Source organism: Mustela erminea, chromosome 9 (genome assembly GCF_009829155.1).
Source record: "Mustela erminea isolate mMusErm1 chromosome 9, mMusErm1.Pri, whole genome shotgun sequence".
NCBI classification, from domain to species: domain Eukaryota; kingdom Metazoa; phylum Chordata; class Mammalia; order Carnivora; family Mustelidae; genus Mustela; species Mustela erminea.
The window spans coordinates 113,832,856-113,965,410 of record NC_045622.1 but is presented as its reverse complement, the minus strand read 5'-3'; the positions used below and the strand labels follow the sequence as shown (position 1 = coordinate 113,965,410).

The window sequence follows — 132,555 nt, the reverse complement described above, 5'->3', positions numbered from 1 at the left end:
TCCTCACTGGCCCTCAGTGGGGCATGCAGGTTGCCCTGACCACACCCCCCGCCGCCCGTTCCCAGGCTCCTTTCTGCACACCCTAGAGAGCCCCAGCTTCCGGGCCTCCCAGCGCATCTACGCCCACCGCGCGCTGCCTCACGTCATGGCGTTCAGTGTGTCCATCTCCCGTGTGGCCGTGGGGGACGGCCCTGTCACGGTGCTGCTACGGTCCACCTTCTCCCCAAAAAGCCCAGACCTGGACCTGCATCTGGGTCCTGACTTCCAAGGAGCCCGGTGAGGAGCGGGTCACGGCTGGCCAGGTAGACCAAGGAGGGAGCTGGTCCCTTAGACATGGCCACACTCTCGCAGGTATCTTTATGGCCGCACGCTAACCCCGGAGCAACCTGGGGGTTCCCAGCAGGAGGTACACATGCTGTGGACACCAGTGCCCCCAGCCCTGACGCTTGGGGAGAGAGAGCAAGACCGGACCTGGGAGTTCCTGACCGTGGTGGGGGGCAGCCAGGCTGAGGCCCGAGCCTGCCTTACCGAGGCCCTGCGGCTGCAGGCAGGAGGCGCTCTGTACCCCGCCCATGCCCAGGCCTGGGCCCAGCTCTGGGCTGGCTGTGGCCTGGATGTGCTAGGGCCCCTAGCCCTGCGCCAGGCCTTGCGTGGTGCCCTCTATTACCTGCTCAGTGCACTGCCCCAGCCCGGGGCCCCAGGATACACCTGCCACGGCCTCAGCCCTGGGGGCCTGTCCAACGGGAGCCGAGAGGAATGCTACTGGGGCCACGTCTTCTGGGACCAGGTACGCACCAGTCCACCCCCGGCACACAGCAGCCACAGACGGGGCGGTACACGGGCACAGACGGTGCTAAGGGCACAGGCAAGCTGCTATCTCTGCCCTCCCTGGGATGGGGCTGTGAACTGAGGAAGCACAGAGGCCATGGCAGAAGGGAAAGCTTCCTGGAGGAGGTGGAATCTCAACCAAAGAATATATGGGCATTTGGTGGAAAAGAGTGATTCAGGCAAAGGGGTCAGAGGGTACAAACAGCAGAGCTGAGGGGGTGCGGGGCATCTGCAGGGGCAGAAGGAGGAAGAGCCGTTGCAGGGGCTGTGAGGGCCACGGAGACTTGAACTGGAGAGACGCTGCCAAAGGTGTACTCTGGGAGGGCCCTCGTGGCTGCTGAGGGGGCAGAGGAGGGTCGGGGCTCAGACAGGAGTGGGAGCCGGGAGAGCCTGGGGCTCGGTGTCCATTGAGCGTGGGAGGGTCCGAGCTGCTGCCCCTGCTCCTCAGACACCTCAAGAGGCCAGTGCTGTGGCCCACCCTGGTGAGGCTGAGTCACTCACTCCAGGTCAGGCAGCTAGTGGGCCGTGGTGCCACCCACGCAGCTTCTGGCCTGAGCTCCCGGGGGGCCCCAGGTGCCTGCTGAGGACCAAAGCTGAGGAACACCTAGTCTGGAGGCTGGGACATGGGTGGGGGGGGCAGGTGCGGGGGCCCCAGGGTGGACCCAGGGTGGGCAGCACAGGAAGAAGCTGGACGGAGACAGGAGCTCTCAGGGAGGCGGCGTGAGCAGCGCTGGCTCTGGCCAAGGCAGCATGTGGGCAGGGGAGATACAGAAGGGGTGTGAGAGCTCTGAACCTGGGGCCCTTCCTCACTCGCTGTCAGGATCTCTGGATGTTCCCAAACATCCTGATGTTCCACCCAGAGGCCGCCAGGGCCCTCCTGGAGTACCGTGTCCGGACCCTGGGCGGGGCCCTAGACAATGCCCGGAAGCTGGGTTACCAGGTGAGGGGGCCCAGGCACCCACCCTATGGAGCCCCTGAAGGACCTGATGTCCCCACATCCCTCCTAGGCCTGCACCCATCGCCTCAGGCTCCTCTGTGGGTGGGGAGAGCACCGGGAAGTGGGTGGGCCGTCCCTGTGCGCCAAGGCCCTAGAAGAGTCAGGTCTGCTCCATGCCCCCAACCTCTCAGGGAGCCAAGTTTGCCTGGGAGAGTGCGGGTTCTGGTCTGGAGGTCTGCCCTGAGGACATTTATGGGACGCAGGAGATTCACATCAATGGAGCCGTAGCATTGGCCTTCGAGCTGTACTACCATGCCACCCAGGTGAGGGGATGCCATGCCCACCAGGTAGGACCACGCGCCCATCCAGCGGGGCCGTGCTCCGCTACCCCCACCATGACTTGTCATCTGGGGCCGGACCCTCACTTCTGGGCACTCAGGAGGGTAGGCACTGGCAAGAAATGCAGTAACCGATGCAGACTGGTCACTGGTGGCGTGGTCCTTGTCCCAGCTCTCCTGTTCCCCCAGGACATGCAGCTCTTCCGGGAGGCTGGTGGCTGGGATGTGGTCAGGGCTGTGGCTGAGTTTTGGTGCAGCCGTGTGGAGTGGAGCCCTGAGGAGGGAACGTACCACCTGAAGGGTGAGGGCGCGAGAAGGGAGGGATAATCGTGGGGAGGGGCTTGGTCCCGGGGAGGGTGAGGCACGGACAGCTGTGGCAGGGAGAGTAGGTGGGGCAGGTGTGGTCCTCGGTTCAGCCGGGATCTCCATCACCTGATGTGGTCAGGCCCACACTGGCTACTGGCATCAGGGGCAGGTCCCTAGGACCCTTCACTTAAGCACCATCCTGCACTTGTGTGCCCAGGAGTCATGCCTCCCGACGAATACCATTCAGGAGTCAACAACTCCGTGTACACCAACGTGCTGGTCCAGAACAGGTCAGACCAAAACCCCTGGCCAAAGCTCCACCACGCAGAGGCCCAGCTGGGAGGGCTCAGGCCATACCCTCTCCCTGCCTCTGCCCCAGCCTGCGCTTTGCTGCTGCCCTGGCCCAGGACCTGGGTCAGCCTGTCCCCAGCGAGTGGCTGGTGGTGGCCGATAAGATCAAGGTGCCCTTTGACCCGAGGCAGAACTTCCACCCTGAGTTTGACGGGTACCAGCCTGGTGAGTGCACTGGGAGCTACCTCAGCGCCCCTTCACGCCTCCCACGGGATCTGTGTCCGCCCTGGCCGTCCCCTACCTGAGGGAGCAGCCCCCCTTCCTGCTCCCACCCGCGTCGGCAGCACCCGTCCCTCCCCAGGAGAGGAGGTGAAACAGGCTGACGTCGTGCTCCTGGGTTACCCCGTCCCTTTCCACCTGAGTCCTCACATTCGCAGGAAGAACCTGGAGATTTATGAGGCTGTGACATCTCCAAGAGGCCCTGCCATGACCTGGGTAAGGAAACGGCAGGGGTGTGGGGGGGTGGTCCTCACAGCCACCCCAGCCCTCCCCCACTAGCCTCCGTCTCCCCTCCCTATGTGCTTTGCCCCAGCATGTCCTCTGACCTCTGACCCCAGAGCATGTTTGCCGTGGGCTGGATGGAGCTGAAGGACCCCTGGCGGGCGCGGGACCTCCTGGAAAGATGCTTTGCCCACATAGCTGAGCCCTTCAAGGTAGCTGGGTCTCCATGTCAGCTCACGTGCTTGTGTGCCTGGTGCGGGGAGCTACACACCCGCCTCCCGCTGTGGCCCTGGGGGGCAGGAGTGGGAGCACAGCAGGGGCAGGTTCCTGGGGACACATGCCTGACCCTTGGAAGCAGGGGCAGCAGCTCCCGGGGGCCCATATCCTGGGAGTCCGGCCACGAACTGCCTTGGCACGTGCAGGTGTGGACGGAGAATGCAGACGGGTCGGGCGCCGTGAACTTCCTGACAGGCATGGGGGGCTTCCTGCAAGCGGCCCTCTTTGGATTCACAGGGTTCAGGTGAGTGCATGTCTGGCCCAGAGCAGTCCCCCCCCCCCCCCCCGCCCCGCCACCCCGCCCGCTCTCATGAACAGCTTCCCTCCCCCCAGGATCACCAGCGCTGGCGTGACCTTCGACCCCATATGTCTGGCTGGGGTGTCTGGAGTGTGCATCTGTGGCCTCTCTTACCAGGGGAACAAGCTGGACTTCTCCTTCTCCAAGGGCTGTGTGACAGTTGAGGTCAAAGCCCGGGCGGGACCCTGGGCCCCACCCCTGGAGGCTGAGCTGTGGCCAGCACACACTCGCCTCCCCCTGCTCCCAGGTAGGCGCCGCCCAGACTCCCCCAGGGGTGCGGAGCAGGTGAACCACCAGGGTGAGGGTAACCCCAGCCATGTGCCCCCACTCCCTGCAGGGCACAAAGTCTCCTTTCCCTGCTCAGCTGGACGGATACAAAGGTCAGCCCCAGAGGCGGCAAGTTCTGCTCCAAGAGTTTCCTAGGAGAGTTTTTGAAGATGCTAGGCACCGGCCCCAAAGCCACAGGAACCCCGTGGGACGCGGCTGGGTCCTCCATCCCCACCAGGGCCCTCACCCTGGCGCTGTCGTGGGTCGTGAGCCCTGCACCTGAACAACCTGGGCTGCGGGGCTGTCTCCTGGGTCCTGGGATCTGGCCTCCCTCTGTGGGTACCCCCAGCCGGCTGCAGCCAGCCCCCACCCTCAGGGCCTGCTGGTCCCCTTCCTCCCACCCACTCCCCACCTGGCAGCCCGGCTCACAGGCTCCAAGGAAAGTCTGAGTTCATTGGCCCCAAGTTGAGGATGGTCCGCCTCTAGCCTGAGCCCCCCCCCACCCTAACCCTCCCTGGCCTGCAGCTTCCTCGTGGCCTCCCACTCAGCCACATCTGCGCCTGCCTGTCTGGGCTGACACCTGCACCTGTACCTTCCCCAGGACACCCCAGGGTGGGGCCAGGGTGTGGTGGACGCTCTCCGGAGAAGGCAGAAATGGGCAGGGTAGCCAGGCGGGGAGCCTGAGGCACGGTCCCCCGTGGGTTCCCTGGGACTCTCAGTTACAGACCAGAAAGCAACTTCATGTGTCATACAGACGAGGTCAGGCATGGCTGAATCCAGGTGCACTCAGCTCCTCAGCCCATGGCTCCTCCAGCCCTGCGGCAACTTCAGTGGGTCTCCGCCACGAGCCTTTCCTCAGCCAAGAAGAGAGGGGGCGGGGTGCAGAACAGGACCCCGCATCTTCCCTCTGACCAGCCAGAAGGACTGGGGCCGAGGGTGCGTGGGTTGAAGGCCACCGGCCTGGGCCCATCTGTCCAACAGGCTGCCTCTCCGCCTGGGGCCTCAGCCCCTTGGTTGACACGTCCCCCCGGGGTCTTTGGGGGTTTCTTGAGAATGAGGTGAGATGGTACCACTGCCAAGATTTGGGCGAGGCCGCGCACCTGTGCCAAGTCTGCCTGAGGAATTAAAATCCCATGCTGGGACAAGTGCGTCTGCGATCGGGAGCTGGTGGTCTCCTTCCCTCTGAACAGGAGGGCTGCCTGAGGGACAGGGCAGGTCGGGAAGTGCAGTCCCACGCCATATGGTGGGTCTCCCACCCCCTTCCCCTATCCTCCCTCCGTTCTTGGTGGAGAGTTGGTCCAAGTTCTCCAGGAAGCGGCCACTGGGCATCCCAGCTGTAACGGACAGAGCCATGTGGGAGTGGGGGCGTCAGGGACCCAGAGCCTCGTGTCGGTTCACCATGGGGAGCAGCACGAGGGAGGAGGGACGGCCTCCGAGGGAGCTCCGCCGGCCCAGCTGCAGATCCACGTGGATGTCCGTGCTGGTCCCTGAGAGCAGGTGGCCTCAGAGCCTGAAGCCAGCACCTTGGCAGGGCTCGTCCGGGTCCCCAGGGCACTCCCTCAACGGTCAGCTGCAGGCAAAAGCTGAGGCCGACCTGCGAGAGCGGGGTGTGGCAGCCGGGACCATCCTCATAGAGCAGATGCTTGTTCCCACAGCCCTGGAGCAGCTGCGGGCACAGACATCACAGGTGGGCTGGTGGGGGACCCTGCCCTCACAAGGTGCACACAGCCTGACACTACTGCCCGCAGGCCACACATGTGCACCTGCACCTGGGCGCAGAGAGAGCTGACCCTCTGGGGTACCGTGGCGAGGTGGTGGGGCACAACGGTCAGGGGTCCATGGCAGCCAACTGCCTCAACTTAATCAGGGCCCCTCAGTCTGCCCGGGAGATGGCCTGGGAGAGGGCGGGCCACCGACACGCTCTGTGTCCTTGGCACTGGGCACAGGCCAGACTGTCTCTGTTCCCCACACCAGATGTGGGGACCGGCAGACTGTCCCATGCTTAGGGACACGTACCTGGTGACAGGCAAGCTGATCCCCGCTCCCAACCCATGCGTCCAGCCCCGGTTGTCCCCTTCATGAGCCAAATCTGGAGCACAGGATTGGTGCTGTGTCCACCCTGTCCCAGCACTGGCACACTGCCCTTATCCCTGGTCCAGTGTGGGAGCAGCATCCAGCGTGGGCCAGTGCACCACCTCTGGCCCCAGGCCCTAGGCAGCACACACCCCTGCCCGCACGGGCTGGCTTGGAGCAGCGCTCACTCCGGCACGGGGCTGGGATGCTGCTGCTGCTGCTGCTGCTGCTCCTGCCACGTGGCCAGGATGCCACCTCTGCTCGGGCACCGTGCGCGCAGCTAGGCCAGCTGTTGGCTGTCACAGAATGGGGGTGCTCTGAGGCTCCAAGGGTAGCAGCTGGACAGACCCCCACACCCAACCCAGGCAAATGGGCCGGCAAAGGGGGCTCCCTGGGTGGGGTACTCAAAACCCCGACCGCCCTGCTGTTAAGGCCCCTGCAATTAGCCTGCCCTGTCATTGGGCCGGCCACAGAGAGACCTAAGGGACTTGGTCCCAGCCGCACGGGGTGTGTGCGTGTGTTCAAGCAAAACCCATCTTTGCCAGGCTCTGCCGGCTTCCAGGAAGGCAGAGAAGGTGCGCAAAGGGGGTGGGGGCACGAGGACGTGTGCCCCAAGAATGCCCAGAAGGTGCCCCCGCCGTGTTCACTCCCTGCCCAACTCCGTGTGTGTATGTGAGGTATGTGTGCGAGGGTCATGATTGTGGGCTTGTGTGTCTTTGTGTCCAGCCTCCCTGTGCCAGGAGGGAGGGAACCCACGGTGGGGACCAAAAACTAAAGGAATGCAGGCCTCACAGGGACAGACAGAATGACCCAGAGAAGGAGGCTGGCCCTCGCCTGACCCACCAACAAAAACATGCAGGGTGAGGACAAGCAATGTCCCCTTTGGGGCTCTGGCTTAACGCAAGTGCACTCCCAGATAGGGAAGGGCACACATGTGCTGGAAGAGAGGCCGCTAAACCACAGTGCCCAGCAGGGCAGCAGAGATCAAAAGCCCGAGTTCTAAAATACGCAGGCGTCCCCACCCCAGAAGCCACAAGCCTCCCAGCGCCAAGTGAGGGCAGCAGTCAAGTCGGGGCAGGGACAGCAGACAGAACAAGTCACCCTAGCATCAGGCTGCGTAGTCCAGGGGGATTTAGTTTGCGTGGTCCCCGGGGTGGTTCCTCTCAGGAAGAAACCCTCTCCCACCCCAGCAAAAAGCCCAAGAGACAGCTTCTGGAACCGGGTGCTTTTAATTATGAAACCAAGCCTGAAGGAGTCTGGTTTGAGGAGAGAGGGTCCAGCCTGGGCACAAGGAGGTAGGGGAGCGGGGACCATCATGGCTGGAGTTGAGGCCACTGGGGTCCAAACAAGGGATCTTTGGGGTCAGCATTAGGTGCCCAGGATGAGATGGTGGAGATAGGGTTCCAGGGGGTCAGGGTGGAGTCCCCGGAGCAGGGCCCTGGGATTTGGTCCTGGGGTCAGGGTCCGTAGGCAGGATGCAGACAAGGCCCAGCCCGTCAGTCATAGTCCGAGTCATCGAACTTGGTGCTAAAGAAGGCAGCGGAGTCCTTCGCCAGCCGCGACAGGTGTAGCGCGCCTGTCACCACCAGCGCCAGCAGCAGCAGCGGTGGCACCAGCGCCCACATCATGGCCAGGATGTTGTAGCACTTGGCTTTGGACCCCAGACGCCGGGCTGCCTCCAGGTCTCCAGCCACCTTCTGGTCCCGGGCCTGTGGACCAGGGGCAGGGCCAGGTCTCTATGTGCCCTGGGGGCCCTGCCTCCTCCCACTCCTCCTGTGGACCCAGAGGCCATCCTGGGCCAGCCTCAGCCTCCAAGGACCCTCTGTGGGTGGAGAATCCTGGGATGCAGAGGACCCTGAGGAGAAGCCGGAGGGCTTTTGGTAGCAGGAGCCCCCAGCATGTGAAAAGCTGTTTGATGAAAGAGACCCCCTTGGGTAGCCCCCGACCACCTCTGTGCTCTTCTGGATGGACTAGACCCCCCCTCAGGACCATAGCCCTGCCTCAACGGAGAAGCCTTCATGAGGCAAAGAGCTTGTCCACTGCTTGGCTAAGGGAGTGGCCTTCTCACAGGCGTCACCCCCTGGAGAGCCCCTCCCCCCAGGAGCCTCTGGGGCCCTCTGGAAAAGCAACCCCCTCCGGAGAGACTCCTGCCTGCCCACCTGGATGGAGTAGCCACCCCCAGAGCCACCCCCCCTCGCCCACCTGGATGGAGTAGCCACCCCCAGACCCCCCTGCACAGGCCCACCTTGATGGAGTAGGCCAGCGCCAGGAAGCCGAGGCAGCACAGGTTCAGGTAGAGCGTGCTGAACACCGACCAGATCAAGTGGTCTCGAGGTGGGGGTCTGGGCGCCCCCAGGGTGAGGGCCGTGTGGGCGGCGCCGTCTGCCTTGTGGGCCGTCGGGGCCCGGGGGTCCTCGCGGGGGTACGACGTGTCCATGGGTTCCAGCGCCGTCTCCTCCTCGCTCGGGCTCCGGCTTCGAGGGTGGGCGCCCCGGGACGCTTATAGCCCCGCCGCCCCCTCCCGAAGCCCGGCCCGGCGCCGCCCGCTAAATATAACGACAAATTACAGCTCTGCGCGGCCGAGAGCACGGCCTCGCCCCGCCGCCCCCCAGCCCCCATCCCCCGCCGCGTGAAACCCTCCCCCGCACCGGAGCCCCAGCCGAGCCCCTGCCCCGCGGCCAAGAGGAGTCGGAGGGGCCATCTCGGGGCTGCGGGTGGGGACGTGTCGCCTCAGCTGCGGAGGAGGGTTGCAGACTGGGCTCTGTCCCCAGAACCCAGAGTTCGGGCTTGGCCATCCCGGGATCTCCTGGGCTCACCAGCGTCCAGCCTTGGCATCCCAGACGTCCCTGCCCCTGTGCTGGTGGGAGGACACGGGCCCCAGCAGGAGGGAAGCGGGGCTGAGGCATGGAGGGGGTTAAGCGGGGGAGGAGGGGGGACCCTAGCACCAGCGGTACCGCCGCTGTCGCTGTCAAGTGCGGACCCCCAGCTCTCTCTGAGCTCTGCTGTGCGCCCGACTGCCCTGGCCGCGGCCAGACAGCTGCTTCTCAGCCTCCGTGGCTGGTTCCTGTTGCCCTCCCCAGTCCACCGAGGTTTGGAAGGATGAGCTCAGGGCTCTGTTCTGGGCTCCCTCTGGAGGGCCCAGCAAGCCCTGGGCTGTCAATGCCACCCGTGCGCCACTGACATTTACAACAAGGGGCCAGAACTCACTGTGGACCCCAGCTCATATACTGACAGAAGGGCTCCCCCGCCTCACAAGAGACCTCCGGTTTCTGTCCCCCAACTGTTGGGTTGGCGGGCTCTGGGAGTGCAGGAGGAACAATAGAAATGACCTGCAGTGCCAGAGGCTCCCGAAGTGCAGGAAGAGCATGGAAATGACCGCTGGGGGGTCTCGCCAGGAAGAGCATGGAAATGACCGCTGGGGGGTCTCGCCGTCTTCCAGCCTACCCCCCCACCAACCCTTGACTTAACCCTTGACTCTCCCACCAAAAGGATGTATGCCCAGGTCGCCTCTCCATAGGTAACCCGATACCTATGCAGGAGACAGATCAAAGACCCCGCCAACTCCCTCCCAGGGTGACTTCCCCCACTCTGCTTTCCAGAGTCAGGGAACCTCGCCCGAGGTGCCCACCTCCTCCCCATGCAACTTTCTTGGCTCCCCTTCTCCTGAGCCCTGATACTTCACCGGAGAGAGCCTTTAATAAGCCTTGCCTTGCACCCACTTCGCCTGGTGTCGTGTTTATCTCGCCTATAAAACATTACACCAACCTCCTGTCTTCCTCAGCTGTGGTTGTTTCAAAAAGCACCACAGACTGGGTGCCTCATAAACAATAGAAATTATTTCCCACAGGTCTGGAAGCAGGAAGTCCCATCGGGGGCCAGCGTGGGCAGGTTCTGGTGAGACCTTCATCCTGGTGGCCTTCCGCTGACTTCTCAGTGTGTGCTCATGGGCGAGGGAGTTCTGTGGGTCTCAGAAACAACATGAGGGCTCTGCCTCATGACCCCATTACCTCCCAAAGCCCCCACTTCCTGCTACCAACACTTTGGGCATTAAGATTTCAAGATACAAATTTTGGAGGACAAAAACCAGGGCCCCAACAGAGAGTGTGACTTGGGCCTGCCATGATTCCTAGGACCCATTATGTCCTACCAGTAAGAGGGGCCAGGATGATGTTTTGCCTGTTGAGGTATTGTGATTTATATGAAGAAATACATATTTCTCCATCCTGGTTTCTGGCACACAACCCCTAAAATCCTTGGCATTTCTGAAGGGATAAAGGTGTCTCTTGTTACGTTAATGAGGTGGCTTCGGAACTCTCATCTACGGAGGAGGGCTGGCTGCCAGGAGAGCCGACCAAGGGATCAGAGGGCTGGTTCCAGCCCACCCTGTGACCTCTGGGATTGGCAGCGGGGCTGAAGACCGGGTTCCATCGCCAAAGGCCAATGAGTTACCCGTGGCTGAGTAATGAAGCCTCCATAAAGCCCCAAGGACAAGGTTTTGAGAACTTCGGGATGGGCAACACGTGGAGACCCGGGGGGAGGGGTTTGCCCGGCAGGACCACGCATGTTTCCCCAGACCTCACCCTGGGCATGTCTGTCGGGCTGTTCCTGACTTGGATCCTTTTGTAATCCGCTGGGGATCTAGTAAGTGAAATGTTTCCCTGAGTTCTGTGAGCTGCTCTGACGAATGACTAGAACCAAGAAGTCACAGGAACCTCGGATTTACAGCCACTTGGTCAGAAGCCCAGGTGACAGCCCCGCCGTGTGCCTGGCCAGGAAGTGGGGGAAAGAGGACAGTCTCCTAAAGCTGAACCCTAACCTGTGGGATCTGACATTACCCCTGGGTAGATAGTGACCACACTGCTGGCATCCAGCATTTGCTTAGTACTCTCTGGGCAGTCCCCCACGCATTGGAATTGGGTTGTTAAACTTAAAAATAAAACTGCCAGTTATTTTACCCTCAAAAGGGTTTATCTGGGAATAGCAGAAAATTGCAATTCTAGAAAAACAAGCTATGGCACAACCATAGATAAGTCCCCAGAAAAGAGCCAAGCTCTTTTATAGGTACAGGGGTGGAGTTGGGAGGCTCAAACTAGAAGTCCCTTGGAGAGAACTGGAAGCCGCCAGCGTAGTGGCTTCTCTCTAGTTGAATTGTGATCAGCGCTTCGCGGTTGGGCTCGGCTCTCATTGGCTGAACTGTGCTGGCCTTGGCGGGGTGGTGCTCCCATTGGCTGAGCTGTGACGGGCTCTCCTGGGCTGCGTTGTGCTCCCATTGGCTGGGCTCGGCCCTCCCTCACTGGCTGGGCTCTCGTCTCTTTGGGCTGGGCTCCGCCCTCATTGGCCCGGCCCGGACGGGCGCGGCCGCCCCGTCCCACCGCGGAGGCGGGGGCTGCGCGCAGGCGGTGGCGGCGGGAGACTGGCGGCGGCTGCGCGGGACGTAGGGCCGCAGGGGCAGGACAAAAAGCTTTACTTCCTGGGCTGGGCCCGGGGTCCACCAGTCGTCTCGGATCCCTGGGTTTCCAGACCCGGAGAAGGCCTCCGGGCGCTGCAGGGGCGGCGGGAGCCAGGCTGCGGAGCTGGGGATCGGGGCTGGAGGGAGGCCGCCCGCAGACCGAGGGTGCGCGTCCCGTCCAGGCCGAGACCGTCCCCTCCCGTCGCAGAGGCGCTCCGCGGCCCGGATTCTGCGGCCCGCGCCGAGCTCGGCCGGGGTGAAGTGAAGCCCGGAGAAGCCTGGACCCCGTCCACCGCAGGAGCCCGAAGTCACCCATGCTCAGGGCACAGCCCGCGGCCAGTCCCGGCGCGCGGGAGAGGCACCCACCTCCCCGATCAGGGACATGTCGGTGGCGGGGGATGAGCCGCGGTGGAAGGGGCACCCCCAGACCCTGCGGAGGGCAGCCAGTCAGGACTTGGGCCCCGGCAGCGCTGGGGCGGCCCCGCACAGCCCCGCACAGCCCCGCGGCGGCTTCACTCTGGGTGTGTACACAGGCGGGGTTGATGGGGACCGCTCCTGGGGCACAGTGGGTCCACAGGACAGCGGACCTCTGGGAAGTGACCTAAAGGTCATGTGCTGCCGCAGCTGGCGGCCAGATACAGGCCAGGCCTCGGCCCGAGCCCACCCGCCCCACACGTAACACAGGGCAGAGTACAGGGGGCAGTGGGGCACATGCTCTCAGAGGCAGGATGGGGAATCTGTGAAAACACGGCACCCACACACAAGCGCTTTATTGACTGCAGCGGTAGACTGACGCGGACAGAAAAGGCTGCCGCCGGGAGACAGCCTCAGGCCACGGGCAGCTCCTAGTAGCCTCCATGCTGTCTGACCATCTCGGAAATCATCTGCGGAATCATCAGCGATCCAGTGGCAAAAAGGATGATGAACATGAGGGTCAGCAGGAGGCCCAGGACCAGGGCACAGACGTTCAGGCACTTGGCAGTGGAGGCATAAGTCTGGGCCCCAATCACATCACCCACCATCTTCCGGTCCCTGGACTGCGGGGGAGAGATGGAGGGTGGGGTCAGGACAGGGTCCTCGGGTGCCTCCTCCCCCACCCCGGGGTGGTCCCTGCCCAGAGCAGCAGGGTCCACGTGCCCTTCACCCTCCCATTCCCCAGAGCCTGAGCAGGACCCCCTCACTGCCGCCGCGGGCCCCTCCCTCCTGGGGCCTCCGCCTCCTTCCTCAGCCTCTCAGCCTCTCAGGGGACCCCAGGCCTTGTCCTCCCTCTGCTTTGGCCCCTTCCCTGGCCTCACTCCCCAGGCCATGGGTGGGGGCGGTTTCCTGTGAGCTCCTTTGTTCTTTCTGGGAGAGCCTTAGAGCCTCCCGTGCATCCCAGGGCTGTGACTTCCAGCACTGGTCAGTAGGGGAAGTCCTTGGAATCCTGGGGACAAAGGCTGCTCATGGCCATCCCCAGGCCCCCTCCTGCAGCCTCACTGCAAACACACGTGCGTGCACACACTCGCTCACATCGTACAGTCAGTCACATGCACACATACACACACAGTCTTGTACCCGCACGCACCAGCGCGCACACACATGCACGCCCTCTGGCCAGGCAGACCCCCGCGGGCTCACTGCTCCTGCACCTCCCGGGAGAGCCCCCCCCTGCCCACGCACCTTCACAGAGTAGGCAAAGGCCACGAAGCCCAGGCAGCACCAGTTCAAGAAGATGGTGTTGAACAGGGACCAGACGATGTGGTCGGGCACGGCTGTCTCACCACGGATATTGATCACGGTGGTGGTCACGGGAGCCGAGCTCTGGGGGGCCCCGAGCACAGCCACCTCGTGCTCCTCCTTGAGCATCTCGTAGGTCGGGGGGACGCCGGCGTGGGTGCCAGGGAAGAAGGGCTGGGCGTTGTGGCTCATGGTGCGGACGCGGGTATTATACTGTGATCTGGGCCTTCCCTTTCCCCTGTAGTTTCCATTTCTCCAAAGTTTCTATTTCCTGCTGTTTCCAAAGTTGGGAACTGGCCAGGATCCCAGAGGGCGGACCAATGCCTGAGTGTCCGGTTACAACAGGGCCAGCTAGAGGAGCGTCCTGGCCCAGGCACTCTAACTGGGCCTGGGTAGCTACCCCACTTCCCTATTTAGAGATGTGGGTGGGCCCTGGGGTCTTTTTCAGCCTGGGACTGTCCCCACTGTTTTAACAGTTTCCTACAGTCTCAGCTTATTAATAACTGGTGTTGTGGTTGACCCGCTCTGGTGGTTCTTACTGTGATCACAAGAAGCCCTTCAGCTACAACGACCAGCAAACCTGAAAACACTTTTAAATCAGAGACTGGAAACTACACAGCACAGTTGTGGCCACGAACTAGGAGGGGGTTGGACGGAAGAGAGGCGGTGGAAGGGGTGGGAAGCTGGACTAAAGGAGCACCTGACACCCCAGGGAGTTCAGAATAGAACAGCAGGAAATCTGGGCCCAAACAGTACAAAATCTACCAAGATCTTTCCCATGTGTCCACTTTATCTTGGCATGAGGCTGACAATCTGCTTCCTTGAGATGGCCGACCCTGAAATGGGGCCTCTGATTAGTCAGGCACTTGCTGTACAAGGAAGGGAGGGGGAGGGGGGAGGGGGGTTCCAGGAGGGTAGACAGAGGGAGGGAGAGAGAGGAAGCATGAAGAGCTGCTGACTTCAAGGGGAGCCCTGGGACTGGCCCGGCCCCACTGCTGGGACCCCGGCAAGCCTGGCTGCCCCAGAGGGCAAGGTGCCCCTGGAGAAGGGGTTTCCACCCTGACACCCGCCTGTGGCCGTCCGGGCTTCTCCAGCCTCTCCAGGGTGACTGTGGGAGTAGGTCCCCCACCCACCCCCTGTGGGGCCTCAGACAGGAACACCCGCCTGGGGCCAGCTCCTCCTGCACAGGGCAGAGGATGGCCCCCACCCCCACAGGCAGCCTCCAACGAAAGCTCCCACCCAATGCCCAAGGGTCCCTGGTGGCGGGGAGACCCTCCCCAGGGCCCTGGGCAGCTGCTCCAACCTGCAGGGCCCGGCCAGGTGGGGTGGAGGGACTGAGGCCTTCCGCTCAGGCTTTCTGTCCCTGGGGCTCAGCCGCCAGGTCTGACGACTGGCTTCTGCAGTCAGTCCACAGCCCAGAGCTCTGTCCCTCCCCCAGGCCACTCGAGGGCTGTCCCTGCCCCCAGGGGAGCAAGGACAGAGCAGGTGGGCAGGAGGAGGCAGCTGCACGAGGTGGCCCTGTCTGGATCCGCCGGAGGGGCTGGGAGGTGTGGGTCTCCACCAGCCGCACCCACAGAGACAGGATCCCGGGTCCTCCCCCCAGGCCCTGAGCTGCCCATTCCCCCTAGCACCAGTGTGCCCGCACCCCTGAGCGTCAGGGAGCCCCACCCTAGGGACCAAGGGTGTTCTGGACACGGGATGTCCTTGGGTCGGGGACCCCCATCCTAGGGCCCTGGTCCCGCTCTCGTTCCCAGCAGGGGGCCGGAAACCAGCACAACCTGAGGACAGGCCCTGGCCCCTCAGAGCCCCACAGCTGGGCAGGGTGTGGGGAGATGGGCTGAGTCTCGGGGCAGGCTAGGGACTCCGGCAGCGCCCCCCACCCCCAGGAGACGTCACAGCACCATCACACGCAAGTGCACTTTATTGAACTCAGCTGTAGCCAGGCAGGTCTGCAAACACAGTGCAAAGGGCTGGGTGCTAAGGGGCAGGGCCAGAGGCCCCGGAGCAGGGCCAGCAGCACGTGGTGGATGATGGGGTCCTTGGCCATGAGCTCTTAATGGTAGCCACCACTCTCCTTCATAACCTTTAAAATCATACTGTAGGCTGTAGTATAGGCAATCACCAGAAGAACAACAGATACAGTGGTCAGCAGGAGGCCCAGGACCAGGGCACAGACGTTCAGGCACTTGGCGGTGGAGGCATAAGTCTGGGCCCCAATCACATCACCCACCATCTTCCGGTCCCTGGACTGCGGGGGAGAGATGGAGGGTGGGGTCAGGACAGGGTCCTCGGGTGCCTCCTCCCCCACCCCGGGGTGGTCCCTGCCCAGAGCAGCAGGGTCCACGTGCCCTTCACCCTCCCATTCCCCAGAGCCTGAGCAGGACCCCCTCACTGCCGCCGCGGGCCCCTCCCTCCTGGGGCCTCCGCCTCCTTCCTCAGCCTCTCAGCCTCTCAGGGGACCCCAGGCCTTGTCCTCCCTCTGCTTTGGCCCCTTCCCTGGCCTCACGTGCCATCACAGGGGAGCAGACTTTGAGTACCTTTTGCTTCTTTTGCACCAGACTTGAGGTCTGAATCCACCGTGTGAGGTTGGAGTATCCCCACTTGGGCTGGGAGGGAGAACTCCTTGGGGACAGTGGGGACATGGGCCGACCCTGCCTGTGCAGCCTCAGCCTGGGCTCTCCCTGGGAGCGGTCCCAAGCACACACGCACACACGCACACACTCACACTGGTACACACACGCACACCCTCGGGCTTCCCACACCCTGCGCGCCCTCTGGCCAGGCAGACCCCCGCGGGCTCACTGCTCCTAAACCTCCTGGAAGAGCCCCCCAGCGCCCCCAACCCGCACACGCACCTTCACAGAGTAGGCAAAGGCCATGAAGCCCAGGCAGCACCAGTTCAAGAAGATGGTGTTGAACAGGGACCAGACAATGTGGTCGGGCACGGCTGTCTCACCACGGATGTCGATCACGGTGGTGGTCACGGGAGCCGAGCTCTGGGGGGGGCCCAGGATGTCCACCGTGTTCTCCTTGACCATCTCCGGCTCTGAAAGGAGCAGCTGTGTCCTGGCTGACACAGAGCGGGGAAGTGGGCTCTTGATGCAGAGACCGAGTGGGTGAGTCTGATGCGGGGACAGTGCTCAGGGGCCCTCCCCACCGAGGGCAGGTTTTTGGCTTCTCAGAAGTTTCTCTTTCCTGGTGTTTTGTAATTGGTGACTTGGCTGGCACTAGGTGGGCCAACCACGGGGTATCAGTTTCCACCAGCGCAGGGTGGCACAAAGGGCTGTGTGCTGCTTAATCTTCACTTTCTTTTACTGTAACTGATGGAAGTCGTATTTTATAGAACTTGGCTTTTTAACCCATGTAACGTGCAAAACAGAGTTTGCCGTTTTATCCATTTCACAGTGTGTCAGTGGAGACACACTTGGTGTGCGACAACCATAACTACTATTTAGTTGCAGATCATTTTTATAACCAAAAATAAGCCCCATCCGGATCACTGACTCACTCGCCATCTCCTGGTCCCCTGTGTCTGGCATTCCCTTTATCTGTTGGAATCTCTCTGCATTTCTCTCTTTCTGTCGCATGCTCTGGGAGAGGCTGCTTTCCCGTCGAATAATGTTTTCACTAATGTTGTCTTAGCGTCTGTCCATACTTCTTTCCATCTTACAGCCACATGATGCTCCGTCCTGTGGGTAGAAGACCTTTCTCACCCAGTAGTGACTTGCTGGACACTTAACAGTCTCCACTACTTGGCCGCTCTGAGTTCCGTTGTGCCCATCCCCCGCTCAGCACCTATTTCTCCATCTGCGGAACAGCCCCGGTGTTTTCCCCACCGGCTGCGTGGCCACTTCGGAGCGGCTGCAGCTCCAGGACTCCAATGTGGGTGCGTCCCTGTCAGGCTGTGGGCCTCGCTCGCTCTGTTCCAGTGTCCTGGTCTCAGCAGGATGCGCTGTACGCATGGCCTGCTGTGGGGGTCTGTCACGCCAGGGTGAGGCCTTAGCCCTTCACCAGCCCCCCTGCCCCGGCCGGCGACCTTTCTTTCCTGGCTTAGGGTGGATGGGAAGGCCAACAGGGCTGGGCAGGGTCTCTCCATCCCCCACAGTGGCTGGGCTCTTCCCGAGGCCGTGTCTTTGCTCAGGAAGACAGAACGCTCCAGGCGTATTTCAGAGCACTGGCGTTCCATCTCCTGCCAGAAGCAGGAGGGCATTTTCCTCTGTTCCTCACTCCGAGAACACGGTGGGTCTCCCTTGAGCTATGGAAGTTTTATCCCTGGACTTGGTCTCCCGAAGTCTCCCCCAGAGAATCAGTGCCTTCGGGGGCTCCTGGTTTGCAAGCCCCTCTTCTCACCCGTTTCTCTGGTGTGGGGCTCTTTACCCTGTGCCTTCTCAGAGGGAGCCAAGACGAGTTCTCCATTTTCAATTTCTGCACCTGCTCTCCTGTTGCCAAGCCGGGAGTGAGAATCTCCAGGCTCCTTAGGTGTAGGGCTGGAGACCAGACGTTCTGTGTTGAACTGTTAGATTTCAGTGACTATCCTTTCCTTTGATTGATTTTTCCTCTTTATAAGAATAATGTCTCTCTCCAGTATGGTACTGGCACAAAAACAGACACACAGACTATTGGAATAGAATAGAGAGCCCAGAACTGGACCCTCAACTCTATGGTCAACTAATCTTCGACAAAGCAGGAATGGATGTTCAATGGAAAAACGACAGGCTCTTCAATAAATGGTGCTGGGATAATTGGACAGCCACATGCAGAAAAATAAAACTGGGCCATTTCCTTATACCACACACGAAAATAGACTCAAATTGGATGCAAGACCTAAATGTGAGAAAGGAATTCATCAAAATCCGTGAGGAGAACACAGGCAGCAACCTCTTCGACCTCAGCCGCTGCAACTTCTTCCTAGAAACATCGCCAAGGGCAAGGGAACTATACAAAAATGAACTATTGGGGCTTCATTCATCAAGATCAAAAGGTTTTGCACAGCAACGTTGTCTTTTGGTCAAAACCAAAAGACAACTGACATAATGGGAAAAGATATTTGCAATCAACATATCAGATAAGGGCTAGTATCCAAAATCTATAAAGAGCTTATCGAACTCAACACCCAAAGAACAAATAATCCAATCAAGAAATGGGCAGAGGACATGAACAGACATTTCTGCAAAGAAGACATCCAGATGGCCAACAGACACATGAAAAAGTGCTCCACATCACTCGGCATCAGGGAAATACAAATCATAACTGCAGTGAGATGCCACCTCACACCAGTCAGAATGGCTAAAATCAACAAGTTAGGAAATGACAGATGCTGGCGAGGATGCGGAGAAAGGGGAACCCTCCTGCACTGTTGGTGGGAATGCAAGCTGGTGCAGCCACTCTGGAAAACAGCATGGAGGTTCCTCAGAAAGTGGAAAATAGAGCCACCCTATGACCCAGCAATTGCACTACTGGGCATTTACCCTAAAGATACAAACGTAGTCGCTCTCGCCAGCAAGAACGACCCGCAAACGTGATGAGGAGCAAACTTCTTTATTAGCGTCTCTTTTTTCTCTCTTTGTTCTCCCCCCTACAAGCAAGTTCTGGCAATATATACATGTAGGCGGTCCAGCCCAACTATCCAATCACAGCCCCGTGCACGCGGTCTCCTCGTGGACCCTTACGTAACCACAGAGGGCTCTATTGTTCTCAAGCAGTAATCATGCGTTTCTCTCTTGGCTCCTGGTGCTGTTCATGTGTCAGCCACGAGCGCACCCATACCCTACCTAGCCAATCATTCTCACTTCCTCATTCTTCAGGCATTTTCGTCTACGTGACTCCTTGCATCTGCTGGATGGCTCTCCACACGTAGTGATCCGTAGGGTCACGTGCACCCAAATGTTTATAGCAGCAACGTCCACAATAGCCAAACTATGGAGAGAACCTAGATGTCCATCAACAGATGAATGGATCAAGAAGATGTGGTCTATATACACAATGGAATACTATGCAGCCATCAACAGAAATGAAATCTTGCCATTTGCGACGACCGGTGTGGATGGAACTAGAGGGTATTATGCTGAGCGAAATAAGTCTATCAGAGAAAGACAATTATCATATAATCTCCCTGATATGAGGAATCTGAGAGGCAGGTGGGGGGTTGTGGGGGTAGGGAAGGAAAAAATGAAACAAGATGGGATCGGGAGGGAGACAAACCGTAAGAAACTCTTACTCTCACAAAACAAACAGGGTTGCTGGGGGGAGGGGTGTGGATGGGAAGCTGGGGACGGACACGGGGAGGGCGTGTGCTATGGGGAGTGCTGTGAAGTGTGTAAGCCTGATGATTCACAGACCTGCACCCCTGGGGCAAAGAATACATTATATGTTAATAAAAATAATTTTTCAAGAAGAACCAAGTCTATCTCTTTACTGATGTCCTCGGCTTTGTGTAGCTTTGCCTCCTTTGCGCCCTGGAGCAGGCTTTCCTCTAGCTCTCTGACCATGCTCCTAGGCTGTTCCGCGTCTTTTCCTGTGAGAGGCCACATCTGACTCTGACGTGCAATTCCTGTGGGCCGCTTTTTCTCCGGAGAACGGGCCATGGTTTCTCGGCTTGCTCTTCCGTTTCTGCTAGAACCTGGACAGTTTAGACCATATGCTGCAGCAATGCCAGGTCCCCCTTTCCGGGCTGGGGGCTGCTGTCTGCTGGCTCAGTACTGAGCGCCTGGTCTGATTCTTTCATTCTCCCCACGGCCCCCGCTCGGGGAGGCACAGTGGCGGCCTCGGCCCAGTCACTCTGCTGTACCCATGTGCCGGCAGGGCCTCCTGACCGCACCCCGCCGACTCCCCTGACTGCTCGCTGGCCCTCAAGCGGTTCAGCCAGGCCTTCCTGGGCGGAGTGCTCTGCACACGCGCCAGTCCAGTGCGGGCTGCGCTGAAGGAGCGTTTTCTGTTTTTCCTGACGTGAGGACTCAGACTGCTTATTCCACGGTCCGTTCCTGCAAAGGGGCTGACCTACAGCTGAGACTGAGTCTTCATGGGTCCCTGCCTGTCCTCCACCACGGCTGCACTGTTTCTGACACTGACCTTGGGTTTGAACGTCCCGTTCTATTGCAGAGGAAGCCAGTTTTATGGGAAGAGATTGGAACTATCTGCTTTGTGGCCTGTTTCTCTTGCCCAGCAAAACCTCTGAGCAGGTTCTTTGGAGCTGCAGGAGGGAACTTCTCTCTGAGGGGCCTCCCCTGCCCTCCAGGGGCTGAGCACTCTGTGGAGGGAAAGCCGCTTGCCTCCCTTGACTTCAAGAGCCTCCAGCTCATGACCCAAAGCAAGGACAGTCTGGGTCCCTACATGCCCAGTGCTTCAAGCCCCAGGCAGAGCCTCTGTTCCAGGACTGGGAGCTGCGCAGCAGGGTGCCCCAGTCTCGGACTTCGCTCACCGGGGGCTCAGCCAGAGGCAGCCAGGGAGGATGTGAAGTGATGAGGTCCTGCTCCTGCGGGATAGAGCCCTCCGGCTGACGCTGGGGGAGAGAGCCCTGTGTCCGGCCCTACGGTCCGGAGAGGACTCAATCCTGAGGACCTGGTGGGGCCAGGTGGGGGCAGAGTGTGATCTTGGCTCCTGCCGCGCAAGCTCTGACCCCTCTTTCTACATGTTCATAGCCGTTCCCGGTAGAGGTCTCTTCACCGGCTATTTGGTTTGGGGGCCATTTCCAGAGCCTCTACAGGGTCATTTGATGCAATTATCACAGGTTTGCCTGGGGACTGGGCTTTCATGCTGGAAGGCTGCCCCCAGAGCTTCTCAGAGGCATTTCCCTGTGGGCTGACAGCTTCCTGACCCAGAGCTCCAGAATCCTGGGCTCAGCGCAGGCAGGGCCACGCTGGAGAGGGTCTTGCTTCCTCTCCTCAGATTCTGAGACTGAGGCTGGGGCTGCCCCGACCCTTCCCTGCTTTCTAGCCGCTGCCTTCATCTTCAGGTTAAATTTCAGAACCCGGCAAGAATTTCTGCGAGTCATGGGCCTCATCTAGGAAATCAAGAGCTTTTTCTGTGAGCTGGACACGGCCCCCTGTGAGCGTCTCGGATATTTCCAGAAGGGCTGCCTTGCACGAGGAGACTGCTATCTCTCACTGTCGGTTCATTTCTCGTCTGTCCCAAGCGAGACAGGTGGAAACTGGCCCGGGTTGGAGAAAGCCTCACAGAACCCCCTCAGCCCCCTTCCTGTGTCAGGACTCCCTCGGGGGTTCCTGCTGGTGTGGGGTCTGTCAGCCCCCGGGGAAGGGGCTGCTGTGAGTGAGTGAGTCATGTGATTCTGGAGTCCAGGCTGTGCTGCCTTCCGGAGCCACAGCTCAGGGACGGACCAAGACCCCGCTCTTCCTGCAACTGCCGGAGACGGGGGAGGGACAGGTGGGAGGGACAGGCAGAGCGACCCCAGGCACTGACCTCCTCTGCAGGGTGAGGGCCTGGGTCGCCACCGGACTAGGGACCGCTGGAGCATGGGGCAGGTGTGGAGGGAGCTGACGGAGGTATTTCCTCTTGGGGCCTTGGGTTTTCCTTACACTCATTCATCCGTGAGTCGTTTATTTAATATTTTTGCATATCAGCTTAGTGTCTCTCTCCGAATATCCTCTTCCCTAAGGATTATATATTTTTTTAGTGTACATACATATACCAACAAAGTATTTCTGACTAGATCTATATTTTGACAATCTCTCCCGTCAAGGTGACCTTGAAGCCCAGCATGAGCAGGAAGTGAAAACTAGAGCATGCATGCAAATTACCAGAGTCTTGAAGGTGTGTCTCCCACCCCCAAAACCCCCTGGCAAAGGCTGGGTGATTTGCTGGTTCCAGCCTTAATCTCTGTGCACACAGGAGCTCACCACAAAAGTAACTGAGTGGAAACTCAGAGTCTACGCCCAGCACAGAACACAGGGCCTCCCAGAACCCGCGCAGGAGCCTCCCTAAACAAACAGCAACAGCAGCCAGAGTGGGCAGCAAAGCCCGGCGGGCGGGGGCCTGGCTTCCAGCACGGCCAGGTCGTGGGATTGAAAATGTCCGGTTTTCCAGTAAAATTCCAGACCAAGAGCCACAAACACACAGTCCACACACAGAGGGACACGTTCAGCAGAGTTGCCTTTGAGGGGAGAGACACGCCAGATGAAGATTTAAAATAGGATCGGGAAACCCCAAAGACACATCGAACAAGTTAAAAGGAAACGAGAACAGTGTTTCGCTAAGTGGAGACTATGAAGAAAGAGAGAAAACATTTTCAGAAGAATCCAGTAGAGATTCTGAGGTTGGGCAGCGTGCAAATGAACCGAGAATTCGCTGCGGGTGGAGAACACGCCCGACCGTCAGGAGTCAGCGAGCGAGCGCGGAGGTCGCTAACTGGCTAACTGGCTCGAGCGGAGGACGATGCGTCGGGCCTGAGAGGCCTGTGGGATGCCAGCCACGGTCCCACATGGTGAGAGGCCCCAGGGTGGAGGCGGGGGAAAGCACAGAACGAGCTTGTGAAGAAAGAATGGCCAGAAGCTTACCAAAATCGAAGAACAAATCCCCACTAATCCACATGTCCAAGAAGTTCCGCAAGTTCAAGGAATGACCCCAAAGAGATGTGCACGTAGATGCGTCACAGACTGTCCAAGAGATGTGCACGGAGAGGTGTCATGGACTGTCGAAAGTCAAAGACAAAGAAACTCAGGCACCCAGTCTCGGGGAGAGGGGCGTCTCACCGTCGTGCTGGCTGGCGTTGGCCCGTGACTTAGGAGGCCCTGCCTCTTCTTCTGTGTGCTCCCAGCCTTGAATGTTTTCCCTGGAGAAGTGTCTAACCCAACCCTTGGCCATTCTGAACCGGGTCATTTGTCTTTCCCTGTATTTGTGTCCTCTGTGCCCCCTTGAACCCGTCTGGAGATGGTGTGCGCTGACTCCTTCATCCGGCTCTTCCGACCCGTTGCTGTGCCGCAGTCCACCGCACTCCCCTAGTCCTGCTATTGCTGGAAGTCGGTGGTAGTGTCCCCACTTTCATGTCTGACTTTAGAAATCGGAGTCTTTTTTCTTCTCAGTCCGTCTAGCTGAAGGGTTGTCCGTTCTGCTGGTGTTGTCAACGAACCCACTTTTGGTTCGTCGATTTTTGTGGCACCTAAATGTCACCATTTCCTTCCTCCGGCCTTCATTTTAGTTTGGTCCTTGTTTTCTCTGGTTCCCACAGGGAAAGGCCTTGCCCTGGTCCTACTTCTCCTCTTCGTGTAGGAGTCTCTGCCTGAAGGAGTTCCCTCTGAGAGCTGTTTGCCTGCTTCCCAAAATGCTCATATGTTTGGGTTTATTTTCATTCATCTCAAAGCTCTTTTTGTCCATCTTGTGATTTATTCTTTGTTTTTCTGCTTATGCAGGGAATTTCCCTGCATTACTTCTTTTTTTTTTTTTTAAAGATTTTATTTATTTATTCGTCAGAGAGAGAGTGCGCACAAGCAGTCAGAGGCAGAGAGAGAAGCAGGCTCCCTGTTGAGCAAGGAGTCCGATGCGGGGCTCGATCCCAGGACCCTGAGATCATGACCTGAGCCGAGGGCAGAGGCTTTAACCCACTGAGCCCCCCAGGTGGCCCAACTGCTTTAATTCTGTTACAGAATTCTAACTGTATTTCATTGTGGTCAGATAAAACATTTTGTATGATTTCGAGCTGTTTTCGTTTATTGAGACTTGTTCTACGGCCTCGCATGTGTCCCATCTGGACAGTACGGCATGTGCCCGTAAGAATGTGCGATCCTCTGTTAGTTCAGTCGGGTTGTACTTGCTGTGAGACCACCCCACAGGACGAGAATGTCCCCCCACCCTCCCCAAAACTTCCGATCCCAGTGTTGACTGTGACGAGCCCCCAAGTCTGCCAAGAGGCTGAGGTGAGGCGTATTTCTCACATGATGACGCGATGATGCATTATGGGGAGAGCGAGGTGATCCCAGCAGGTCCACGAATGGCTTGAGGGGGCAGAGCAAGGAGGCTGCTCAAGGCTTTTCCTGTGGCTCAGCAACTGGGGCCGGGATGTGTTTGCCACGCGTGGTTTGGACTCGTCTCCAGCGCCAAAGGAGACAGCAGCCAGGCTTTACTGTCAGCGTGATGGAGGACAGAAAGGGAGGCCAAGGGTGAGGCTTGAAGCGATCAACAAACACCAAAAAATGGAATCAGGGGCGCCTGGGCGGCTCAGTGGGTTAAGCCTTTGCCTTCGGCTCAGGTCATGGTCTCAGGGTCCTGGGATCGAGTCCACATCGGGCTCTCTGCTCAGCAGGGAGCCGGCTTCCTCCTCTCTCTCTGCTGCCTCTCTGCCCACTTGTGATCTCTGTCTGCCAAATAAATAAGTAAAATCTTCAAATAAATAAAATAAAAATTTCTAAATAAATAAAGAAAAGAAAATTAGACTTTTATTATTTTTTTATTTTTCACAATAATTGCACTTCTAAAACAATACAAGGTAGCAACTTGGGAAACTGAGTCCACCCTCTCCCCAGCGGGACTGTTCTGCCCCTTCTGCTGTGGCCGCTCTCGGTTCTCTTCTCTGAAGTACTTCTGGTCAGTCTGTTTGCTTGGCCCCTGCGGCCACAGACGTCCTGCTGAAATCTGCGGAGAGCTCATGTTGGGACAGAGATTTCCCAAACTTCGGACACAGCGATCCTCTGTCCTGGGCCGCGCTGGGGCCTGCGGGGGCTCTCCTGGGCGTGAGCACCGCCCCACGTGCGCGCTTGGCTTCCGGAATCCCGGGAATATGTCGGATTTTGTCTCTTTTTTTCCGTTTTTAAGCTGAGACGACGTTCACCTAAGGGCGATGACCGTTCAGTGCCTTCACCATGTCGTGCCACCGCCACTCCTTCTAGTTGCAAAACTGTCACCAGCTCCGGGAACACCTACCCGCTGAGTAACCCCGCGGGGCCGCTGCGCGCTCCGGGCACCTCCGGGGAGCGAGAGCACACAGTAGCCGCCGTCTGTGTGCGCCTGTCCCGCGGGGTCCGTGCCAGCCGCGGCCTGAGTCGGGCCGGCCGGGGTCCCGCGTGCGCTCCGCGGCGACAGGGTCCCCCCCACCCCCGCCCAGGGCTCCCGGCCGCGCTGGGCCCCACGGCGGCGGCCCCTCGGGGCGACTCTGCGCCCCCGCGCGCCGAGGCTCTCCCTTCCCCGCGCCTCGCCGGCGCTCGCCATGCGCGGTCTTGCTGCGGGGGAAGTCGTGGACCCCCGCGGCGGTTTGGGTCGCGCTTCCCCGGCTACCCGCGACGCGCTCCTGGGTTCTCGGTGCATCTTCCCGGAGAAACGTTGGTTCAAGCTTTTTGCGCGATTTAAAACTGCTGGACATGTTCAAAGTTCCCTACGGACGCCTCCTCCCCAGCTTTTCCTCTTGAGCTTTCGGGTAGCCCCGGGCCTGTCTGACCCTAACCCGGGCCTGTCTGACCCTAACCCGTTTGCCTTGATTTCTCCCCCGACGCACTTCCTAGATGACAGCTTCTACCCACGCGGCCTTATTTATTTTGTTAAGATTGTATGTATTTATTTGTCAGAGAGAGACTGCAGCGGAGGGAGGGCCGGGGGAAGCAGGGTCCCCACTGAGCGAGGAGCCCGCGCAGGGCTCGAACCCAGCTCCAGACGCTTAACCAACCGAGGCACCGAGGCGCCCCTGTATCGTTTTATTTCCGCCCGAAGATTTTCTTCTAGCATTTCTTACAAGGTAGGTCTGCTGACGAAGTCCTTGTTTTTGCTTGAGAAAATACGTTTCATCTCACTTTAAAGGAGTCATTTCAGTATATGGGGAATTCCGGGTAAATGGGTTTTTTCTTCTTTCAACATTGTAAATATTCCACTCCACTTCTTGCTAGCATGCTTTCAGAGCCGATGTTTGGTGCAATTCTTTGATTTTCTGTAGATAAGGTGTATTGGTTTAGGTATTGGTTTTAAATCTGGCTTTTTTCCATATCTTTGCCCTTTGAATATGATATGTCTTGGGGTGGGTATCATGGAATATCCCATTGGTAGTGTTTTTCCCCTTAATGTCTACGTTGTCCAGTATTGTTACTAAAAGTGTCCCAAGAAATTTGCGGTTAATGTTCCCTGGTGTATAATTTCCATTTTACGAAATTCAGTCTGTTCTTATCTCAAAAATATGTGTCTCGCCGGAAGAATAAAGGCTTCTATTTTAAATCAGCTCTAGCGTCAGTGAATTCAAGTCAGTCTTCCATGTCTTCCATGTTATTATTGGACTTTCTTTGGCTCGTGCTTCTCTTCAGCCCCTTTCTTACTTTTTCTGACCAGACGATCCGTGCCCCAGTCCCGTCGCAGGGTCTGCGCGCCCTGTTCCTGAACTCCAGATGCTTCTCTCAGAGCCCAGCCCGCCACCCGGGTTTGTTAATGCCAGAGTCTGTCAGCGGTGGGAGCATTTCCCGGCAGCGAAGCGCCTTGAAGACTTCACCCTTTGCTACCGGCCGGCTGCACCTTCTCCTCTCCGTGCATTTCGTTTCTGCGTGTGTGTCCGCTGCTCGTATTTCGTCTCCGTGAATTCACGTTTTCTTAATCCATTTTCTGTGATCTCACTTGACGGCTGAGTACTGAATGATACATGGCTATGTCTCTCTATTTAACTACTGTATCTTTCATTAGTGGTTTCTGGATGAATTCTGCTCTGATCATAGAACACACTATCAATTATTTAAATATTTGAAGTGTTTTATATTTGCTGAACATTTGGCAACTGTCGAACTCGAACAATTCCACAATTTCAACAGATCGTTCGTTTGTACGCCGCAGCCTACGCAAACACGTGGAGTGCAGTGTTCGTGGAGCCCAGTAGGTCAATTTTCTTAGTGTTTTGTTCAGATGTGTGATAATATTACTGAATTTTTTTAAATATTTTATTTATTTATTTGACAGAGATCACAAGTAGGCAGAGAGGCAGACAAAGAGAGAGGCAGAAGCAGGCTTCCCAAAGAGCAGAGAGCCCGATGCGGTGCTCGATCCCAGGACCCTGGGGTCATGACCTGAGCCAAAGGCAGAGGCTTAGCCCACTGAGCCACCCAGACACCCAATATTAATGAATTTTTACATGTATTTTTTTCCCTATCAAATTGGTTTTTTCAGCCCTGAGGGGTTTGTGTTAAATATTTACACTGTGGTTATGTTTCATTGTTTCTTGTTGTGTTCCTGTTCCCATGTATATGTGCTAAAAAGTTACATATTTAGACTTGTCAATGAGGTACTTCATTAACCCACATTTAATATAATTATGGATATTTCTGGGTTATATCCCTCATGTTCTCATTTTTCACATTTTATTTACGGTTTCATTTGAGTTTCTAGTTTTAAAAATATTTTATTTATTTGAGACAGAGAGAGCATAAGAACTTGTTTATTTGAGAGAGAGTGAAAGAGCACAGAGGAGGAGCAGAGGCAGAAGCAGGCCTCCCGGAGCGGGGAGCCTGACACGGGGTTCGGTCCCAGGATCCCAGGATTGTGACCCAAGCCGGGGGCAGGCGCGGTGCCGACTGAGTCCCCCAACCCCCGAGCTTCTGAAACGCTAGCTCTTGCAGAATGCACCGCTCCACAAAAGTCTCTGGGGGCACAGGGGCACAGGCGTGCACGGTCCTGTGGGCCAGCGGTCATGGCTTTGCCTTCATGTCGCTGCTGGCTGGGGCCACGCCACCTTCCTCAAGCACGTTTTTGGCTACAGCAGAGTTACAAGAGGCCAAACCCCATATATAGACATTTTCAGGACACTGCTCCCTTCACTTTTATTGATTTTTCATTGGTCAAAACGTGTCCGTCGCCAGGCCTGACATGCAGGACCGAGTCCCTGACCAGGCGCACGGCTGCGAGGCCCAGGCCATGGGCTCACCTGTTTCCCTGAGCACCTAGTGTTCTCTTGCCTCTGTGTCCCAGCGCCCTGCCGTTGCCCCGTCTGGTCATTTTGGAATGATGCCACTTTGCTGTGTAAACCCTCGTCAGCATTTTCTGTCTCCAGAGCAGGTCCATCCCGCCAGGAATGGCACCAGCCTGGGGCCAAGGGGCACACGACCGGGTTTCCATCAGTGCTTCTGCGGGTATGTCCTTGGGCCCCCGAGCACTGGCCGGTGTCCTATAAGCTGTGCCGTTTGCCTCTTGGAGGACGCTCTTTGCTCATGTCATTTGCCTCCTACTGGGGGAAACTCCAGGCCCAGCTGGATGGGGTCAAGACCACTACTGTCCCTCTTGTCAGCCGAGCTTACACTCCGGAAGTACGCTGGAGACTCCGTCAGGAACGCCGTGATGACAGCTAACGAGAGGCGTTTTCTTAAGACCAAGCATTTTATTATGTGACATTTTAGACTTTGGCTTGCACGTTGGTTTGAGTAATGTTTCTCCTCTTTCCCATCTGTCAGCCCTGACTGGTACAGGCATCAATTAACCCTGAAGCAACAGAAAAACCACATGGTTTCTGAGATGTTTGCAGCTAGGATAATGGCTATGCAGTTCACTGCATAGCCAACGCATGGGACACGCTCAGGCCCCCGACTGGGGCTGGGGCAGGAGCCGTTGGGGGAACCCTTCATGCCCTGGACAGGACTGATGGTCGTGGGCCTGAGAAAAGCCCAAGGGACAAGCATGGGAACGACCCAGGTGCCACAGCAGCCTCCCGGGCTTGGCTCTCACCCCCACACTCAGGCCTGGAGTGCCCAACCCTTGAGGGAACGGTGCTTTGGGCAGGGGAGGTCGGCATCTGCCCCAAGCCAGGCTGCGCTTTGCACAGAAGGGGCTCGTGTGGTGGTAGACACAGTGAGGTGTGAGAGCCCTCGGGGGTCCTCATCTGAATTCATCCAACTGGGAAGGGCTGGCGGAGTTTCAGTCACCTGCTCCGTGGGGTCTGGACCCGATCTGAACAAGGGCCCCCGGGGATGACGAGCCACAGCACTGAGCAGTAATCTGGAGAAAGGGAGCATCTGGGTTTCCTCATGTTTCCCTCCACAGGAGAGCACAGGCACGCTTTGCCTGGGTTTTCTCAGGGTGTGGGAGGGACTCAGACTGATACAATTTGAGGTATTTCCCATCTTGTTTGGACCCCGAGATGAAGGTGGCGCCTAGACTCTCTCCTCCTGGCTCCGGAGGGGCTGATGTCACTGGACGTGGGGGAAGCCTCTAGGCCTGGGGTGTCAGCGTGACCTTGCCTCCCCCTGAGCTCCTAGAGGTGGGACCTGCTCGGGACCCTGCGCAAAGGGGAGGGCTCAGATGGCCGCTGGGGCAGGATGGGCTGCGGGGGCCCCAGCTCTCCCGAGCTTTGACTGATGAGTCGGAAGCCGAAAAAGACCACCGTGCAGAAGGGCAGGAGAGAAACCTCGCAGGGAGTCTGTTTCGCGGATCCCACCACCACCCTTCCTCCCACGCTACCCGTACTTTGGAAAATTAGCTTCTAGATAAAGAAACTTAGTTGTGTACGTAGATAAGGTTAAAATTAGAACTTAAAATATTGTACATTTTATACTCTATATACTTCACCACAATTTTTAAAAATTGATTTTGAGAGTTTATTCTTTACCTTTGTGGGGTGGTGGACTTGGAGTACTCCACCTTTTCCCATGCGGTTTCATTTTAACAACAGTTGTGTTTCATAATCAGCACAGAAAATTCCTTGACAGTCACAGCCCACTCTTGCGAGTTAGCAGGAGCTGGCCCCGCGCATCCCCGCTTCAGGACATGGGAGGCCACTGAAGGCGCCACATTTGGGGTCAGCATCTTAACGTCCTTGAGCTTGCCCCTAGAGCCTGGGCAGGAGCCGAGGGACAGTCGTGGGACAGCAGCTGGATGACACGGGGATGGCAAACGGCCTCACTGGTCTGGAATGTTCTGCCTCCGGCCCCTCGTGCAGGCGCTGGACCCACTCGAAGCTCTGACTTGGTGGGTCTGGTACAACCCTCCTCGTGGTGAGCAGGTCGGCCCCAGGGACACCTGGTGGCCGGTCATTGTCCCCACCAGGCTGTGGGGGTGGTCCATGGTTCTTACCCAGAAGGCCACTGATCCAGTGTGAAGATGAGTCCACCACCACCATTTATCTCTGTTCTCATTACTGGTCTGAGCAGTGGAAAATGCCTCCTGGGAGGGGACAGGGACCCCACCAAGAGCCTGATTTGGGCCAGGACTCCGTTCAGAACTTGGCTTCCATGTGCCCTCATGCAACTTTCTGCCATTTTGTCATCTGTCCTTCTCTTTGCCTTTTTTTTTTTTTTTTGGTCCTTAATGAACCCCATTTTATTGCTTTTACACATTTTGGCCAGGGTTTACCTTCACTGAGAGGCACACATCTTAGCTGCTCAATTTTCAAACCGGGAGGCACCCGCACTTCCACAGTCCAGAGCTCTCCAGGGTTGGATCTCGTCCCTGATGACGTGCAAGAGCTGGTCTGTCAATTCAGTGCCCGCATGAAACAACCATTATCGTCACGCAGGAAAATGGTGGCACAGGAAACCCCCAAAGCCCATCCTTCCACCACTGTAGCAAGTAAACTGGGGAAATGATCTGAGTTAACATTTTCCCACTCTGGGCAGTGGTAACAGCTGACAGAAATCAGAGGAAAGCTTAATCAAGAAAAAGTCGTGAAATCCCAGTGCAGTGGTTTGTGGCATTTTAACTCACGCCCCACACCCAGCTGGGCAGCAGCTACAGCCTGTCGCTCGCTCTTCCACAAGTCTAAAGAGGAGGAAACTCCCTGGAGGAGGCCAGCCTCACCCTGACACCAAAGCCAGACAAAGACACTGCTAGGAGAAAACCGTAGACCAAAATATCCCTTATGAGGACAGATGGGAAAAGACTCAACAAATTCCTGGCAATCTGAACTCAGCAATATAGTAGAAAGACCATACACCACGACAAAATGGGATTTGTCCCAAAGGTGATTTAAGAGATAAAACACAATTATTAGGGCGCCTGGGTGGCCCAGTGGGTTAAAGCCTCTGCCTTCGGCTCAGGTCATGATCCCAGGGTCCTGGGATTGAGTCCCGCATCGGGCTCTCTGCTCAGCAGGGAGCCTGCTTCCTCCTCTCTCTGCCTGCCTCTCTGCCTACTTGTGATCTCTGTCTGTCAAATAAATAAAATCTTTAAAAAAAAAAAAGTTTAGTTCTGTGCACACAGGATGGATTTCATTTATTTATGCTTTAATTCCTTTCAGCAATATTTTGTAGTTTTCAGCACACAAGTCTTGCATCTATTCGGTAAAATTTCTTACCAAGTAATTTTTTATGATACTGTTGTAAACAGACTTCTTTTCTTAGTTACATCATAGGGTTGCCAATTGGTACTGATTTTTGTGTACTGATTTTATCACCTGCAATTTTGCTAATGTCTTTAATATTTTTCAGTGATTTTGTCAAGTTTTTCTGTCACAAGGTGGTGATGGTTTTACTTTTCCCAATCCTGATGCCCCCTTCACTTTCTGCCTTCTGCCCCAGATGGAACCTTCGCTACAGTGTGGGATGCGTGTGCAGTAAGCAGATGTCCTTGTCTTGTTCCTGATCTGGGCGGGAGCTTTCAGGCTTCACCATCAGGTATAATGTCAGCTTGAACTGCCCATAGATGTCCTTTATCAGGTTGAGGAATCTCTCCTCTATTTTTAGGTTTTTACTATGTTTTTTATCATGAAAGTTTGTTGGATTGTGTCAAATTACTTCTTCTGTCATAACTGAGATGAGCCTGTGCTCTTGCTTCTTCTCTTGATACAGAGCATCACACCGATGATTCTCTACGTTGAAGTGTGGTTGACACACGATGTCAGATTGGTCTCAAGCATGCGACACAGAGACCCAGCAAGTATGTGTCGTGCTGTGCTCGCGGGAAGTGTGCTGCCGTCCTTCACCTGACAACACTGTTGCAGCGTCCCCGGCTGTGTTGCCTCTGCTGTGCCTTCCGTCCTCCTGACCCATTCCCTCCTTAACTGGAAGCCTGGGCCCCCCACTTCCCCGCCACCTCCCTCTGACAACCATCAGTTTGTTCTCTGCGTTTATGACTCTGATTCTGCTTTTTTTAAGACTTTATTTATTTATTGGACAGAGAGAGAGACAGAGATCACAAGCAGGCAGAGAGACAGGCGGGGGGCGGGGGAAGCAGGCTCCTCGCTAAGCAGGGAGCCCGATGTGGGGCTCAGTCCCAGCACCCTGAGATCATGACCTGAGCTGAAGGCAGAGGCTTAACCCACTGAGCCACCCAGGGGCCCCCACACCTGAACTCTTAACATGATTAAGATGGCAATACCAACTAAATTTATTTACAGTTTCGATGCAATCACTATCAAAATTCATACTTTTTTTTTCCAGAAATGGACAAGCTGATCTTAAAATTCACATGGAACTGTCAGTCCAAAACAATCTTGGAAAGAAAGAACAAAGTTGGGGTGCCGCTTTCCGACGACGCACAGGAAGACAATGAGGCACAAACACGTCTGCTGCAGGAGGGGGAGGGGCGGGGGGCGACAGGAGAGAAGACCCCTTGGTCTCATATTTACCGGAAAGGACCATGAGTCTTGTGGGTAAGTAAGAGGAAAGGCGAGGTCTGTCTGGTCCCGTAGTCTGTGACCTAGAGGGAGCGAGCCCATACAGAAGGGTTGTCTGCAGGTGCTCTCGGGGAAGGGGATAACGGAAATGAGGCAGGCGGCGTCCCCCCAGCTCGGCTTCAAGGATGCGTATCGTCCTCTCCCCCAGAAGCCTGTTCCCCGTACCTGTTTTTCTTAAGCCTACATCAAGCATGCCTGGTGGCTAGTATGATTTCTCATGGGTTCTATTTTAAGCAGTACATTGTTCTGAGGGACGGTTACATAGGGGCTCACACTTCCTGATTTCAAAACAGACTGCGAAGCCACGGGAACCCAGACAGCGGGGCACTATCTTGAGGACAGACGTACAGACCAACAGAAGAGAGCTTAGAGTCCAAGCATAACCCCACAAAAAGGTACGGTGAACTGATTTCCAACAAGGGTGCCAACGGCGCTGAGACTACGGACACCACGCGGCAAGGTCGACAGTCAGACCACAAGCTTACAGACCACACACAAGTCAACTCGAAACGGATCCAAGACCCCACAGAAGAGCTGAAACTACAGAACAGACAGAAATATGAGAATAAACTTTGGGACCTTGGATTAGGCACCGGGTTTCTTAAATGGGACGTTAAGCACCAAAAGAGGAGAGATCAACTGCACTTCGGCAAACTAAAACATCTGCACGTCACAGGTGAGAAGACAACCTCCAAGAGGACAGAGCACAGGTGAACCACCAGACCAACAGCCAGATGAGTAAAGGGACAGAGACTTGACCAGGAACAACCAACGAGCAGGTGAGAAGGCGCCGGCAGCAGCACGCACCAAGGAAACGCACGGCGGACCACGGCGACACGCCACTGCCGGTCAGGGGGACTGCTCTCATTTTGTTGAGGTAAAAGTGTTGGTGAGTGAGGAGAAACCGAGGCCTCGCACCGGCTGGCGGCCGGCTGGCGGGTCCTCACAGAGCTGCAGGGGGGCGCCCGGGAGGCTCGGCCGCTAAGCCACCTGCTCTTGGTTTCAGGTCGTGGTCTCCGGGCCAGGCTGTGCGCTCAGTCTGCTTCCCCCTCCCTCTGTCCCTGCTCGTGTGCTTTCTCTCTTTCTGAAACATATAAATCGACCTTTTCAAAAGAAGTGACACGAGCTGTGACACGACCGTCACTCCACTCCTTGGAGCACTAAAGAGGAGTAAGAACGTGTCCACACAAACGTGGCCAACAGCGTTATTCCTAAGAGCCAAGAAAACTGGAAATGCCCAAACGTCCATTGATCGATGAATAAAGAAGCAGAATACATTATGTCCTTGCGACACGATCTCTGTCAGCCAGAGAGAGGGCCGCAGTTCTGACTCCTGCTGCGGCTCAGGGGAGCCGGGGAAATATCAGTTCGGACAAACAAGGCAAAAGAGGCCCAAAATCCCGCTAAAGGGGCGCCCAGAGCAGCACAGGGGGGCCGTTCTAGGGTGGGGCTGACGCCACGTAGTTTGTGCTTCGTGGGTACCTGATGTCTTTTGATGTCGGGGGTGGGGGGCACAGTCCGAACTAGTCGTGACAGCTACACACACCAGAAACATGAAAGGCCACGTGTACACTTTCCATGGGTAAAATGGCAAAAACTTGTTTGGCATGTTTTATCTTTTTAAGTCAGATCATAGAACCCTTAAAGAGATGGTAGTAAAAATAAGTAACGGTGAGGCAAAAACACCTCCCCTGGCAAGGACCCTAACCCGCTGGTGGCTGAGCTCCAGCCCCTCGCCACCCCCTCCACCAGCAGGGACAGTCCGCTAACTCCCCATCCCCCGGCTGGGCTGCTGCCTGGGGATCCCCTGGCTGGGCCGCCAAGTGCCCAAGTGCGCGGGCACCGGCTCCCCGGGCTCCCACAGTGTGAGCGGCAGCGGGACCACCCCAGGGAGGGTGGGCCTTGCGGGGGGCGGGGGACGCTGCAAGGACCCGCTCCTATCCCTGCGGGGCTGGCGGGGTCCGGGGAGGTGTGCGGCCACAGCCCCCAGGTCCCGGCCGGAAGGGCAGGTGGGCCTCCCACCGCAGCTCGGGAAGAGGGTCCCAGCCCGCACGACCGCACCAAGCTGCGTCCACTGGGGTGTAGGGTCCTGCAAGGCGGGCCACCCTCTCTGGCAGCAAACACACCCCTTGGACGAGGGGCTTCTCAATCACAGCTGAGCGGTGAGGCACCTGCAGGCCAAGCGCAGGTCACTGGACCGTCCTGGCTGCTGATGGTGGGGCACCGGGAGGGCGGCCCAGAGAGGAGCCGGGCGGCGTGGGTGGGGGGCACCCGCAGCCCAGGTTTCTGCAAACAGCACTTGGGAAAGTTTTTGCCCTCCGGCTTGGTGTGGGGGGATCCCAGGAGGGCATGGATGGGCAGGACTGCAGAGATGCCCGGGTTCAGTCCAGAGGGGGCAGTGGGTGTGGGGCGGGGGGGGGAGCATAGATGTGTCCTGGGCCGGAAGGTAGTTGCCTCCCTGCCCACTCAGCTGGGGATCAGGGCGACAGGCCCTCTTCCAAACCAACCCCGAGGCGCGGATCCACCAGCGCCCCTCCTCCACCCGGGGTACCCCAAGCCCTGTGGCGTACCCTCGAGGTGGGGCGCTGCAGTTGGGGCAGGGATACAGGTGTGGCTGAACCACAGCAGGGGTCGAAGTGTGCAGCAGAGGAAGGGGGAGATATCGCCAACCCACCTCACACCGCTGTCCCACTGGTTGTGAGTGAGCGTCGGCCTTGGGGCATCCGGTGTCCACAATTCGGAGGCCAAGGCAGGAGGAGGTAAGGAAGCTTCCCCTCAGGGCACGGGTGCACGGCTCTCTGGAGAGCAGAGCACTGCGAGCACAGGGGGCCCGAGGAAGGCTGTGGACCCCCGTATCAGGAGCCCTGCAGCTCTCCCAGCCAGAGGGATTCTGGGACGCTAAGGACATTCTGGACCCAGCGCCCGCCTTCTCCGGATAAACCCATTCGGTCAGGACAGCGGACCCCTGGGAAGTGACCTAAAGGTCATGTGCTGCCGCAGCTGGCGGCCAGATACAGGCCAGGCCTCGGCCCGAGCCCACCCGCCCCACACGTAACACAGGGCAGAGTACAGGGGGCAGTGGGGCACATGCTCTCAGAGGCAGGATGGGGAATCTGTGAAAACACGGCACCCACACACAAGCGCTTTATTGACTGCAGCGGTAGACTGACGCGGACAGAAAAGGCTGCCGCCGGGAGACAGCCTCAGGCCACGGGCAGCTCCTAGTAGCCTCCATGCTGTCTGACCATCTCGGAAATCATCCGCGGAATCATCAGCGATCCAGTGGCAAAAAGGATGATGAACGTGAGGGTCAGCAGGAGGCCCAGGACCAGGGCACAGACGTTCAGGCACTTGGCGGTGGAGGCATAAGTCTGGGCCCCAATCACATCACCCACCATCTTCCGGTCCCTGGACTGCGGGGGAGAGATGGAGGGTGGGGTCAGGACAGGGTCCTCGGGTGCCTCCTCCCCCACCCCGGGGTGGTCCCTGCCCAGAGCAGCAGGGTCCACGTGCCCTTCACCCTCCCATTCCCCAGAGCCTGAGCAGGACCCCCTCACTGCCGCCGCGGGCCCCTCCCTCCTGGGGCCTCCGCCTCCTTCCTCAGCCTCTCAGCCTCTCAGGGGACCCCAGGCCTTGTCCTCCCTCTGCTTTGGCCCCTTCCCTGGCCTCACTCCCCAGGCCATGGGTGGGGGCGGTTTCCTGTGAGCTCCTTTGTTCTTTCTGGGAGAGCCTTAGAGCCTCCCGTGCATCCCAGGGCTGTGACTTCCAGCACTGGTCAGTAGGGGAAGTCCTTGGAATCCTGGGGACAAAGGCTGCTCATGGCCATCCCCAGGCCCCCTCCTGCAGCCTCACTGCAAACACACGCGCGTGCACACACTCGCTCACATCGTACAGTCAGTCACACGCACACATACACACACAGTCCTGTACCCGCACGCACCAGCGCGCACACACATGCACGCCCTCTGGCCAGGCAGACCCCCGCGGGCTCACTGCTCCTGCACCTCCCGGGAGAGCCCCCCCCTGCCCACGCACCTTCACAGAGTAGGCAAAGGCCACGAAGCCCAGGCAGCACCAGTTCAAGAAGATGGTGTTGAACAGGGACCAGACAACGTGGTCCTGCACAGGCGTCTCCGTCGGGATGTCGATCACGGTGGTGGTCTTGGGAGCCAAGCTCTGGGGGTTCTCCATGACGGCGGCCTGATGGTCTTGCTGGACCGTGTTTAAGCTTAGCGGACGTTGCGTCCTCGCGGGGGAAGGAAGCCCAGGGAGTGCAATTAGGTTGCCAGAGTCCTAACCGCTTGCAGGGTGAGGCCGGGCTGTGGGCAGTGGCCCAGGTAGGGCTCAGCCCCAAATCAGGGTCCCCTCTCCCCATGTCAGCTTCCTTCTGCTTTCTCCGAAGTGTGTCTTTCCTGCCGTTTTGTAACTGGGTGACTTGGCTGCTGCAAGAGGCCGACCAGCCCCCGAGGGTCAGGTTCTGAGTGCTCTGTGTGTGCAGGTCAGGCCCAGCGGCCTGCGTTGCCTGTCCCAGAAGGAGCCTCCAGCGTCTCTCCAGGTCCCGAGGAGCGAGATCACTGCTCCAGGAGGTGAGGAGCCCGTGCTGCTGGAAGACCGCAGGCTCCTGGCCCGGCGGCCGTCGCTGGGAGCTCTCCTCCCTGGCCCCTGCCCCCATCAGGTCACCTGCAGTGGAGGATCTTGGGGGGAAGGGCGGAGAGCCGCTCTCGCCAGGGGCTTGCCCCACTGCAGGCCCTTCCCTAACTTGCACTCGCACCCCTTCCACCCGCAATCCACCGCCACGGAGAGATGAGTTCATCAGAGCAAGAGAAGCGTTCCCCCTACGGTAAAGCAGGCCCTGGGTTGGGGCTGAAGGGATGGTCATCGCCCCTCGGACACCAGAAGGAACACCGGCAGCGGCCTGGCTCCTTCCCCAGGCCTCGTTCAATGTCCCTCCAGACCCTGCTGCTCTGCTCCTGCGGCCCCCGGTCAGCATCCGTCCCCATCCGCACTGGAGCTTCCAAGACCCCCAGTGCCTCTGCCCTGTCCTGTCGTGTGGCCACAGCTGGTGGCCCTGCTCTCCGCACGGCCTCTCCAGGGCTCCTCCCGTTTGACCCCCACTCCTGGGAGGGCTTCCAGGCTGGTTGAGTTCCAGTGGAAAAGGGCAGTAAGTATAAAAACTCATCATTTTGAAGACTTGGTGAGAAAAACATTTTTGATAAGATATAATGTGTTTCATTGATGATGTCTTTTACTGATTATATGTTGAGATACCTTACATTTATTGGCTTAAATAAAATAGATCATTAAAGTAAATCTTACTTATTTCCTTTTACTCTTTTAAAATGTGGTTACGGGAATATTTAAAATCGGGTTTGTGGAAAATAAATACAAATGGATGAAAGACGTAAACGTGGACAGGAAACCGTCACAGCCCTAGCAGGACCGCCCCAGCACCCTCCCTCCGTGACCTCTTGGTCGCGAGCCGCTTCTTGCTGGACGAGTCCCCGGAGGCCAGGGAAACAGAAGCAAAACTGAACCACCGGGACGTCAGGATGCAGAGCTTCTGCGCAGCAGAGGAGAGTGGCCAGGACCACAGGGGTCTACCGAGCGGGAGACGTGTCTGCAAGTGACGCACCCGGTAAAGGGTCCGTGTCCACAACCTGTAAAGAACTCCCCAAACTCAGCCCTCAGACAGCAGACAATGCAGTTAAGAAATGGGCAGGAGACACGAACACTTTCCCAAGAAGACCCCCGACGGCCCACAGAGACGGAAAAGATGCTCAACCTCACTCAGCGTCGGAAAACGCATCGAAACCGCAGCGAGACGCCACGTGGCGCCTGTCAGAACGGCCGGAGCGAGTCGGGAAACGCCAGGCGTCGGCGAGGACGCGGACAAAGGGGAGCCTCGTCCCTGCGGGCAGCCGCGCGGGGACGCGGCGGGGAGGGTCCTCGGGGAGGGGACATGGAGCTGCCGCCGCCCCAGCGGTCGCGGGCTGGGGACTCCCCCGAAGGATACAGAGAGAAGCCGTGAGGGGCTCGCGGGCCCCAGCGTTCCCAGCAGCGCTGTCGACAGCAGCCGGACGAGGGAGACGGTCCACGTCCGTCTCCGCGGACGAGTGGGTACAGACGGGGTGTGTCCGTATGTCCGGGGCATCCCTCGGCCGTCAGAAAGCACGACCGCTCGCCGTTCGCGGTGACGTGCGTGGAGCCCAAGCGGGTAACCCTGAGCAAGAGAAGTCAGACAAAGTGACATGATTCCTCTCAGATGTGGAATTTCAAAAACAACAAATAAGCAAAGGGAAAAAAGAGAGAGAGAGACAAACCAAGAAACGGACTCTCAGTTAACCCTAGAGAACACACTGCAGGTCAGCAGAGGGCGGCTGGGCACGGGGATGGGGGTCCCCGGGAGGACATCTGGATGCGCACTGGGAGCTGGACGCGGTGCTGAGTCGCTGCACTGCACACCTGAAGCCGACGGCACGCTAAGTGGGAACTCATGGGAACTCAAATAGAGTTGGGTTCGTGGCCTGCACTCTGCTGAAGTCACAGCCACGGGCAGCATCGGAAACCCGGAAGGCGGCATCGAGCCAGGTGTGAAGAGGGGCGCGTCTCAGGGGGACCCACCTTCCCCGGCCCCGAGTGTCTCGGCCGCTCTCGCGCAGGCTGGGCTCTCCCGTTGAGTCTGCCGCTGGCCCCGCTGGGTCTCTGCCCACACAGCTGCCACACAGCTTCCCCCTCTGTCCCCCAGACCCAGCCACTCTTTGTCAGATGGCGCTGGAAGGTTTACAACGAGTCATGCTCGTTCTATTTAAAGTCTTGGGAGTTTTACAAGAATTTTTCTTTTATCTTTATCTTTTTTAAGATTTCATTTATTTATTTGACACAGAGAGCGAGAGAGGGAACAACGCGGAGGGAGCTGGAGAGGGAGAAGCAGGCTTCCACCAGGACCCTGGGGTCGTGACCTGAGCCAAAGGCAGACCCCAGGCGCCCCTGCAAGACTTTTCCAGCAAATTCCCGAGGACAGATAATCAGGGGAGTGAACAACACGGTGACAGTTAGGAAAACTTACCTAACTTTCTAATCGCACAGGACAGTAAGCCTGGTATCTCCTCGAACACGCTATCAAACCAGATGTTTCCAGAGTCTGGGGCCGAAGATGTCTCCTCCTCCCTGGAAGCTGAGTTCGCAGTTTAAGGAGAAAGGTCATTAGCAGCCAAACAAGCAGGAAACAGAGTTTTGCTTCACAAAGAAACGAGGAGCAGAAAGAGCAATCGGAAATCATCTCCCTACGTAGGTCCCTCTGTCCCTGGGGGCCCGCGGTCCGCTCAGTCAGGTAGGGACCCGGCCACCAACCCTTCCTTCCCAGCACCCGCTGCCCAAGAAGTGCCTTTTTTTTTTTTTTTTTTTTTTTTTGACACAGAGAGAGAGATCACAAGCAAGCAGAGAGGCAGCAGAGAGAGAGAGGAGGAAGCAGGCTCCCTGCTGAGCAGAGAGCCCGATGCAGGACTCGATCCCAGGACCCCGGGATCATGACCTGAGCCGAAGGCAGCGGCTTAACCCACTGAGCCACCCAGGCGCCCCAAGAAGTGACTTTTTAAAAAGTATTTTTTCATTGAAGTTCAATTAATTCACATACAATGTATCACTGGTGTTTGAGGTACAGGCCTGTGGTTCCTCAGTCTCAGGGACACCCGGGGCTCGTGGCGTCCGGCCCCGCTGTCCCCTCCCCCGCCTCCCCCCAGCAGCCCTCAGTTTGTTCCCCGACATTGAGAGTCTCGCTCTCTGGTTGCGGCTTGTTTCATGTTTCCCTCCCTTCCTCGACGATCCTGCCTGGTTTCTCGAATTCCTCATACCAGGGAGGTCAGACGATCGTCTTTCTCCGACTGACTTGTTTTGCTCCGCGTGATGCCCTCTAGCCCACGCGCGGCGCTGCGGACGGCAGGATCACTTCTTCCGACGGCCGCGTCCTATTCCGCGGTGCGCAGGGACCACGTCTTCCCCGTCCGTCCGTCTGCGGGTGGACATCCGGGCTCTCCCCGGAGTCCGTCTGCGGGGGACATCCGGGTCCTCCCCGTCCGTCTGCGGGGGGACATCCGGGCCCTCCCCGTCCGTCCGTCTGCGGGGGGACATCCGGGCCCTCCCCGTCCGTCCGTCTGCGGGGGGACATCCGGGCCCTCCCCGTCCGTCCGTCTGCGGGGGGACATCCGGGCCCTCCCCGTCCGTCCGTCTGCGGGGGGACATCCGGGCCCTCCCCGTCCGTCCGTCTGCGGGGGGACATCCGGGCCCTCCCCGTCCGTCCGTCTGCGGGGGGGACATCCGGGCCCTCCCCGTCCGTCCGTCTGCGGGGGGACATCCGGGCCCTCCCTGGAGTCCGGCTTTTGTGGACCTCGCTGCTCTAAATGTTCGGGAGCGCGGGCCCCTTCACCACATTTGTAACCCATGCGACGGCTGGGTCGAGGGCAGCTCTATTTTCCACTCCCCGAGGACAATCCCCGCTGCGCTCCCGTGTGGATGCCCCCCTCACATCCCGGCCAGCAGTGTAGCGGGGTTCCCCTTTCTTTTCTTTTTTTAAAGATTTTATTTATTTAAGACACACACACACACACACCCCGAGCACGAGGGGGGAGGGGCAGAAGCAGACTCCCCGCTGAGCACGGAGCTCCCTGAGATCATGACCTGAGCAGAGCGTCACTGGGCGCCTCCAGGATTCCCCTCCCCCTCCCATGTCCTCGCCACCACCCACCGTTTGCTGACTTGTTAACTGTAGCCACTCTGGCGGGGTGTCCCTGATGCTGAGGGACCGGAGCTTTCGTGCCTGTGTGGGCCGGCCCTTTGATGTCAACAAGTGCCTTTGGGAGCTGCAGCTGGACAGCAGGCACGGCCAGGGAGCCAGAGCTTGGAGACGAGGCCCGGGTGACCCTGGAAACTTGGGACAGACGTGAGAGAAGACCCGGGGCCCAGGGCAGAGGGGGAAGGCGTTGTGCGTGAGTCGCAGAGAGAGCCTCTGTCCTCCTGCCCTGGAGCCTGGAGGGGCTGGACTCCCGTGCCCTTCTCTCCTCCGTAGCCTGCCAGATCCCTAGAACCACGGACTCCACTCTGCGGTGCTCCTCGTGCTGTTGCCCAGGGACGGCCTTCTCTGCCCCGGGGCGCCGGTCCGCACGTCCCTGAAGCTGGTCATGACCCAGACTCACAGCGGCTCCGTGGGGGTTCGAGGGAAGGGCGTCTCTCCAGGCAAGCGTGACGGTGGGATTCCCCACGGTCCCTGGGGTGTGCGGAAGCACGTGCTGGGGAGCCCCGCCCTGGGGCACGTGCTGTTCCCAAGGACAGCACCTGGATCGTGCCGCCCACGCAGACCCACGGTGGACTGGCTGCAGGAGCAGCAAACAAGGCTTTCTTTGAGGTCCCCACAGCTCAGCCTCGCTCACCCTGAAGGACCCAGGGAGGGGCCACCATCAGTTAGGACTTTGAACATGTGGCATCTGCCTCCAGCTAGGCAGCCGGCCACAAAGAAGGACCCGTGGGGGCTTGAGAGCGCGACACAGGTGAGCACGTGTGACTGGACTGGACCACAGGGCCCAGAAGCCCGGCGTCATCCTGGACGTGTCCTGAGGGGTTCCGGGTGCTACTGACATGTCCGTCCGGGGACCGAGGGAAGCCAGGGGGCCTCCCCAGTGTCAGCGGCCTCCCCCAATCTGTCGGGGTCCTGACTAGAGCATGAAGGTGGAGGAACAGAGCCTTCACTCTGCGGACCTGCCTTTGAGAGGGGATGTCGGTCTCCTCCTGCCTTAGGACTCAGACTCCGGCTGGCGGACAGCCCTGAGCCTCCACCACCACGTGAGCTAACCTGCTGCTGCCCCTCGGAACAATTTGTTACTTAAACTGCAGCCCCTGGAGGATTTTACTAGTTATCAAGCACATTTAGATACGGCCTTCAGAAAAACGTAGACTGGCAACAGGTCTGTGGGGAGAAGGACATGTACGACCGTGAAGCTGGGCAGCTGGGGATGCCGGGCTCGCTCAGGGCGGAAGGCCGCCCCTTCACCGAAGCCGGGCAGCCGGGAACGTCTGGTCAGCTCAGGTGTGGGACGAAAACCGCCTGTTTCCCTTCTCCGTTCTCGCTCCCTTCTCTTCCCCGAAGCGCCCGTTGTCTTCTAGATGAGTCCTCTGAATGTGCTCGTTCAACTGTAAACTTTGTCCTCCTCCCCGCTGCTCCGCAAGACAGAGACGAACATTTGGCCTTCGTCAGCCCTCCTGTGGGCTACTGTTTCTCTCCAACAAAAGGGAGACCGTGGAGTTGCTCGCGGCAGCCGTCTTTTCGACTGCTGTCCCCTGCTCCCAGTCTCTTGCAGCTGACACGTTTGTCCCTAATTCTTCTCCCGTCACCGACTGGAAGCGGCACTGACCCTTGTCCACCACCACGTGAGCTAACCCTTGTCCTTGGTGTCTCGCTGTGTGTGTCCATGGGTTCTGTTTCTCCGGGAACCCAGCCTCGTACGAGCAGTGAGACCGTGGTGAGACCCCAACCCTGTGATGTCTGGAGGAAGGCCTGAAATACAACCATTTATAAGAAAAGTACATTTCTCAGACCTTCTTCATCCCAGGCTCCTGCGAGCTCTCAGAGGTGACCCAGGGTCTCCCTATAGTGAAGGTGACTCCCGGGCCCGCCCAAAGGTGTCCCGATGACCAGCTGTGGGACTGGAGGGTTGGAACCTCCAACCATCTCCAGAGGTTGGATCAGCCGATGGCCAGTGACTTAGTCAATGATGACTATATGACAGCGTCTCCATAAGACCCAAGAGGACAGTTTTCTGGTCCTTTTCCTCTTCAGAGACCATCCGTAGGAGGGGGACCCAAGCACTCCTTGTGCCCCAAGCTCCGTGAGGGCCGAGTCTCCTTTGTGCGAGCCCAGCACGGCTCCTCACCTGCCGATTCATGTCCGTTGTCACAGCCTTTAATGTCTGGTAACCCCACAGATGTGTTTCCCGGAGTTCTGTAAGTGGCTCTAGTAAGCCCAAGGGACCTGCGGAGGGGCTCGGAGCCTCCAGTCTGTAACGGTCCGTTCAAATCCCCAGCGACCACCAGGCCTGCGATGGCATCTGAGGTAGGTACGGTCGGATGGGGCCGAGCCCTCCGCCGGGGGCTGTGACACTACCTCTGCATGGACAGCGTCGGAACCCAGCTGGCCTCCCAAGAGCCACCGGGCGCTGTGGGCGGGGCCCCGCACTGGCCCTGGGTCCAGGGGCCACAAACCAAATGAACGTGCGGCCTGGGACAAGACGTGGGCAGACGTCTGTAGGGTGCCGGGCCCCGGAACCTGCCTGGCACCCGCCTCTCAGTCGGCTTCAGGGGCTGAGCACGAGAACGCCGGAGAGAGCAGAGCTGAGCGCGCGGGAAAGGGAGCGAGGGTGAGGCCGTTGGCTCGTGGGTCTGCCCGAAACTCAGTCAGACGCTTCCAAGTTGACAAAGCGCATGAAGGGCTTGCACTGCCCTAAGACACCATGACCCCTTCTCTGTGGTGAGATGGGCAGGGACGCTTCTGCGAGAGTGAGGGCGAGGGACGTGGAAGCCCGGCCAGGGGGCAGCTGAGGGCCCCCAGGGTGTCCAGGCTGGGCACGTGCCCCCCTGGGGTCTGGGGTAGGACTTCAGCTTTGCTCGGGAGACAGGAGGGCTGAGGTCTTCCCTGGGCTCCCCCAAGCCAGGGCTGACCCCAGCACCTGTCTCTGCTCCTCAGGTGTGGGGCCCCGATCTGAGTTCTCCCACTGAGAGGAGACATGTCTGGGCCGTGTCTGGGCCGGAAATGGGGTCTTTGCATCTGTCTTGATCTTCTCCACGTGGAGACGTGGGGGTGGTGTCCCTGGTCAGGGGCTGTGTTTTTTTCAGGGGAAGGAGAGGCTGTTGTAGCCAGGCAGTCCTTCATCCTGTGCACGGGGTCTCCAGCTCTCCCCGGCTGGAGTGGGCCTGCATCGCCCCTTCCCATGGGAGCAGGCACACACGCTGGGACTCGCGGTGTCCTGCGTGACTGTGGGGAGCAGGGTCCCCTCTGTGGCCTCTGCGAGAGCAAGGCAAGGGTGGACGGCAGCGTGGGAGCCTTGCAGTGGGGCCAACGCCCAAGGGCATCCCAGGCCCCAGGTTCTCTGTGGCTCTTCGGAGATTTCAGCCACGGTTTTACATGTTCCACATCTTTTCTGGCCGGAATCAGGGGGTATCAGGAACATGAGCCCTTCCCAGCACTTCTAGCGGCCGAGCCGGAGGAACTCAGAGTCTGGGCTGCCGGGCACACAGGGCTTACTTTTTCTGCTGGGGACCCTCGACCGGTCCTCAGCTCCGCTCGCGGCGGTGTGTTAATGGGATCCCAGAATGCACACAGTTCAGGGAACCACCGGACACGGGAAACCCGGCACTGTGGCAGCCTTGGGAGGCCCCCACCAGCCCCTCCAAGGAACCACCATGCCCTTCCCAGCAGGGCTGCTGCTGTCTGGACCCCCGCATGGAGCCGACTCTCAGCCCCGAATGTGGGCTGCACTGTCGGGGGCAGCTATGTACATAGCAGACAACATGGCACTTGCGCCTGCGGCCAGACAGAGGACCTGCGCACCACCTGAACGATGATCGGCTATGCCCAGCACAGGAAGCCCGTGGACACTGCGTGCCTTTTATCATGCTAAGCGTTGATCAGCTCCCTTTCACTGTACCGTCTCCTGATGGGAGGAGAGGGGATATAGATAGGGGTAGACATCCGGGTAAGGGGAGAACAATAAAGATTCGCAAGCTTGTCACTCCGTGTCTCCGGGTCGTTCTTGCTGGCAAGAGCGACACTGCACCGAACCCAAGCGAGTGCAGGCGAAGCCGCGGGTTACGTCTGCCGGTTTGACCTTTCGCAAGGAAGCCTCACGGTCTGGGTCTGGTCTCCGGCGCCCACGTCCCTGCGCTCGGGGCTGCCGGGGCTGCCGGGGCTGCCGGGGCTGCCGTCGTGAGCCCGGCCTGCGGGCGGCCGCAGTCCACAGACTCGCTCCCGTGCGGCGCGCCCCTCCAACTGGCCCCAGCTTGCCTGCTCTCCCGGCAGCGGCTCGGACGGCTGTTGCTCGGGTCCGGCACCCACGGCCAAGAGAGATTTCCTGAGACATCTGTGGTGCAGAAAGGTGATTTTATCAAAGCCTGGGTATTGCCCCGCGGGCGGGACAATCTGCACTGGGGCTTGCAGGGCACCGACGGTCTACCCAGGAGCTGGGGGAGGCAAGGACAAAGGCAGGTTGTCCAAAAGGACTGTCGCAAGCTAAGGAAGACCTTTGGGACCCTGGAGGCCCGGCTGTCGTTAGGCTAAAGTAGCAAGGCCCTGGCATGAAGACAGTGGAGATCCTGAGGGCGCCATGTGGGCAGTGAGCCGCAGGTGCCAGAGACGCGGGGTGCCACCCACCCACATTCCCTCCGGCCCGTTTCCCTCAACACTGTGGAAGCGGGGGAACGTTAGGGCCCCAAGGAACAGGGTCTTCGGGGCTTTGGGAGGTGACGCACAGGGAGCTTCTTCCCTAGAAAGCACGAAGACATGTGAGCTGAGGGAGACCCTGCGATCCCTGTCAGAGAACCATCTGCGGTTCCTTCCCGGCGCGCCAGGGTGGCCGGGCTGCCTGAGGAGTGGCCCCCGGACCCCCGGAGGACGTCAGCCTCTGCTCAGTCCTCCCTTGCCGCCCCCTCCCTCAACAGGGGGAACCAGTTCTCCCGCTTCAGCGGGGCAGCCCAGGCTGTCCCCGCAGTGGCCGCAGCATGTGGCCCCGGCAGCAGCCCCTGGGGGTCGCCGGCCCCACACCCTCGCTGTCCCTCCGGCAGAGCCGTCTGGGGCGGAAAGGGCTCTCTCCCGGTGGCTTTACCTGCTGTGCCCCTAATGCTGGGTTACGCGGGGTCACAAGCAGGCCGCAGCGTCGGCGGCACACTCCAGTGGCTTCCGTCCCCGCGCAGGCACCTGGGAGGCCTCTGCGAGCGCAGCTGACCCGACAGGCCTCACTTGGCCTTGGCCCACCGCGGCAGTCCGCTGCAGGTGGCGGGCACAGCTCCTCTCCGGCAGGATTTTCACTAGTTTCCATGGCCTCCGGGTCCTGTGCTGCACTGTGCGAGTCCCCCAGATGTGACGGCATCCTCACAGACACCGGGGTCTCGGAACCGGCCGTGTCCCAGTAACCGGAGCGTGCGTGGGAGGCCGCCCGCAGCGATGGCTCGGCCCCTTGTCGGGGGCGGGGTATGGAGACCTGAGGCTGATCCACGATCCCCCCACGGAGGAAACACGGCCCCTGTGTGCGCCCCACGGGACAGATACACAGGCAAGCTCTGTCCAGGCACTTTGACCCAGAAAGCTCCCCAGACGCCCTCTCGGGCTCTCACAGGGTTCTGTCTGGAATTTACCGTTTCATGTCTTCGTCTGAAGGCTTGAGCACTCCGCGCTCTTCCTGTCATTTTAGTGGTTGCTGATGAGGTTGCCAAAGGCTGGCTGAGGACAGGGCAGAAGCCGACACCCTGCTCCGCGCCCCCGGGTGGGGTCTGTGCGGCAGTCCTCGGGTACACACCCAACGGTCTCGCTGTTAACGCCTTGTTAGAGGGGAAAACCACATTATTAACGTGACCACGGCAGGGCCTCCAGCATCCCGTGAGCTTCTTTAACAAATGAAAATCCTCCTGAAACCCCCCTTTCCTTACTTCCCCCAACCCCATACGCAGACTCAGCCGCCACTCACAACCCCAACACAGCCACTCTGTGGGCTGTCCCGTGGGCAAAAAATGTCTGATACCATTACTTACAGTAACTTCCAAGTAACATAGTTCAAGTTCAGTAAAACCACCGTTTTTGCACCAAAGATATTTCAAGAATTCTTTCCTCGCTGTGGGTTCCAGACCCCGCTCCACCGAACCTCACCTTCAAAATTACATCACTCTCGGTGCCGAGAGCTTTTTCTTCCTTAAATTATTGTTTATTTCCTTTGTAAAGATTTTATTTATTTATTTGTCAGAGAGAGCACAAGCAGGGGGCACGTCAGCCAGAGGCAGAGGACGCAGCAGGCTCCCCGCTGAGCAGGGAGCCCCATGTGGGGCTCGGTCCCAGGACCCCGGGATCGTGACCTGAGCCAAAGGCAGACTCCCAACGACTGAGCCACCCGTGCGCCCGAGAGCCTTTCCTGTATCCTCGCTTAGTAGAACTCCATCGGTCCGCTCGCACTTAGCGCTCATGCACTCCCAGACTCCGCTCTCCTGATTCACCATGACGGGTTAAAGAGTGGATTCGTTTCTGTTTACCCGAGTAGCGATTCTGGGTTTCCCAGACCTGGGGTGGAATGTCTTCCAGCTGTCTTGTAACGTTCTTACCCTGTAAGTATTCAAACTCGGATGTCCCCCGTTTTCCATCCTTCTCCTCCTGGAACTCTGAGGAGCACACACGGTCTCTCCGAATCGCCTCCACGCCCGCCGTGTTCCCCCACATTGTCTGTGCTTCCGTCTGGGTGGTCTTTCTGTCCCCACGAGGCAAGACCTTGGAGCTGGCAGCGTTCACCCCAGCCAGAGAGCACTGCAAACCCACCCTCTGAGTCCTTAACTGCGATTTTCCTGCGTTTTGCAGTTCTAGAACTTCAAGTTCCCGTGTCCCTTTCTCCGGCTTTCCGTCCATGCTAATGGGCGCTCTCTCCGGGAGCTCAGGGAGCGCGGCTGGTCGGTCACCTGGGGAGTCCAGCACCCAAACTTCCTGTTGGCTTTTTCCTGCCGATCCTCTGCCATGTTTCCTCGTCTCTTCAGGGGCTCTGCATGGCTGATTTCAGGCCTCCGGTGACACTCCCCCCAGGGACCCTGAAAACACCTGAAATTACCTAACCCCCATTTCAGACATTGTGACTTCTCCATATTTCTGGATTTTTAAATAAAGATTTTTGTTTACTTACTTGAGAGAGAGAGCGGACAGCGGAAGAGGGAGAGAGAAAATCTCAAGCAGGTGCCCCACGGAGCGTGGAGCCTGCACAGGGCCCGATCTCACAACACTGAGGTCATGACCTGAGCCCAAATCTAGTCGGACGCTGAGCACCGGAGCCCCCAGACGTCCCTGCGTCACTTCCTAACGTGCATCCCCTGGTGGGTCTGTCAGTTCACACTCACTGTGACCTTTCTTCTATTGCGACTTCTTTGTCATGGTTTTCCTGTTTCCTATTTACATTTTTGGGTTCTTTTCTCTTTTTTGTTGATTTTCATGGGATGAATCATTTTTTATTTTGTAACTTTTATAAAAACTTGCATTTGTGTCTTGATTCAGCACGTGCTTACTGAGCACCTACTGTGCGCCCAGAATTGCCGTGCACGGTAGACGCCCAGCAGGTGCGGCCCCGTCTGGGCCCGGTGCTCTCCAGGCTGGCTCAGCACCGCTCCCTGCCCGCGCTGACGGCACGCCGAGGTCCCAGCCTCACGCACACTCCTCCCCAGCAGCACGGCTCAGGAGTGTATTTGGGGTTTATCTGGTCGACTCCTCTTTGCTGCAGCCCTCGCTCTCAAGTTTCTGGGGGGGTGGTTTGTCCCAAAGCCAGACTTTGCAAAGGGAAGAGTCTATTACTTCTGTGACCGCTCGCAGCTTGTCCCGCATCTTTCTTAGTGTTCTGTGGGTTTCTGGAACTACCTTTACTACGCTGTTACAGTGGAATGACAGTTTGGCTGGCTGTTAAATCCTGTATTTGTTTCTTTCAATTCTTCAAAATAACACCATATATATGGGGCGCTTGGGTGGCTCCGTCGGTTAAGCCTCTGCCTTCGGCTCAGGTCATGATCTTAGGGTCCTGGGGGGCTCAGCGTGGAGTCTGCTTCTCCCTCTCCCTCTGCCACACCCCCTGTTCGTGCTCACTTGCTCTCGCTCGCTCGGTCAAATAAAAAAATAAAATAAATTAACACCTTAGAGTCTCTGTACACGATTTGCTGAGAAACCTGTTACCAGTGGCTTGTTCCTTTCTCCTTCTAGAAACTCGGCTTTTGATGCAGTCTGGATGGGTCCAAAGACGCCGATGGGGGCCCTCACGGGACCGGACGCGAGGGCCTTTGGCTTCGTGTAGGTTGGAAATGGAGCACACACTGAGAAGAGCCAGCAGAGTTTGTTGGAGACAGAGACTGTGGATAGGACAGAGCATTCGGGAGACTCTGAAATGAAAGCAGAACGAGTCTCATCCTTGCTTGGGGCCTGTTTCTATTGAGGATGGTGGTCTGGGGCACATGTCCTCTCAGGCCTCTGGGGAACTGGTCAGAACAAGGACAAGGGTTCCCAGCAAGGGCAAGGTCCTGACCTATGCCCTTGATCAGGGGGTCTTGATCAAGGTGTCTGGAGCCGATGGTCTTGGAAAATATTCACAAGGACCTCACCTGGTCACTCCTTAGATGCTACCTGTTGTGCTGGAAATCACCAAAGAAATCACTGACCCCTTACCTGTACAAGGAGGACATATGCCGCCTGCGCAAGGAGGCGGGTGTTGGGCAGGAGTGCGGGTCCGGGCAGGAACAGAAGTGGGAAAAAGAAGCAAAATAAGCAGTTCACTGTGGGGCCCCTGGTCTCCCTGTCCCAGACCTGTGTTCTAAACAACCAACACTGAATATTAGGCAAACATACAACTTCCTCCCTCCCTGGGCTTATTGGTAAATAAACACATGTTACCTCTGCTGCATCTGTCAACAAGAAAAGTAACCTGGTGTGATGGAAATGTCATAGGTAACACAGACATAATTGTTAAGGAGAACAAATGAGTTAAATGGATGTAAGTGGAATAAAAGGTTTTAGGTGAATTTTTAAGTAATTTTCCCAAATCTGTTTGGTAACCTAAAACCTTAAAGTTTTGCTAAGTTAAATGAGGGACAGTCACTGAGTATCTAAATCATTTCCGAATAAAATCCTGGAACATGACTGAGTGAACACAGGCTGACCCGCTTCGGGACCCCATCTTCCAGAGAAGCGGAACCTGTGGACTGGGGCCGTGAGCGCGCGCGAGCCACGCCAGAACCGGCAGGGAGAGGGCCAGTGGCTGGGACGTGTCCAGGACGTCACCAAGCCACAGAATCCCAGGGGCTCTGTCCTTTCCCAGTTTGCACTAGAAATTAGGGTTTCTAAGGATTCAACACTCTAACTAACATCTAATTAAAACGGGTAGAAATAAGAAAATATCTCCATACGCCAGGAAAACGGGATGCGATGTGTATTTTTGGTAAAAGAAGGCATTAGGAGAGGAAATACAGTTTGTGGAGGGAAATGGAAGTAATTTCGTCCTAGAGTAAAGCCGGTTACTTCAGAAAGGGAATGAGAACAGGGAACACCCTAGAATAAAAAGCTGTAGAGGGATTCTGTGTTTGATGAGCTGGAAGATAGTGAGTGAATTTTTTTGTTTTTTAAAGATTTTATTTATTCATTTATTTATTTGCCAGAAAGCAAGAGCACAAACAGAGGAAATGACAGCAGAGGGAGGAGGAAGCAGGCTCCCCGCTGAGCAGAGAGCCCGATGCAGGGCTCGATCCCAGGACCCTGGGACCATGACCTGAGCTGAAAGCAGAGGCTTAACCCTCTCAGCCACCCAGGCGCGCCATGTGCTCAGGTTGAAAAACAAGCTTCAACATCAGTCGTGTCTGTGCATAAAACTGGGACCTAACTTCCTTTCTTCTGGAAGGACACTGGTCTGCTCCTGGTAAGAGACTGTGACAGCGTTTCCTCTATTTATCCAAATTATCTGCCCAGAAAACAAGCATTCTACATTTTGCCAAAATAATTTCCCACGTCTGTCAGGCCTTCGCCTGCCAAAGGAAACCTCGTCCTCTCGATATCAAGGGTTAAGTTTTGCTAAGATGCTCGTGACCTTCTGTGCTTCCTCTGAAGCCTTCGTCACTTTGGTTAAAGGATTAACCAAATATTGGTTCACGGCGACCTATGATCCTATTTGCCTAAGTGCTTGAAAATCTTCTGATCTTTTTGACAAACTTTCCAAAATTCAAATTCCAGGTAAAGCCTTTTTGAACTTGAATTAACTTTGAGTTTTACAGAGGGTCCCTGAAATATCTTAAGATTTGTTCTCTCTCCTTATATAAAGGAGAATTTAAACTAACTCGGCTTATTTGAGATGTTAGATTACACGGGAAGCCCTCTTTACCCTATGTCTGTATGGGTATATGTTATAAATGTTCCAGAAGTGATGTGAAATTTCTGGCCATCTCACCTGTCCTGATATAACACATCAGTCGTAATTTTAAATGCATGTCACGGCAATAAGCAGACGCTCTTGTCAGCTCGGCCACAGCGAGCTCCCATCGGACACATGGTGACGGCAGCCGAGCCTCGGTCACCTGCAGACACTGCCCTTTCACCAGGACGCAGCTGCCCGTGGCCTCAGCTGCAGAGAAATTCAGCAACGGGCTCGGGCAATGGCTTGGGCGTACTGTTCTCCGGGGACTCCTGAACCACACCGTTGCACTGCACAGAAGGACATCGAGCTCTTGCGGAGCCTTAAACCATTACCTTTTCTCCCTATCTGATCCCTGCAGAATTCAGACCCTTGAGTACTTCCTCAGGGCAGGGCACTCACTCGCTGTATCCGTAGGACAGCCGTTGGTCATCCTTGTAGGTGGGCTGTTGCTCCGGGGCTGAGGTCCTCTGGGGCTAAGGTCCTCTGGGACAGGGTCGTTCCTACCTACCCCCCAGCCTGTGAAACTCTCGAAGCACCCTCAGCCCTCAGAGCCAACGGAACACACGGATGGCTCCAGTGAGACTCTCGGCAAAGTTCATAGACAGCCTGGGAACACCCGATGGGGGGCTCCGTTGCTGGTCTGGATTCTCAGGTTTGTCCTTTCACAGCTCCAAGACTCACCCCTCGAGGGACCACAGCATACGCAGTGCGCCTGGTTCCTACTTCCGACCCGCAGCTAAGAAAGGGAGAGACACTTTAATATTGCGTGGCCCTCACTGCTTCCATGAGAAATAACCAGGCTTGGGGCGCCCGGGCGGCTCAGTCGGTTACGCGTCCAACTCTGGATTTCGGCTCGGGTCGGGATCTCAGGGTCGTGAGATCGAGCCCCACGTTGGGCTCTGGACTCAGTGGGGAGTCTGCTTGAGATTGCCTGCCTTCCTCTCTCCCTCCGTGCCTCCCCCTGCTCACACGCACGCATGCGCACTCTCTCTGGGATAAATAAACATAAATACACAAATAAAACCCTAAAAAAGGAAAGGAAAGAGAAAGGGAAAGGAAGGACGCGCTGAGGCCACCTTCTTACAGAGCTGAAGCCCTGCAGCCTCGCGTGTGGCCTCGCGGAGAGTCGGCGTCTCCGGCCGAGGCGTCCTCCTGCGTCTCTTCACGCCCACCTGGAAGACCCCCCAGGTGCTGTTAACCAACCCTTGTGCTGCCAACGGAACCCCAGGGGACAGACCCCCAGTCTCTGAAGAAAGCGCCGGGCCCTGAGCAGCCCTCACGCCCCCGACAACCCGAGAGTCAGGACTTCGCAGAGCAGAGGCAGAGGGCAGCGGACGGGCCGCTTGCCCCGGACAACCACGCCAGGCCCGTGCCCTTTCTGGCTTCGGCCCTGTCTCACTTCCTCTCTCTTCTGGAGAAGACGATGCTCGCTTCCCACTGCAAATTTGGGAACCTCTCCAGCCGTCGGGTCTGGTCACGGGGTCCCAGACCTCTCGGTCTCGCCGGCAACGAGTTCATCTCTAGTCCCCGGGGCCGATGCTGACGATCCGCGTAAGCCGCTGACGCTCCCCACCGCGAGGCGAGGCCCAGGCGGTCCCAGGCCTTCCCCCAGTCACACCTGTGCTGCCCAGCCAACGCCCTCCACCCTGTCCATGCACCGGCTTCCCTGCCCCAGCACCTTTCCTTACCTGAACATGGTCTCTCTCCGCAGGGCAGAGATCCAGGTGAGTTTGTGCTCTTTCAAGGTTTTTAGCAAAGACCCTTTTAGGAAGAGCGGGCCTCCCGGACGCCGTCCGGACTGCCGACCTGCGGGGGGGGAGAGGACCCCCCAGGAGGCTGTGGCTCTCGGTTCGCATCACCGCCGGGTCCTCTACGCTGCGTCTGGCTTTGCTTTTGCTGCGGTGGATGGCACTGCCCGGCGTCTAGGAATGTGCGGAAGGCTGGCAAGCCAGAGGTCAGTCCTTACCGGACACCTTGGTGTCCCTGTTCCCACCTGTAACACACCAGAGCTCCGATCCCGCGGGGCCTCCATGACTGCCCCTGGGTTTGCTTCTGGAGGGAGCGGGCGTCTTTCTTCCAGGGTCAGAAGAGGTGCTGAGCTGTCGCCATCAGAAGCGTCTCCCTCACGCGAGGAAATGGGCTCCGCCGCCACAGCAGGGGCAGCCCGGCCAACGCCGACAGACAGGCTGGCCGCAGGTTTGGGATGGCTGCGTGGCCTTGATCACCCGCTTACTGAGCAGGGGGGTTTGTGCGACGGCAAGACCACCTGTTGGAGAAGCAGAAATGCACGTCCACGAGATCAGGGAGGGGCTGGCTGCACCCGCCGCAACCCCCCCACCCCCGCCCCTCCGTCTGCTGGGCTGCCCACCTGCGGGCCGGGCCCCTGCCTTCGAGCCATCATACACGCTGGAGTTGTGAGAATTTTAATTCTGCCTGCTGTAACTGTTCTTGAACTTTGTTAACCCTCCGCACACAGACCCTTGCTCACGCTTTCTTCTTGAGGACCTAAGTCCTCCGTCCCTAGCAGAGCTAACAGCTCTCCTTGACGTCTGCAGACCACTGGCCTCACGGGGTGAAGGACCAGATGCTCCAAGAAGATGAGGCTTGACCGAGTCTGAGAACAGCCGTCACAGATGCCGGCAGGTCTGTTCAGGGTCAAGTCCACACCCAGTGGCCCCGGGGGCTCCGGGCAGCTGCCCTGCCCATGTCTTCTCCTGGTCGGGGAAGTGGGTCTTTGGGACTTGAGTTCAACCTTTTTCCAGGCTGCTGGTTTCCAGAATAAAGCAACACTTCCTTTCCCCCATCATTTCTCTCTCAAATATTGGTGTTCGAGCCGTAAGCCACCGATCCTGACAGAGCTGGAACCAGTCTTCGGTCCGGTAAGAGGGTGATGCCGTCTCAGCTCTGGGAGGTGATCCCGTGGACGATGGGTGGAAGTACCTGGGGGCTCTGGGGGCTCAGCAGGGTCTCGATTTCCAGCCCGCGCACTCTCCCTCTGACACGGACAAGACGGCCAGGAGAGGTCCTTCCAGGCACAGAGAGCAAACCCAGTAAATGCAGAAATGATCAGCAGTGCTTTCGGGGAAGATCTTGATCAAAAGCGGGGAATGTGAAAATAAATGAAGGACACTTCATTTAAAATGGAGTCAGGGGCGCCTGGGGGGCTTGGTCATAAGCTTTCGACTCAGGTCATGATCCCAGGGTCCTGGGATCGACCTGGCATCGGGTTCCCTGCTCCGTGGGAAGTCTGCTTCTCACACTCCCCCCTCCCTGCTTCTGTTTTCTCTCGAGATGTCTCTGTCAAGTAAATAAATAAAATCTTTCCCAAAAAAAAGAAAGGGAAAAGAAAGAAGAGGCAGGAAATCTCTCTGCGCCCAGCAGCCACACACAGCCTCCGACTCACCGTCCCCCCCCCATTTCCCCTGAACCCTGAAAGCAGCTGACCTCCCCTTGTCTGCTGTGCGTGCCTGTGGCTCCCCTCAGCTCCGCACTGTGTTTGTGTCTGTGTCTCTGCGGATGATGCTTTCCTTAGCGTCGGCCACCGGCTCCCCGTTCGGTGTGGATGCCGTCAGTCAGCGGGTGGCTCTCTCCAAGTCCCCTCCACAGCCGCACCGCAGCCATTCCCGGGGGGCGCAGGGGCTCAGGCCGTCCTTCCCCGCCTCCCCACATGGAGGGGCGCGAGCACGCGGGGAGGCGCCCATGGGAGAGGTCTCCCTCCACAGAGTCCGCTTCACTCGGTCCCAAAGCGAGATCAACACAGTCACCACGCGGCCCAGGTTTCCAAACCCGGCGACACTTCGCCAGGTGAGGAGCCGGGCTTCTTCCAGGGACGCATGTGGGGCAGAGCCCAGGGCCAGTCGCTCACAGACCCGGCAGGAGCAAAGCCGGTCTGTGGCCCGTCACGGGGATGAGCGCGCCTGCCCCACACAATGTAGGAAACAGCCTCCACCTCCCAGAGGCCTTTCTGCAGAGAAAGTGCTGGGCTGTCCAGGACCAGAGACTGGGGACATCCCAGAGAGGAAGGGGCAGAGAAGGAAAGCCATGCTTGGTTCAGGCGACCCCCAGAACTGACAGCCAGGAGAAGCAGCAGGAGACTGCCAGCCTCTTGAGACAGGACTGTCTGTGACCACTTCTGAAGGGGGCAGCCGCAGCCGGAGCCTCTGCCCTCGGCTCCCAGAGCCCAGCGCTCACGCCATCCACAGGGCAGCGTGGGCAGCAGCGCGCATGGGAGCTGGGCCCATAGGAAGACCCCTGGGAGGTGGAGAGTGTTTCCTACATTGTGTGGGGGCAGGTCTGCTGATGGGAAAATGCTCCTCCTCCCAGTGATGAGGGGACAGAAGGCTGGCTGAGGACAAAGCAAACTCTGAGCCCCCAAAACCTCCCCCCACCCCCACCCCTGGGTGGGACAAGTGTGACATTCTTCCAAAATCTCCCAACTATCTTAACATTAATGCCGTGCTCAGAGAGGGAAAACGACCTAGACCAGGGCAAGGCCGAGGGTCCCAGGTCTCCGCAGGTCGCCTTTAGCGTGTGAAAGTTCTATTGAAACCTCGGTTTCCCACCGTACAGACCCTGCCGCCCCTCACGTCCCGGGCAGCAGCACCTGCCCGCCCGTCCTGTCCCCAGGCTTTAGTAAACCACCATTTTGCATCAAAGGTGTCTCAGGAGCTCTTTCTTGGTCTCCAGCCCCCCGAACCTCACGTAGACTCTAAAACTTCATCACTTGAGCCCTTTCTTTTTTTTAGTATTTTATTTACTTCTTTGACAGAGAGCACGAGCCAGTGAGCGAGCAGGGGGAGGGCCAGAGGCAGGGGGAGAAGCAGGCGCCCAGCTGGGCACGGAGCCGGAGCTGACCTGGGGCTCAATCCCAGGACCCTGAGATCGTGACCTGAGCGGCCCCGGGGGGCCCTCCCTGGCGCCCTTTTAAAGCAGAGAGATTCTGGGTGTGCGGTTGAAGCTGACGGGGGCCGTCGCCGGAGGAGTCGAAGCTTCCCTTCTGCTGTCCCCCCTCCCCTCCCCTCCCCTGCCTCCCCCTCCCCTGCCTCCTCCTCCCCTGCCTCCCCCTCCCCTGCCTCCCCCTCCCCTCCCCCGCCTCCCCCCATCCCTCCTCCCCGCCGCCCTCCCCTCCTCTCCCCTCCCCCATCCCTCCGCGGACTCTTCTGCCCGCCCCTCCCCTCCCTTCCCTCCCCCTTCCTGCCCTTCCTCCCCTCTCCCCTCCCCTCCCCAGGCCTTGGAAGGGCGGAGCCACAGGGAGGGGGAGAAAGAGTGAAACAGAAGCGCTCCAGGGCCGGCTGTGGAGGTGGAGGTGGAGGCAAAGCCCGGGGGCAGGAAGCAAAACCAGGTTCCCCGGTCCGGGCGGGTCTCGGCAGGAACCCGTCCGGGCCGCTCCCCGCGGAGCCGGGAAGTCACGTGGCTGTGAACCAGAAACAGCAACGGAATCCCTGGTTTTTAGTGACCGAGTCCTGGGTCAGGGCTGGGTCAGGGCTGGGGCGGTGTTCATTCCTAGTACTTGCACCGTTTGGGCCTTGAACTGGGGGATTTCAGTTCAATCTCTTTGAGTCTTAGATGACGGAGGGAAAGGATTAATTCCCAAATAATTTCTCTGGGATACCGGATATTGGAAATGGGTTTATATTCAAGAACATTTAAAGAAGCTTTTATTTACTTGGGAGAGAGCACAGGCAGGGGAGTGGGAAAGGGAGAAGCAGGCTCCCCTCTGAGCAGGTAGCACGCGCCTATCCCAGACCCTGGGGCTTAACCATCTGAGCCCCCCAGGGGCCTCAAAAGGGTTCCTATTCAAATAGGGCATTTTAAATGCTGTCACTACAGAATCAGAGCTTCTTTGGGCTCTCCTCTGATCTAAGGGAGTGACTTCTATTTCAGTGCCCTGGATCCTGAGAGAAGAAACTCTCGAAAGGCCTGACACTCCAGGAAAGCCACCTGAGAAGTCTAAGTCAGCGTGACTGTCCTTAAACTTTGTTCAAAGCCAGAGCCGGATTTCCGGCCGCCACACAAGCGGGCTTCAGGAATGAGTGGCCTACAGGGAAATCATCCCGACCTTAACTAACGTCTCTATGAATGCCTCTGGGCCCTGCATTCTTCAGCATTATAACCCACATTTCCTGCCTAGATGCTAATCTAGAATCTTTCTTTTTACAGGATGTGACAGAGCATGTAACCCTGTAGGAACTGCTGGTTCTTCCTTCCCTGTGAAGTGTTTCCCAGGCGGTTGTCCTAACTTGAGCTGGAATAACACTCTTTCTGGTAGAGATTCGTGTTTTTTTTAAATACCATTTTTAAAAAGATTTTATTTATTTATTTCAGGGGTGGCTGGGCGGCTCAGTGGGTTAAGCCTCTGCCTTCGGCTCAGGTCATGATCTCGGGGTCCTGGGATCGAGCCCCGCATCAGGCTCTCTGCTCAGCAGGGAGCCTGCTTCCCTTCCTCTCTCTCTCTGCCTGCTTCTCTGTCTGCTTGTGATCTCTCTGTCAAATAAATGAGTAAATAAAATCTGAAAAAAAAAAAAGATTTTATTAATTTATTTCAGAGAGAGAGAGAATGCGCGTGCGCACCGGCACAAGCAGCAGGAGGGGCAGAGGGAGAGGGAGAAGCAGGCTCCCCACTGAGCAAGGAGCCAGACATGGGGCTTGAGTCCAGGACACCAGGATCATGACCTGGGCCAAAGGCAGATGCTTAACCCACTGAGCCCCCCAGGCGCCCCTGAAATAAAATGCTAAAGGGTTTGTTCACTTTGCATCAACAGTAAAATGGTAAAGGATGACTTGGGGTGGAAAACAGGTTGAAAGGGAACTGGGGCCCAGACCAAGGTCACGTTCGTCTAAGGAAGGGACTGTTCTTGCCCACATCAGGGAGCTAGGAAGCAAAGTCTCCCACCAGCAGCCCTAAGAGGACACCCACGGGCTGGTTTTGTGAGGGAAGTCTGACCTTGACTGGAGCAGGGCAGCCTGGTGGGCCACGGAATTGGCGCGAATTCTAACTGGCTGCAGAGAACAAAGGCTGGCCAGGGGATGTGGGGGGCTCTGGGGTGACTGCAGCTGTTCGGGAGGAGGGGCTCTGAGTTGATCTCTTTGGAGAATCTGGAGATTTGGAGAGTTCTTCTGTGAAGAACTAGAGGGTCTGAGATTTCGGCCCCGTTCCAAGCCGGCAGATGAGCCTGCCAGCGTCAGAAGACACAGAAGCCTGGGTGGGAGACCAGGTCAGCTCCGCGCCCACAGCAAGAACAGCAGCCGGTGTCGCCGCCCACGAAGGGTCTGGAGGGAGCCAGAGGAAACCTGCGCAGACCCAAGGTTCCCAGAAAGGACACCTGGGTGGAGAGAACCTGACGTTTCCTACTAGGTGTGGCCTCTGCCCCAAAAGAGCCGTTCATGTCATTCTACCGGACAGCAGACAAACCTTCCCTCTGCTGCAGAGTGACACGGTCTCCATCCTCCAAAACTGTTCAGGAACCAAACGTCCCCAAAAGGACGGTCTGGTACCAGGGGATGAGCCCCAAACAGTTTCTCCAAGCCCTTCCCCTCCAGCTGGTGCCAGTTCAGACGCTGGGGTCTCCCTCTCAAGTCTCTGCAGGCCGGCCCAGCGGCTTCTGTCCCCGGCAACTCAGGAGCGGACTGTGTGGAGCATTTCAGGGGACAGTCTCCCCAGGGCTCAGACCCGAGGGGACACATGGGGCCCCACCTGTGGCCGCTGTCCTAAGCTAGGCTCCCTGTGCCAGCAGCAGCCCCAGGCGTCTGCAGACACGTGTCCCTGTACCTGTGTCCCAACCACAAACCCAGGCCCCCTGGATTTCAGTTTCTCTCACGCAAAACTCTTCGGGCAGCCGGGATCACCTGACGCCTGGGCCAGTGTCCCTCACACTTAGGGCCACATTCTAGGCCTCCCGTGCTAACCATGCCCAGACCCATCCCACGTGCCCCCACAGGAGTGCCCACCACTTCCAGAAACGGGGAAGTGGGGAGGGATGTGGGAAGCAAAGGCAGAGAAAAATTAGAAATTTCCTTACTAGCGAAAGCCCAGTGACAAGTCCTTGAAACAGGCAGAATGGCCTTTCTCTAGGAGCTCAGCTGCCTCGATGTTAGTACTTAGGGTGAACAGCAGTCCTAGCCCGACCCCTCAAACCCAACCCAGGACTCCGCTAGTCTACCTGAGTATATAAAATTCCTTCGGAAGCTTCCTTGAGGGCCCTTGGGTGGCTCAGTCGTTAAGGCTCAAGCCAGGATCTCAAGGTCCTGGGTTCGGTCCCGGCTCAGCAGCGAGTCCGGGTCTCCCTCTGCAGCCTCCATTTATTTGAGAGAGAGAGTGCGCCTGGTGTGCCCTTGCATGCACACCAGGCGCACTCTCTCTCTCAAATAAATAAATAAAATCTTAAAAAAATATATTCTGGGCGCCTGGGTGGCTCAGTGGGTTAAGCCTCTGCCTTCAGCTCAGGTCATGATCCCAGGGTCCTGGGATCGAGTCCCGCATGGGGCTCTCTGCTCAGTGGGAAGCCTGCTTCCTCCTCTCTCTCTGCCTGCCTCTCTGCCCACTTGTGATCTCTGTCTGTCCAATAAATAAACAAAATCTAAACAAACAAACAAACAAAAACTTCCTTTATCTCTGCTCCCCAAGATACACGTTAGCCATCCTGCGGCAAGTAAACGAGCCCCACATACACCTCAAGGGTCTCAAGACGGAGTTTCTAGGAAGCAGTGGTGAGTGACCTTTCCTCACAACAGCTCGCCCCTCGGGGTTTCCAAAACACCTGGGAGACTTCGCCTCACCCGAAGCCCTCCCGACTTGAGCATATCTGACGGCCCCTCCTCACGACCCCGGTGCGCTCTTTCTGCCCATGGGTCCCGCCCCAGACTTTAATAAAACCCCCTTTTTGCACCAAAGATGTCCCAAGAATTCTTTCCGGGCCAGCGGCCTCGACCTCTGACATCCTCCCCACCTCAGAGAGGCTCGGGAGCGGCAGGCCCACCGCCACCCCAGTCCTCAGGGTCGTCCTGGCCGCGCCCCCAGGCTCAGGACCCCACCCCGCGCCCCTGCGCGCCCCCGCCCGTTCCACACCCCGCTCCAGCCCCTTTCGGTTCTCTGCCCCTTCCGGCGGCCTGGAGGGGTCTGGGCTGTCGGCCCGGGTCTCCGCGGGAGCCCTCAGGACCACCTCACCCCAGCCGGTGGGCACCCCCCACCCAAAACAGGTGCAAGACAGTGTGCCCCGCCCCGGCGCGCCAAGAACCGTGCTGCCCCCTCCCCACACGCCACGAGCCCCTCACCCCCCCGGGAAGCGGAGCTGAGGACCCCCCCAACCCCGGGCTCCTCCAGCCACGCGTGCCCCTGCGACGCCACCTGGTGGCCGCCTGGGCAAAATGCGGCCGCGGGAGGGGCGGGGGCGGGGCGAGCTCGGAGAGAGGAGGGTCCTCCCCAGGGCACCTCTTGCAGCACTGGCCCCTCAGTCCCAAAGAGAGCCAAGGACCCCAGGGGTCGCCGCACGGGCTTAACTCTAATTCTGATCCTGATTGGTCCCCATCGCATTTCTTTTTGTTAGAGATTTGATATTCATTCATTCATTCATTCATTCATTCATTGCGAGACAGGGCGCGTAAGCAGGGCGAGAGGGGGAAGCAGGCTCCCCGCTGAGCAGGGAGCCCCCCTGGGGCTCGATCCCAGGACCCCGGATCATGACCGGAGCCACCCAGATGCCTCTCCGTCGCATTTCTGGTCCGACTAAACCCCAAATTAGGACGTACTTTGGGGGGGGGGGCGGTCGTGGGAGGGAGGCTCTGGACCCAACGTGAGGGTTCCCGTTTTAACCTGCAGCTGTGGGCGCTCCAGCTGGCCCGGAGCAGATGGTGACAGGCCTGCAGGGATGACAGAAGGAACACGTGACTGGGCATGATTTTTTTTTTCCTAAAATTTTGTTTATTTATTTAACAGAGAGAGAGAGATCACAAGTAGGCAGAGAGGCAGGTAGAGACAGAGGAAGCAGGCTTCCCCGGCGAGCAGAGAGCCAGATGCGGGGCTCCATCCCAGGACCCTAGGACTATTACATGAGCAGAAGGCAGGTCGGAGTCATCCAGGTGCCCTGGGTATGAATTTTTTTTAAAAGCCCCAAGAGAAACCTTAAAAATAACTTGAACTAAATTAAAATAAAAACACAATTTACCAAAATTTGTGGGGTGAAGCAAAAGCAGTGGAAATCTGCAGAGGGAAATCTGTAGAAATAAACATATACTCAAAAAGAAGAAAGACCTAATATCAATCATCTGAATCTCTATCTTAGGAAGCTAGAGAAATAAGAGGCAATATAAGCCTAAAAACAGAAGAAAAGAAATAATAAAAACTAGAGCAGAAATCAATGAAATTGAAAACAGCTTCATTGGGGGGAAAAAATAAACAAATCCAAAAGCTGGTTATTTGGGAGATGAAGTCAATAAAATTAATAAACTGCTAGCCAGTATAGCAAAACTAAAAAGAGAAAACAGAGATTACTACATTGAGAAATGGAAAGGGAGCCATTACTACAGATCCCAGATCCCTCCACAGATGGTCATTAAAGGCATAATAAGGATTACGATAAATAACTCTGTGCTCACAAATTGATAGCTTAAAAAATGAACCAATTCCTTGAAAGACACAGACTATCCAAACTCACATAAGGAGAAATAGGTAAACTAAATAGGTCTATATTTATTAATGAAATTGAACCAATAATTAATAATGTGTCTAACAAGAAAGCACCTGCCACCTATGGCTTCACTGGTGAGTTGTAAAATATTTAAAGGGAAAAAATAATATCAATTCTCTATAGTCTTTTCTGGAAAATAGAAACAAAAAATGCTTTTAACTCATTCTGAGGCAGCAGTAGCCCCAATAAAACCACAAGTAGATAGACATAAAAAACAAAGAAAATTGCAGATCAATATCTCTCATGAGCATAAAAGCAAAAACACTTAACAAAATATTAGCAAGTCCGAACCAACAATGAATTATACACCACATAATAAGTATATTCTAGTAATCAAGTGGGATTTATTCTAGGTGTGCAGGACTGGTTCAACGTTTTAAAAATCAGTTAGTTGATCTTTCTAAAGATTTTATTTATTTATTTATTTCACAGAGAGAGAGAGAGAGAGAGCACAAGCAGGGGGAGCAGCAGAGGGAGAGGGAGAAGCAGGCTCCCTGACAGGGGACCTGATCCCAGGACCCCAGGACCATGATCTGAGCCGAAGGCAGTTACCCAACGACTGAGCCACCCACATGCCCCCCAAAATAATAGGATCTTATCCACTGATGTTGAAAAATCATTTGGCAAATCCAATATTCATTCATGATTAGAGCTCTCAACTAAGGAATAGAGGGAGATTCCTTCAAGTTGATTAAGGATTGTCTACTAAAACATGTACAGTGAACACATTCCTTAATTGTGAGGAACCAGGTATTTCTCCATTAAGATCAGGAACAAGGTGGGGCACTGGGTGGCTGCATCGGCTGGATGTCCAACTCTTGGTGTTGGTTCAAGTCGTGATCTTCTGGTCATGGGATTGAGCTCCGGGTCAGGCTCCATGCTCTGCAGGGAGTCTGCTTCTCTCCCTTTCCCGCTCCCTCTGCTCTTCCTCCTGCCTGTACACTCACTCCCCCCCTCTCTCTAAAATAAGTAAATAAATCCTTAAAGAAAAAAGATCAGGAACAAGGCAAGGATGTCCCCTTACCATTGCCACTGAACATTGTATGGGAAATCTAGGATGTGAAATAAATAAAATATATACAGATTGGGAGGGAAAAAATAAAACTACATTTATTCACAGATAACATAACTTTATGTAGAAAACCCAAAGAATTAACAACAAAATTCCTGGAATTAATAAGCGACTATTATGAGGTTGCAGGTTACAAGGTTAATACACAACAATCAATTGCTTCTCTATACACCAGCAATCAAACATGGAAATATGACATTTAAAACATAGTACTGGGTTCCCGGCCTGGGGGCTCAGTCAGGTAAGCATTTGCCTTCATCTCAGGGCATGATCCCAGAGTCCTGGGATTGAGTCCTACTTCAGGCTCCCTGCTCAGCTGGGAGTCTGCTTCTCCTTCTCCCCCTGCCACTCCCCTGCTTGTGCCCTCTCTCTATCAAATGAATAAAATCTAAAAAATAATAATAATTAAAAATAAATTTTAAAATATCATTTACATTTGCACCATAAAAATGAAATATTTAGGTATAAATCTAACAAAATGGGCTCAGGACCTACATGAGGAAAACTATAAAATGTTGATGAAAGAAATTTCTAAGTTCCAAATAAATGTAGGGGTGTGTGGGTGGCTCAGCTGGTTAAGCAGCTGCCTTCAGCTTGGGTCATGGCCCTAGGGTCCTGGGATCGAGCCCCACATAGGGATCCCTGCTCAGCAGGGAGTCTGCTTCTCCCTATCCCTCTGCTCCTCTTCCTACCTTGTTTTCTCTGTCTCTCTCTCTCTCTCTCTCTCAAATAAATAAATAAGTGGAGATATACCATGCTCATTGATAGGAACTCAATATTTTTAAGATGTCAGTTCTTCCCCGCTTGATCTATAGATTCAATGTAATTCCAATTTAAACCTTAGCAGGTTATTTTGAAATGTTGACAAAGTGATGCTAAAGCTTATATGAAAAGGAAACAGGGTGCCTGGGGGTTCAGTCGGTTGAGCACCGACTCTTGGTTTTGGCTCAGGTCATGACCTCTGGGTCATGGGACTGAGCCCTGCGTCAGGCTCCGCATTCTGGTGGGAGTCCGCTCCAGATTCTCCTCTCTTCCCTTCCCTCTGTCCCTCCACCCACCTGAGCACTCTGTCTCTCTAGAATAAATACACAAATCTTAAAGTAGAAGAAGGAAAGAGGAGAGAACAGAAAAGGCAAGCACCGGGAACTGAGTCCACCATACCGAAAAGAGTGAGACTGGAGGACTGATACCATATGACTTCCTAGGAAGCTACACTAATCAAGGCCGCCTAATATTGACAAAAGACTACACCAGTAGATCGATGGAACAGAACAGAGACCCAGAAATAGACCCATACCATACAGCTCTCTGACGAAGGAGCAAAGGCGACGCAAGGCAGAGGACGGTTGCACAAATGGTGGGGGGGCAACCGAACGCCCGTACGCAAAAAATGAGTCTAGACACAGACCAGAATTACCCAGAAAATTGGTCATAGACCTAAGTATAAATTCCGAAGTAAGACTTCCAGTAGATGACATAGGAGAAAATCTAAGTGAACTTGGATTTGGCAATGATGTTTTAGACAAGCCAATCCATGAATGAAAATACTGTTAAGTCGGACTTCATTAAAATTTTAAAATTCTGCTCTGTTAAATATACTGGTGAGACAGTGAAAAGAAGTCACAGATTAGAAGAAAATATTTCTAAAACATTTGTCCAGTATAGGGCTGTATCTAAAGTGGACAAGGAGCGGTCAACAATCAACAATACAGAAACAGCTTAAAAAGATCCGAAACAGGGGCGCCTGGGTGGCTCAGTGGGTTAAGCCGCTGCCTTCGGCTCAGGTCATGATCTCAGGGTCCTGGGATCGCGTACCGCATCGGGCTCTCTGCTCAGCAGGGACCCTGCTTCCTCCTCTCTCTCTGCCTGCCTCTCTGCCTACTTGTAATCTCTCTCTGTCAAATAAATAAATAAAATCTTTAAAAAAAGAAAAAAAAAAAAAGATCCGAAACAGACACCTCCCCAAAGACGATGTACCGATGGTGAATAAGAATTTGAAAAGAGGGCGCCTGCATGGCGCGGGGTGTCCCTGAGGGGTGGGAGTGACAGGGAATGGGGGGGTGAGAACGGCCCAAGGGATGACCGTTGGGAGCTGGAGGCACCAGCTTAATGTTGACACCGAGGGCCACGCATAGAAACATTCACAGGCTCGCACACGTACTGCTGGCGCACACGCGTATTTCTTTGGCTCATGTGCTCGGCAGCCAGGGAAACACTCCGGTGGCCAGGAACACACCTGTTTCCCAGATCCTGATTCATAAAACCGTTCTCTGATAAAAGGAAGGTGCCCGAGTCCTTGGGAAAATGATGATTTTAGGACTGAACAGGAAATATAGAGAATGAGCCTGGAGCATCTTGTGGGGCCAGAAAGCAAGGAGGTCCTCAACACACACACACACACACACGCACACACTGAGGAGCACACGACTGAAAGCTCCCCCAATGGCCAAAGCTGAAGCAATTTGGGCAACAAAATTAAAGCGGCGTCACATTATAAATCGAAGTATAAAATAAACACCCACAAGTCCATGTGATGTAAATAAATGACTGAATAAATTAGAAAGTGGGAGAGAGGAGACAAGTCTGCCAGGTGAGAGAACTCTGAATGAAGCACATCTGTTCTCCGCCGTAAGGGGGTGGTCACTGCCCGCCAGCGCGTCCGTGCAGGACGTCCTCCCAAAGCATGAGGGGTGGAAGAGGGGACCTCCTCCCAAAAAGCACAGGACAGAAGCGGGGGACCTCCATCCAGAGAGCATGGGGTGGGAAGGGGGACCTCTGTCCAGAGAGGGCAGGACGGAATGGGGGCACATCCTTCCAAAGAGCTCAGGACGGAAGGGGGGACCGTGAGCAACGGCACAGCAGAGACACCGGACAAGCCCACTGCAGCCGGCAGTCCAGGCAGCATCACGGTGGCAAGTCCTGTCGGTCTCGTGTACCTGACATGACGTGATGACAGTGGCTCTTGGCCTCTGCGCCCATCCCCTCAAAGCCACGACCCCAGCGTAGTGGGGAGAAAAACAGCAGATTCCCAGACGGTGACACCCTACAATATACCCGACTGCTCCTCCTTCAGACTGTGAGGATCATCACAAACAGGAAGTCTGAGAAGCTGTCACAGCCCAGAGGGGCCCCGGGACACATGAGGACCGAATGTCATGTGGGGTCCTGGGTGAGGTCCTGGAGCAGGAAAAGGACATTAGAGGAAACGGAGGAAATCTGAGTAAAGTGTGCGCTCAATCAATAATGATGCATCAGTATTGGCTCATGAACCGCGGCAGACGTACCACATAGTGTCACACAATGTTAACATGAGGGAAACTGGGTTTGGCAGCCTACGGGAACTCGGTGCTGCCTGCTCAATATTTCTATAAATCTAAAACTGGTTTTTTAAAAAAGATTTTTTATTTATTTGACAGGCAGAAATCACAATTAGGCACAGAAGCAGGCAGAGAGAGAGGAGGAAGCAGGCTCCCCACTGAGCAGAGAGCCCGATGCGGGACTCGATCCCAGGACCCTGAGATCATGACCTGAGCCGAAGGCAGAGGCTTTAACCCACTGAGCTCCCGCAGGCGCCCTCTAAAACTGTTTTTTAAGAATATTTTTTAATGCTGCATGAATGGCATTTGTATCTGTTCTCTCCCTCCCCGACGTTGCCCCTGGGGTGATCCAGAGGACCTTCCTCCTTGACCGGTCCAGGAAGAGGGGAGCTCATCCCCGGGAGCTCTGTGGACCAGGAAGGACCTTGGGAACTGCTGCCCTGATACCGGGCTCTGAGGACGCCCAGCGGCAGGGCAAAGGGCAGCACCCAAACGCCAGAGTGGGCGAGCGGCTGTGGGGCCAAAGCATAACCAGGACACTCTGACCTGCCGAAATCGCCGTGCCCCGGGACTAAAAGCACAAGCAACCTGCCGGAGTCCCACTTGATCTGTGTAAGCGCAACAGCTTTAGGCCCAGTGAATACAAGTGCCCAAAATACCATGGACGAGGGGATCGGGGTGGGGGGCTTCAACCACAGAAGTTTCCTCACTGTTCTGCAGACTGGAAGTCTCAGACCAGGGAGCCAGGGCGGTGGGGTCCTGGGTTGCAAGCGGCCCCCCTCAGTGTGTGCAAGTGGCCTCTCTCTGTGTGGTGCTCCCCGATGTCTCCTCTCCTAATCCCGAGACCAGGGCCCCGCCCTCAGGACCTCATCGAACCCTACCTACCTCCCCCAAAGCCCAGCTCCAAACGCCATCACTGCAGATTAGGGCTTCAGCGTATGAATTTGGGGGGTTGCAAACATCCAGTCCACAGCAGAAAGTTGTACCTGAATCACTGGGATAGAAAGTCATGGAGCCCTAACCGATCCCCAGGGCTAGGCCAGTCCGCAGACCACAGACCCAGAGCCCCCGGAAGAGGGCCAGGCCAGTGCCCTTGAGGCCCCCAAGGGGGCACTAACCATGTGGCTATAATGGGAAAGAAGAAATCCTAGGCTTTTCGGGGACATTGGCTCTGAACTGAGGTTGATTCCTGGAGACTCAAAATACCACTGTGACCCCCCCAGTCAGGGGAGGGGCTTAGGGAGGGTAGGCGATCAATGCTGTCTTGGTCATGTCTGTCTTCCCATGGCTCCAGAGGGTCCCTGAACCTATCTGCGGTTACTACCTTGTGGCAGAAGGCATGACTGGCGGGTAGCAGGACCCCACCTTGGTTTCCTGGTCCCTGGAGTGGGGGCTGTTAAGGTGGGAAGGGCCAGGTGGAACCCCAGAACAGCTCCTACCTGGGAAAATAGTAAGGCATCTCCGGAGGGACCGCAGGAGCAAGAGCCCCAGCAAGGACCTGAAGGTGCGGGCGTGGCACCTGCTGGCACGTCCTCGTCTGTCCCTCCGGCACCTGAGCAAAAAGGCAGCGGAGCTGGACCGGGTGGCGGCTCCGACGGCAGCTGTTGTCCCTGATGGGCTTTCACCACCTGAGCAGGTCAACAGGGACCCGGGTCGCCTTCGTCTCCACAGGACCTTGTCCCCATGGGACCTCACATCAGTCCATTACACGGGTGACCTCAAGTCGACTGAAGCGGTGAGCAGAAAGCCGCGATTCCGACGACACGTGTGCCTGACCGTCAATTCCACAGCGAGTCCCAGGCTTCCCGCGTCTGAACCATCTAGGGGCCCCACAGCCCGGTCTGTGTCCAGACTTCCCTTCCTAAGGGGAAAGCGAGTGGCTGCCTGCAGTCCCTTCTACGAAGAAACAGATGCAGTGACATGCATCTTGGTGTTCAGGAGACACTCATGCCTCATTCGGGTCCCTTACCCGAGTGACCGGGCACCAAAGGAGGTTGTGCATGTAGGCCCCGCCCAGGCTGCCTCGCAAACTCTCCGCCCTGTTTCCCCCACCCCCAAAGGGCTCAGGGCATCCCACCTGCCGACCGCCTCTGGCTGGCCCGCAGCGCAGCGCCTCTCCGCGCTGACCATCCATGATGCTGTCGCTTCCCAAAGATAACCGGCCCACCTGCCAGTGGGCAGAGACATGTGTGGCTTGCAGAACACACGAGAGACAGAAGCACACCGCTGCTCGCATGTTCAAATCACGCTCTGGTATGTTTCAGGGCAGGTGCAGGTCGTGCAAATGTGGGTGGTGGGCTGGAGGAGAAGAGCAGGAACGGGCGGGGGTCGGGGGGAGGAGGTCTGACGGTGGGCACTGTCCACACGGAGGGGGACAGAGCGCCGTAAGGGCGGAATGTGGCCTGCTTGATTCCAGGCCCCACGGTTAAAAAGAAAGGACACCAGGACTGCACCTTCCTGCGCAATGTGTCCAGGACACGGTGGGGACCCTGTCCCTCCTCTCCAGCCTGGTGGTCTGTGACAGCATGTGGCAGAACTGGCGTGTGGTGACCCAAGAGGCGCTTTGCCCCCTTCGCTGGAGTCTCAAGGTGCCTCCTGGGAGTACCCCCATCTGGGCGCCCTTCTTAACCACGCCAGCTGGGCACCAACACCGGGTGCAGCCAGTGCTGGCCCAGCCATGAGGGTCACCCCAGCCCTTCATTCTCCCCACTTGAGGCCCGTCACATCAGAGAGCGGAGAAAAGCTGTCCCGCTGGGCTCTAAACTCCTGACCCACAGAATCCATGAACCTCGGTGGCCATCCTGCATCACTCATGTTGGGGTGGCCTGTGGCTCAGTAACACAGAAGTGGGGCAGGCGAAGGAAAGGAGGTGGGGAGAAGGGCCAGTCTGGCTGCTGGACAGAGGGAGGGCTTGGAGTGGCCCAGGAAAGAATGGGAACCAGGTGGGGCAAAGCCCACCCTCCACCCACACTCCCCGCCACCCTCCGGCTCAACAAGAACCGCTCAGCAGACCCCAGAGTTCCAAGCCGAAGCGGAAGTGGGAGAGCTGTTGGGCCCCTCCTGCCCCTCGGTGTGTCCTGCCGGCCACCGGATAAAGCCCTGTCTTCTGAGTCTCCTCAGGCTCACCTCCATGGCCAGACCCCCACACTCCGGCCCCTCCCCCATCATCATCACCTACCACCTGCGCACCTCCCCCCAAGTTTCCTTTCCCTTTCCTCCACTTTGAGCCCCATTCCTCCGGGTTGCACTATTTTCTAGAGGCTTGCTCCAACTCCAAGACCATCCTCCAGCTTTCCCCCCACATTTCCTAGGCCTCTGGAGCCCCCTATCTCCTGTCCCTGAGTCTTCTGCTCCCTGTGTCCCCAGCGTCCCCCAACTCATAGCCTGTGCCTTCCACTGCCTCCATCCCTACACACCCCGATCGCCACCCTGGTGTCCCAGGTCCACATACCTCAGGCCTTTGCACCTCCACTTCTCCCGTGTCCCCCTGACTCTGCAGCCTGTCCTCCAAGCAACCGGAGTGCCCCCCGCTCTTCATGCCCGCTCCCTCCCCGACCACCAGGTCCCCTGCCCCGGTCTGCGCCAGCTCGCTCCGCGCCCACCAAGCCCTCTGCCCCGCCCCCCTCCCCAGTCCTCCGCACCTCGCCATCTCCAAGCTCCTGCATCTCCGTCCTTCGCGCCGCACTGTCCCTTGGGCACCCCCGACCTCTGTCCCGCGTCCCCGCGTCCTTCGCACCCCCATTCGCTCACACCCCGGTCCCCACACCTCCCCGTCCTCCGTGAAGCCCTCGGCCCCGGTCCCCAGCCCTCGGCGCTGGCAGGTCCCCGCGCCCGCGAGCCGCGCGGCCGGCGCGCCCAGGTGGATGCGCGCGCGTGGCGTGGAGACGAGCGGGCACACCCTACCCCGCCGGCCCCGCCCCCCGCGCCGCCGATTGGCTCCCCGCGGGCTGGCCGGGCCCCGGTTGGCTCGCGCCGCGCGGCCGCCGGGCCCGTTTCACGGTGGGTAGCACCGCAGCGTGGATGCTGCTCGGTCCCGCCGCGGCCCCCAGGAGCGAGGAGCCGGAGCGGCCGGGCGGGGCCGGGCGGGGGGCACCGCGGGAGCCGCTGCTCCGCCCACCCCGGCCCGCGGCCGAGGGCAGCCCGGGGTCGCGGCCGCACCGTGCGGCCGCGGGCGGCGGACAAAGGGCCATGCGGGGCCGGGAGCTGCGGCGCGGGGCGCGCGGGAGCCGGGGGCCGCAGCGCCGCCGCTGAGCAGGGCCCGAGCGGGGCGGGGCGGGCCGCGATGCCGCGGTTCCCGGTGAAGAAGGTCCGCAAGCAGATCAAGCTGCTGCTGCTGCTGCTCCTCCTCACCTGCGCCGCGTGGCTCACGTACGTGCACCTGAGCCTGGTGCGCCAGGGCCGCGCGCTGCGCCAGCGGCTGGGCTACGGGCGAGGTACGGGCGGGGGCGCGCGTCCTGGGGGCGGGGGGCGGCGAGGGCCTCGAGCGGCGCGGGGTCCGGGCCTTCCCGCCGCGCCCGGGGCTCGGCGCGGGCCAGACGCGTCCGGGGACCCTGGTCGCCCTACCCGGCTCGGCGATATTGGGGCGGGGGGCGCGGTTCGGCCCGGCCCGGAGCCCAGTGACGTCAGCAGTGACGTGCGCGACCCTCCCGGGGAGCGTCCCCAAACCTGGGCGGACTCCGGGATCCGACCTGGAGGCAGTAGTGACGGGGTTTAGGGTGGGTGTTGGAGGCATGGCCCCCAGGCCCTGCGCGCCGGGAAGGCCCTGCACCTCCACCACCTGGCTCCTCGGCAGAGCCTGATCACCCATCTGCGGGGGGAGACGGGAGACACAGATCCAGCGTCCCGACCGGGGGCGGGGGGGGGGGGTGTTGGGGGAAGGGTTTGGAGGGAGCCGACTGGTGCCGCTGGAACGCTTCCTGGACCAGGTGCCCTAGGTAAACCCATAACAGACTGAGGTGCTGAGGTGTTGGGGGGTGATGGGGATCCAGCTTGGGGACCCCTGAACTGCCTGGAGTGAACTCCCCAGCTTCTTCCGGCTCACACTCCAGTGAGGACAGTGAGTCCCCAAAGCAAATCCGTCCTGCTGACTGTTGTGGGAAAGAGCCAGGGGAGGGGGTCCTGCCCATTCAGCTAAGGGGATCTGGATAGCCTCTTGAAGGTGGTGGGTGCTGAACCCGTCTAGAGGAAGAGCGCCCGGGGCGGGAGAAACAAAACTGTGAGAACCTGGTAGGAAGAGAAGCAGAAAGCCTGGAACCCGGGGAAGGGGTGTGGGATGGGAGAGAGGGCAACACCTCAGGGCAGGAGGAACCCCGCCCTCACGCATGCTAGCTAAGGTGGGAGCAGAAGCCCCTGTGCCCCTGACCCTTCTTAAGGAAGCAGGGAGCTGGGTGTCCTTAGAATGGGAGGTGGGAAGAGTCTTGCTTCCTTAAGATTCAGAACAATGATTTTGGCTCACGACACCCACGGCCACTAACCAAGGGGTCCAAACCTCCCTGTTCATTCCCACTCCTGTCTCCCGGTTGCCAGAGCCCTCTGCCTCCCCTCTGTGTGCCTGGACACCTGATCCCACAGACGTCCCAGGCCAGGGGTCTGGAGCTTGTCCCAAACCCCCCTCCCCCGCCAGAGTCTACGCACCTCACAGCCACCACACTCCGGAGAGGCCCCCAGCACTACTTAGTCCCTAAAAGAAGCCCTCCTCCCACTGCTATCAGCAAACAAGGCAGGACCCAGTGCGTGACCCAGTGACACAGAACAAAACCAGACCCCCTTCCCGAGCCACCTCTGTGGCTTTCCAGGCAACCACAGTCCTCCCCAGCTTGACTTCCTGAGCAGCTAGGGAGTCTAGATCAGCAACTGGGAGGGGGTGGAGGTGTGGGAACCCCATTTCTGAGTCCCTCTCTGCCCTCAGCCTTGCCAGCAGAGAAGCTGGGTCACTGCTCTCCTACTCCCGGGTGAGCGGGAGCTGTTCAGGGTCCTGGAAGGTCTGACTCTCAGGAGGCACCTTCCAGGGACAGCCCCAGCTCGAGGGGCTCCAGACCCAGCCCCACCTTCGGTCCAGCCACCTGGGCTCCCCACAGGGTAGGGCTTGTGAGAAGCTGGCCAGCTGGACATGCTGAGGCCTTTCTGAGTGTTGGGTCAGGGCTGTCTTCACTTACAACTGGGGAGGCAGCATTGGAGCAGAGCAGGGGGGCTACTTTCCTGGGATCCTGCAGGATACCCATGTGGCCGGAGGCCTCTGCGGACCTCAGTGTGCTGGGGCTCAGCCCCTGCAGGACAGTGGTGACAGCCTGGCCTGGGACCCCAGCACAGAAAGCTCCTAGTCCCCATGGCCTTAGCTTGGTGGGCAGGGAGTATCGGGGCCAGGCTATGGGGATTTGGCTGGGAGCCTCTTAGGGGCTCATCTCCCAGCTGGACAGAGGGCACTGAGGAAGAAGCCTGAAGAAGGATCAGGTGGGCAGGTCCCACAGGAGTCCCACAGGCAGGAGACCAAGGACAGCTCCCCTGTCCAGCAGAAGGGGCTCAGGCCAGTTGGGTCCACACAGGAATCTGGCTCCTCGGCTCTGGATTGAAGGATGAGCACAGATGTCAATACCCAGGCTTGCTCTAGAGCAGAGGCAGGACTTCTGGATTGGGGATCCCTGAGTGGAAGTACCAGGAGGGGCAGAAGTGGGATGCAATAAAGCCTCCCAGAGCCTCTGGTCCCCGGGGGTGCCCCCCCCCACCTCCAGGGAACAGGGGAATGTTCAGGTCCACAGTTTGGGCAAGAAGTCTGGGAATTTGAAGGAGTCAGGGGTCAGGCAGTGCCCCAGGCTAGGGGATGTGTGTAGGGGTGCTAAGCTCTAGAGATGACCCCAGACAGATCCAGGAACCGTTCCTCAGGGGTACAGTCTCTCTCCAGAGCCATGTTGGCCCCAGGTCCTCCAGCAGCCTAACCAGCGTGTCTGTCCCTCACCTGTACAGGCTGGTGCCAGGGTTCCTCCGGTCCTGGACCCCCACCCCAAGGGCAGCAGGTGGCACATGTGCCATGTGCTGGGGCTGGTGTAGGTTAAGACAAAGGCCCAGCTTTCCCAGTAACAAGTTCTAGCACCGGCCCCTAGCAGGGTTTGATAAGGGAGGGAGACACGGAACACGCAGTACAAGTGCTGAGGGCGCTTCCCGGGGCCTTCCTGTCGGCAGAGCCTCTGTCCCGGGTCTCACACAGCTCTGCTCACTGGTCAGGGAGCTCGGAGAAGCCGGGCAGAGGCCTGGAGAGGGGCTGCCTGCCCCCTGGGTGGGATGTGGGAGAAGGGCCTGGCCTCCGCACTCTAAGTGGGGTGTTAGGTACCACAAGGGAGCAGGAGACCCCGCTGCCCCCAGCGGGCGCCCCGCAGCAGGGGCTGTGCCATGGAGTGAGCCCAGGCCCCGCTCACGCCTCACGTTCCCCCCACAGATGGGGAGAAGCTGAGTGGCGTCACCGAGAGCAGGGGCGTCCGCGCCGCACTGTCCACGCAGAGGGCGGAGGACTCCAGCGAGAGCCGGGAGGAGGCACAGGTGGTGAGCAGGGCTGTGGGAAGGAGCCCACACGCACTCGCATGCCGGGGCCTCAGACACTGTGGCTGTGTGTGTGGAGGACATGGGTTAGGCACTGCCCAGACACAGGCAGCCCCCCTGGGGCTCTGGCTGGGGGGGGCGGCGTCACGAGAGGCGCCCATGTGGGCTGGCCCAGGTCGCCCAGCAGGTGTGAGGAGGGTCGTGGGGCTGTGTGTGGCCGGGGCACCATGGCTTGGGGTGTTACGGCTGCATGTGTGCAGGGGAGCCCTTGGGAAGTTTGTGTGCCGCTGGCTGTGGTCGTATGACTCCTCCCTGCCCTCCCATTTCTCAACTTTGACCCTGGTGCCTTTTCTGTCCCGTAGCCTGATGGCCGGGACCCAAACACGCTGTTTCCCGCGGGGGCTGGAAAGCCCCCCTCTCTGAACCTCACTCATCAGGCGCCTCCGTGGTGGGACAAGGTGAGCTCCACTCGACCTGCCTGACATGGGCTCCGGGGGGTGCTGGGGTGGGCTTCGCGGAAGGTAAGCCCCGTCCCGCCCCCCAGTACAAGGGGCAGGTGAACCTGCACGTGTTTGAGGACTGGTGCGGCGGCGCCGTGGGCCACCTGAGGAGGAACCTGCACTTCCCGCTGTTCCCTCACGTGAGTTCTGAGGGGCAGGGCGGCCTCCGGGGCGGGACTGGGTGGCCCCAGGCTCTGACGGCGCGGCCTGCCTGCCGCCCCCCAGACGCGCACCACCGTGAAGAAGTTGGCCGTGTCCCCCAAGTGGAAGAACTACGGGCTGCGGATTTTTGGCTTCATCCATCCGGCAAGAGACGGTGCGAGGGTGGGGTCGTGCTGGGGAGGGGCGATCCCCAGGGGCCCCCCACCCGCCCTGAGTCCCCGTCCTGTGGCCTTAGGAGATGTCCAGTTCTCTGTGGCTTCAGACGACAACTCTGAGTTCTGGCTGAGCCCAAACGAGAGCCCGGCAAGTGCCCAGCTGGTAGCCTTTGTGGGCAAGGTACCCTGAACCCCACAGCCCTCCTGCCCTCGCCCTCCACCCACACCCCCGTCTGTCTCCACTGGGCCTCCTGCTGCCTCCGGAACCTGTCTCCTCCAGCTTTTAAGGGACGGGGGCTGGATGAGGCTGGGGCCTCCGAGGAGGAGGGGCCCCTCCTTCCCTCCTGTATTGCTTCCCAGACCGGCTCAGAGTGGACAGCACCTGGAGAATTCACCAAGTTCAGCTCCCAGGTGTCCAAGCCCAGGCGGTGAGTGATGGGGAGTGTGTGTGCATGAGTGTTACACACATTTGCACACACATGAACCACTGCACTTGGGCCGACCTGTCAAACCAGCCTGGGGGATCAACCCTGAGCACCCCATCTTCTCTGCATGCCCTGTTTGGAGCCCCCGGGGGCACGGCAGGGGCATGTCCGCCTGATTCCTTGTTTCCCCAGGCTCATGGCCTCCCGGAGGTACTACTTCGAGCTGCTGCACAAGCAGGACGACCGAGGCTCAGACCACGTGGAAGTGGGCGTGAGTTTGGCCTGCCCTCCGTGGGCTTCTAGAGGGTCCGCCTTCCCTCCCCTGCCCCTCTGCTCCCAGCACTCCCTTCAGGGCAATGGTGTGGACCCTGCCCGCCCTCCCTGGGAGGTCCTGTCCAGGTGGCAAAGCACACCCTCAGGGACAGGGCCCGAGGCCAGCTCTGTCTGCTCAGAGAGGCTTCCTGGACAAACCGCGCTCGAGTCGAGTCTGGAGAGATGAGGCATTCCTAGGGCAAGCCCAGGAGGAGAGACTCTGGGATGCAGGTGCATTGGGTGAATTCCAGATCCCAAGAAATGCAGAGGAATGGGAATACCCGGCGTTCTTCTTGAACTTCAAGGGGTCCAGTGGCCAGCTAGTGCCTGCAGTGCCAACGCTGGACAGCTCTGGCTTTGTCCCGGGAAAGAAGCATTGGAGTTTGCATTTCAGGAAAAACCCTGTGGCCACTGTTGCAGAGAGCCTGGGGGGAAGGGGTCTTTTATGTGCGGTCCCTGAACGAGGGAGGTGGGAAAGGAAGAAGTAGCAGGTGCAGGGGTCAGGCGGTGTGTCCAAGACAGAGGGCCTGAGCCTGGCGGCGTGTGGCGTGAAGATTCGGTTGGAGTGGGGCTTCTCAGCCCCAGTTCTGTGGGATGTCCCAGGTGTCGGGTGTATGTGACAGGCACCTCCCAGCTCAGTGGGCAGGGGGTCCGGGCTGGAGACGCAGGTTTAGGGTGATCTTGTGGAAGACAAGGGTGTGCCAGGAGGACCCAGAATGGGCTAGGAAGGGAAGAGGGCCTAGAACAGCTCCTGGGAACCCGAGCTTGAGAGGAGGGGAGGAGAGACAGAGCCAGCCAAGGAGACTGAGAAGGAGCAACCACAGGGAGAGGGAGATCTGGTGAGCTGAGGTGTGCTGGCCCCTGGAAGGTGGGCTGTGACCTCCAGGACAGCAGCGGCTGTAGAACGGGAAAGCAGGCCGCAGGAAAGCCCTAACCAGCAGGCAAGGCAGTGCTTAGGGTGTCAGGCAAGGCCAGGAGGGAGCACTGGGAGCGTGGGGGTCCTTACATGCCACCCAGAAGTTCCCTGTATCCTTGAAGGGGCTGCCCCGCTAGTTCCCCACGCCCACGCCAGAGAAAACCCGCTCGTTCCCCACGCCCACGCCAGAGAAGACCCGCTCGTTCCCCACGCCCACGCCAGAGAAGACCCACTCGTTCCCCATGCCCACGCCAGAGAAGACCCGCTCGTTCCCCACGCCCACGCCAGAGAAGACCCACTCGTTCCCCACGCCCACGCCAGAGAAGACCCACTCGTTCCCCACGCCCACGCCAGAGAAAACCCGCTCGTTCCCCACGCCCACGCCAGAGAAGACCCGCTCGTTCCCCACGCCCACGCCAGAGAAGACCCACTCGTTCCCCACGCCCACGCCAGAGAAGACCCGCTCGTTCCCCACGCCCACGCCAGAGAAGACCCACTCGTTCCCAGCTGTCTCCATCCTCGACCCCACCCTTTGGTCCTGACCACTCTCTTCCTCCTCCAGTGGCGAGCCTTCTTGCCCGGCCTGAAGTTTGAGGTCATAGGCTCTGCTCACATCTCCTTGTACACAGGTGCGGAGCCCAGTACCTCCCTGGGGAGGAGGTGGGCTCCCGATGGGGGGGTCTCTTTGAGATGGGCTTGGATGTGGGTGGGGAGGGTTGAGGAGTGGTGTCTGGGTATTCCTGGGGACCCCACACATCCCTCTGCCGCCAGACGAGTCATCCCTGAAGATGGACCATGTGGCCCACGTCCCCCAGTCTCCAGCTAGCCATGTTGGGGGGCACCTGCCTCAGGAGGAGCCCAGAGCTGACATGCTGCGCCCGGACCCCCGAGACACCTTCTTCCTCAGTGAGAGGGGACCCCGGAGGGGGGCGGGGCGGGGACACCCAGCCTGCCACTCTGTGACCGCCTGTCCCACAGCTCCCCGCATGGAGCCTTCGAGTCTGGAGAATGTGCTGGAGCCCTGCACCTACGCCCCCACGTATGTCGTCAAGGACTTCCCCATCGCCAGATACCAGGGACTGCAGTTTGTAAGTGCCCCTCCCCAAGACCCTCCTGAGACCTGACCTCCCTCCCAGGGTCCCCTGAGCCCTCTGCCCCGCCCGCAGGTGTACCTGTCCTTCGTCTACCCCAATGATCATACGCGCCTCACTCACATGGAGACGGAAAACAAGTGCTTCTACCGGGAGTCGCCGCTGTACTTGGAAAGGTGGGGGGGTGGTTCGCGGTGCACCCGCCAGGAATGAGGGCGGGGCCTCTTCAGGGGGCGGGGTGTCCTCTCTGATGCCCCGCCCCCACCCCAGGTTTGGGTTCTATAAGTACATGAAGATGGACAGGGAGGAGGGGGAGGAAGACGAAGAGGAGGAGGGGCAGCGCCGAGCCTTCCTCTTCCTCAACCCGGACGGTGAGTGCCCCCCACGTCCCCCAGCGCGTGCCCACCTGGGCGTGGTGGGCTTAGCCATGCTTCCCACAGACTTCCTGGACGATGAGGACGAGGGGGAGCTGCTGGACAGTCTGGAGCCTACGGAGGCGTCCCTTCTGCAGAGCGGCCGCCGATCCCCGTCCCCAGTGGCCCCCACCACACCACTGGGACCCAAGCCTACCGCGCCAGCGCCTCCCAGCACCCGGGACCTGCCAACCCCCAGGCGCTCCCGGGCGCTGAGCTGGGCTGCACGGGCCGCGCGCCCCCTGCCCCTCTTCTTGGGCCGCGCCCTGCGCCCCCGAGCAGCCGCTGAGCAGCCGCCCCCAAAGGTGTATGTGACACGGGTGCGGCCGAGACTGCGGGCCCCCTCGCGGGCCCTGGCACCTCTCAGCCCCCGCGGCCCACCCTGGCCGCCCTTCCCCGGAGTATTCCTCCGTCCCAGACCACTTCCGCGGGTGCAGCTGCGGGTCCCCCCGCGCACGCCCCGGTCTCGAGGCCACAGGACCGGCGGCCCCCCCGCCACAGAGCTGAGGCCCTCTGCCCGGGCGCAGGCCACCCAGGGGAGCCGGGAGGGCCAGCTGCGCATGCTGGGCCTCCCGGGACCCACCACGGACTTGAACTTGTCATCAGAAGCACAGCCAGTGACCTCCTTCCTGAGCTTGTCCCAGGTGTCCAGGCCACAGGCGCCTGGGCAGGACGAGGAGGAGGAGGAGGAGGGGGAAGCAGACGAAGATGGGGCCCAGGGCGAGGAGGACAGCGAGGAGGCAGGCGGGCCCCCCCGCGGCCGCTGGCGCGAGGACGCCATCGACTGGCAGCGCACGTTCAGCGTGGGCGCGATGGACTTCGAGCTGCTGCGCTCCGACTGGAACGACCTGCGCTGCAACGTGTCGGGGAACCTGCAGCTGCCGGAGGCTGAGGCCGTGGACGTGGTGGCTCAGTATATGGAGCGGCTCAACGCCCACCATGGCGGGTATGGGGGAGGGCGGCCATGGGAGGGAGGCCCTAGCCTCTGTGGCACCTTCCGACATTCCCCGGGGCCCGGGGTACTGACCTGGGAATGCACATACACCCCCTAGGGAAGAGTCTTCTCTGCTGGTCTCTCTCTGCCTTCTGGGGCTTCTTATTGTCCAGGTTCCCTGTCCAGGGTTAGAAGCCTCAGACGCCCCCAACACGCACACACACAGAGCCAGCGGGGCAGTGGGGCACTGGAGGCTGTGTCCTGCACCTCCAGGCCCCACACTGTCACCGTGGGCCTGAGCCCAAGAATGAATCTGAGCCAGCCAGGTCTCTCCTCCAGATAAGAGACACGTCCAGAAGTCAAGCCAAGAGTCCCTGGACCCCTCCTCCTCCCGAAGCACAATGCTATTGGGTCTTCCAGGAGGGTCCTCCTCTGACTCCAGAAGCAGGCACAGGGCTCCTGCCCCATGGCTGACTCTGGGCTTCCACAGGCCCCAGGAATCTAGGCCTGTCTCCACCCCCACATAGGTAGCTGTGTGGCAAGTGGGAGGCCTCAGCTTGGCCCCGTTGGAGGCATGGTGAGTTCTGAGTTGTGTGAGCCGTGAAGGACGGGCGAAATCCGCAGACAGCAGTGGTAGCAAAGGCGCTGGGCCAGGCAGCCAGGCGCCTGGTGTGCAGAGGATGGAGGGGCCGTTGTGGGCCTTGAGCAACTGCTCCCCCCTCATTTTTCTTACGTTCGATACATGGTTTTGAGCAGGACGGGGGTTTGACCTGTCTGGGTTGAAGACAGACCTGTCACTGCTTTGGAGAGGAGCAGACAGGATGGGAAGCTCACAGGGGCCGTGAGTGACAGGCTAGGTCCAGGGCCATGATGGGCCACATTGGGGGGCAGGGGTTTGATTCTAGGTGGCCGAGCATGAGCCCTTGGTTCTGAGCTTCCTGAGAGCAGGGTAGGAACGGCCCAAGGACGGAGAGTGTAGATGGACCCAGAGCACTGGGGACAGAAAGTTCTTGACACTGGGGGAGCATAGTGGGGATGGCGGCGGATAGGAGGGAAATGTACCCCTAGGAGGTCACCCAGGTGGGCTCCCCTGGGGAGGGGTGCTGTCTGCAAAGGGCAGAAGGGAAGAAGCACCTTAGCAAGGGCAGGACCTTGTTTTCCCAGGAGGAGAAGCCTCTGCTTGAAGGCAGAGTGAAGGATGAAAGATACTCAGCAGGGCCAGACCAGGGGGCAGGGGCAGAAGTCGGGGTGGGGCACCTTCCCTCAGGGCCTTAGAAAGAGCAGCGGAGGGTTGCAGCAAGCAGGCCAGACTGGATACCCCAGAACAAAGACCCTGGAGGAAAAGGAAGTTGGTTTACCCAGCATTGGGGTACTGAAGGCCCCATAGAATCTGCCTATGGTCCTAGAGTGCTGCTCTAAGACCTCCGAGCCTCCTCGTTCTATGGACAGTGGGTGGCCCCGAGGCTTTCTGAGCACGTCCTAAAGATCACCGGCTGTGAGTGGCGGCAGGAAGACCACAGAAGGGAAAGGACGGGGCCTGGGCTCCAGAGGCCTCCAAGTGTGCGCTACTGTAGGGAGGGAGAAGCACACGGTGTGGGCCTGTCTTCTTGGAGCTCCCCAGCAGGGCACGAGGTGTGAGGGGCCTGTGGCAGCCTGGGAGGGGAGAGGACTCCCAGCAGCTACCCCAGGCCCAGCTGAGCGGCTCCCTGGTTTCTGGGTCTGGGGTCGGGGTTAGGAGGAGGAACGCAAGGTGGAAGCCCAAGGGTGCTGACCCATCCCCGCTTCCCAGGCGCTACGCGCTTCTGCGCATCGTGAACGTGGAGAAGCGCCGGGACTCTGCGCGCGGAAGCCGCTTCCTCCTGGAGCTCGAGCTGCAAGAGCGCGGAGGCGGCCGCCTGCGTCTGTCCGAGTACGTCTTCCTGCGGCTGCCGGGAGCCCACGCGGGACACACAGACAGGGACGAAGAGAGTCCCGAGCCGGCGCCCGCCGCTTCCGTACGCCCAGACGGCCGCCCGGAGCTTTGCCGGCCCCTGCGCCTGGCCTGGCGCCAGGACGTGATGGTACACTTCATCGTGCCAGGTGCGCGGGAGTGCGGTGGGCCCAGGCACCCGGGATGCGGGGTGGGGTTCCAGGAGCCGTCCTAGCGAGGCGAGGGAGCACCGCTGGCCGTGGAGGGGGACCGCAGAGCCAGCTTGGGATGGACTCGGTGGCACCATCTTCCTCCAGTGAAGAACCAGGCGCGCTGGGTGGCACAGTTCCTGGCCGACATGGCCGCGCTGCACGCCCGCACGGGGGACTCCCACTTCAGCGTCATCCTGGTGGACTTTGAGAGCGAGGATATGGATGTGGAACGGGCCTTGAGCGCAGCTCGGCTGCCCCGGTAACAGTGCCCTCCACCCCTGCTGGGGAGGACCGAGCGCACCTTGCCTCCTCCAGGAGGTGGGTTTTCCTACCCCTGCCCTGCTCTCCCTCACCCCCCAGGTACCAGTACCTGAGGCGAACTGGAAACTTCGAGCGCTCCGCGGGCTTGCAAGCTGGCGTGGACTCCGTGGAGGTGCGAGGGCAGGTGGGGAGAGCCGAGTGGGCGGAGCCAAGGGAGGAGCTCCGCTAGGGGAGGAGGGGAGAGGACTCAGGTGTCCCCACGACTCCACCGCCAGGATGCCAGCAGCATCGTTTTCCTCTGTGATCTGCACATCCATTTCCCCCCCAACATCCTGGACGGCATCCGCAAACACTGCGTGGAGGGCAAGCTGGCCTTTGCACCTGTGGTCATGCGCCTGGGCTGCGGGAGCTCGCCGGGGGACCCTCACGGTAAGGCCCTGCTGCCCCCACCCCAGGGACACTGGAAGTCCCACCAATGCCAGGGTAGAATCTCGGCCCCTGGGGGCCTCTCCCAACTCCTGAGGGAGGCCTGGGGACCCATCAGTGCCCCTCGCCGTGTCCACAACCCCAGGTCTTCCCCCTAGAGGGACCTCCTAGAGGGACCTCCTCCAGCACCTCCACTCCTGTGAGGGCTCCAGATTATGACCCTGCCCACAGAGGGGTGACCCCTGAGAGCCCCTCTGGGGTTGGGACGCTGTACCAGACGCACAACTGAGGTTGGGGAGAAAGGCTTGCAGGACCGGGGGTCTGAGGCCATCTTCCTGCCCAGGTTACTGGGAGGTGAATGGCTTTGGCCTCTTCGGGATCTATAAGTCAGACTTCGACCGCGTTGGAGGCATGAACACTGAGGAGTTCCGTGACCAGTGGGGGGGCGAGGACTGGGAGCTCCTGGACAGGTGACCACCTCCCCACCCCTCAGCTAGACTAAGGACACTTCCACAGCTTCCTCTGAGTGGGAAGGGGAAGCCTGAGGGGCCTTCATGTGTGCAGGGTCTCTGTGCTTCTGCTTCATCTGCCAGGATCTGGGGGCCTGGGGAGAAACTCTTCGACCCCCCCACCCCCAAAACCCCTTCTTACCTCCAGGGTCCTGCAGACTCAGGGACAGCCTTGGAACAGACTGTGTCCCCAGATTCCGTAGTTCTGTCGTGGCCCTGAGTCCCTGTCCCCCACCAGAACCCTACAGTAGTGGCATCCCTCACACACCCAGCCCCTGGGCGAGGGCCCTGACCACGCCCTTCCTGCCTACATCAGGCTCCAGAAGAATCCGAGCAGCCACAGTGATCTCCTACCCCCCACGTCCTGACACCAGCACCCCCCAACACACACACCCTATAGGCTTAGGGGCAGCTCTGCCACGGCACCCCAGGGTCCTGACGCCCCCCTGTCTACCCAGGGTCCTGCAGGCAGGGCTGGAGGTGGAGCGGCTCCGACTGAGGAACTTCTACCACCACTACCACTCCAAGCGGGGAATGTGGGCCACACGCAGCCGGAAGGGCTCCCGCACAGAGGGCCCTTGAGGACAGGGCGACCCCTCCCAGCCCCTGGCTGCAGCCCTGTGGTGGGAGCTGGAGGCCAGGCCCTGAGCCTGGTCCCTGGGGACCCGGCAGGGCTCATCCCAGGGGCACAGCCACCACCTGTGCCTGGCCCACAGGGGCCACCACCTCCCCCCACCACCATGCCCCTCCCCCAATAGGCAGCCTTCACCGCTGGTTGGGGCCTGGGCTCGGTCTCCACACTCTGTGCGATGATTTCTGTGAAATTTTGCCGTAGCGATGACATTGTTTTCAGGATCCCCGAGAGTTCTGTCTGTTCCGTTTTTTATTCAGAATGAAATGAAATATTTTTTTTAGTTCTGACTTGTCCTCTGCCTGGTTCTCTTGGGAGGGCAGAGACAATTCTCAGGGACGGCTCGAGAGTCCAGGCCACTGTCTCTGCTCCCTTGGCCCCTTCCTGACTCACAGCTGCAGCGCCTCACAGAACCCCCAGCCTCTTCCACACTCTAGACCACTCGCCGCCTCCTTCCCTCCCCGCTGAGCTCCAGAGGTGGCACCCGTAGCGGGGGCGGGGGGGGGGCTCCGACCCCTTCCTTGCCACGCTGCCCGTGGAGTCGCGTGGATGTCCCGGACATGGGGCAGGGCCTTCGCACTTCTGAGAAAAGAACATTTGGCCATTTGGCTGCCCTCCCTCTTGCAAACAAAGCTTGGACGTCAGTCCTTCCCCATCTCCCCAGGAGGTGAAGGAGAACTCGGCACCCTGGGGAGGGCAGTGTCCCATGACCACGTCGGGGCAGGACTCCGCGGCGTTGCCAGAAGCAGAAAATCCAGCTCCGGTTGGCGGACACCATAATGGGGAGGAGGGAGGCTTATGTGACTTCTGTTCCCGTGCGTGGAAGGTCAGGGTCGGGGGCTCGCTGGGAGAGTATGGACCAGAGGCTGGATGGTGCCGTGGACGCCCAGCTCCTCCCTGGGCCTCTGCTGTCTAAAGATGAGTCCCCACTCTGGGAGGGAGGCTGGCGCTCCACCCGCAGGAGCGCTCGGTGGCTGCGGTAACAGGTCCCCACGGACCTGGGGCAACGTACCATCTTACGTCCTAGTCAGAAGTCCTAAAACTAAGGTTTCTGCAGGCCCGGCTCCTGGAGGCTTTAGAATTGACTGCTTCATCCTCTCCCACTTCTAGAGGCTACTTGGATTCCTTGGCTCAGGGCTCCTTCCTCCGCCTTCAACACCAGCAGCTTGCCACGTTCCTAGTCCTCCCCTGTCTGTCAGCTCTGCTCCCACGGTCACATCTCTCTCTGTCCCTCCTTGCCTCCGTCCTGTGAGGACAGCTGTGACTGCACTGTCATCCCCCACTAACCAGGATAATCTCCCCATTTCAATATTCTTCTTTTTTTTTTTTTTAAGATTTTATTTATTTGAGAGAGCACAAGCAATGGAGAGGGAGAAGCAGGTTCCCTCTCGAGCAGGGAGCCCAATGGGTGCTTGATCCCAGGACCCTGGGATCATGACCTGAGCCACAAGCAGCCAACCGAGCCCACACGTGCCCTTCAATCAATATTCTCTATGTCATCACGTCTGCAAAGTTCTTTTTGCCGTGTCAGGGGACAGTCACAGGTTTCGGGGATCAGGGCCTGGATTTGGGGCCGTGGTTCTCCATCACTGCTTGCTCACATCGAGTGGGAAGGCAGCACCCCCCCGGCGGCCTGGACAATCGTCATGAGACTGGCCCAGGTTGTACCTTTAGGCACAGCTCACCGTGAACACAGGCCAGCAAGAAGGACCCCAGTGAAAGAGCCAGGTGAGCACCACCATCTGGCCCTGAGAAGATTCTAGAAATGACCGTGCTGGAAGGGACATTCAGTCCTGCCACTGCTGGCCAGCGTAGCCACCAGACAGTTGTAGACACCAAGTCACCTGTAACGTGGACTGCACAAGTCCTGCTGGTCCTCAGAGCACAAGTGCCTACGAGGCAGAGGACACTTCTTCCCCACTGTGTACCTGCTCAGAAGCGTCCGGATGCCCTTAGCTCAGACTGCCCTCTCCTCCCCAAGTACGTGTTCACATGGGATTTTCTCCACTCACAGATGCTTCATAGCAAAAAAAGAATCGGTGCTGGATTGGGGATACACTCTCCAAAAGAGAGAGGGAGAGACGAGAAACACAAACAACGGGCAGGTAAAGCTCAAGACACAGAAGTTCCAAGCGAAAGCCCCTGTAACCTGAACTATACATAAACCGTGATTTATCAACCCATTTTAACAACTTTACTGAGCACCTACTGCGTGTTAGACACCTAGGGAAAGCGGTGAACAAAAGAGACTGGAATCCGCCCGCACAGAGCACTTAGGTTCTGGTGAAGGGTGAGGGGGGCTGACCGCAGACACGATAAAGAAAACGTCTACCGCGTTAGCTGACGGCAACTGCTGTAGAAAAAAGAGTTAAGTCAGGAGGAAGAATAGTAAGTTTGAGTGAGCCTTGCTTGGAAACAGCGGTCAGGAGCAGCAGGTCTGGGAAGATGACCTCATAGAAAAGGTCTGAAAGCTATAAAGCTTCCGGAGGTGCCGCTGGAGTGAAAGAGGTCAGAGGTGACACCTGAGGAAATTCTTTTTCTAATTAGCAATGAACGCCTTTCCAGCCTCACACTGGAAGTACGGCTGACCCTTGAACAGCACGAGGGCTGGGGACAACAATCCTCGCACGGTCGAAAATCCATGTATAACTTTTGACTCCCCAAAACTTAACTACTAATAGCCTGCTGGTATCGGGAAGCCTTCCCAATAACAAACAGTCCGTTGACACATATTTTGTATGTTGTATGTATTATATTCTGTGTTCTTAAGGTAAACTAGAAAAAAGAAAATGTTATTAAGAAAATCACAAGGAAGGGAAAACACACTTATGGTACTGCTCTGTATCCGAAAAGAGTCCTTGGAGAAGTGGACCCGCTCAGTTCAAACACCTGCTGTTCGAGGGTCAACTGTGCTAGCCAATGCAGCAACATAAGAAAGGAAATAAAGCATGTACATCTGGGAAGTTGAATGCAGGCGTGTGTCAGTGGCTTAGTTTGCAGATGATCACCGGTGTGAAGAGCCCAAAAGAATCAGCAAAACAACTAACCGTCCTGGAACTGACAAGCAATTGTAGCAAGGTTGCAGGATACAAAGTTATATAAAGTTAATACACAAAAGCCACTTGCTTTCCCATGTATCAGCAGGGAACAATTAGAACTTGAAATTTAAGACACAATACCATTAACACCAAAATCTAACCTGACAAGCTCTCTCTAGGGAAAACAGCCCAAACTCAGAGAAAAAGTAAATAAATGGAGCAATGTCCTGTGCTCACGAGTAGGAAGACTCAGTACCGCCATGATGCGTGCTCTCCCCAGCTGGGTCTACAGAGCCCGGGCGGTCCCAGTCGGAACCACGGCGAGCCATGATGTGGATATGGAAAACTGGCTCTAAGGTTCGGACGAAGACACAAAAGACCCAGAAAAGCCAACACAAAATTGAAGGAGAAGAACAGACTTGGAGGGCACTACCCGGCTTCAAGGCTGACCGAAGAGATACAGTGATCGGGACTGGGGTACGGATGAAAAATTGACAAATAGATCCGTGGACGCAGAAAACAGACCCACAGGGGCACCCGGGTGGCTCAGTCGTGAAGCATCTGCCTTCAGCTCGGGTCATGAACCCAGCATTCTGGGATCGAGCCCTCTGTGGAGCTCTGCTAGGCAGGAAGCCTGCTTCTCCCTCTCCCTTTGCCTCTCCCTCTCCCTTTGCCGCTCCCTCTGCTTGTGCGCTCTCTCTCTCTCTCTCTCTGACAAATAAATAAAATCTTAAGAAAGAAAGAAAGAAAGAAAGAAAGAAAGAAAGAAAGAAAGACCCACATAAGTACGGTCGGCTGATCTCTGACGAAGGAGCGAAGGCACAATGACAGCAGACGTCGCGTCGCCGCAGACCGCCGGAACGTCGAGATGTCCAAGCACCGGACAGCGGGTCCACACACAGACCCTAACCCTCACGAAGGTGGACTCCAAATGGACCCCAGACCTAAATGTAAAACACGAACTACCAAACCCTTAGAAGACAACATAAAAAAGGATGACTTTGGGTATGACGGTGACCTTTTAAACACAACACCAAAGGCACAATCCATGGAAGCAATAATTGGTAAGGAGTTCATATTAAAACTTCTGTGAAAGACCATATCAAAAGAATAAGAAGGCAAGACACAGGCAGGGAGAAAACCGTTTCCAAAGACGTATCTACTAAAGGAGTGTTCAACCCAAAATACAGAAAGAACTCTTAAGACTCAATAATCATAAACAACAGAACACAACTTTTTTAAAAAAAAGATTTCATTTATGGGACACCTGTGTGGTTCAGTTGGTTAAGTGGCTGCCTTTGGCTCGGGTCATGATCGCAGGGTCCTGGGATCGAGTCCCGCATCGGGCTCCCTGCTCAGCAGGGAATCTTCTCCCTCTGCTGCTCCCCTTGCTTATGCTCTCTCGCTGATAAAAAAGATATATATATATTGTTTACGTATTTTTCTGAGATAGAGAGTGCACAAGTTGGGTGAGGGGCAGATGGAGAAGCAGACTCCCCGCTGAGCATGGAGCCAGATGCAGGATTCGATCCCAGGTCCCTAGAATCATGACCTGAGCTGAAGGTAGACGCTTATCCGACTGAGCCACCCAGGTGCCCCAGAACAAAACAATTTTAAACAAACAATAAAAAATGGCCCAAAGCTGTCAAGAGGCACCTCACTGGAGAAGATACACCAATGACACACAAGCACATGAGAGGAGGTTCCACATTCGATGTTGTCAGGGAAATACCAGTTACCACAAGGACATCCCGCTACACACCCACCAGAAGAGCTGAAATCTGGGACCGTGACATCCAGCGCCGGCGAGGATGAGCCGCGGGGACAGGTGCTCGGTGCTGGTGGACACGCGGAGTGGCGCAGCCACTTGGGAGACATTTGCCAGTTTCTTATTAAATGAAACTTCTTACTATACGATCTAGCAATCACACTCCTACTATAGGTTTACCCAAATGAGCTGAAAACTTCTTGTTCACACGCAACCTGCATCCGGGTGCTTGGAGCAGCTTTACTCACAATTGCCCCAAACTGGAACGAACCGCAAACTCGCAGAAGGTAAACGGGTGGGCTGCGGTTATGCCCAAACCACATATATCATCCAGCACTCGACACACGTGTGTGCACACATACCCCAAAACACAAAAACTATCAAGCCATGAAAAGACGTAGAGGAAACTTAAATCTTATTTCCGAGGGAAAGAAGCCGGTCTGGAAAGGTTGCGTGCTGTAACGTTTCCGGTTTCGTGACGTTCTTGAAAAGGCAAAAGGACAAGCCCAGGAAAAAGACCCGTGGTTACCAGGGCTTGCGGGTCAGGGGAGGGAGGACTAAGCAGAGAGTTTTTTTTGTTTTGTTTTGTTTTAAGATTTTATCTACTTATTTAACACAGAAAGAGATCACAGGTAGGCAGAGAGGCAGGCAGAGAGAGGGGGGAAGCAGGCTTCCTGCTGAGCAGAAAGCCCGATGTCGGGCTCCACCCCAGGACCCCGAGATCATGACCTGAGCCGAAGACAAAGGCTTAACCCACTAAGCCACCCAGGCACCCCTAGGCAGAGGGTTTTAGGGCAATGAAGCTGCTCTGTGTGATACGGCACTGGGCGCGCACCTGCTGAAGCCTCCGGAGTGCACGACCACGCCAGAGCCCTGATGCCAACTGTGGACCTGCGGTGATACAGGTGTGTCCGTGGCCGTGGGGCTTCATCCACCAAAACCAGTGTCCCGCTGGCAGATCTTGGTAAGCAGGAAGTGTACGCCCGCCGGGGTGCGGGGGCAGGGAAATCTCTGTACCTTCCTCTTAATTTTGCTGTGAAACTCAAACTGCTCTAAAAATTAGATCTTCTTGAGGGGCGCCTGGGGGGCTCAGTCATTCAGCATCTGCTTTCAGCTCAGGTCATGATCTCGGGGTCCTGGGATGGAGTCCCACATCGGGCTCCCTGCTCAGCGGGAAGCCTGCTTCTTCCTCTCCCACTGCCCTGCTGTGTTCCCTCTCTTGCTGTCTTTCTCTGTGAAATAAATAAATAAAAATCTTTCTAAAAAATAATAAAAATTAAGTCTTCTTTAAAAATCAGTGATAAAAACAAATAAAATTAAAATACACCAACACTTGGGACGTGGGGGATGGAAGAGAGAAAGAAAACTTGAACAGAAGTAAAAGCTCCCTTAGGAATCTCAAAACCTCGCAATAGCCGTCATTGGAAACCCAGCCAGGAACACAGAATACAAATTTGGGAAAAGTGTGCAAAACAAGATGGAAAAGAGTTGAGCCAAAGTTGATTCCTGAGAAGACAAGCCATAAGGGCACACAGGCAAGCCCCAGGACCCTAGAAGAAAAAAACCTACGTGACAGAGCAGGAGAAAAAAATACGGGCCAGAATCTGATGCCTGACACCCTGACACCAGAAACCTAGCCACCCCAGGCGCACACAAGTCCGTGGGCGCTGGAGGCTAAGACCCCTGACCCGGCAGCAGCAGGCACTGGAGTTACCAGTTACCAGCGATCCCGCCGCTCAGGGTCCGTCCGCGCTCGGGACAGCGCCTGGGAAGCACTGAGCGCGTCTGGGCCACACCCGCGTCCCCAGAAGAGCGCTTCGTGCGCAGAAGAGTTCGGGACACGCCTGACCAAAGCGAGGAGGACGAGGGCCGAGGGACGGACTGAGGGCTGGGAGGCGCAGGTGGCAGGGGACAGGTAGGGGGGGCCGAGTGGACGGGAAGTGCCGTCCGCTCCCTGGGCTGCCAGGGCCCCAAATCCCACACCAAAGGCGCAAGGCAAGAGTCGGGGGCACAGGGAATGCCAGGTCCCAAGTGTCCCACCCAGGATCCTCGGGAATTAGGTGCGGGGGCCCAGGCTACCCCAGGGCCGGGGTGGGGAGCCGCCTAACAAGGGAGGTGCCCACCGTGCTAATCCAGGTAGGCTCCGTGGGGGACGCGCCCCGGGCTGGATCTGGGGACTCCCGGGGGAGGCTGGAAGGTTTGAGGGCGTGGGCGCAGGCTCCCGGACAGGAAGCCCCGGGGACTCAACGCGCGCGCGGGGCTCAGCTAAGAGGGAGCGAGACTGGCCTCCAGCCCGCGAGCTGTGCTCACATCTGGTCCGTCACCTCGCGGAGGGCTGTGCAGGCTGTGTGGCCCCAGGCCAACTGCTTAACTTCTCTGTGCCAGCGCGTGTTCCCAAATTTTGTTTTCAATATTATTTTGCTGTAATGTTTTCAAGCTTTCCCCCATCTTCTGCTCCTTAACCCCCCCACCCCCCCACCCCACACCCCTCTCTGTCCCTCCCCCGGCTCCGGGTCACTGAAGCCAGCACTAGTCTTCATTCCACACCTCCCCACCAGCTCTGCCCCTTGGCCCTGGAGGCCTCCCCACCCCCCACCCCCCATCGCCTGGTTTTTGTCTCCGGCTCCTCCTCCACAGACTTTTCTAACAGTGCCCAGGCCGTCCCCACCTCCAGCTGCCCGCTCAGCCCATCCTGTGTGCCCGGTCAGATGGGGGGAGTATAAATGGTTACCATCCCCCTCAAGCTGTCACAGCCTTCACTTCAGACGCCCCAGCGCAGAGTCCAGGTTCCCCCAGGAGCTGCCCACCTCCTGAGAAAGAGCCTCACTTACTCACCCTTGGAGTCCCCAAGTCCCAAGATCTCAAACCTGATGCAGCACCAACACCCCCGGGGGAGCTCTACACAGGCTCCCAAGCCCTGCCACCCAGGAGCCCTTCTAAGTTCCCTGGGTGTATCTTCCATTCGCTTTCTCCAGGAAGCCCACCATTCAAGCCTGAGTTTGAATCTTCCTTGTGCCTCCTCCCCAGGCACTGGCTACAGGGAAAAGGGAACTCTGGGGAGGACAAAAGAGAAGGGTGGCCACAGGGGTCAGACGTGGCTCCTAGCCTGGGGTTGAGGGTGGTGGTAACAGGCCTGGGCCATGACCAGTCCCCCGGCTCTGCAGTGGTTAGAAAAAGTGCACCCAAGATCCCAGGCTTTCCAGGAACATGGGGGGGGGTGGTGTGCGGCAGAGCTGAGAGGTCATGGTGGGGGAGGGGTCCCCATGTCCTCAGGGGGGCTCAGCGCAGCTCTGGGCACTGGGCATGGGCAGTTCTCCTGGCCATGCCACCAACCAAAACCCCTCCATCCCTTGGCAGCTCCGGCCTGACCCCTTGGAGCCTCCCCACAAACCCTCTGAACCCCCACCTGCAGCCTGGAGTCTGGCTGCCCCAGGCGGGCTGCCAGGCCGGGGCTCCGCAGGGCCCCAGGTGGGCCCAGGCAGACCCCAGATGGAGGGCGGGCCCGAGGCCAGTGCCAGGCGTGTGCCTCCAGGTGCCCTCAGCACCGCACAGACTTGTCTCCCAGGGTTTTTCCACACAAAACGCGCCTGCCAGGGAAGCAGCCGGTCTGATGAGCTACGTGCAGGCGTTGCCACCCCGCCCTCCCGCGCCCCCAGGACGCCGCACTGCCGCGAGAGGCCACCCCGGACGGACGCGCGGGGCCTGGGATGGAGCCCGGGACCCCTCGGCCTGCGGCACTGGCCTCTGGGATGAGCCCCGGGGCTGGCCGCACCCAGACCACCAGCACGGTAGGTCTCCGCCCTGAGCACCCACTCTGGCCCGGGCTTCACCTCGACCTTTTCAGGTCGACGCTCGCCTCCCCTTGAAGCTTCCCTCACCCCATCCCTTCTTCTTCAGCACTGACCTCCCTCCCAGACCTGCCTCCTGACCCAGAACCCCTCCTCACCGTCCCCACCATCCCCACCTGGGGCCACATCCCCCGAAATGACTGGTCACCGATTAAGGCAAACGTCTTCAGGGGACGGGTAAGGGCCTCCGGTGGGAGAGAGGAGGCTGCTCGGGTGGACCCCGCAGTGGGCTTCTCAGGCGGGCGCCCAGTACGTACCTGAGGCCCCTCAGCCCCCAACCATCCAGCCCTGCTCCGTCCACCAAGGGCCTCTCCTGGATTCGCTCCAGGCCCACTCAGGAGCCCTTGCAGCATGCTGGTCCCACTGGATGGGAGCACCCCGGGGAACCCTTCTGGGGGAGAGCCCTGATGAGCCTGGGCCCCACTCCCCGCCCCTCCTGCCGACCCCTCCTCATCACTGTTCTGTCAGACTCCTGGGTTCTTGCTCTCCTGACACACACCCAGCTCCTACACCCCAGCCTGGGCAGGAGGGCCCCTGACTCAGTGCCCTGCAGCAATCCTGCCTACTCGGCCTTGTCAGAGCTCTGCTGAGCTGAGTTCTGACTCACGTGGGGGGCACAGCCTTCTACCCCATGGGCTGGGGTGGCCAGAGAGGCCCAGCCCTTTGGAGGCCTCTGCAGAAGTAGTGGGGATGGGGCAACTTCTGGGGTCTATAGGACGGAGATCAGTAGAGTCGTGGGCCTAGGGGGTAGGCCAGTCTATCCATTTGCTTCTGCAGTCTCTTGGGCACCAACAATCAAGGTCCATAGGGCCCTCTTCTACCCTAAAACTCCACCAAGCCCTTTGTCCGCAGCCCTCACTCTTGCACTGACCCCTGCCTAGTTCAGGGTTGGCTGCCTGGGTCGAGGGGCTACCTGGAGCCCCAAGTCACCCAGGGAGAGGAAACCCCTCCCCTGCAGACCCCTGGAGGTGGCCGGCCACAGGCTCCCCAGCGGGCTACCCTGGCCCCTCCCAGACAACATTCAGGACAGGAGGGCCCACTGCCACTTGGGAACAAAAGCTGGGAATTAAGAGGGGCCCAGATCCCTGCTGCTCTGTCCTGGGGTGTGGGGAAGGAATAAACAGGCCAGGCAGGCCTGTTCTTCCGCCCAAATTCCACCTTAAGCAGGTGGTGGCCCCTCCCTCTTACCTGGCCCAGATGTCCCCGCCCCCAGCCGAGCTCAGGGCAGGGCCAGCGTCTGTCTCCAGGCCGGCTCTGGGCGAGGCCAGTGGGGAGGGGACTTCAGGAACAGGACGGTGAAGACAGTTCAGGCCAGAGAGGCCCCAGCGGCCCAGGCCAGGCACAGACCCAGCCAGGGCATCTGCCGCCATGCAGGACGGTAACTTCCTGCTGTCGGCCCTGCAGCCTGAGGCCGGCGTGTGCTCCCTGGCACTGCCCTCTGACCTGCAGCTGGACCGCCGGGGCGCAGAGGGGCCAGATGCGGAGCGGCTGCGGGCGGCCCGCGTCCAGGAGCAGGTCCGCGCCCGCCTCCTGCAGCTAGGCCAGCAGGCTCGGCACAACGGGGCAGCTGAGCCCGAGGGGGCCACAGAGGCAGCCCGAGGTAAGCGGACGCCTGCGGGGTGGGCGCCGGGCAGTGGGAAGGGCGGCTGTGGATAGAGGTGGCCTCGGTGGGTGTGGTGGTTCGAGGGCCAGAGGCTGTGGTAGGGCTGGCGCTGGGGTTCAGCGCCCTGACTCACCGAGGCCTCGCACTGAGTCACTCGCCCTGCCCCACCAGGTGTGGGAGAAGCCATGGGTGTGGCCTCCCACCACCCAGTGGGGACCCCAGGGTCCTCTGGGCCAAGCCTGGCTTGGGCTCAACCGCACCTGCCCCCGCGGCCCGGAGCGCCATGGGCACATGGCGGGATGGGCACATGGCGGGCTGGGCCGGGCCGATCTCCGTCAGTACACCCGGAACACGCCCGCTGCCGGTCCCACGTAACACAGGCTCCCACCCAGTCTCAGATGCACAGACACAGGCGTCAGCCCCACAGGGACACAAACACACTGAGACACACACTGAGACACAGACATCCAGGCTCCAGCGTCCCTCCACACCCCACCCCCACCCCCCTGCAGGGCCCCAAGGGAACGAGCAGACAGAAACGTGAGGGGGCGGGTCTGGGAAACCTGGACCAGAGCCAGCGGCCTGTCTGGACCAGGGTCTCCCGGCGGAATTGTAGGGGACGGCCCCGGGGGCCTGACCCACTTACACTTCCTGAGAAGAACGAGCAGGGTAGCCCGCCCTCGGTGCTGGGCAGACCCCAGCGTGTGCGTGCACGTGGGTGTGGGTTTGCGTGTGCCTGTGTGTGCACGCGGGTGTGGACGTGTGTGTGCACACGTGGGTGTGCGTGCACGCAGGTGTGGGTGTGCGTGGCCTGTGTGTGCACGCGTGGACGCGCGTGTGTCTGTGCGTGCGTGTGCGTTAAAGGGTCTCTCACCCGGTGAGTCAGGGCACTTGTTCCAGGAACACCATCTTCTCCCTTGCCAGACTGCAGCAGTGGGGATCAGGGCCAGGGAGTAAGAGGAATGTCCCAGGATGTCAGGACACGCCAGTCCCCACAGGGCTCACTCGACCTTTAGAGGACCCTTTCCAGGACGGGTCTTGGGATGCTGGCCACTGCGGTGGGGCGGGGGGCGGGGGGTGCGGAAAGGGTCAGCCGGAGCAGCCTGGGTTCCTGAGTCCTCCCCTGCCTGGGCCTCAGCCTTGCTGGTGGCTGAGTAGTTGGGTGCCCGGGGGTCACAGGGTGGAGGAGGGAGCGGGGAGGGGTTAATTACCACCCTGGCTACCCTGCCTATTAGGGGAAGGAGTATAATTTGGGGGTGGGAATAAGGTCCCCAGGCTGGAGGTGTGTCCCCCAGGCTGGGCCTCACGAGCGTCAAAGGGTTAATAGCCCCTGCCCAGAAGCCTCATTAACCAGGGTGGGTCTGGGGAGTGTGCTGGGAGGGGGCCCCAGACTGTCCAGGTCGCAGAGCCTGGGGGAAAGCAGGCCTCCCCCCTCTCCACACGATGAGTCCGTTCAGCCGGTCACCTGCCCAGGCCCTCTGGGGACATAGGACTCTTCTCCCCCAAGCCGTGACCCCAACAGGGACCTTAGCAGAGGCTGATCCCCACGCAGAGAACGCGGAGCCCACCTACCTGTCCATTCCCCTGCTTTGTCTCCCTCTGACTTCCCCCCAACTGTTGTCCGTCCAAGCAGCTGTCCATCTGTCCTGCCACCGCCCTCCTCCCCCCCTTCTCTCCACCCTCCACCCACCCGCCCGTCTGTCCACTCACCACCGAGTCAGGCCGGCGTCAGCACCCTCCCTTTTCTGTGTGGCTGGACGGGGCAGGTGTGGCTCTTCCAAGTGGGACAGGGGACTGTGTCCTTGGCAAGCAAGCAGCACTCCTGTGTGACCACAGCACAGGACAGGCTCCCAGGAGGTCAGTGTTGCTTCCTGGAGGAGGGGGCCGGGCGTGTGCCCCAGCAGGGACTGTAAACTGATGGAGTCCCTGGCATACTTCCCAGGTGACCAGGAGGTCAGGGGGGTGAGTGTGCCTGTCCGCAGCACAGCTGGAGGGGCAGGAGGCTGTGGGAGAGGTCCAACCGGAGACCCATGAGCCATCTGACCCAGCCAGGCGACCACTGTCCCTGTTCCTAGGCACCCCGCGCGGTCACTACCACGCCCTGCAGGCCGGCTTCAGTTCCCGCTCCCAGGGCCTCAGTGGGGACAGCACCTCTGTGAGTGACACTCTCTCCATCCCCTGGAGAAGCTCGTGGGGGAGGCTGGGGGAAGCTGGAAGCCCCAGGGTTAGGGAGAGGGACCCGGGAGCCCCCGACACCCCCTCACTGCTCTCCTCCCTGCCCTGCAGACCTTCCGGCCCATTGCCAAGCCCTCCTACAGCCCTGCCTCCTGGTCTTCTCGCTCAGCCGTGGACCTGAGCTCTAGTCGGAGGCTGAGCTCTGCCCACAATGGGGGCAGCACCTTCGGGCTTGCAGGGTACGGGGGAGCCCAGCCCCCTGCACCGGTGCCTGCCCGGCCCCTGTCCTTCCACGAGCGGGCTGGGGTGGGGGGCCGTGGGGACTATGACACCTTGTCCCTGCGCTCGCTGAGGCTAGGGGCTGCGGGCCTGGATGACCGCTACAGCGTCGTGTCGGAGCAGCTGGAGCCCCCAGCGGCCTCCGCCTACAGGGCCTTCGCCTACGAGCGCCAGGCCAGCTCTGGCCGGGTCGGAGGCCTGGACTGGCCAGAGGCCTCCGAGGGGCCGCCCAGCCGGACCATTCGAGCTCCGGCCATGCGGACCCTGCAGCGATTCCAGAGCAGCCACCGCGGCCGCCTCGGGGCGGGGCCGGCACCGGGGGGTGGCCTGGAGCCCATGGCCCGAGCGCCGTCTGTGCGCAGCCTGAGCCTGAGCCTGGCCGACGCCAGCCACTTGCCGGACGTGCGCGGGCTGGATGGCTACGGCGGCCGCCGCACGCTGCAGAGGCTCAGCAGCGGGTGAGCGGGGGACGGGGGCGGCGTCTGTCCGGGGGAGGGTGCTCCTGCGGCGCCCCTGGCCCGTCCCCGGGGTCACGCTGACCCCGACCCCTGTCCTTGCAGCTTTGACGACATCGACCTGCCCTCCGCCGTCAAGTACCTCATGGCCTCAGACCCCAACCTGCAGGTGCTGGGAGCCGCCTACATCCAGCACAAGTGCTACAGCGACGCGGCGGCCAAGAAGCAGGTGAGCGGCCGTGGGCCGCGAGCGACCCCCGCCGGTGCCCCTTCCCGCTGCCTCTGCGCCCGCGGGCCGGCCCACGGGCGACCCCCGCCCGCAGAGCCGCCCCCGCAGCGAAGGGGGAGGTGCCGCCGATCCGCACGCCTCCGCCCGGCCCTGCGTGGCTGTGCACGCACATCTGTGCGCACCCGCGCGCCGCCCGCACAGCCGCACGCGTGCACGCGCACCGAGCCACGCGCACTCGTGTGCTGACACCCGCCTGCCCGTGCGCAGGCCCGCAGCCTTCAGGCGGTGCCCAGGCTGGTGAAGCTGTTCAACCACGCCAACCAGGAGGTGCAGCGCCACGCCACCGGCGCCATGCGCAACCTCATCTACGACAACGCCGACAACAAGCTGGCGCTGGTGGAGGAGAACGGCATCTTCGAGCTGCTGCGCACGCTGCGGGAGCAAGACGACGAGCTGCGCAAGAACGTCACAGGTGTCCCCGCGCCACCTCCCCCGCCTGCTGTCCCTCTGCCTGTCCCCTCCACTCCCCCCGGCCCCCTGGCTGTCCTGGTGCACACCTCTGCGGTTAGCCTCCAAACCCCTGGTCCCTGAGCCTTGTCCTGTCCTCCGTGTCCTGCCCTGAGACCTGCAGCTCACACGCAGGCCCTCTAGCGCAGCTCTTGGGTGAGGCCCCAGATGCCTCCCTGGCGGGCAGGAGGGAACCCGCAGGCTGTCGCTGACCACAGCCACGGCCCCACCTGCCCCAGGGATCCTGTGGAACCTGTCCTCCAGTGACCATCTGAAGGACCGGCTGGCCCGAGACACACTGGAGCAGCTCACGGACCTGGTGCTGAGCCCCCTATCAGGGGCCGGGGGACCACCCCTCATCCAACAGAACGCCTCTGAGGCTGAAATCTTCTATAACGCCACAGGGTTCCTCAGGTGTGCGGGAAGGGGGCAGTCAGCTGGGAGAGGCCAAGAGGGTGGGCATGGGGAGAGAGCTGAGTGCCTGTAAGGGGGCAGGGGAGGCCTGGGTAAGGGGCCTTTGACTCTGAGGGCCAGTGGCAAGGCGGATGCGACGGGGGCTGGCAGGCGAGGCACTGCCGCCCATGCAGAAGCGAGACCAGAACCTGGGTATGGCCGAGATGTCCAATGTCCCAGGCCCTGGGGGGGTGGGGGGCAGGCTCAGATTTCATCAAATCAGGGACTTCATCGGACACTCATAACCCCCATCTGGATGCTTGGAGGGCCGAACGGATGCTAAGCAGCGGGGCCCAGCTCGGGGGAAGGAGGCGGGCTGGGGCTCAGGGGCTCCCCCCTGGGGTTTGGTTCCCACTGGGGATCTCGGATCTGCCTTCGCCCACAGGAACCTCAGCTCAGCGTCCCAGGCCACTCGCCAGAAGATGCGTGAATGCCACGGGCTGGTGGACGCCCTGGTCACCTACACCAACCACGCCCTGGACGTGGGCAAGTGCGAGGACAAGGTGAGAGGCGGCCATCACCTCGGGGCCTGGGGGTTTCTAGCCCATTCTGACCACGGCCTGCCATCTGCAGAGCGTGGAGAACGCCGTGTGTGTGCTGAGGAACCTGTCCTACCGCCTGTATGACGAGATGCCACCGTCCGCCCTGCAGCGGCTTGAGGGCCGGGGCCGTAGGGACACGGCTGGGGCACCACCTGGCGAGGTCGTGGGCTGCTTCACACCCCAGAGCCGGCGGCTCCGAGAGGTGGGCGCGGGCCTGGGCAGCCGGGGTGGAGGGTCCTGGCCTGAGCCCGGCTGACCCTCCCCGCCTCTCTCCAGCTGCCCCTCACGGCCGACGCGCTCACCTTCGCCGAGGTGTCCAAGGACCCCAAGGGTCTTGAGTGGCTGTGGAGCCCCCAGATCGTGGGGCTGTACAATCGGCTGCTGCAGCGCTGTGAGCTCAACCCGCACACGACCGAGGCGGCCGCCGGGGCCTTGCAGAACATCACGGCGGGCGACCGCAGGGTGAGGCCCCGGGCCCAGCCTCTCACAGGGGACGCGTGGGGAGAACAGGGGCACACAGAGGAGGGCTGGCGTGGATTCTGTTGGGGCGGGACGGCAGAGGAACCCAAACCTGCGGAGGAGCCGACATCGGAGGGACCGGCCGGACATGCTGCAGAGGGACCCCTGAGGGATAGCAAGGGGTGTGAGGCCAGCATCCCCGGCCGGGCAGGCTCCGGAGGTCCCTGAGGATTTAAGGAGAGGTTTGAGCCTAGGAGGGGCCGACCCAAGGCATAGCTGGTGAGGCTCCTGGCTGGGGTTGAAGGCAGAAACAGGAAGACCTCTCAGGAGAGACACAGTGCGGGGCCGGTCCCACCTCAGAGTCTCCCAGGTCGGCTGGGGACAGAGAGGGACACAGAGAAGAACCAACTGGGGGTTCAGGCCTCGGGGCTGGGGCTCCGCCCACCTTCACCAGCTCCTCCCGCCCCCCCACACCCCCCACCCCGCAGTGGGCGGGCGTGCTGAGCCGCCTGGCCCTGGAGCAGGAGCGTATCCTGAACCCGCTGCTGGACCGGGTTCGGACCGCTGACCACCACCAGCTGCGCTCGCTGACTGGCCTCATTCGAAACCTGTCTCGGAACGCCAGGAACAAGGATGAGATGTGTGAGTCGGGCCATCCCAAAGCCTGGGTTCCGTCCTCACCCTGCCTCGCTGGGCTCACACCCGGATTTTCTCTTCTGCTCTCCATTTGGGCTGGCCTCTGGCAGCTGGAGCTGGGGGCATGGACAGGGCTGGGGGGACCGGAGGTGCTCAGGTTGCTGGGAGTGGAGGTGGAGGCTGGCTTCCCATCTCCCCCTGACCTCCTGGCCTCCCGGCAGCCACCAAGGTGGTGAGTCACCTGATTGAGAAGCTTCCTGGCAGCGTGGGTGAGAAATGTCCCCCAGCCGACGTGCTGGTCAACATCATTGCTGTGCTCAACAACCTGGTGGTGGCCAGTCCCATCGCCGCCCGAGACTTGCTCTACTTTGACGGGCTCCGAAAACTGGTCTTCATCAAGAAAAAGCGGGACGGGTGAGCCCCTCCCCAGCCCCGCACCCCCTCCCCATGGCCCCACGAGTCTCCCTGCTGACTCCTGCTGCCCTCCCAGCCCGGACAGTGAGAAGTCCTCTCGGGCAGCCTCCAGTCTCTTGGCCAACCTCTGGCAGCACCACAAGCTCCACCGAGACTTCCGGGCGGTATGTTCTGGTGACCTGGGGCAGGCAGGGCTACCGGCGTCGTTTGACCTGGGTGTAGGACGGGGAGGCGGCAGGGTGGGAGGAGGGTGTGGGGACAGTGGGAGGGAGGCAGACCCGGGAACTCCCGCGGGGCAGGAGACTCAGGAAGAGGGAAACCCGAGATCGGAGACCAGAGACCCAGAGGGGGTCCAGGCCCAGACCAGGAAGGGTGAGGGCCTAGGGAGAGCAGGGCTCAGAAGGCAGCCCCCTAACTCTGGGCCCTCTCCACTGCAGAAAGGTTATCGAAAGGAGGACTTCCTGGGCCCATAGGTGAGGCCTTCCTGGAGGAGGAGGATGCGACGTGGCCCAGCCTCCAAGGGACAGGCTCTGCTCTGTGCTGCTCACTGGCCAGGCCCCTGGAGAAGGCCGATGGCCTGGGGCCTCTCTCTGGAGCCCTGCGTGTGCCAGAAGGCTGATGGCCTGGGGCCTCTCACTGAGCTCTGTGTGAGCCCTTAAAGGGCCTGGGGCACCAGGGAGGGGACGGGTGCTGGTGGCAGGGACTTGGCTTCTACAGGGCAGTGGGGAGGACAGGGCTTGAGGTTGCTCTGGTGCGTGGGGTGGGGGTGGTGACCAGGTCACATGGGCAAAGGTGGGAACGGCCAGTGCTGGGAATAAACGTGGTCATGAACACAGCCCTGCGATTTTCTTCGGCCCAACCTGGGGGCCCGACCCAGGGATACAACCCAGTGTCCCCGAGCACGACCATGCCTGGCCCTGAGGGAGCTCCCGCCCTGAGCACACCCAGAGGCTTCTCCAGGTCAGGAGGCCCAGGACGAGGAAGAGAGAGTGACCCTTGGGGAGAGCTGGCGAGAGTGGAGGGAACAGGGCAGACGGCAGAGTCAGCTCTGATGCCGGCTGAGGCCCAGACCCAGCAGAGCTGGGGACCTTGTGCCGAGGAGTGAGCACTACTGGGAGAGCTGCGAGCTCTCCTGGCTCCGGTGCCACCTGCTGGGCTGTCCTCTTGTGGCACACGCACCCAACACCCTGCCTCGCTCGGCCTGGGGGCTCCTGGCCGGGGACTGGCCTGTCCGACGGAGTCCTGGGATTCCCACATCACCAAACCAGGCCCACTCTATTTTTATAACAAAAGACTTCTTCCTTAAAGCTCAGAACCTGAGGCGCCTGGGTGACTCAGTGGGTTAAAGCCTCTGCCTTCAGCTCAGGTCATGATCTCAGGGTCCTGGGATCGAGCCCCGCATCGGGCTCTCTGCTCAGCGGGGAGCCTGCTTCCACCTCTCCTTCTGCCTGCCTCTCTGCCTACTTGTGATCTCTCTCTGTGTAAAATAAATTTTAAAATCTTAAAAGAAAAAAAAAAAAAGCTCAGAACCTGAGGGCCTGCCCCCTCCCCCAGAACCTGACTGGATCAGAATAGGGTAGTGGACAGTCGTGCCCCCAAGCAGACAGACCAAAGAGGCTACTACAGGAGACGTTTCTGAGCTGGCTCAGGAGGGAGGCTGACAGCGGGACAGCCGGATCTGTGACAGAGTTGAGGAGCCGAGGGCCACTGACGGGCAAGACGGAAGTGAGGGAGCCCCGCCCAGGGGCTGCAGACCCCCTCCGGCCCCAGGAGAGGAGAGGAGAGGCTGAGGCCCAGGCTGGATCTAAAAGGACTTTATTTTCTGGCACAAGGAGGCACACTGGGGCAGCTCCCTTGCCTGAGGGTCTCGGGGCTGGTCGTCCTGCTAAGAGGAGAAAGATCCCAGACCACCCCGCACCCAGCGGTCCTCGGAGCACTTGCTGTTTGGGCCGGCGGGGGCTACACGTCATCCTCGGACACCAGGCAGTAGAAGTCCGTGCGGGCGCTGTAGTTGCGGGAGCCGAGGTCTGAGACATCCACTTCGCTCGCCCGGCCCTCTCCCAGCGAGACCCCACTGGCATGTGGTGGAGCTAACGGCTCCCCAAAGACGGGCCCCCGGACACCTGGGATGAGGGTACCATCAGGCCTCCCCCTGGGCTGCCCACAGCCTGGCCCATGCATGGGGGTCCCTCCCTGCTCACCCTCCTGCCACGGTGGCATTTGAGGTCCTGGAGGTTCCCAGGCAGGCCCCAGGCCCAAGTGCCCCCAGAAAAGAGGCAGTGGGAGTGTGCTGGGGGCTCAAGCCCACTATGGCCTGCAGGGAGGAGTCTCTCCAGCCAGACACCTTTCTGGGCTCCTCAGCCCTGTGGACCACGCCCACCGCAGCCCAGCCTCGGCTCAGGGGCGGAGCCAGGGGAGCCTACCCAGGTCTCCCTCGGGGTCGGGGTCCTGCTCCAGACTCAGGGTCCCGCGCTCCCGGACGCGGCCTTGTGCGATGAGCATGGGGTCTTTGTCGTCCTGCAGCCGCGTCTGGGGGTCTCCCTCCGCGGCTCTGTACCGCACCTTCCGCGGCAGCGCCAGCTGCAGCTCTTTCCAGAAGTCTGAAGACGGCGCCTGGGGGCCAGCACGGGGCCGTTAGCCGGGCCACCCCAGAGAGCACCCCTGGAAGGAGCGCTCCCGTCTCAAAAGAGGCCCCTCTTCTGGGCAGCAGGCCGCAGGGCCCTCCCCCACACGGTCCTGGTCCCAAACCCCCAGACCATACAGCGGCCCGCGGAGGGGCCCCCTCCGGAGCCCGGGACCGCCCGGCCCTACGCTGGGCCCCTGCCCGCGCCCTCTCCTCACCACGGAGCCGGGCCTCCAGAGCAGCAGGGTCACCAGGTGGCGGTGCTGGCGCAGCAGGCGGAGCGCGGGGTGCGCGGGGTCGCGCCTCTGACCCTCGAAGGTGATGAAGATGGGTCTGCGTGTGAGCTCCAGCAGCCGGCACAGGCCCTCCCTGCGGGGGCGGGGCCGTCAGGGGGGTCGCGGCCCGGGGCCCACCCAGCCCGGCGCGGGACCCACCGGAAGCTGTGGCTGCACCAGGCCCGGCCGAGGAAGGCGTCCGACAGCACCACGATGAGGCGCCGGCAGCGGCTCAGGTTCACCAGGAGGTCGGCGGAGGGCTCTGGGGGGAACCGGGCGTCGGCGGGGCCGGGGCGGAGTGGGGGGGGGTAGGGGGCGGGGCTATGGGGGAGGGAGGGGCCCGGGCTCGAGACGGGGCGGGGCCTGGTCAGGGGGGCGGGCTCGGTCCCAGAGAGGGGCGTGGCGGGGCCCTAGGAGGGAGGGGCCCGGGCTCGAGACGGGGCGGGGCTTGGACGGGGGGCGGGCTCGGTCCCAGAGAGGGGCGGGCCCGGGCTCGAGACGGGGCGGGGCCTGGTCGGGGGGCGGGCTCGGTCCCAGAGAGGGGCGTGGCGGGGCCCTAGGAGGGAGGGGCCCGGGCTCGAGACGGGGCGGGGCTTGGACGGGGGGCGGGCTCGGTCCCAGAGAGGGGCGGGCCCGGGCTCGAGACGGGGCGGGGCTTGGACGGGGGGCGGGCTCGGTCCCAGAGAGGGGCGGGCCCGGGCTCGAGACGGGGCGGGGCCTGGACGGGGGGCGGGCTCGGTCCCAGAGAGGGGCGGGGCGGGGCCCACGGTACCCGCGCGCGGCAGGAGGTCGCGGTCGTCCAGGAAGAGCTTGTAGCCCCGCCGGCGCTCGAGCTGCGGCTTCAGGATGAAGTTCACGAATTTCCGGTCCTCGGGGCTGTCGCTGTAGGAGACGTAGGCGTCGTAGAGCTTCCCGTCTGCGGACGGCGGCGGGTCAGTGCTCCGCTTTCGAGGCCCGGGCCCACCGCCCCCACCCTCCGGCGTCTTCTAAGCTCTCCCCACGCGCGTGCGGGAGCCGCAGCCGCACCCCGCAGATCCGGCACACGCGCCCGCAACCCCACCCCGGGCCGCGCCTAGACCGTCTCTCCAGCGCTGGACTTGGGCCGCCCGGCCCTCTTCTGCTGCCCTCGCCCCTCTCCCCGGCTGTGTGCTCGGCAGAGCCTGCGGAGGGCCGCCGCCTCCCCGCTGCAGACCTGCAGACCCGCACCCACCCCTCACTTGCTCCGGGGCAGGCCGCCCACCCAGATCTGAGCTCATGCTCCCTCCTTGCCCATCGGGCCCGCGCACCGTTCATCTCCACCTCCCCGTAGGCGTCCTGGTACCAGAGCAGCACACTGAGTCGACACTTCACGTAGAGCAGGGCCGCCAGGAGCAAGACCAGCAGGACCAGGAGTGAGGCCAGCACCGCGGCCACGTGGCCTGCTGGGCCTGGGGACAGAGCCACAAGCCTGAACCAGTGCCACCCCCACCCAGTGTCTTCCCAGCCTCAAGGCTCCCCAGGCCCCCTGGGCTTCCCTTCTACCTTCTGCCCAGTGTACCCCACTCACCAGCTCTCCGAAGGGTGAAGGGGGAAGAACTGACGTTGCGGATGGAGCAGGTGAAGGCCCCATAGTCCTCAGCACGGGTCAGGTTGACCCCCAGAATACTGGACACAAGCACCTCTGAAAAGTTGTCCTTGACCCTGGGGAGATCAGACCCAGCCCTCTCACCTGGGGCCTGAGAGCATCACTGGATGCCCCTGGGCCCCACCTGTCAGACTTAACCACAGAGGCTGCAAACATGGGCTTCCCCAGTAGTCCTCGCCCCGCTAGCTAAGAGAAGTGGCCAGAACATGGTGGGGGTGTGGCTCTGAGGATAGCCACCCAGATCCTGGGTCTGGATTTTGGGGGTCAATGCCTAATTCAGGCTGTAGGATTGTGCTGGTACGCATGGTCCTGGGCTGTCTACAAGGTGCATGTCCGCAGGGGTCCCCTGTCTCTGCTGTCACTAACCCTTAGTCTGTGTCTAGAGTGGCACTCTGCCCATGTCCGGGGGTTATGGACCAGGGCTCGGGTGGCCATGGGTGTGACTGGGGTGGTCACCTGTCCGTGGACTTCATCTCTTACCAGGAGTCTTCATGGAGGTCATAATGGCTCCCGTTGCCCAGCGGCAGCCTGTCTTTCAGCCACTGGACTGAGGGCGGGGAACAGTGGGGCCCAGAGACCACCCAGGCCGTGCAGTTCAGAGCCACGACACTGCCCAGGGCAGGCTCCAGGGCCTGGTTTCCAGTTGGGGATAGGAACTCAGGGGCCCTGTCACAGATGCCTACAGAGAGACGACCCAGATGTTAGCCATGCCTGGAATGCTGGGCTCCCCCCCAGCCACAGGTGGTCTGTGGGCCAGGAAAAAAAAACAAGATGTCTGTGCACAGGTCCCACAGGGGACAGGGCTTGTCTTCCCCCAGGAGCAGCTGGCTCTTGGGTGTTCTGCCTGCTCTCGATGTGGCTGCTCTGTCCTCAGAGAGGACGCTGGAAGGTGGGGGCCAGAGTCACAGCAGCCCTCAGCGCCCTCAGCCCCACGGGGGCCCCCGTGAGCTGTTGCTCACCCGGCCAGAACAGGAGCCCAGCTCCCACACGTGCTGTGTGACCCTGTGGCCGACTGCTGCAAGGCCCACCCCGGGTGAGCAGCTGAGCGCTGCCCCCCTCACCCCGCCACTTCTGCTGGGGGAGCTGCCCCAAGTGTGAACGCTGAGCAGGCCAGCACTTTCCACCCGGAATGGGGGCACAGGACTCCAGGACCCTCTCCTCCTGGTCGTGGGCAAGCTCGCCCTGCTCCCTGAGACCTGATTTTCAAATCAGGGTGAAGAGTCCTAGTGGGACATGAGAGGAGGCCCCCGTCATCTTGATGGGGTGGCCTCTTGGCAGCCCACGTGTACCCATCCTGCCCCCGGGCCCCACCACCAGCTCCCATTCCCAGTGTCCCTGAGCTCTGCTGACCCCCACAACCGTGGTGTGGAAGCTTTGGGCCAGAGAGAGCTCTGGGCCTGTCCTAACCATGGGGTCAGGACCTCGAGCTGTGGAGGAGAGGCAAGCATAAGCCTTTGTACCCCTGGCTGGAGGCCAAGCCAAGGGCCCCAGCAACGTCACAGCGTGGAACCAGCCTGAGGGACAGGAGGGGGAAGTGGGGCCCGTGCCTGTCCCTCTTTGACCCGTCTACCTGCCATGGTCTGGCCGGGGCCTCCTCGAGGCAGGCTGGGCACAGGTGCCACCCCCGGGTTCCACGGGGCTCCTTGGATGAGCAGACGAGCCCCCCGGGGGCCTGGCGAGACTCACTCTCTGTCTTTGTGGACGGTCAGTCAGGGCACCAGGACGGGTCAGAGGCTGCTGCCATCCCGAAGGAGGAAGTTAAACAAGAACAGGATGAGTTAACATGTAACTTTGCACCGGCGGCCTCCCGATGCTAGGGACGCCCGCACGGACAGCATCACTTGGAACACGTCGCCCTGGGCTGGAGCGGGCACAGCAGGGAGGGGCCCTTGGATGGCACTGCACCTGTCCCAGGGCCACCATGACGGCCCAGGGAGGGACCGCAGAGGCACACCCTGGCAGCCCCCACGAGGGTGGGAGGTGGCTATGTTAGCCCTAGCCCCTGGGATGGTGGTGCCACATACAAGGAGGGACATGGGGAGGGCCGTGCTCACCCAGGCCGTGGCAGGGGTTGGGGGCCTGTGAAACTTGCCCGTCCCCACGCGGTAAGTGTGAGCTGCTGAACAATGAGCCACACTCTCACTGTAGGGTTCTGTCCTAGCCGTGTCCCGTGTGTGTGGCTGTGTGGACACAGCAGCCCCCAAGGCCGAGCCAGGCCGCAGTCATGGAGACAGGAGGGGACAGCAGGGGCCTGGCTGGACTGACTCTGCTCCGACAGGCCACCTGGGTCCCACCTCCTCTGGAATCCCCTCACCCGTTTGTCGTTTCCAAAACCAAAGACTTTTGTCCGCATAGTCTGGCTCTCCAAGGCCAGCCCCCACCCCACCCACAGGTGACTCTTCCGTCCTGCGTGGGGGCTAAGACCACCCCCCGTCCAGCTGCGCAGCAGCCACACATGCCTCCTGACACAAAGAGCTCTGCAGTGATCGTGGCTGGAAGGAGGGGCCCAAACCCCCGGCGTCAGAGCCTTCATGGAGAGCCTCCCTCCTGGACCCCCGGAGCCCTGTGGCCACCCCCTCCCAGGTGCCCAGTTTCCCCCAAGGGTCCCAGCAGGTTCTCATGGAGCACTGACTCCACTCCTGCCGCAGGCCGTCCTCCCCACTCTGCAGGCCCTAGGGCTTCGCAGGGTCAGTCTCAGCCTCCCCACCATTCCTTCTGCGTGTTGACACGGCCGCCGACCTGGCCCCGCCTTGCCACAGCCAGAAGCCCTGGGTTTGGCTAGAATGGGCTCTCCTTGGGAACGGGGGAGCATCAGCTGGGGAAGTGGTGAGGGGCTTCCTTCCAGAAGCCCCCGGTGCAGCACAGTCTTGAGGGTCCTCGAAGCAGGAGAACCAGTCCACTGGGAGGCTGTGGAACACTGGGCAGCCCACATCCCCCACCCCGGGGTGCCCAGAAGGACATGCCCTCAGCTGGGCAGCTCCCAGGGAAACCCCTGCTGCGGCCCTCCCACCTCTTCAAGCTCAGAAGAGCCCTAACCCCTGGAAAGGCAACCGTGAACCTTCCTGGAAGTGAAGGCCCAATGACACATCCAGGGACAGGCGACCCCCACCTGCACCCCACCCCCACATCATCTGTCTTGCACACCCCACGCACACACACCCTCTCCCCACAACAATTGTGCTAAACTCCTGTCTTGGAGTGTGTGCCTCCATGCACACTTCCTCCACCTCCAGCACCGCGGCCACACACACACACACACACACATGTCCTGACAACAGCTCCCACCAGGTGCGGGGCCACCAGCATCCGCACGAACCCCACACGGCACACACCGTCCCTGAGCCCGGCCCCTGCTGCCAGTGGCCCGTGGCCCGTGGCCTCCGGACAGCCTCCTGCCCCCCTGCTCTGACAGACACACACATACCATGCCCCCCCTGCTCTGACGGACACACACATACCATGCCCGCCCTGCTCTGACGGACACACACGCTGCGGGTCTCCCTCAGCCAGGCCTGCCTCAGAGGACGGGCCTGGGGTTCGAAAGGTGTCCGAGGATGAGTGCCCAGGCTCCCGCCGGGCCGCGGGGCTGCTGTGGGAGTATGCGAAGTCACCTGGTTCCGGGTCTCTCCTCCTGGGGGGGGATGTCGGTCACTGAGGTCATTGACGTGTGCTTGGGGGCAAACTCTTTGCTCCCCAGCCCGGTCTGCGACACCACAGCACCAGGACACATCACCGAGCACAGAGAGGACCTGTCTTTTGTTTGTGTGTTTGTATTAATCAGAACTTTCCCTGTAGCTTCCTGGCTTTGCAGTCACATCCTCTCCTAGACCCAAACCCCACCCAGGCAGCCACCAACCCCCCAGGCCGTTGGTGACTCTCGCCCCGCCCGCCTTGCTTCTTCCTGTAACTCTGAGTCAAGCGGCTCCTTCCTCTGGGGCCCACCCCAGCCCACCCAGGCATCAGACTTCCCGAGGCCCCGCCTGGGAGGGGCTGGAGCCCAGGGGCATGTGGGTGGGGGTGCTCCCAAGGAGACGCCCAGGGGGATGTGTTGTGCCCACATGAGGAGACCCAGCGGACAGTGTGGCCTGCTTCCGGAACACGGCTGGCGATGCTCCCCTTGGGCTGGTGGGGGCCTGTGGGCCGCTCTCCCTCACGCCAGTGTGTCTGACCTGTGACCTGCCGGGGTATGGAGGGCGCTGCGCAAATTCCTGCCAATAATGGGGCCTTGAGCAGAGCTTTTGGGCCCCCTCCCCATCCAGTTCCCCCATAAAGTCCCCAACAGTGAGCAGTTAAAAGGGGGCTGTGGTATCAGATGGACCTTAGTTTTGGGATGAGAGGATAGTCCCCCTCCCCCACACACACCCCCTTTTCCAGATAAGGAGGTGGAGAAAGGCCCCCACAGAGGCTCCTGGGCTCTGAGCCCGGGCGGAGGACAGCCAGCCTCTCCCTTTGTCACCACTGACTTCCCTGCCCAGACTGACTTGGGACTCAAGGCCCAGCAATAGTGGGGCTGGTATCACCACCCACAGAGATCGCACAAGGGTCCCCTTCAGGCCCTGGCCCTGTTCTCACCTGCCCAGGCTCAGAGGCCCAGCAGTGGGCCCTCTTCAATATCAGCTTTCCTGTGTCCTCAGTCCGACCCTGTCCTGGTGGTGCTCTGCAACCCCCCCCCCCCGTGGCCCTCAAGACCTTGAATGATGGTGCGTCTTGGGCTCAGGGCCCCACAGAGCCGCAGGAAGACCTGACTGCACGCTCGCCCCAGGGGCCTCAGCTTCCTGGGTGTACACTAGCACCAGCACCAGCTCTCCTCCAAGGTGCTCCGGGGACCCTGACGCCCAGGTGACCTCCCACGGCCGTCAGGGACCTGCATGGAAGCTCCCAGGCAGGAAGCAAAGAGCCCCTCTCAAGTTCCTGCCAGGCGGCCTCCACTCTGTGTGTCCCCTGTGTCACCAGCTTGCAGCCATGACTCCCTTCTGCTGTTAATCACCTCCAGGCCCACCCTCCAAGGTCAGCGCCAAGAAGCCCACGTGGCCTTAGGCACTGTCCTGAACCGCCCTTCCGAATCCAAGCCCCCTCCCCCACCCACACCGCAGTCTGCCCCACAGCCCATGGTTCCTGGAAAGCGCCAACTCCCGAGTGCGTCCTGGCTTGAGCTGTGCCCCCCGCCCCCGCTTACGCGGCGGGACGCGATCTCCCCACTGCCCACCCCTCCGCCGTCTGCTTTGCTGCTTCGCACCCCGTCGTCTCTAGCATCTCCTGCTCATCTGGGACGCGATGCGCCCACGACGTGCCTCCCGCAGGCGAGGGGCTCCGTCCCGCTCTCCTGGGGCCCCAAGGGCTCTGTTCTCCTCCACGACACACCCCACCTCCCGCTGTCCGCCTTTAGGAGCGGAGGACCAGACTTAGTCCCCCACCCAGCAGGTGCAGCGAGCAGGCTGGTCGGGGGCGGGCGCAGAGGGCGGGGACTCGGGTGGCGAGAAGGGAGCTCGGAGGCCAAGGCGCTCAGAGAGGGGAGGGCGGGTTGGGGCGCGCACAAGGGGGACGTGGATGACCGGTCGGGGTGCGCATGGGGGCAGCACCCGTGGGCAGGCCTGGCGCTGCGGGTCGGGGACGCAGACGGAGGGCGGGAACGCGCACGGAGAGCAGGGGCGCGCGCATGACGGTAGCTCCGCCCGGCGACCGGCGCCGCGCTGGGCCCCAGCCGGGTCCTCGGTGCACCCCCGGGGCCCTGGGAGGCCCGGATCCGAGCTCCGGGCAGAGGGAGGGTCCCCGCGCGTCTCGGCGTTCCTCCTCCCTACGCTGGGCGAAGGTCAAGAGGAAGCCACTGCCCACGTCGGGCGGAGCGGGAAAACCTGGCCCTTGCCGCCACCCCCCCACCCCCGCCCCGCCGCCAGGCCCAAGGGACGCGGACAAACTCGGGCTTCCGGGCGACGGGGGCAGCCGGCCGAACTCCGAGCCACTTCCTGCGGGACCGCACCCGCCGGCGGCCCAGAGGCTCTACTGGGCAAGGGGCCCCCTGGCTCCCAAGCTCCAAGCCCAGTCCCAGCTCCCGGGAGCCAGCGACCTCCACTCAGCCCCGTGGGTCTGACCCACTCACCTGCTGCCAAGACCTGGGGCTCGCGCGACCGCGGGGGCGGGCCGTCTCACCTGGGCCAGGTGCGCAGCGGCGACGAGCCCTGCGGCGGCAGGTGCAGCCCCGCCCAGCAGCCAGGGCCGGAGGGCGGACCCAAGAGTCCCCCTTTGCGCCCAAGTCTGGCGCTTAAGACTGTCCTGCTCGCAGGCGCCAGGAAGCCTCGGAGCTGCAACCACCCAGCCTGGGGGCACAGGGTCAACCAGCCCGACCAGCCCGAGAGTCTTGGACCCGAGGGACTCCTCACAGTTTCCACTGTCCCCAGGGGCACCTTTGGTGGTTCTGCCCCTCCTCCCCAGCTCTTCCTCCAGGAAGCCTGCCTTGACGCCTGCCCCAAACCCCAAGTACAGGGAGGGTAGGACCTCAATAAAGCTCTCCTCACTTGGGAGCCCAAGGAATGTTGAAAGGAGGATCAGGACACTACCACATTCCAGACCTTTCCCCATCTGGACTCCAGTTTCCCATCTAGCCCCGAGGACAGACACAATCCACCAGTGGCCCAGAATCAACAGAAAAAGGGTTCATTTTACTCTAGAAAGTTCTGTAGACAGAGGGGAGCCAGAGAGGTGGGATCAGGGCCCCCTGGCCGGCCAGGAGGGTGGTGGGGCAGGACCTGAGTCCCACAAGTCAGAGGGAGGCTCAGAAAACGGGACAGGTTTCCCTGTGTTGTGGCCTTTGAGAGACACCCCCACCCCAGTTCTGTGGGTGGCAGGGGTCAGTTCGAGCTCAAGACAGGGCTGTCCCAAGTCTGAAGCCCTACCAGACGGATCCAGCCCGCTGCTCACACACACACTGGCCCTCCAAGACCCCACATAGACACAGACTTGCCCACGTGGACACCGGCCTCCCGGGACCCCGACATATGGCGGGAGTGGGGCGGCAGCAGGAGGCACTGGCGTCTCCCAACGGGCTCTGGCTCTCCTACACCTCTGTGCTCCTGGGGCCGGAGCTGCAGGCAGGAAGGGCATGTTGGGGGTCAGGGCCAAGGCCCTCCCTCCAGCTCCCCCCTCCCCCGCACCCCAGCCTGCCTCCCTCCATCCGAGCTGCTTCCGCACCGCATTTTCTCCCGGAGCATCTGGTACTTCTCCTCCAGGACCTTGTTCTTTACGGACTGAGGGACATCAGGCACGAACCAGGCCGCAATGAGCTTGATGCACAAGGCCACGTGCTGGGGGAGCAGGGCACAAGGGCTGGCTGGAGAGGTCAGGACCGACCTAGCAGGGGCTTCAGGGTGTGGCTAGAGAGAGCTGCCCCGCCCCCCGCCCCCCTTCCCTGGGGCTGGCCCACCTCGAAGAGGATCAGGAAGACCAGACGGATGGCCAGGAGGACCCAGAACTGCTCCGATAGGCTGTAGTCCTGAGCATTGCGGTAGTCCCGGTACCTGGGGTGGGGAAGTCACGGAGGTCAGGGGCCCGGAGATCTGAGGATGCCCGTGGTGGAGGGGGGATCCAAACCTGCACTGGGTCACATTCTCCGAGCCTTCCGTCTGGATGGGGTCCTGGAAGTCCTTGGTGTAGAACACAGACAGGCTGTGGTTGACGTAGCCTGTGAGGCAGCTGGGGGAAGGGAGAGCAGGGGCCGGTGAGGGCCGCGGTGTGGCCCCTTCAGGCTCCCAGGGTGGTGCGTAGCACAGAAGCAAGAAGGCCAGGAAGGGAAGGGGCTCAGGGTGCCCCCGCCGGCCTTCCCCACTGGAGTTTCAGGGAGCTGTCCAGGGGAGAGGCCTGGAAACTCATCCGTAGCTACAGCTGACCGTTGGAGGGCTGGAGGCACCAGGTAAGGAAACTCTTCCGTCCTCTCCTGGGGAGCAGCCCCAAGGGTCTGCCTTTGGGAGGGAGTCACTCTGGTGGGGTCTGCTCAGGAAACTGCTGGTTCTGGGACTTTCCTCCCGCCACCGGGGTCCCCCCACCCCAGCGGTCTGCAGGCTGGTGTAGGGGGCAGGGCCACCCCCACACTCCGACTCGTGACTACCGCGGACCCTCCTGGCAGCATCAAGCCCTTCCCCCGGGGTCCCCCAGGGCTGAGCCGCAGTTTTCCAGGGGTTTTCCCAGGGGTCTCCAGACAGTCTGAGGCTCCCGCAGAGCCCCCTTACTCGACAGCAGGCTGGGCCCCCGTTCGGCACGGGCCGTAGTGGTACTTGTACACCACTCGGGGGATGAACTCGGACGTGAAGGCGATGACCATTCCGTTGGCGATGACGGCCAGCACGCCGATGGTCTCCAGCACCTGCAGCCAGGTCCCTGGGCCACAGGAGCCGGGTGAGGCATCTGGCCGGTCAAGCCCTGACCCACCGGCACCAGCCGCCTCACCTCCAGCCCCCTGCCCAGGCTGCTCGGGGGGACCTGCTCACCTCTGCCTGTGCCACTGCTCATGGCCGCCGTCGGCAGCCTCTGCAGAGGCAGACGCAGACCAGGAGGGGCTCAGGTCTCCCCTGACCCCCATCTTCTGCCTGAAGCCCTCAGCTGCCCCCAAGCTTGCTCCACTCCGGGGTCAGAACCCCTTAACCTGGGACTAAGACTGGGGCCTCCCTCCTACTCCCACTTATCTCTCCCTCTGCCCATAGCCAGCACCCCACCCCTCTGCCCTTCCCTGACACCTGGCCATCTAAGAGAGGACAGTCTGGGTGACAGAGGCCACATCATCGTCCTGCTCTTAGTCCCTGCCCCCAGCTGCTGGACCCCTCCCTCCTCCAGCTCCCTGCTCTCAGAGCCCAGCTCTTCTGCCTGGGCCCCAAGGGGGCTGCCGTTCATTCAGCTGGCTCCCGCAAGGTGCACGCCAGCTCCTCTTTGGAGCACAGCCCCCTCAGGCCGACTCCCAGCCTAGAGAAGGGCTGGGGGCTGTCTGGGGAGTGAGGGGGCTTGTCTCGGAGAGATCATTTCAAGGGAACCAGCATGATCTGGTCCCAGCAGCCCTCGCCGCCCCATCCCCAGCCAGAGGGCCTGTGCCCCTCGACACCCAGTCGGGCCCCTGACCGATGTCTTTGGCCTTGCGGGGCACCAGGCGCCGCTGCAGCCTGACCATCTTGATGGCATCCAGGCGGATCTCCACGAGGTTGCTGAAGAGCGCGAGCAGCGGGGCGAGCGGGAAGGCGGCCACGAAGATGGTGGTGAAGCCGTACTGGATCACTGGGGGGTGAGGCTGGCGGTCACTGCGCTCTCAGGGCACGCCCCGCACCCGACTGCCCTCCCCCACCCACCAGGCCCCCAGGACCTGCCCAGCAACTGGCTGCTGATGGGCCCGAGCCCCAGCCACCCTGCGTACTCATCTCCATGAACTCATCGAAGAGGCTGAAGGTGCCGACTGGGTTCAGGAGGTAGTTGCGCTGCAGGTCCCTGAGCTCGGGCTCCCCGGACGCACGGCCCAGCCTGAACCACGTGAGGCGCCACTTGTGGGCCAGCCACCTAAGGGGCGATGAGAACGAGTGGGGAACAGGGCAGGGAGCTGCGGGTGGACGGCCTGCGCGCGTGAGGGCTCCCGGGGGTGAGGCACCGGGACAGCCCTGGGGAGGTCCTCACGGGCTCAGGTACTCCACACAGTTGCTGAGTGTCTGCTTCAGGCCCATGATGATGGCCATCTGCAGGAACAGGTCCATCATGCAGCCACTGAGATGGCACTGTGGGGGCAGGGCTGGCGGTCAGGCGCGGGAGGCAGGGCTGCGGGACAGGGAGGCTTGTGGGGAGGAAGGAGCGCGGCAGAATGGCAAGGTGTCCAGGACAGACTGACCTCCTCCAGCTTCCACAGCCCCGCGAGGCGCACAGACTTCCCGGGGTGACCGTTGATCCTAGGAAGGATGGTTAGGCTGGAGGAGGGGCGTGGGACGCGGCTTCTGACTGGGTGGGTGGAGCAGAAGAGAAGGGGAGCGGGGCAGTAGAGGGACCAGGGGACGGAAGGGAAGTGTGCCTCACTGCGGGCACAGAGGCTGCGTCCTGGAGGCTCTGCCCGTACCCAGACGCGCCCCTGCACACGCACTCACACATGGGCACAGGCGAAAGCCCAGCTGTCCACAGGCTCAGACAGGTTCCAGACAAGGCCTGTCAGGAGTGGCCTTAGTTTCCCCCCACTGAAACTATGCACTTAGTTTAAAATCACCTGCTTCCCATTACATGATAAAAAATACAAACTATATTAAACCAGAAGTCAGGCTTGTGGTCGATGGTCGGGAAGACAGGCTCACTTCTAGGGGCTTGGACCACTGAAGAGTCAGATTGCAGGGTTGGGCCAGGGGACCCCGGGATCCCGCACTGTTCCTTCCCCAGCTGAGCTCCCACCAACAGTGACAAGTGTCCTTCTGCCTCCAGGCAAGAGTCGAGGGACTGACAGAGCAAGAGGTCCTCACGGGAGAGATGTGGCCCAAAGCAAAGCCACTGGCACACGCCTTTCTCAATTATGGACAAGTGACATCTAGGGAAAGTCTTTAACACCAAAATCAGAGACCAAGTAAAGAAAGTGCATGATTCCCCCCCCCCCCAAAAAAAGAGCATAAAAGGAGCTTGGAAGAAACAGAAGTGATACCAGAATAAAAGGAAAAAATGAGGCAAGATCCTCAGAGAAGACAAGCCGTGGCGTCCTGGTGCCACGAAGCGGATGCCGTGGAGGAACCGGGCCCGTGGCTCTGGAAGAAGCACAGAAGCGCGACAGTCAACGGGCTGGAAAACAGAGTCAAGAAAAACCCCCAGAATCTGGAACAAAAATGGGAGGGAAAAAAAGCAAAGAAAACTAGATGGTCAATGCAGAAAGTCCGGTCTGCAAACAGAATTCTAGAAAGGGGAGCCGAGGAAACCGAAGACACTAGCTGTGTGAGAATCGCTCAGAACTGAGGGACCCAGGCCCAGCAAGTGCCTGGGAGTTTCTTTCCACGTGACTGATACTGAGTCTACACGGCAGGCCTGCCGCAGGCACTAACGCAGCGACATCAAGCCCCTGTGCCCTCTGCGGCAGAGACAGGGAGCAAACATGCGCATGGGGCCAGAGGGGACGTGGGGAGCCTGGGGGACCGGGTTCTGGGCTGGACGGCGGAGCTGCCAGTGGAGGAGGGAGACTGGGGACAAGCCTGTGGGCACGGTAAGGTTGGGGTGCCCACAGGGCATCGGAGGGGAGCTGAGAGGCAGCTGGACCTGGGAGTCTGGACTCCAGGGAGAGGTCTGCAGACAGGGGTGCGGGCCTCACTGGTAGGTCTAGATGGTGTTGGAGACGGCGCCTGCAGTCCTGGAAACAGACAGCAGCGCATTGCGACATTTAGAGGTCGGGAGAAGAGGAGAAGCCGGCGTCTGGGGAGGCTCGAGCAGGATCCAGGAGGGGGAAAGGAGGAGCAGGGAGCACGGGCCGTGGGGCGTGGTGGGGAGAACATTCCTTGAAAGGAATGGGACAGGATGCCCGTGTGGAGGTGGAGAGAATCCCGAACCAAGATAGGTGCTGAGGAGGCAGAGGGAGAGAACTGCTCCAGCAAGCCCAGGGGAAAAGACCCGCCGAGACACCCGGCTGAGGCGCTTCAGAGGACGGCCTCCCTGAGATTAGAGCCGGAAGACGTCTCCCGCCAGCACGGGCTCCATCAGGCCCTCCGTAAGAGCAGCCACTTCCCTCCGTACCCCTCCTCAGGAAGCGCCTGGAAAACCGGGGGTCTCCTGCACGGTGGAGAGCCAAGGGCTCCCAGGACGCACAGGTGTGCACAGCCCCAAGGAGAGGGGCGGTCACCTAGAGGGCGTCTCCAAGGACAGCCGGGGTCTGGGGACTGCCTCATGCTTTTGAACATGCTTGGAGAACTTGGGCTTTTTTAAGGTTCCGCTGGAGTTTAAAATTCATTGGCAATATGCGTGTGTCTTTTGCAATTTAAGCAAATACACAGAAAGAACAAATGGAGCAATTATTTTCTTCAGAACCAAATTCAATGTGTTAAACCAAAAAAATGTTCATTTCACTTCTAAGACAGAGCAGGGGAAGTCCCTGTGAGCAGCTTTACAAGGTCCAGCGTCGGAAATCAGCCAGATGTCTATCAACTGAACGGATAAATCCCAGCGAGTCCCGCAAACCAAGGCTCATGCTGTGGTTTTTTAAAAACGAGGACTTGGGCACCCGGGGGACTCAGTCACTAAGCATCTGCCTTTGGTTCAGGTCATGGTCCCAGGATCCTGGGATCGAGCCCCATGTTGAGCCCTGCATTGGGCTCCCTGCTCAGCGGGAAGCCTGCTTCTTCCCTCTCCTGCTCCCCCTGCTTGTGTTCCCTCTCTCTGTGTGTCTCTCTATGTCAAATAAAGAAATAAAATCTCAAAAAAGAAAGAAAGAAAGAAAGAAAGAAAGAAAACGAAGCCTCACTCCCATGCATATGTGGGCCCTGCCCATAGTACGTTTCGGCACCATGAGAGGATAAAATTATGTTCAGGACAAAACCCTGTATGTCAACAGGTGTGTGTGTGTCCTTGGATGTGTGAAAAATTCTGGGAAGACCCACACAGCGGTTATGGGGTCACCCTATGGGGTCACAGCTGTTATGGGACCATAACAGCAGTTATGGGGTCACCTCCGGGGACGGGGAGTAGAGAGTTGGCGTCCCTATGGGATCCCCACACGTGTTTATACTGGGTGTCTGCTTGCTCCGAGCATGAGTCTGAGAATGGCGGCGAGCAGCTGTCCCCACTTTAAAGGGAGCACTAGTCGGCGCGCGAGGGGGAGGGCGGCGGCCTCACCTGCCCAGGATGAAGGCGACGTAGACGAGGGACGAGAAGTGGGCGAAGAACTGGAGCGTGAAGAACCTGACCGTGAACTTGCCCTCGCGCTCGGAGAAGGTCCGGGGCTGCTCTAGAAGGAGACGTGGGCTGTCCCTCACCCGTCCCTGACCTGTCCCTATCCTGACAACTCAGGGACACCCGCAGCCCTCACCTGTCTGCCGGGTGGGAGAGGCAGTAGAGGCAGCAGGAAGGGCTCCCTCCCCTGTCTGGGGATCCAAGACCCCAGCCCTGAATCCTCCTGTCCCTTTATGCCCACCCCCCCAGGTCCTTCCTCTCACCAAAGTCACAAAGCTTGAGGGCCACATACTTGTTGATCTGCAGGACGACCAGAAAACAGAGGGCTTACTTTGGGCCTCAGGGGAGGCCCTCCCCCACACCCCCTCTATCCCCACCCAGTCACCTTGGTCATGATGAGGATGACTACATAATGGACCAGGGCACCGGTCACCACCACGGCTGTGGTCACCTGCTCTTCTTGGAAGAGCAAGGCGGAGTTGAAGAGGGCAGCAGCCAGCACACGGTAGACCACCAGGAGGTGGGCCATGCCGATCATGAGGCAGATCTGTGGAGGGCCAGCCAGGACAGGGCTCCTCAGGACGGCTGTCCCCTGACCCTGGTCTCCAGCCCCACTCCGGGTTCTCGGGGAGTACCATGAACAGAGACAGGACGAGGATGACCAAGCTTCTCAGGTAGGAGTGCTGGTGTGGCCGCAGCTCATAATCAGGGCAGTTAATGAACTCAAGTGCCATTTCCTCCTGCGGAGGGCATGGACACACCTCAGAGGTGGGGACACCTGCACCCCGCGGGAGACAGGCCCCTGGATCACCCCGCCGCCTCACCTGGTCCTCATCCCACCCGTACAGGTCCCAGTGCAAGACCACTCGGGCGCGCTGCCGCTTCCAGATCTCCAGGAACACCGTGGCTGCAGACGGGACCAAGAGGTGACACCACGTGTTCCTGCGGCTGGTGCCATGGGCGCAGGGGGCAGGATGGCCCCGGAGCCCAGGCTGCCCCCCAAGCGCCGACTCACCCCACAGAGCCATAAAGATAGCAAAGACCACGGTGCCCTCGTTGTCGAAGAGGTGCGTGAGCTGCGGAGAGGGGCGCACCTATCGCGGCCGGCCCTGCCCCGAGCAGGGAAGGGGGAGCCCCGCTCTGCAGGGGAGACCCTCAGCTTCCCCTCCTCCAGGAAGACAGGCTGCAGCCGAGCCCCCGGGGGCGGCAAACCTTGGCAAAGGTGCAGGTGTCCGAGAGCTGCTGGTACCTACGGCTGTGGTCGCCCCGAGGGCACAGGAGGACGTCGTGGGCCTCACAGATCTCCTTGCTGAGGGGGCAAGGACCGGGCTGGGGGCGGCTCTCCCCAGACCGCCCCGCCCCCGCCCGCTCCGGCGACACCGGGCCGCCCCCGTCGGCCCCGGCCACGCCCCCGGCCGCCTAGGCCACGCCCTCGTCTGCCCCGGCCTCGCCCCGCCCGCTCGGGCAGCTCTGACCACACCCGCCCGCCCTGGCCACGCCCCGGCCGCCCGGGCCCCGCCTTCGTCCGCCCCCGCCCGCTCGGGCCACGCCCCTGCCACGCCCCCATCCCCACCTGATCTGGCTGGCATTGAACAGGGAGAAGCCGCTCAGGAAGACGATGAGGCCCACCAGCGCAGCGGGCACCAGCATGTAGGTGTACCAGCCGAGCCAGGCGAAGTACAGGGCCACCTTCTCGCCGAAGTAGTCCCTGGGGGCACAGCTGCCCCGTCAGGGCCAGCCCCACCCGGGTGCCTCGCCGGCCAGTGCCCACTTGGGGTGTGCCACGGGTGGGCGCGAGGGGTGCACAGCATCTGTGTGTCTGGCCGAGGAGCACAGACACATCTGTTTGCAGCGGGCGCGGGCGATTTGGGGGGCATTTTCACCTGATGTCATCAATGGGCTGGCAGCGGACCATGTTTCTCCACTGGGCCCAATTCTTCTTCAGGCCTTCCTCCCCCTGAGCACCAGGGACAGACAGTGAGATCTTCCCGTCCCTGTCCGGCCCTCCTGCCCTCTCCAGGCAGGGCCACCCCTCACCTTGTGCAGGGCGAATCTGGTCTCAAAGACACCACTCTTCACCAAATCCTCTAACGTGTCTGGTGGTCACAGGGAGTCGGGTCAGAGGGGAGCAGAGGTGAGGGGGAGCCCTGCCCTGCTCTCCCCATGTCAACACCCCTTCAGGGGGCCGCTGCACAGGCCACCTGCCATCCTGTCCTTACCACCAGCGGCCGTCTTGCTGTTTAGTACAAAGTTGACAATGCGGATTCTGGAACACAAGAGCTGGTTCAGGTTGACTCTGCCTGACCTGGGTGGACCCCACCTTCCATCTGGCCAGGTCCCAGGCCCCTCTGTGTCCTGGTGGAGCCCCCAGCCTGCCTGTCTTGACTGCCTGACCAGAGCCCAGAATCTAGGACTCATCAGGGAGCTCTTCCCCTGACTCCCTTGAGTCCTCCTGTGGCCCAGCTGCCCCATGACTCCATGATGGGGCTCGCTTGGGGGTAGGCCCTCCCCTCGCAGTGCTGGGTCCTGCACCATCCCCTCCCGGATACTGGGTCTAGACCCCCCCCCCACCTCCTATCCCACCCCCCACCTGGAGGCCCCAAACAGCCAGAACACACCCTAGGCCTTTAAATGAACAAGTCCTCACAGCCTGTGAGCCAGTTTGCCTATGGGGAGACGGAGGCTCGGACCAGGCTGAGAACCTGCCCAAGCCCACAGAGCCAGGAAGTGCTACAGCCAGACATTTGGCTGCAGGGCTACAGTCCTCCAGAACGTCTTCCTGTGAGACACGGTCCCTCTGATGTCCCAGGGCACTCCCCCAGCCTGCTCCTCCAGCCCCCACCAAGGTGCCTCTACACCACCAACCACTCGCACCTCCCAAAGACCAGCCAGTTCTGCATTCGCAGGAGCCCTCTGCCCCCATATCCGAATTCCAGGAGCGTTCTCGGCCAGTCTGCAACTGACCAGGCCCCAGCTTAGCTCAGAGGGGCCTGGGCAGAGGGGAGGCAGGTGACAGAGGAGGGATCGGGGGAGGGTGGGCGGGGCGGGGCGGGAAGCTAGCCGATCAGTGGGGAGAAGGAGGTGCTTGGAGAGGAGAGGCGTGGGTGTGTGGGAGGCAGGGGACAGATGTCTGTGGAGGGACATTTGGTCTAGAGGGGGAGGTCCGGACCCACATTCCAGGTCTTGCGGAGATGACAGGACAGAGCAAGGAGGGACAGCCGGGAGGGGCAGCCGGGAGATCCTCCTGGCCTGTCCTAACCCTGCCCACCCTTCAGGGAACGTGGTCACACGCACCCTTCAGAACACTCCATGAAGCGAGAACTGTCTTTATCCCGTATCACAGACAGACATGGACACTGGGGCACAGAGCTCTGTCCCTGGGACCTCTGACCTAACACCGTGCCTGCACGCCTGACTGGACCAGAAACACGGGGGGGCAGCGGTCCTCCTGGCCCCAGTTCTTGCCCAGCCTCTCACCTGGTGGTGGCTGGGACGGAGGTGGGCCTGGTGGGCTGCACTCTGGCGGCAGGACCCTCGGGCTCCATGAGGAGAGTGTGGTACAGGTCAAAGATCCTGCCGTCTGCTCGGATCCCGTAGAACACCTTCTCACGGTCCTCCAGCATCTGGGGTGGGAGCGAGCTCGGGGGCCTCCTCTCCACTTCGGAAGCAGGCCACTGGCCTGTCCCTTCTACTTCGGGCACGAGGCCACAGCCATTGTTCCCAGACCCCTCCCCAGGACACACCTGTCCCTTATGACCCCAGCGGCTCTGGCCCCCTGCTCCACACCAAGGCAGGCCCTCCGCCAGCCCACCTTGTAATGGAAGCCCTTTCTCTCGAGCTCCTCCAGGAAGTGCTGCTGCCGCTGGACCTGCCCGGCATTTCTCTGGGTGCAGCGCTCAGCCACAAGGACGTAATCCCACCGCTCAGGGGCCTCAGTCTGGAGGACAAGTGGGGCTGGGGCTGGCACAGGGCACAGGCCAAGGGTGGGGCTGAGTCTGGCTGGGGCCCCGGGGGAGACTCACCTCCCCGGGCCCGATCTCCACCAGCGGGAAGCTGTCGCCTTCAGTCCCAGTCAGGATCCTGACTCTCTCCTCACCCTGGGGGCAGAGGGCAGAGGAGGACAGGATGGGGCCAGCAGCACAGCACCTCCGGGGCCAGTGCTGCAGCCCCAGGGGGGAAGCGCAGAGCTGGGGGGGCAGCACCACAAGGGAACAATGGGTAGTTCCAGGTGGGCTGGGGCTCGGTGCTAGGACACCATGGAGGGCAAAGGGCGGGGAGGCCCTGGGTGACTCCCACAAAGGTCTGTTTAGAAACATCAGCAAAGGGGCGCCTGGGTGGCTCAGTCGGTTCAAGCCTCTGCCTTCGGCTCAGGTCATGATCCCAGGGTCCTGGGATCGAGCCCCGCATTGAGCTCTCTGATCAGCGGGGAGCCTGCTTTCCCCTGCCCCGGCCTGCCTCTCTGCCTACTTGTGATTTCTCTCTCTCTCTCTCTCTCTCTGTGTGTGTCAAATAAATACATAAATCTTAAAAAAAAAAAAAAAGAAAAGAAAAGAAACATCAGCAAAGAGCTCTTGAAACCCTTGAGAAGAGACAAGCGGCAAACAGGGCCTCACCGAAGAGGAACGTGAGAGAGCAGGGCTGCAGGGCAGGGCCGGAGCCGCCACCTTCTGCCCTCTCGGCCACAGGCACGTCAGTGGCCTGACAGCGTTGAAGTCAACAGACTCCCCATCATGCACGAATTGGAGAAACAGAACCGCACATCCTAGACCACCCGGCCCGGCCCATCCGGCCCCAAACACAAGGAAAAGGATACTCACAGGAGCTTATTTCATATAAAAATCATGCAAATAGTTGTCTTGACTTACTTCGCTAAGCATGATACTATCCTATGATCTCTGATATAAGGAAGTGGAGATGCAACATGCAGGCTAAGGGGGTAGGAGAAGAGTCAATGAAACAAGGTGGGATCGGGAGGGAGACAAACCATAAGGGACTCTTAATCTCACAAAACAAACTGAGGGTTGCTGGGGGGAGGGGGTTGGGAGAAGGGGGTGGGGTTATGGACATTGGGGAGGGTGTGTGCTTCGGTGAGTGCTGTGAACTGTGTAAACCGGGAGATTCACAGACCTGTACCCCTGAGGATAAAAATATATTATATGTTTATAAAAAATAAAAAATTAAAGTATTAAAAAAAATCATGCACCTAACCCTAATTCCCACCAGCACGTGGGTGATGAAGGCGCCGCCCAGCCCTGCACAGCAGAAAACCATCCGGCAGGAAGGGGACCCACGGGACATGGGTCTGAGTTTAGGAAAAGGAAGTCCAGGGAGTTAAGTGCTGTAGGGGCACCGGGACAGAGAGACGGGTGCTGAGATCGGGGGCAGAGCCTTAACAAGCGGACCGGCTACGCACACAGCCTCCAAGCCTCTCCTCACTGCACCGCTGTCCGACTCTCTGGCGCAGCCCTGACGGGTGTCCCGGGTCCTGGCCTCTCCTCGCCTCCTCCCTGCAGACCTGCCCTCATGGACTTCATAACCAGTGAAGAATGTGTGGGCGGGGAGAGAAGCCCAGTGATGGCCCCCGCCCCAGGTGATGAAGGTCCAGGTCTCCGTGATATCATTTAGCTGTGACCCCCTCTCCCGCCACCGATAGGCTGTGACCCGGTAGCATGTAGCCCCCTCCCTAAAACAGAGCCCTTTCTCAGCTGAAAAGGCCTCAGACTCAAGAGTTAGGTGGCCGCGAACAAGGAAGGACAGAAGGACCGTCGCAGACAGGAGGAGGCTGGGGAGACGGGAAGGTAAATGCTGTCCGGGATCCTGCACAGACCCAGGCCCAGGGCAAGGACGCCAGTAGCAAAGCTGGTGCCGTCGCAGTCCAGGCGGCTGGGTGGGGCTCTCCGTGCTGACCAGAGCCCCGGGCGATGGGGCTGTGGCGTGAGGGGGCGTGAGGCAGAGGGTTAAGAAAGCCTCCGCTATCTTCCAACACTTCACAGTTGTCCTACAACCACGCAAGTGGGCACAGGGGCAGGGGCCTCGGGCTTCGCCCACTCTTGGCAAGTAGGCAGACAGCAGGCTGTGAGGCTGACCCACAGAGCCCCGGGCCCCATTGTGGGGGCACTGAGCCACTGAGGGGTGGCGGTGCAGGACGTAGGGGACAAGGGAAGATGGTCAGGTCACAAGCTGAAGAGGAGACACCGGCTTCAGAGCCCAGAGCCCAGGCTGCCCACACCGTGTGCCCTCAGGCAGGCCTGCCCGCCCCTCCCCACCTGGTTGCAGGAAGAGCCCCGTGGCCCAGTGCAGCGCGGGGCACGCTGTGTGCACCCATGAGAGGGTCCCCGGCTCACTTCCCAGCTGGCGGCTCTCCCAGGAGGCACAGGGGTCCACAGAGTCCCAGGGCTAGGGTGCGGCTGACACACTGGGGGGCGGGCCCACCAGAGCACCCTGTTTCATGCCTCATCCCGCTGAACCGCCCGGCTACTCCCCTTCCCTCCACAACCACATTGCACCAAGCTCAAGGCCTGCCTCCTTCAGAAAGCCTCCCTGGACTGCTCCAGCCAGTCTGGCCTGGAGGGCGGCCAGCTAAGAAGCAGGCTGCCCCGTCACACTTCAATTTAAGATACACAGCAAATCCTTCGTAGTATAAGTATGTCCCAACTGTGGCATGGGACACACTTGTACTAAAAAAAAGATTTTTAATGTAAAAATTGAATGTAACTGGGTATCTGGTTTTTATTTGCTTCAAAACCTGCAATGCTAGTCCAACTCCCCAGCCACACCCATAGGCACAGCAACTACTGGCCCCAGGATGGGACCTGGTCTGCCCACTCTCCTTCTGTCCCAAGGGCAGAAGACAGAAAATGGCGACCCATGCCGCCATGGGACGGCAGGCTCTAAGCCCCCCGGTGCCAGGGTCTCCTGAAGATGGGCCTGATACAGACAGCTGTCTGGGCCCCAAGGCCCCTGGCGCTCCCGCATGGCTCATCAATTCTAAAACTCCTGCCAGAGGAGGAGGAGAAACCTGCTGTTCACAGACTTGCAGGACGGGGGGGGCGGGTGGGAGGGTGGAGGGGACCCTGGGCTGAGGTGCCTCTGTCCCCACAGCACGCAAGGAGGGCGTTCGGGTCACCAGTGTCGGGTCCTGTGGCTTGCCTACCATGGGGCTCGGTAAGTGTTGTCCTGGGGAATTGGTGAGTGCCACCGATGGGCAGGAAAGACCTCATGTGCTTGACTTCGGACCTGGAGGAGGCTCTCCCTGTCTCCCTGCCCAGCCCCGAACTGAGCTCCCCCAGCAGAGACGGCAAGGAGAGACCCCGGCATCGGCGTGGGCCTGAGGCTGAAGACCAGGACAAGCAGGGGAGAGAGCTGGGAGCACGGGGCGGGGGGGAAAGGCCCAGGGACCCAGGCAGGCGAGGGAGCCTGGAAAGAAGGGCCTCTCCCAGAGCATCCCTCCGAGGCCCGGCAGTGGTGGGGAGGCGGGCGCCACCTGGGTCACAGAAATGAGGCCACTTGGCCTGGTGAGCTGTTGATCCGGACCCCCCTCTTTCCCCACCAGAGACACTGCACACCTTTGGAACAGTTACCCAGAGCCTCTGGGGAAGGGCTGGCTTGACCTCCTCTAAGGGTCGGCATGGGATCTGGACGGCGGAGAGTGATGCCACTGAAGGTGTGCGACAGACACTGACCATGGATCTTGGCCGCTGCACAGAGGGACCCCTGTGTATACTGGTCAGCCCTCGGCTACGGGCAGGAACGGCCAGGTCACAGCCCCCCACCCCCCAACCAGCTCCAGTCCAGCCACCCCTTCCTGGCAGCCAGAGCAGGACCAGGTGCTGAGAATCTGCTCCTCGTGTACTCTGGGCTCACCATCCCCGAGATCACCTGCTGCACACAGATCCCCTCTGTGGGCCATGACCACCTCCTCTGTCTCCAGGATCAAGCTGTCCCTCAGTCCATCTGTCCTCTAGGGTGAGAGGCCTTCACAGATGAGGACCTTGTCCCCACCTCCAGCCAAGGCCACTGCTCAGTGCTCCCTGAAGCAAGGAGTCTGGGGTGCCTGCGTCTCCGTCCCCTAGGCTCTACCTGCAGGATGCTATGTGCACCCATTAGGCTCCCAGGCCCCCAGGGCAGGGACAGGGGCTGTCCCGACACACCTAGCCTTGGAGACCCCAGCCTTCCCTGCCCTGTGCAGGCCTCAGGCGAGGTCCCGCACAGATGAGGGGTACAGACTGGGAGACCCCATTGTTCTCCCTCTAGTCCTTCCAGAGTCCACCCCCATGCAGGCCACACGCTTAGTGGGCCAGAGCCCAGGGCTTAACACAGGCCAGAGTCCCAGGGGTCTCGCCCACTAGTTCCCAATGAGGGGACTTCTGGAGACTGCAGACCTCAGGAGACACTCCCTCCACTACAGCACGGAACATGAAGGGGCAGAGCTGGGGGAGTCCCACCCCCGTCCATTCCTTCCCAGTGTGGCCCCGTCCCCAGTGGGGCTGAAGACACTGCTGGGCAGACGTGACTGTCCCCCAGCTCCCAAGCAGGGGGTCTACACGGAACACACACGTGTGACATTACCCCAGCAGCCAGAGGAGCACACGGAGGCCTCCCCTCACTGCCCGCGGCTCATCTCACCCTGAGGTCACATTGTGACCTCTGGCGAGGCCCCATGAGCCTGCAGTTTCCTCGTCCAGCAGGGGGACCCTCCTGCCCCCACCAAAGTGTGTGGACCCAGAGCAGCCCACCCATGCTCCCTCAGCATTCCTGGGAGATGAAAATATGCACGCACAGGACCCGAGGGGCAGCCCGCAGTCAGCGTCCGGGACCCGGTACTCAGGACCTCCCAGAAATTCAGGACTCAGCACCTTCGAGGGCTCGGTAGTGAGTACTCCTGGGGACTCAGCACTCAGCCTTTGAGCTTAGCAGAAGCATAAAGAACAAGAGAGCGGCCCGAAGGTGAGGCTGGCGGTTGGCAGGAGCCAGTCATGGAGGCTGCTGGGGCAGCTGGGACACCTAGTCCGCTGGGGGTCATGGGAGCCGTGGAAGGGACCGGAGCAGAGAAGGGCGCGCTCAGATCAGCGGGGGGCTGGAGGCCCGAGTCCTCCCTGCTGGCTGTTCCTAGTCGGCGGACGGCAGACGTCCCTTTCTTTTTCCTTCTTTTTTTTTTTTTTAAATTGAGAGAAGGAAGGGGAGAGTGAGCAAGAGATCACAGCAGAGGGCAGCAGCTCCCCACCAAGCATGGAGCCCAGTGGGGGCTCGATCCCAGGACCATGAGCTCACGACCAGAGCTGAAGGCAGGTGCCTAACCTCCTGTGTCACCAGGCGCCCCTGCACATGTCCCTTTCAAAGCTTTGATTCCTTGCCTCAACCAGACCAGGTGCTGCCCCCCTGGCCCAGGCACCCCCAAGTCTGTCCTTTACCTACGCTTGGGACTGGCAGGGAAGGAAGGGGCTGACAGGGCTCAGGCTGAGTGAGGTCTGGCCATAGGCCAACCTGAGCAGCCAGGTGCCCGAGTGGGTCTGGCAGGCTGAGGAGGCGGTGGGCGAAGGTAGAGCGAGAGGCCACCTGCTTGGCCCACACCTGGGAGGGACCTGGGGAAGCTGAGTGGGAGGCTGGTTTCACTCTCCACCCTGGCACGGGATTCCTCCCAGGGCCACCCAGGCATTGGCCCCAGCCTGGATGGCTTCTTCCTTGGCAGAGGGGAGAAAGGGTGTCTTCCTAGGATGCTTTCTTGCCTGCTTCCCTGGGGGTCCACAGCCTCCTGCTCTGCCCCCCAAATCAGAACCCAACAGCCCCCCAGCCAGCCCCCAACCTCTGCCTGGGGGAAGACTGAGGGAGCAGAGGGCTCAGCTGGCCACCCTGGGCCTTCCCCAACCCTAAGTCAGCCCATCCTGGAGGCCAGAGCCCCCTGTCCCTTTGCAGAACAGAGCTGCAAATTCTGGGGAGGGACACGCGCTCCTCATCTCCGTCTCACACAGGCGCAGAGGGCCTGGCCTGGGGTCCCCAGGATCCCTGGCTGGGCAGGAGGAAAGCTGCCCTCTGTCTTGCTCCAACCCCCAGCCTTCCCGGGGACTCTGTCGGGGCTCTGGCCACCCTCCCCTCAGCCTTGCGGGCTGCAGGGAACCCCCACAGGTACTTTCCAGGTAATCCTGGCAGGGCTCCACAGGTGTGGATCGGGGCAGGGGGGGCGTGGCCTGGCCACAGGTGTGGACCCCCGCACGCTGGACTCACCTGCATGCTGGCCCCGGAGTCTGGCTAGCTCTGGAATCTCGCTAGGGGCTGGCATTCGACTGGAGTGTGGCAGCCAGGCCAAGGGGCGGGAGAGTCCTACCTGACTTCCGCCTGGGACTCACCCCTCCCTCCTTCCTCTCTCCCGCCTCCCGCCTCCCCTCCCCGTCCGGGGCCCTGTGAACCTTCTGCAGGCACACCCAGGCTGGAAGGAATGCCTCTCCCCTGCTCCCAGGGACCTCCGAGGCCTTCCTAGGGACCGAGTCAGGTGGGGACCCTTCCCCACACCTGAGGGCGTTGCCCTCACCTGCGGGAAGGGTTCCCCTGTAAGATGGAGGTAGACTGGCCTCTCCCTCCTGGGGGGAAGCAGCGTGGGCAGGGCACACGAGGATGCCCCAGCATCCCCCGCTCCCACCAGACCGCAGGACACACTTGCCCTCCAGAGCGTCTGGCTCTTGCCTCCCACCCCCCCAAGTCCAGTGTTGATTCCCTTAGAGGAGAAACTGGGGCGGGCAGGGTTAAGGATGAGAGAGACCCCAGGAAGAAACTCCCACCCTGAGCCGCTGCTTTGTGGACCCCTCTGGGGGAGGAGGGAGCTGGCCCCGGGCTGCAGGGACTCTGTGCTCTAGGCAGCAGCTGGGGAAGGCTCTGGATGCCCCCCGCAGCAAGGTGGGGGGCTCTGGCAGTTGCTCCGAGGCTGAGGACGCAGGGCAGTGGCTCCACAGGACAAGGCATATGGAAACATGGAATGGTATGAGGGGGCACCCCTGACGTCACGGGGGGCAGGGAGCGCCCCCAGGGTCAGGGTCAGCATCCTGCAGCCCATGCCAGCCTGCGGTTCAGACCCAGCAGCAGCACAGATTTGCTCCATGATCATGTGGCCCCACCAAACCCCATGGCTGCCTAGGGGACCCCACGGCAGGCTGTGACAACAGCAGGGACCAGGACTGAACTGAGGTGGCGAAGACAAGAGAGAAAGAGCAGCAGAAAACCTGCGTGACTCTGACGAAGCAAACCTGGACACACACATTAAGACTGGTGTCATGGCAAGCCCTGGTGGTAGTGGCTTCAACAAGTCCATTTCTATATATTCAGACCTGGCAACATATATATTGCTTCTCCCATAAATGAAGTCTGGGGCGGGCCTGTCCAGGACTGGTGTTAACTTGACTTGTTGCTCTGGCACCTGAAACACTTGGTGGCACCACATGGCTCAAAATGGCTGCTCAACCTCCAGGCATCACACCCCCATCCAAGCCAGCAGGAAGAGGCAGGAAGGGCACTCCACCTGGCACGTGGTCCCATGGCCTCAACTACCCTCATGGAAGCCTGGGAAGTTGGATCACTTTTCCTGTTGAAGAAGGTAGAAGGATACTAGTGTCACCCCGCTGTCTGCACAGGCTAAAGGGTCTCAGACGGCCTATTCAAGTTCAGAAAACCATCAGCAAGGGCTTTTGAGCCAGAGTAATTCGAACTCAAGATCCAGGTTGCCAACCAGCTCCTGGGCTCCCTGCTTCCTGGTCTCCAACTGCACCGGCTCAGGATGTCTGCGTCTACAGTGTCATCATGTTAAAACAGCCCACTAATGGGTTTCCCCTGGCCCAGGTACCACTACGGGTGTCTCCAAAGCTGTGGGGTCTCCCCGTCTCTGCTGGGCTTTCCTGTTTGCATTGCCGCGAAGCACCGCTTCTCAATCCCACTTCCGAGGGCCTGAAGGAAGTCACGTTACGTCCAGACCCTTGCTGCCCCTGCCGGCACAGACAGTGTCCCCAGCCTGGCTGGGAGAGCACGGGCCTGGCCCCACAGGAGAATAAGGACAGATCCCATCCAGGCCCATCTGGAGAGAAAACAGAGACGGCCCTTTGGGAAAGCAATTCAGCAAAAAGAATCAGAAGCCTAAAAATTGTTTATGGTTTGGTCCATTAATTCAACTTTTTATAAACTATCCTAAGGGGAAAAAAGTAATGAAAATGTGTAAAAATATGTCCTTTGAGGCAAAAATTATCAACCACTTAGATGCTCAGGAACAGAGAGCTGTCTGAGCAAACACGGTATGTCCGTACACGGACTGAGCAGCCGCGAATATGCTCTCGAAGAGTGGTGAGAAGGCAGGGGGCTCCGTGGGTGAAGCCTCTGCCTTCGGCTCAGGTCATGGTCTCAAGGTCCTGGGATCGAGCCCCGCATCAGGCTTGGCAGGGAGCCTGCTTCCCCCTCTTCCTCTGCCTGCGTGTGATCTCTCTCTCTCTCTGTCAATTAAACAAAATCTTTAAAAAATGAAAGTGACAAGAAGAAAGGAAAAGGCGTATGCAGTGCTGTTGGGTGAAGAATCACGATCACAGACATCTACACGCTTTGTTGTCTCGACGGAGTTAAAATGCATTAAAATACTAAAGAGTGGATTTGATATTTATGCTCCTATCTGCTTACTGCTGTGAGCTGTTGATGGATGGATTTGCTTTTCTTCCTCCTTTTCCTTCCTCCAAACTTTCTACAACACACACATCACTTTTGTGAACCTAATTATTAAACTTATTTTATGATAATCCTAAAATCTATGATTATGGACTTAACTTCCCCAGACTTGGTCGTCCTCTCGGCCTTGGTCTTAGATGCATCGTCTGAAAACGCCGCAGTTCAGAGGTCAGCCCCTTGCCCGCAGTGTGCCCTCTCCCCCGGCTGCTGGCAGAGCTGGCCCTGCCTTGTCCTGGGGAGACAACGTGGCCTCCGCGGGCCTGCTGCTCTTCCCCCGTGGACCCTGCACCACTCCCTTTTCCTTCTTCCTCTGAGCTCCCGAGCACCCTGCCCATCTGTCACCTTCCCTCCGAGGGCCAAAGTGCAGCAGGCGGCGGGCCCTGTTCCTGCCGTGTCCAAGGCTGCCTCAGACTCCCAACCGGGGGGCTGCTGGCTGCGGGGTGACAAAGCCTCCGGGAGTGCCCCAGGTGAAACCCTGCAGGCAGGAAAAGCAGGAAGGATCGCTGCTTGTCCTCAGCTTGGGAATCTGCCCTCCCAACCCCAGTGGCCTGGGTGTGATGCAGTTTGGGAATGTCGGCGAGACTGGTGGGGTCTGGAGCCCAGTTCTGGAGAAGTCTCCAGAGCAAAGTGTGGTCTCACTGAAGCACGGGGGCAGGCCCGGCGGGCGGGAGGCCCTGGCGCCGCTCCCTGATGCCCAGGGTCATGAGGAGCAAGTGATGACACCCTTGGGGCTGGGAGAAGGTGAGGTGAGGGAAGTCCCCGGACAACTGCCGTTGTCACCAGAGACCCGAGATCTCGGGAATGTCCCACTCGGCCTGTCGCGAGAACCTGCCAGCGGGCTGACATTTAATTTTATCCACATTTCCTTCTGCCTTTGTTTCCGACATCAGATGTGGCCCAAAGACACAAAGTCTCCCTGAGGCCTTTTCTCAGAGGCTCACAGACAGGTCAGCGTCCCACGTTCTCTCTGCGCTGGTCCCAGATTTCCCCTGCCCCCTCTGGTCTCTCTGGCTGACAGCCCGTCCGGGGCGGGGAGCTCCCTGGGCTCAGGGCCCTGCAGGGGAGACCTTCCCAGGCTGAGCCCATGCTGCTGGGGTCAGCCAGATGCTGGTCCTTGCCTGTCACACGAGGGCTTCAGTGTGGGGACCCCAGCCCTGATGTCCTCACCCCAGGGACAGTTCTGTCTCCCGAGTGCTGTCCCCAACACCTCTGGCCCTTAAATTCCCACTGGTTTCTGTTTTCTGTCTTAGGAGCAGAGAGCCATGGCCCCTAACTCTCCACCGGCCCTGGAAGACCTGCGGGGGCCGAGTTCTCTGGACTCCACCCACCCTGACAGACCCCGCAGCAGAAACAAGGGTCATTGTCCCTTCGGAAGCCACAGCTTTCTCTGCCGTCCCTCCAAGGACAGTTGAAGAAAGCACGGCTGTCTGTGTTCTCACTGTTGGCCACCATGAGTGTGAGTCCTGCAGGCCAGGGAAGCCTTGGGGCCTGAGGCTGGACTGACCCACGGAAACATCAGCCCAGACCTGCGGCTCTCGGGTGCGCTTACAGGACAAGCTATTCCCGAGGAAGGCCAGAACGGGCCACCTCTACTGCCACCGGTGCCCTGGGGCCCCAGGCACTCCCCTCTGCGGCTGAGGAAGGTCAGAGCCTCTGCACCATTTCCCAGGCAGAGCAGGTCCCAGGAACCAGGTGATGGACCATGTCCCCAAGCCCTGCAGCGTCCCCTGCCATGCCACGTGTGTCTGGAAGGAGTGGTCGAGACAGGAACTGACAGAGGCTAGACCATGGTATCAGGCCCCAGGTGCAAAGCCACAGGTGCAGACTACCTACAGAGTATGGCGGGGCGGGCGGCTGTCAGGGTGGAAGATCCAGGCCCCAGCGGGGAAGGAGCCGAGGGGGGGGACGTCACTGACCATCGGTGCCTCAGCATCTCAGTCTCTCAGCCAGAGATTAAAAATAGACCCAAGGGGCTGTGAAGGTCTCAATAGTTAACATTTGTAAAGCGTTGGGAGCTCTCATTGGCATGTGGCCAAAGCTTGGTGGCTATTGTTAACGAACATGTGGCCGACTGCGCACAGGGCAGAGGGCACCCGTGGGATCCGGCCCAGCCCCTGCCCGGTTCCACTCTGGCCCCACTCGTAATGGGCCCGATCCCAGCTCCGCACTCACACCAGCCCCACTCCCAGGACAGGCTCCTGGGATCTGGCCCTGCCCCTGGCCAGCCCTGTCCTGTTTAGCTTCTGTGCCCGTGAGAGGCGGTGGCCCTCTCCGTGCAGGAAGGGGGTGGCTCCTGGCAAAATTTGGGAGAAACACCCACAGCCAGGAAGCAACAGCGGCAGGAATCTGAGTGCCACCAGCTCGGTGGAGAAGAGAGGTCCTGAAGGACGGCTCTGGGCCCCCAGGGCGGGGTGAGGAACTGGCCTAAGGGGCACTTGCTGGACAGAAGGGGTGGACGGGAGTGGGCCTGCTCTGGGCACTTGGGTCCAGCATCACTTCCCCAGACAAAGCGAGTCCCAATGTGTCAGTCAGTGAAGGCCAGTGCAGTGCAGACCACAGTCCTAGCTCAGCCACAGTGCAGCCTGGAGAGCCTGACCTCATCACGCCTCCTGTGGGCTTCAGGATGGAGACCCAGGTACAACCCTGGCTGGGCTCTCCTGCCTCAC

At 59.8% G+C, this 132,555-nt stretch overlaps 9 protein-coding genes and 2 long non-coding RNA genes across 28 annotated transcripts in view; 4 read left to right on the top strand and 7 right to left on the bottom strand.

Annotated features, from left to right (window-relative positions):
- PGGHG (protein-glucosylgalactosylhydroxylysine glucosidase) overlaps positions 1–5,205 on the top strand; it is a 6,336-nt gene extending 1,131 nt beyond the window's left edge. For 2 of the 6 annotated variants that reach the window (XM_032358512.1, XM_032358513.1), the window contains exons 3-12: positions 66–276; positions 352–787; positions 1,649–1,768; positions 1,957–2,088; positions 2,293–2,404; positions 2,627–3,195; positions 3,318–3,413; positions 3,624–3,721; positions 3,811–4,022; positions 4,113–5,205. In XM_032358512.1, the coding sequence (XP_032214403.1) occupies positions 66–276; positions 352–787; positions 1,649–1,768; positions 1,957–2,088; positions 2,293–2,404; positions 2,627–3,195; positions 3,318–3,413; positions 3,624–3,721; positions 3,811–4,022; positions 4,113–4,198 (2,072 nt within the window). In that variant the 3' untranslated portion in view covers positions 4,199–5,205. The remainder of the gene's footprint in view (positions 1–65; positions 277–351; positions 788–1,648; positions 1,769–1,956; positions 2,089–2,292; positions 2,405–2,626; positions 3,196–3,317; positions 3,414–3,623; positions 3,722–3,810; positions 4,023–4,112) is intronic. The other 4 variants (XM_032358516.1, XR_004289207.1, XM_032358514.1 and 1 more) reach the window with 4 other exon arrangements.
- A 2,123-nt stretch (positions 5,206–7,328) lies between these two features.
- IFITM5 (interferon induced transmembrane protein 5) lies at positions 7,329–10,088 on the bottom strand. 2 transcript variants are annotated; one of them, XM_032358519.1, is made up of 3 exons: positions 9,798–10,088; positions 8,361–8,661; positions 7,329–7,824 (listed from the first exon to the last, which is right to left on the bottom strand). In XM_032358519.1, the coding sequence occupies exons 2-3, from the start codon at positions 8,550–8,552 to the stop codon at positions 7,612–7,614; spliced, it is 405 nt and encodes a 134-aa protein (XP_032214410.1). In that variant the 5' UTR covers positions 8,553–8,661; positions 9,798–10,088; the 3' UTR covers positions 7,329–7,611. The 2 variants fall into 2 exon arrangements, with proteins under 2 accessions (XP_032214410.1, XP_032214411.1); XM_032358520.1 differs by lacking the exon at positions 9,798–10,088 and adding an exon at positions 8,932–9,502.
- Positions 10,089–12,320: 2,232 nt separating this feature from the next.
- LOC116598965 (interferon-induced transmembrane protein 3-like) lies at positions 12,321–13,624 on the bottom strand. Its single transcript, XM_032358517.1, has 2 exons — positions 13,224–13,624; positions 12,321–12,601 (listed from the first exon to the last, which is right to left on the bottom strand). The coding sequence occupies exons 1-2, from the start codon at positions 13,470–13,472 to the stop codon at positions 12,410–12,412; spliced, it is 441 nt and encodes a 146-aa protein (XP_032214408.1). The 5' UTR covers positions 13,473–13,624; the 3' UTR covers positions 12,321–12,409.
- A 1,617-nt stretch (positions 13,625–15,241) lies between these two features.
- Positions 15,242–16,459, bottom strand: LOC116598967 (interferon-induced transmembrane protein 1-like). Its single transcript, XM_032358521.1, has 2 exons — positions 16,136–16,459; positions 15,242–15,528 (listed from the first exon to the last, which is right to left on the bottom strand). The coding sequence occupies exons 1-2, from the start codon at positions 16,316–16,318 to the stop codon at positions 15,334–15,336; spliced, it is 378 nt and encodes a 125-aa protein (XP_032214412.1). The 5' UTR covers positions 16,319–16,459; the 3' UTR covers positions 15,242–15,333.
- Positions 16,460–32,932: 16,473 nt separating this feature from the next.
- LOC116598969 lies at positions 32,933–34,074 on the top strand. Its single transcript, XR_004289208.1, has 2 exons — positions 32,933–33,664; positions 33,794–34,074. It is a non-coding gene; the product is annotated as an uncharacterized LOC116598969 (long non-coding RNA).
- A 1,842-nt stretch (positions 34,075–35,916) lies between these two features.
- LOC116598968 (interferon-induced transmembrane protein 1-like) lies at positions 35,917–37,052 on the bottom strand. The gene is made up of 2 exons (XM_032358522.1): positions 36,823–37,052; positions 35,917–36,200 (listed from the first exon to the last, which is right to left on the bottom strand). Exons 1-2 carry the CDS (start codon positions 36,976–36,978, stop codon positions 36,009–36,011), a joined length of 348 nt encoding a protein of 115 aa, XP_032214413.1. The 5' UTR covers positions 36,979–37,052; the 3' UTR covers positions 35,917–36,008.
- Positions 37,053–51,308: 14,256 nt separating this feature from the next.
- On the bottom strand, positions 51,309–55,125 carry LOC116600100. 2 transcript variants are annotated; one of them, XR_004289499.1, is made up of 4 exons: positions 54,319–55,125; positions 53,639–54,216; positions 51,984–52,686; positions 51,309–51,500 (listed from the first exon to the last, which is right to left on the bottom strand). It is a non-coding gene; the product is annotated as an uncharacterized LOC116600100 (long non-coding RNA). The 2 variants fall into 2 exon arrangements; XR_004289498.1 differs by having other exon boundaries at positions 51,309–52,686.
- Positions 55,126–70,992: 15,867 nt separating this feature from the next.
- On the top strand, positions 70,993–83,694 carry B4GALNT4 (beta-1,4-N-acetyl-galactosaminyltransferase 4). 6 transcript variants are annotated; one of them, XM_032358980.1, is made up of 20 exons: positions 70,994–71,454; positions 74,451–74,554; positions 74,914–75,009; positions 75,096–75,191; positions 75,277–75,367; positions 75,449–75,549; positions 75,729–75,796; positions 75,986–76,064; positions 77,584–77,650; positions 77,793–77,927; positions 78,000–78,109; positions 78,188–78,288; positions 78,383–78,483; positions 78,553–79,471; positions 81,249–81,538; positions 81,686–81,839; positions 81,941–82,025; positions 82,117–82,270; positions 82,611–82,737; positions 83,235–83,694. In XM_032358980.1, exons 1-20 carry the CDS (start codon positions 71,304–71,306, stop codon positions 83,356–83,358), a joined length of 3,153 nt encoding a protein of 1,050 aa, XP_032214871.1. In that variant the 5' UTR covers positions 70,994–71,303; the 3' UTR covers positions 83,359–83,694. The 6 variants fall into 6 exon arrangements, with proteins under 6 accessions (XP_032214872.1, XP_032214871.1, XP_032214869.1 ...); XM_032358982.1 differs by having other exon boundaries at positions 70,995–71,454; positions 81,941–82,013; XM_032358981.1 differs by lacking the exon at positions 83,235–83,694 and adding an exon at positions 82,925–83,216 and having other exon boundaries at positions 70,993–71,454; positions 78,383–79,471.
- An 8,149-nt stretch (positions 83,695–91,843) lies between these two features.
- Positions 91,844–100,648, top strand: PKP3 (plakophilin 3). Its single transcript, XM_032358491.1, has 15 exons — positions 91,844–92,001; positions 93,466–93,661; positions 95,740–95,819; positions 95,951–96,576; positions 96,679–96,802; positions 97,070–97,274; positions 97,549–97,723; positions 98,148–98,265; positions 98,336–98,506; positions 98,581–98,766; positions 99,252–99,405; positions 99,621–99,813; positions 99,890–99,977; positions 100,251–100,345; positions 100,428–100,648. The coding sequence occupies exons 1-14, from the start codon at positions 91,921–91,923 to the stop codon at positions 100,284–100,286; spliced, it is 2,433 nt and encodes an 810-aa protein (XP_032214382.1). The 5' UTR covers positions 91,844–91,920; the 3' UTR covers positions 100,287–100,345; positions 100,428–100,648.
- Positions 100,649–101,611: 963 nt separating this feature from the next.
- SIGIRR (single Ig and TIR domain containing) lies at positions 101,612–110,926 on the bottom strand. Of its 4 annotated transcripts, none has more exons than XM_032358495.1 (10): positions 110,483–110,926; positions 105,910–106,069; positions 104,816–105,014; positions 104,258–104,391; positions 103,998–104,138; positions 103,484–103,627; positions 102,871–102,973; positions 102,655–102,805; positions 102,237–102,426; positions 101,612–101,936 (listed from the first exon to the last, which is right to left on the bottom strand). In XM_032358495.1, the coding sequence occupies exons 1-10, from the start codon at positions 110,909–110,911 to the stop codon at positions 101,773–101,775; spliced, it is 1,815 nt and encodes a 604-aa protein (XP_032214386.1). In that variant the 5' UTR covers positions 110,912–110,926; the 3' UTR covers positions 101,612–101,772. The 4 variants fall into 4 exon arrangements, with proteins under 4 accessions (XP_032214386.1, XP_032214387.1, XP_032214389.1 ...); XM_032358496.1 differs by lacking the exon at positions 110,483–110,926 and adding an exon at positions 107,794–108,158 and having other exon boundaries at positions 105,910–106,072; XM_032358498.1 differs by lacking the exon at positions 110,483–110,926 and adding an exon at positions 107,794–108,158.
- Positions 110,927–110,972: 46 nt separating this feature from the next.
- On the bottom strand, positions 110,973–127,522 carry ANO9 (anoctamin 9). Of its 3 annotated transcripts, none has more exons than XM_032358493.1 (24): positions 127,421–127,522; positions 121,222–121,296; positions 121,011–121,136; positions 120,677–120,822; positions 119,419–119,465; positions 119,237–119,295; positions 119,083–119,156; positions 118,773–118,907; positions 118,412–118,508; positions 118,215–118,275; positions 118,024–118,106; positions 117,835–117,939; positions 117,585–117,746; positions 117,463–117,499; positions 117,143–117,254; positions 114,186–114,243; positions 113,978–114,075; positions 113,724–113,863; positions 113,435–113,587; positions 112,555–112,702; positions 111,920–112,021; positions 111,753–111,846; positions 111,521–111,633; positions 110,973–111,414 (listed from the first exon to the last, which is right to left on the bottom strand). In XM_032358493.1, the coding sequence occupies exons 1-24, from the start codon at positions 127,424–127,426 to the stop codon at positions 111,387–111,389; spliced, it is 2,259 nt and encodes a 752-aa protein (XP_032214384.1). In that variant the 5' UTR covers positions 127,427–127,522; the 3' UTR covers positions 110,973–111,386. The 3 variants fall into 3 exon arrangements, with proteins under 3 accessions (XP_032214384.1, XP_032214383.1, XP_032214385.1); XM_032358492.1 differs by lacking the exon at positions 127,421–127,522 and adding an exon at positions 122,065–122,098; XM_032358494.1 differs by lacking the exon at positions 127,421–127,522 and adding an exon at positions 120,074–120,158.
- Between the last annotated feature and the right edge of the window lie 5,033 nt (positions 127,523–132,555).

Excerpts from the sequence above, each read along its gene's own strand:
- IFITM5 (XM_032358519.1), bottom strand. The coding sequence starts at position 8,552 with ATGGACACGTCGTACCCCCGCGAGGACCCCCGGGCCCCGACGGCCCAC. Across the intron at positions 7,825-8,360 it reads CGCTGGCCTACTCCATCAAG|GCCCGGGACCAGAAGGTGGC; the intron begins GTGGGCCTGTGC and ends CCTGGTCCACAG.
- LOC116598965 (XM_032358517.1), bottom strand. The coding sequence starts at position 13,472 with ATGAGCCACAACGCCCAGCCCTTCTTCCCTGGCACCCACGCCGGCGTC. Across the intron at positions 12,602-13,223 it reads CCTTTGCCTACTCTGTGAAG|TCCAGGGACCGGAAGATGGT; the intron begins GTGCGTGGGCAG and ends TCTCCCCCGCAG.
- LOC116598967 (XM_032358521.1), bottom strand. The coding sequence starts at position 16,318 with ATGGTCAAGGAGAACACGGTGGACATCCTGGGCCCCCCCCAGAGCTCG. Across the intron at positions 15,529-16,135 it reads CCTTTGCCTACTCTGTGAAG|TCCAGGGACCGGAAGATGGT; the intron begins GTGCGTGTGCGG and ends TCTCCCCCGCAG.
- LOC116598968 (XM_032358522.1), bottom strand. The coding sequence starts at position 36,978 with ATGGAGAACCCCCAGAGCTTGGCTCCCAAGACCACCACCGTGATCGAC. Across the intron at positions 36,201-36,822 it reads CCTTTGCCTACTCTGTGAAG|TCCAGGGACCGGAAGATGGT; the intron begins GTGCGTGGGCAG and ends TCTCCCCCGCAG.
- B4GALNT4 (XM_032358977.1), top strand. The coding sequence starts at position 71,304 with ATGCCGCGGTTCCCGGTGAAGAAGGTCCGCAAGCAGATCAAGCTGCTG. Across the intron at positions 77,651-77,792 it reads TCACATCTCCTTGTACACAG|ACGAGTCATCCCTGAAGATG; the intron begins GTGCGGAGCCCA and ends CTCTGCCGCCAG. Across the intron at positions 82,026-82,116 it reads CCGTGGAGGTGCGAGGGCAG|GATGCCAGCAGCATCGTTTT; the intron begins GTGGGGAGAGCC and ends CTCCACCGCCAG.
- PKP3 (XM_032358491.1), top strand. The coding sequence starts at position 91,921 with ATGGAGCCCGGGACCCCTCGGCCTGCGGCACTGGCCTCTGGGATGAGC. Across the intron at positions 92,002-93,465 it reads GCACCCAGACCACCAGCACG|CCTGAGGCCGGCGTGTGCTC; the intron begins GTAGGTCTCCGC and ends TCGGCCCTGCAG. Across the intron at positions 99,978-100,250 it reads TCCACCGAGACTTCCGGGCG|AAAGGTTATCGAAAGGAGGA; the intron begins GTATGTTCTGGT and ends TCTCCACTGCAG.
- SIGIRR (XM_032358495.1), bottom strand. The coding sequence starts at position 110,911 with ATGGGGAAAGGTCTGGAATGTGGTAGTGTCCTGATCCTCCTTTCAACA. Across the intron at positions 106,070-110,482 it reads CCGCTGCGCACCTGGCCCAG|CCTCTGACCCGTCCTGGTGC; the intron begins GTGAGACGGCCC and ends GGATGGCAGCAG. Across the intron at positions 105,015-105,909 it reads GAGGCCCCGGCCAGACCATG|GCATCTGTGACAGGGCCCCT; the intron begins GCAGGTAGACGG and ends GTCTCTCTGTAG.
- ANO9 (XM_032358492.1), bottom strand. Across the intron at positions 119,296-119,418 it reads CAGCAAGACGGCCGCTGGTG|ACACGTTAGAGGATTTGGTG; the intron begins GTAAGGACAGGA and ends TGTGACCACCAG. Across the intron at positions 118,276-118,411 it reads ACACCTGCACCTTTGCCAAG|CTCACGCACCTCTTCGACAA; the intron begins GTTTGCCGCCCC and ends CCCTCTCCGCAG.